Source organism: Triticum urartu, chromosome 1A (genome assembly GCF_056163025.1).
Source record: "Triticum urartu cultivar PI428250 chromosome 1A, HENAU_Tu73, whole genome shotgun sequence".
Lineage (NCBI taxonomy): Eukaryota > Viridiplantae > Streptophyta > Magnoliopsida > Poales > Poaceae > Triticum > Triticum urartu.
The window spans coordinates 338,595,794-338,739,972 of NC_141873.1; positions in this window are offsets into that span (position 1 = coordinate 338,595,794).

Consider the following 144,179-nt stretch of genomic DNA (forward strand, 5'->3'; position numbering starts at 1 on the left):
TACCGTCAATCAAAGCAAGATAAGATGCATAAAAGATAAACATCACATGCAATCAATATAAGTGATATGATATGGCCACCATCATCTTGTGCTTGTGATCTCCATCTTCGAAGCACCGTCATGATCACCATCGTCACCGGCGCGACACCTTGATCTCCATCGTAGCATCGTTGTCGTCTCACCAATCTTATGCTTCCACGACTATCGCTACCGCTTAGTGATAAAGTAAAGCATTACAGCGCGATTGCATTGCATACAATAAAGCGACAACCATATGGCTTCTGCCAGTTGCCGATAACTCGGTTACAAAACATGATCATCTCATACAATAAAATTTAGCATCATGTCTTGACCATATCACATCACAACATGCCCTGCAAAAACAAGTTAGACGTCCTCTACTTTGTTGTTGTAAGTTTTACGTGGCTGCTAGGGCTTAAGCAAGAACCAATCTTACCTACGCATCAAAACCACAACGATAGTTTGTCAAGTTGGTGCTGTTTTAACCTTCGCAAGGACCGGGCGTAGCCACACTCGGTTCAACTAAAGTTGGAGAAACTGTCACCCGCAAGCCACCTATGTGCAAAGCACGTCGGGAGAACCGGTCTCACGTAAGCGTACGCGTAATGTCGGTCCGGGCCGCTTCGTCCAACAATACCGCCGAACCAAAGTATGACATGCTGGTAAGCAGTATGACTTATATCGCCCACAACTCACTTGTGTTCTACTCATGCATATAACATCAACATATAAAACCTAGGCTCGGATGCCACTGTTGGGTTTCGTAGTAATTTCAAAAAATTTCCTATGCACACGCAAGATCATGGTGATGCATAGCAACGAGAGGGGGAGTATGATCTACATACCTAGTAGATCGACAACGGAAGCGTTTGGTTGATGTAGTCGTACGTCTCCACGATCCGACCGATCAAGCACCGAAACTACGGCACCTCCGAGTTCTAGCACACGTTCAGCTTGATGACGATTCCCGGACTCCGATCCAGCAAAGTGTCGGGGAAGAGCTTTGTCAGCACGACGGCGTGGTGATGATCTTGACGTACTACTGCTGCAGGGCTTCGCCTAAGCACCGCTACAATATTATCGAGGACTATGGTGGCTGGGGGCGCCGCACACGGCTAAGGAATAGATCACGTGGATCAACTTGTGTGTCTCTGGGGTGCCCCTGCCTCCGTATATAAAGGACTAAAGGGGGGGAGGCGGACGGCCAAGGAGGGCGCGCCAGGAGAGTCCTACTCCCTCTGGGAGTAGGATCCCCCCCAATCCTAGTTGGAATAGGATTCGCGGAGGGGGGAAAAGAGAGAGAGGGGCCGGCCCCCTCTCCTTGTCCTATTCGGACCAAGGGAGGGGAGGGGCGCGCGGCCCCTGTAGGGCTGCCTCTTCTCTTTTCCACTAAGGCCCATCATGGCCCATTTAGCTCCCGGGGGGTTCCGGTAACCTCCCGGTACTCCGGTAAAATCCCGATTTCACCCGAAACACTTCCGGTATCCAAACATAGGCTTCCAATATATCAATCTTTATGTCTCGACCATTTCGAGACTCCTCGTCATGTCCGTGATCACATCCGGGACTCCGAACAAACTTCGGTACATCAAAATGTATAAACTCATAATATAACTATCATCGTAACATTAAGCGTGCGGACCCTACGGGTTCGAGAACAATGTAGACATGACCGAGACATGTCTCTGGTCAATAACCAATAGCGGAACCTGGATGCTCATATTGGCTCCTACATATTCTACGAAGATCTTTATCGGTCAGTCCGCATAACAACATACGTTGTTCCCTTTGTCATCGGTATGTTACTTGCCCGAGACTCGATCGTCTGTATTCCAAATACCTAGTTCAATCTCGTTACCGACAAGTCTCTTTACTCGTTCTGTGATACATCATCCCGCAACTAACTCATTGGTTGCAGTGCTTGCAAGGCTTAAGTGATGTGCATTACCGAGAGGGCCCAGAGATACCTCTCCGACAATCGGAGTGACAAATCCTAATCTCGAAATACGCCAACCCAACATGTACCTTTGGAGACACCTGTAGAGCTCCTTTATAATCACCCAGTTACGTTGTGACGTTTGGTAGCACACAAAGTGTTCCTCTGGTAAACGGGAGTTGCATAATCTCATAGTCATAGGAACATCTATAAGTCATGAAGAAAGCAATAGCAACATACTAAATGATCGGGTGCTAAGCTAATGGAATGGGTCATGTCAATCACATCATTCTCCTAATGATGTGATCCCGTTAATCAAATAACAACTCTTTTGTTTATGGTTAGGAAACATAACCATATTCGATTAACGAGCTAGTCAAGTAGAGGCAAACTAGTGACACTTTGTTTGTCTATGTATTCACACAAGTATTATGTTTACGGTTAATACAATTCTAGCATGAATAATAAACATTTATCATGATATAAGGAAATAAATAATAACTTTATTATTGCCTCTAGGGCATATTTCCTTCAGTGTGCCACTGGAAAGATGAGATGAAATCGCTTGAAAACGATATAAAGAACGCTGGAATCGGAGTTACGGTCTGGAAATGGCAAGCAATTCAAATATGACCATGTTCTGTGATTTACAGCAAGTAGCCAACTAGATGCAACAATATGAACATGCTACAGCACCCAAACATGGAATCAAAATACATGGCAGGGATCCATTCATGATGCTTAACAAAAGAGTAGCACTGAGCTACGGCCAATTCATCCATTAACAGGTTCAAAAAAGCATGGCAAAAATGCATTTGGTAAACAAATTTCAGACTTTGTGAAATTAACACTTGTCTGGAATTTCAGATCAGATAGCACACTTTGGAGCATGAAAACTATATGCTACAGGGCCTGAACATGGCAAAGTAAAGCATGGCATGGAGCTACTCAAAGAGCTTAACAAAAGTCCCTTAGTGGCCTTGAGCCAAAAGGGATCAGAAAATACATTTGCAAGCATGTGAACATGGCAAAAACATAATCAGTTCTCAGACTTAGTGAAAACTGGAGCATGCTGAAACAGATATCAAGTAGGCATGTTTACGAGCTCGATGCACTCACTACAGAGCAAGTCATGACAATCTAAGCATACACCCATCAAGAATACACTAAATACAAGCTAGGCATGGCAAGAACAATAACATAGCATGCACGGATCGACTACAACATCCTCGGCAAAATTGCTAACAAGTAGACAATCTTCCCAGATTCACGAAATGACAAAAGTAGAGCTCCATTGACTCAAGCTAGGGTGCTCCATAATTGCAAACAAAGACATGGATGGATAGAGCACTACAAGATTAACAAAACATCCTTACTGATCATCCTCAAAAGAGGCACGAATCACTAGGGAACAACATGAACATATGGCATATTGAGATAAACAGCTCAAGGACTTGGTGGAAATGCTAAGTCCCTGAAATCAGCATTAACGAATGCTCCACTTTGCAAGCTTGTTCTAGTAACCACACACATCACAAAAAATACATGGGTTGCACCTCTGGATAGATGGCAAAACATATAACAAAACACATGTAGAGCTCCAGGGCATATCATGCACACAATAATCATGGCAAAAATGGCAAATATCTATTTGGAGCAGCAGATCTGACAATTATCTCAAATAGCATTCTTCTAACAGCATTTCGGGCATCAAAATGAACTCAAATGAAAATGATGCAATGAGATGAAATGATGTGCTCTTTGAGGCGAACATTTTGATATGCTATATGCCCAAAACGGATCTACGGATGCGGAGTTATAGCATGAAGGAAAACGCAAAAAGTTAGGGTTTTGGGCGAGATTAGGTCAACCTCAGATCCAGATCTAGATCCAGTTCGTGCACGGGAACCGAGGTTGTCGGAACAGTAGGGGAGTTCGCCGGAGTAGCTGCGGACGGCGGCCGGAGGGGAGGTCCGGCCCGGGGACTCGCCGACGTGGAGGAGGCAGCGCCGACGCGGCACGGTCGCGGGAGCGCGGCGGCGTCGGACGGAGGAAGCGGCGCGGCGGGGTGGCGCCGGAACGAGGAGGCGGCGCCGGGCGGCGATGGCGACCACGGCGGCGCGGCGACCGGACGACGAGGCGGGGCCCGGGCGCGGGGCGGAGAGGGCCGGCCTTGGGCCCGGCGGGCTTCGGTGGCGGTGAGGGCAAGAGCCGCCACGTGGCGCTCGTCTATTGGTGTGGGGTGGTGTCCGGTGCGGAGGCGGACATGTCCGGCGGTGGCACGAGGAATTTTAGGGTTAGGGGGAGAAGAGACCCGGGATTTGGATGAGGGGGTCTATATATAGGCATAGGAGGAGCTAGGAGTGTCCAAATGAGGTGCGATTTTCAGCCACACGATCGTGATCGAACGCTCTAGATGATGGAGAAGGTTTTGGTGGGTTTTGGGCCAAAATGGAGGGGTGTTGGGCTGCAACACACACGAGGCCTTTTCGGTCCCTCGGTTAACCGTTGGAGCATCAAACAAAGTCCAAATGGTACGAAACTTGACAGGCAGTCTACCGGTAGTAAACCAAGGCCGCTTGGCAAGTCTCGGTCCAATCCGGAAATGTTTAATCCCCACACACGAAAGAAAGGTAGAAATGACCACCGGAGGAGAACGGAGCGCCGGAATGCAAAACGGACAACGGGGAAAATGCTCGAATGCATGAGATGAACACGTATGCAAATGCAATGCACATGATGATATGATATGAGATGCATGACAATGACAACACTAGACGGAGACAAAAACCCGAACCTGAGAAAATAAAATAACTTAAGGCCGGAAACAGCAAGAGTTGGAGTACATATTGGGAAAATCATATCCGGGGTGTTACAACACTCCACCACTACGAGAGGATCTCGTCCCGAGATCTAGGACTGAAAGAACGCCGGGTATTCAGAACGGAGGTGATCCTCGCGTTCCTAGGTAGCTTCACGGTCGGAATGGTGTGACCACTTGACTTTGAGGAATTTGATTGACTTGTTGTGAGTCTTGCGTTCAGTCTCTTCAAGAATAGCCACGGGGTGCTCACGATAAGAGAGATCTTCTTGGAGCTCAATGTCCTCGAAGTTGACGGTGCGGTGAGGAGTCTTGAAGCACTTTCGGAGTTGAGAGACATGGAACACGTCATGCACATTTGCAAAGTTTGAAGGAAGCTCGAGTTGATAGGCGAGATCACCTCTCTTGCTAGAGACGCGGAGGTAAACATGATCTCCGATCTCGAAGGCCAAATCACGGTGCTTACTATCATAGTAGCTCTTCTGGCGGGATTGGGCTGCTTTGAGGTTATCTCGGATGACTTTGCACATTTCCTCTGCCTCTGTGATTAAGTCATTACCCAAAAGCTGACGTTCACCGGTTTCGGACCAGTTGAGAGGGATACGGCACTTCCTGCCATACAGAATTTCAAATGGGGCCTTGCCCGAACTTGCTTGAAAACTGTTGTTGTAGGAGAATTCAGCATAAGGAAGACAATCCTCCCAGTTCATGCCGAAGGAGATCACACAAGCCCTGAGCATATCTTCAAGAATCTGGTTGACACGGTCGACTTGACCGCTAGTTTGAGGATGGAAAGCTGTGCTGAAGCAGATGTTGGTGCCCATGACCTTCTGAAAAGAATCCCAAAACTTGGAGGTAAAGATGCTGCCACGGTCTGAAGAGATCACTTGAGGAATACCGTGCAGAGAGACAATTCGAGAGGTATAGAGCTCCGCTAATTGAGCTGCAGTGATTGACTCTTTGATAGGCAGGAAATGAGCCACTTTAGTGAGTTTGCCGATGACAACGAATATAGCATCATTGCCACGCTTGGACTTTGGAAACCCAGTCACGAAGTCCATTTCAATGTGGTCAAACTTCCATTCTGGAATGGCAAGAGGTTGGAGGAGACCAGCTGGCCTTTGGTGTTCTGCCTTCACTCTTCTGCAGACATCACACTCATTCACGAATTGAGCAATCTCGCGCTTCATTCGAGTCCGGCAATAAGCCTGCTTGAGGTCCTGATACATCTTTGTGCTCCCAGGGTGGATGGAGAGGAGAGAATTGTGAGCCTCGTTCATGATCACTTTACAAAGGTCACCTTTGGGCACAACAATACGATCCTCGAAGAAGAGAGTATCCTTGTCATCAAGGCGGTAGCACTTGTACTTGGGTTGACTCTTGGCAATCCCAATCTTCACCTTTTTCACCATAGCATCAAGAAGCTGAGCTTGGCGAATCTAGTCTTCCAAGGTAGCAGAGACTTGAAGGTTGGCGAGGAAACCTTGAGGAACAACTTGCAGATTGAGTTTGCGGAAAGCTTCACAAAGCTCGGGTTGATAAGGCTTGAGAATCAGGCTGTTGCAGTAAGCCTTCCTGCTCAATGCGTCAGCAATCACATTGGCCTTGCCTGGAGTATACTCGATACTCGGATTATATTCCTGAATCATTTCGACCCATCGAGTTTGCCTGAGGTTGAGATTAGGCTGGGTGAAGATGTACTTGAGACTCTTGTGATCAGTGAAAATGTCCACTTTTCTTCCCAATAGAAGATGTCTCCAAGTCAAAAGAGCATGCACAACTGCCGCCAACTCGAGATCATGAGTGGGGTAGTTCTTCTCATTAGGCTTCAACTGGCGAGAGGTATAAGCAACAACTTTCTTCTCTTGCATCAACACTGCGCCAAGACCTTGGAGAGAGGCATCACAAAAGACCTCATACGGTTTGGATTCATCAGGCGGAGTCAGAACTGGAGCAGTGACCAATTTCTCTTTCAAAGTGTTGAAAGCAATGTCACACTCCGGAGACCAAACGTACTTGACGTGCTTCTGGAGAAGATTTGAGAGAGGCTTCGCGATCTTAGAAAAGTTTTCAACAAATCTTCGACAGTAGCTTGCGAGACCGAGGAAGCTACGGAGTTGCTTCACATTCTGAGGTGGTTCCCAATTCACAATTGCAGACACCTTCTCAGGATTCACCGCAATGCCCTTGGCAGAGATGATATGACCAAGATAAAGAACCTCATCGAGCCAAAATTCGCACTTGGAGAACTTGGCGTAGAACTTGTGTTCCCTGAGCTTATCGAGTACCAAACGCAAGTGCTTGGCATGATCTTCCTTGTTCTTCGAAAAGACCAGAATGTTGTCGAGATAGACCAAAACGAAGTCATTGGTGTAGGCGTTGAAGATGAAATTCATCATGCGAGATAAAGTCGGAGGAGCGTTGACGAGGCCAAAAGACATGACAGTGTATTCATATGAACCAAAACTTGTCCTGAAAGCCGTCTTGGGAATATCTTGCTCACGGATACGAACCTGATGATAACCCATACGGAGATCAAGCTTGGAGAATACTTGGGCACCTTTGAGTTGTTCCAACAGCTCGTTGATGTTGGGAAGTGGGTATTTGTTCTTGATGGTCTTCTTGTTCAATGGACGGTAATCAACGCAAAGTCTGTCCGTTCCATCCTTATTCTTCACAAAAAGAACACCACAACCCCACGGAGAAGAACTAGGTCGGATGAGACCCATTCTCTCTTGAATATCAAGTTGCTTCTTCAGCTCCTTCAACTCTTCAGGTCCGAGCTTGTAAGGACGCTTGCAAACCGGTTCCGTACCAGGCTCAAGATCGATGACGAATTCAACTGGCCGGTTCGGAGGCATTCCTGGAAGCTCTTCTGGAAAGACATCTTGATATTCGCAAATGACTGGAATCTGCGAGATAGCATTCAGTTCACCCTTCTCATTGAGAGAAAACAGACGGATGGTATTATCCCGAGCAGCAAAGACAATTACATCCTCAGATGAATGAGTCAATTGAATCTGCCTGGCTGCACAATCAAGCTGAGCCTTGTGCTTAGAAAGCCAATCCATCCCGAGAATAAGATCAATATCCGAGTTACCAAGGATCATTGGAGAAGCCAGAAACTTGAAATCACCCAACGAAATAGAAATATCCGGAACCTCGTAGTTAGCAAGCAAACATCTACCCGGAGAGACAACTGCTAATGGTTTATGCATAACTTGAGAAAATCACCCATGCTTAGATGCAAAAGGTCTCGAGATAAAACAATGCGATGCACCAGTGCCAAAAAGAACTTTTGCAGGAACATCGTTAACAGGAAGGTTACCCATGATGACATCTGACGAGTCCTCTGCCCGAGCTGCATTCATCAAGTTGACCTTGGCGGACTTAGTGTTATGCTTGACCATAGCTGTACTTGCGGATCTCACTGGAGGAGGAGGAGGGAGACGCCTCTGATTGAAGCATTTGTTGGCATAGTGACCCTTCTGTTGGGACTTGTTGCACATGACCTCTGAAAGCGGACGGTGATACGGAGCACTCGATCTTGGAGCTTGAGACAAAGTCTTGTTCTGAAAGCCAGGGTTGGGTGGGTGGGAAGATCCACTGCCACCTTTGCTCTTCTGATACGGTTGACGAAACGGAGGAGGAGGAAGCCAATACTTCTGCTGCTTCGCCACTTGAGTAGAGGAAGAAGGAGTAGTATCTCTGACTCGCTTCTTGGAAGCATCACACCTCAATTGAGCAGCCTCTTGCTTCAATGCCATGTTGTAGAACTCATCGTATCTCAAGGGCTCAAAGAGAACAAGAGCTAGCTGAATTTCTTCTCTGAGACCACCCCTGAACTAGTATATCATGCTCTTCTCGTCAGGGACGTCCTGCTTAGCAAAGCGGGCGAGCTTCTGAAACAACTTGTTGTAGTCATAGACAGACAAAGAGCCTTGCTTCAGGTTGCGGAATTTCTCAAGCTTGCTCTCAACCACGCTCTGAGGAATATGATGAGCTTTGAAGTCTTGACGGAATTCATCCCAGGTAATCACACGGCCTCCTCTGGAATCCTTGTACTGCTGGAACCATTCTGCAGCTTGGTCTTTGAGTTGGAAGGATGCGAACTTGACAAAGTCCTCAGGCCTGACGTTACTGCACTTGAAATGCTTGCACAGATCCACGAGCCAATCGTCAGCATCAGTTGCCTCAACACAATTGCTGAAAGTCTTTGGCCCGTTAGCAAGGAACTGGTTGAGTGTAGCAAAGTGATTCTGATTGTTGCCTTGGTTGCCTTGGTTTGCTTGATTGCGCTCTTGAAGAATTTGCATGATCAACTGTGTGTTTGCATTGGTTGCGGCCATCACAGCTTGCCATGCCTCCGTAGGAGGTGGAGGTGGTGTCGGATCTTGATTCTGATTTTGATTGGTGCTCTTAGCGGGAGCCATCCTGAAGAGGGTGACAACCGTTAGCACATTGATAGACAAAATGAAGCTGAACCAAACGGGTTGAAATTGCAACATAAAGTCTTCACATCCGAACATAAGAACGAATGCATTCCACTTGAAATGGTCACATATCCATAAATTGATAAGCCACTTAGAATTTAGGTAGAGGAATAAATCAACAAGGTACGGATCAAGAACGAATAGGAAATCCCAATCTCAAACCAAATATCCGTGGAAGAAGAACTAGAGCTACAAGAATTCCCACCTATGAAACTCCCGGACCTTTCCGGTTATGCAATAAGGTGTTGGGGATACAGGGGAAGCATAATATCTCACCCAAATCTAGCAAATCCTACATCCAGCTGTATCCATCCTTCAACACATAACCGAGAAAAACTTCGGAAACCATCTACCTCAACCTCCGAAAAGCATCCGTTATACAAGTTATGGCGATACTCCCGAACTCCCGCCCCAGTACTGGGTGGCGTCGAGGTTATCTCACCAACAAACTGCATAAAAGAGATTTTCGATGTCGGCGTGCTAAACTCAGGTATTCCAGAACTGCAACGATAAAATTGTGACAACAACACCTCGGAGCTCAACTCCCCGGGACGCTGCCACAACCCCTAAAGACAGGAGGCACCAAGAAGAATGTTCTCGTCACAAAACCATCGGAACGATTCCAAGATACCCGCGTGATCCTAAATTTTTTTAGTGAAATTTGAGAAGAGAAGAGTCAAACTCTATGTCAGGATGCCTTACCAGAGCGATGAGGAGACTGGGGAGTAAAAAGAATTCCTAAACTCTCCGATATATAATTCCTAAATGACTCAAAACATTTTTCTAGACACAACTCAGCCGCTAAAAATGATCAAGCAATGGGGGATCCTAAGGTCAGGGAAGGCTCTGATTACCAACTTGTAACACCCTCGATGCGGCTATAGCTCCCACGTGTTGAGGCACGACTTAGAGGCATAACCGCATTGAAAGCAATGTCGCAAGTTAGGCAATCTTCACAACATCCCATGTAATATAGATAATAAAAGGGGAGATACATAGTTGGCTTACACTTGCCACGTCAATCAAAGTACATAAATAGCATTACAACAATCAAACACTCATGGCCCGACTACGTCGCCAAAATGAAAGATAACCCAACAAGCAACACGGTCCCGATCACCCCAACTGGGCACCACTACTGATCATCAGGGAAAGACACGTAATAGCGGCGTGAGTCCTCGTCGAACTCCCACTTGAGCTCAAGAGCGTCATCTGGAACAGAGTCATCAGACCGAACACCCAATGCCCTTGAGCGACCAGCTGAAGCAACTGGTCGAGCTTCACAAGGCGGCCAAACAGGCCATGAGGGGACTTATAGTCCGGATGTGGCCCGGTGAGCCCCTGTTTGGCAGCTACTTTGGTCTGGTGAGGCAGCTTGTGGATGCCTGCCCACAGCTTGAAGTCATAAAGTGGTCCGTCTGCATCGAGGGTGCGCGTAGGGCTTTTGCTCGAGCGAAGGTGCACTGGGCGAAGCTGGACGCCGTGAAGCTGGTGAAGGAGGGGCCGCCGGAGGGCAAGGAGCATCGCTGCCCCGAGATGTATTATGAGAGTGTCCTGAAGGGTTCCCGCCTTGTGGCGGATGAATGTGCCAGAGATGTAATTTTTGAATGAACATGCTCATGTGATCCTGTAATGTGAAACAAGTTCATCTGCGCTATGCAACGCTTTTTTCAATTTAAAATATTACCTTCTGTGCGGCCGTTTATAAAATCTGAGAGTTGGCCAGTCGTCGGCTTCTGCCCCCATGTAACTAGTACTGGGGTGTCCGGGATAAACCTGAGCAGTCTTTACCCCAATTTTGGGTCCTTCAAGGGAGGTGTTCAGCGCAACGAACCAGGCAATCGGTCTATAAGGCTTTATCGCTCTCACTTAGCCATAGAAGTCTACAATTTTAAATTTTGGCGAAGCCCCTAGTATTCGGAAGGCCGAATTTGGGGCGCTATACATGCCTAAGCCGGGCAAGGCCGACTCCTCGCCTGAAGCAGAAAAAGTATTTAAGGACTTGAGGCCTCTCAAACAGCGACCAGTCTCTTGCCTTATCATGACAGTCATTTTTCGGCTTTCTCTACTGAGGTGCTCGTCCAGAAGAACCGGGACACAATCGCAGTAGTTCTCCCACCGCTACCTTAGCCGGTATAGCGGAACTTAAGGTACCAAATCATGGGAGCTGGTCAAACCCAACTATTGACCCAAGACATGATTTGGAGCTGATGCATATAATGCTATAAGTTCGAGGTGCCGCACTGTCGAAAGTGTTCAGACTTCTCGCGCCATATTACGGGGTAAACGAAAGCCCTTGGCGTACTGACCGTACCCGAATGTACGGGTGCGGATTGTCGTAAATGGACATATAAGAAAAAAGGGGATGAATAATGCAATAATAGACTAATGCTATGCATTGTTATTTAAATAATACGTCAAAGCGTACTCGTACAAGTGGTGCAATGAGCAGAAAGTAGGACTATTCGAAATGTCCTATCCAAGAGCAAGCTGTGTATGGATAGTAGAAAGCGGGTATATCAATTATTATTAGAGACCACCCGGGGGTTCCCGTGTACATCTTAGCTTCTTGCCGCCTTGGTTGTTCCTTCCCGTAATGTGTCCGGCAATCGTACTGCCGGAAAGGGCTTCCAGAGAGTTAGGTCCTGAAAGAGAAAAAATGATAAAGGTATACAGCCTCTAGGGCAGTTAAGCCGTATTGCGGGACGTGCCCTGATTGTGCCCCCGCCTATGTCCATGGTATTTTTAGTGCGTAATTATGTACGCGCGACATAGATTTTGTCGCTTGACTGGGACTAGGACGGGGGCCGAATTGCTAGGCGAGCTCTGAACGTGCCAGGCGGTCATGTTGCAGTTTACTTCGGACTCGCTTGAAGGTGTCCGGGGGCTGTATCGCTGAATTAGTGGTTTGCCTTAAAAGGCTGCTTTGTGCTTCTGCTGTGAGGGCTGCAGTGTGCTCCTCCGTGCGGAGCGAGCGTTCTGTGTTTCCGTTCACTGTTATGACCCCCTAGGTCCTGGCATCTTGAGCTTGAGGTATGCGTAATGCAGTAATGCATTGAATTTTGCAAATGCGGTTCGCCCGAGCAGTGCGTGATAGCCACTGCGAAACGGGACGATATTGAAGATTAACTCCTCGCTTCGGAAGTTGTCCGGTGATCCAAAGACCACTTCCAGTGTGATTGAGCCCGTGCAATGGGCCTCTACACCTGGGATGACGCCCTTAAAGGTGGTTTTGATCCTCGAGGGATTGATACCCATTTTTCGCACTGTATCCTGATAGAGCAGGTTCAGGCTGCTGCCGCCGTCCATAAGGACTCGAGTGAGGTGAAATCCGTCGATGATGGGGTCTAGGACCAGTGCGGCGGATCCGCCATGACGGATACTAGTGGGGTGGTCCCTGCGATCAAAGGTGATCGGACAAGCGGACCATGGGTTGAACTTTGGGGCGACGGGCTCCATCGCATAGACGTCCCTTAGTGCACGCTTCCGCTCCCTCTTGGGAATGTGGGTTGCGTATATCATGTTCACCGTCTTCACTTGTGGGGGGAACCCCTTCTGTCCTCCCATGTTCGGCGGCCGGGGATCCTCCTCGTCATCACTATGCAGCCCCTTGTCCTTGTTTTCGGCATTTAACTTGCCGGCCTGCTTGAACACCCATCATTCTCTGTTGGTGTGATTGGCTGGCTTGTCGGGGGTGCCGTGGATTTGACACGAGCAATCCAGTATGCGATCCAAACTAGACGGAGCCGGAGTACTTCTTTTAAATGGCTTTCCCCGCTGACTGGATCTAGAGCCTCTGAATCCGGCGTTGACTGCCGTATCATCGGTGTTATCGCCGTTGTTGCGGCGCTTTGGTCTGTTACGACGTGGTCTGCCATTGGCGTCCTTGGAATCCGAAGTGCCCGGATTCCTTGATGTGTTGTTGCTGTGAGCCAGCCAGCTATCCTCGCCCGCGCAAAAGCGGGTCATTAGTGTCGTGAGGGTTGCCATAGACTTCGGCTTCTCCTGGCCGAGATGGCGGGCAAGCCACTCGTCACGGATGTTATGCTTGAATGCCGCTAGGGCCTCTGCATCCGGACAGTCGACAATTTGGTTTTTCTTAGTCAGGAACCGTGTCTAGAATTGTCTGGCCGATTCCCCTAGCTGCTGAGTTATATGGCTCAAGTCATCAGCATCCGGTGGTCGCACATAAGTGCCATGGAAGTTGTCCAGGAATGCATCTTCCAAATCCTCCCAACTGCCAACGGAGTTTGCTGGCAAGCTATTCAGCCAATGCCGAGCCGGTCCTTTGAGTTTTAGTGGGAGGTACTTGATGGCATGTAGATCGTCACCGCTAGCCATGTGGATGTGAAGGAGGAAATCCTCAATCCATACAGCGGGATCTGTTGTACCATCATATGATTTGATATTTACGGGTTTAAAACCCCCCGGGAATTCGTGATCCATAACTTCATCAGTGAAGCATAGGGGGTGTGGGGCACCTCTGTGCCGGGCTATATCACGACGCAGTTCGTATGAGTCTTGTCTGCTGTATTCGGCCCGACCGGATTTACCTTTGGTGTATCCGGCACGACGATCATCATCCCGTGTTGGCGTGCGTGCCCGTGACCCATATATTGACCTTGCAAGTTTTGCCATGCTGTCCAATACGTCTCGCAGGTCCCATGTGTTTCCGCGGGCCTTGGTATTTTTGATTGAGTGGCGGTGGGGTGCAGGCTGAACTTCAGGCTGAAACGCCTCTCTGGCTCGGCCACGCGGTGGCCGGTCAGCCGCATCATACACTGGTGATGGAGGTTTCAATGCTTCCTCCTCTAGGTGAGGTAGCAACCTGCGTTTTGGGTAACTCTTGGAGGGGCGCTCGAGTTCGTATTCCTCGGCCGCAAGGATTTCGGTCCATCTATCTGCTAGCAAGTCTTGATCAGCTTGAAGCTGTTGTTGCTTTTTCTTCAGGCTATTTCTTGTGGCCATAAGCCGGCGCTTGAAGCGCTCCTGCTCGACGGGATCCTCAGGCATGATAAATTCTTCGTCTCCGAGGCTCACCTCGTCTTCAGAGAGGGGCATGTAATTGTCCTCTTCTGGTTCTCCATCTGCCGCCTGCTCTGGAGGGCTAGCTTGTTCATCATCCCGTTCTACATCGTGCTGGAAGGGATTGTGGTTGTATTTGGCACTATCTGGAGTGTTATTATCTCTTGTGCCGGTATCATTACTTTTGCTGTGGCGGGACTTAGAGCGGTGCCGCTGACGTTGGCGCTTGGGTTGCTTCTTGGAGGGGTCATCCTCCGCTGTCTCGTCGCCATTGCCTTCTTTAGGGATGTCCACCATGTATATGTCATATGATGAGGTGGCAGTCCAGTGCCCTGTGGGCGGTGGTTCCTGTTCGTCTCCTGCATCGTCGTCCATACCGTCGATGTCTTCGGAGTCGAAGTCAAGCATGTCGGTTAAATCGTCGACAATGGCTACTAAGTAGGTGGTGGGTGGGCAGCGAATTTCTTCGTTGTCCGCATCCCGTTCTAGCCGGACATAGTTCGGCCAAGGTTCTCCTGATAAGGAGAGAGACCTTAATGAATTTAGCACATCACCGGAAGGCGAGTGCTGAAAGATATCCGCGGAGGTGAACTTCATGATCGACGCCCAATCGAATTTGATGGGCGCGGATGCAGGTGGCTCGGAGTCCGTGGCCGGAGACGAATCCAGTGGTTCGGCGACATGGCTCTCGTAAGGGGTGAAGTAAGTATCCGGCTCCATTGCCACTAAGAGTGCGGCCTCCATAGCGGGGTCTATCCCTCCGTCCTTAGATGGCGCGATTTACTCCGGATTGAAAGCCGGAGTAGTTACAGATGCGATCTCCCGAACACTGTCCGACGGCAGAGTTACGTCGTGCTCGTCGTGACTGTACGGCGCACCTGACACGGGCTCGAATCCGTCGAAGATCAAGTCTCCGCGGATGTCGGCAGTGTAGTTTAAGTTTCTGAATCTGACCTGATGGCCAGGGGCATAGCTCTCGATCAACTCCAGATGGCCAAGCGAGTTGGCCCGCAGTGCGAAGCCTCCGAATACGAAGATCTGTCCGGGGAGGAAAACCTCACCCTGGTCCACATCATTACCGATGATCGAAGTGGCCATCGAGCCTTATGGTGACGGCATAGTGGAACTCTCAATGAAAGCACCAATGTCGGTGTCAAAACCGGCGGATCTCGGGTAGCGGGTCCCGAACTGTGCGTCTAAGGCAGATGGTAATAGGAGGCAGGGGACACGATGTTTACCCAGGTTCGGGCCCTCTTGATGGAGGTAATACCCTACGTCCTGCTTGATTGTTCTTGATGATATGAGTATTACAAGAGTTGATCTACCACGAGATCGTAGAGGCTAAACCCTAGAAGCTAGCCTATGGTATGATTGTCTGTTGTCCTATGGACTAAATCCTCCGGTTTATATAGACACCGGAGGGGGCTAGGGTTACATAGAGTCGGTTACAAGGGAGGAGATCTACATATCAGAATCACCTAGCTTGCCTTCCATGCCAAGGAGAGTCCCATCCGGACACGGGACGAAGTCTTCAATCTTGTATCTTCATAGTCCAACAGTCCGACCAAAGGATATAGTCCGGCTGTCCGGAGACCCCCTAATCCAGGACTCCCTCAAGATCATTGTATTGAGAATCAAAAGATAGAGAGAGAGAGGAAGCCATCTAGCTACTGCCTACGGACCCGTAGGTCTATGGTGGACTACTCACGCATCATCGGAGAGGCACCAATGAGGATGATGAACCCCTCTGTGATGGTGTTAGATTGGATCTCGTGGTTCTGGAACTTGAGGCGGTTGGAATTGTGTTTCGTCGACTCCCCTAGGGTTTCTGGAATATTTGGGAATTTATAGGGCGAAGAGGCGGTGCAGGGGGGATCCGCGGGGGGCACAACCCCGAGGCGCGCCCTGGTGGGTTGTGCTCCCCACAGGCCTCCCCTCTGGTACTTCTTTGGCCCACTGGGTGTCTTCTAGTCCAGAAAAATCTCCCAACTCCATGGATCCGAAATGCATTCTGTGAAAACTTAACACTAAGATTTGAGCTCAATTTTCATGAAAACTATCTGCCTTTTGTGATGACTCGTCTACTCTGCCCATACCTATCTATTCATAGGGTCTATTTGCAAGATGTTTAGTGCCAGTGACAGCCAGAACATGTCAGAGCAGCATGATGATCTCAGTGAGGGATCTAGTCCCGAGGGCAGCTACTATGAAGGAGTGAGGAGCTCACCTGAACTGCCCAAGGCTACCACAAGGACCAGAAAGAAGAGAACCTCAGACGACGAAGATGAGGACTTTGTGGCTAGTGAGGCCACGTCCAAGAAGAAGAAGGTGCTTGCTAAGGAATATGGCACAGCAGCCAACAGAAGACCTTCAGGCAGTACGAAGGGGAGATTGGCTCTGAGCAAAGTCCCAATCTCCAAGGCAAACAAAGCCACATCTCCCTAATAAACCATGACATTTACACTTGAGGAGCCAAATGACTCAGAGATAGCTGATGCGGGAAAGAGGAAGAAAAGGCCAAGGAAGACTACTACTCGTGTTATTGGCAAACCCTCCATGGTTGCAGATGATCATGATGACGATGATGAGGAGGAGGAACCAACTACTGACGCACCTCCAACCAAGACTCAAAAGCTTATGTCAGATGTTATGAAGCCTGTTGCTCCCTCCAAGCCCAAAGCTCTAGCACCAAAGAGGTCAACCAGGAACATCTCTACTAGTGAGAAGAACAAGGCCCTAGTGCCCGACGCTGAAATTGATGATGAGCCACTAGTGCTCAGGAAGCTGAAGCCGAAGATTCCAGACCATGACAACTCTCATCCAGTTGCAGAAAACATGATGCTTAGGAAGGACAAAGGTCTGCGTCAGTGGAGGATGTCTGATCCATACTCTATCAGGAGGAGGACTGCATGTGACTATCGTTTCCACACACGAGAGCAACATGATTTCTATGAGATGGTTCTGCTTGACAAGAAGCCCATAGTCAGTGACATGAAGTGGGTGGACTGGAATTACATTGATGCCAATGAGGATCACTTCCCCCGTGTTCATGAGAGCTTCAAGCTTGCGAGAGTTGATGCCTTTGTTAGGAAGAAGCTTACTAAATGGAATGATGAGATGATCATGCAATTCTATTTCACATCACATTTTTATCGAGATGGCAGAATTGTATGGATGACTGAGGGATCCAAATACCAGTCAACCATCTCGGAATGGGCTTGATGAGGATATCCCAGGTTCACCTCATTTATCATCTTCTCCTCATGATAAAACTCATCTCTCAAATAAAGCTGCTACAAAGAAGATCTATCTGGGTCCCATGACAAGGATCCGTGCCAAACAAATAGCACAAGAGGTGAACGCGCTCCTAGCTGATCATAATTCAAATAACCATGAGAACTTTATACTTCCTAAATCTTGTGTGCTGATTTTACTTAGGTACAATGTTGAGGACATCCAATAACATTCAGCATATGAAGTAATAAGTTCTGAAGCCCATACAACAAGTTTGAAGAGAACAAGTTTCAACTCTGATTAAAACCATGTTTTGGTGACAAGGACAACTAGTTACACCACAAGGAAGAATAGCAAGCCATCTCAACACTCTATTGTTGCATGTGCAGTTCCAGAATTCGTCCCAGAGCTTGCTAAATCATGCAACGCAAAATATATGAGCATACATCAAATGTGGGAGTACAAAATGGAGAGCATATGAAGTCTACTTTCAGGAAAATCAAACGATGCATCATTTGGAGTCCTGAGTCAAAGGATATGAGAGTTCCAATACAAGCTGTCTAGAGCATTAATTGATGCACGAGGTTCCATGAGTTTGCTCCCTTGACCATCTGGTTAGCACGAAATTGAGCCCCTCTTTTGGGTAGGTTTCACACCTAAACTAGAAGGGTTGTTCCTAGTATAAATACCCCTTCCACCACTTCAGCCACAACTCTTTGGCAATTTGATTTCAGCATAGGTTAGCAAAGTGCAACCAGAATCTTGTTTGAGAGTTCACTTCCTCCTTAGCTCTTGTAATCTTGCCTTGTGAGAGGATAAACTCAATTCGTGATTTTACAATAATGACCATTGAGGCGGCGACCGGTTCGTGCTTCCAACTTCGTGCGTGGTTGCGTGGATTGGAAACTAAGACTGTGGTTGGGCGAATACTTGTCGCTGGTTGTTGCATTTGCAATAGTTAGCTCCGGACTCGTCGGGTTGCACTAGTTATCCTTTACCCGACAGCGTTGTTGGTTGGGATCGAGGGTTTCCTTCGTACCCTTCAGGTGGCGTTGATTTGCATCATAGAGCAGATCCTCCGTGAAGATTGGGGAACCCCGTATCATCTTGGTACCAGAGCTTCGGTTGACACGATAGGATCTTGTATCCCTAGTTTAGTTCGTGTTCTTGTTCATCCTAAAACTCCAGAAAATAGCCCACAAAAAAATCCCTTTACCTAGCCCTTTGCAGCCTTTAATATGTTATTTGGTGAGTTTTATCAAGTTCTTGTCCACTATATATTTGTTTTTAGTTGCTGAGTTTTTCCCCATCCAATCTTGTGTGTTTATGTTCATTTTTGTGCACAGATTTCAGATCTGAATCCCCCACAAAATCGTGTGTATCTTTGCCATCCGGAGTCTGTTTCAAGTGTTTTTGTGCATTTTGGAAAGCCCACACCATGTGCTCTCCATTCATCCCTGTTAGATCTGATTCCCAACATGTTTTACACCCAGAAAAATCAGATCAGTTTGTGTGTGTTTGCTGCCAAAGTTTCAGCTACATATTCTTGTTGTTTGAGTCCATCTATTGTGATTTTTGTGATTCCCCCAAAGGTGTGTCCAGATCCAAGTCCCTTGTTGAAGGTTTGTCAAAAAAAGAACAAAAGAGGCAAAAAAATCTTCCCAAATAAAGAAAGTGTGTGCAAGAAGCAAAAGAGAGAAATTTGGGACTGTTCTTCACTTATATCTTGAGAAATCCTTGTTTGTGTTGTGAGCTTAAACGTGGCAAGTGTGCAAGGTCTTCAATCCTTGCTTGCAGCAAATCCGATTCCTTTGGTGTGAGTTGCATGTACCTCATATATATATATATATATATATCATTCAGCAACTAAATGCATTAGAATCTTGTGTGGATGATTACTTGGTTCAACAATATCTAGATTACAGATTAATGCATCTTTTGCTACATATATACCCATCGAAGCTCCACCAAACAGCCCCGCATGTGCAACCCAAGACTTGTATTTGCTTGATTATAACTCTTTGTATACCAACCACCGACACCACGGTTGAGCATGATTGTGCTCTCACTTGGAAGTTACATGAGCTTCGGTTGGTAAGTGAGGTGAGCTTGAGTTGTTATCCACATATATGCTTCTAGTACTATAGGGCTTCTGGAGAACTAACCATGGCAGGTGAAGAAAACGAGTATGATGTTGAAGGAAATGAGCATCTCAACCAGCCCGTCACACGGTTTCACTTCAATGCATTACGTGATCATCTACGCCGAGAGTTCAGAAACTGCCTTGACCCAATTGAAGAGAAGCAAGACAAGTTGTCAAGAGATTTGCAGCAACTTATGGGTAATGTTGATGAGCAACTCACCCAGAACATGGTAGCTATGAGGACTAGTATTGTTGTTGATATTGTGTGAGAGTTTCGTCAGAACCAAGAAGATGCAAGTGTCCATGGAGAAGAACGAAATGCAACATATGGGGAAGGTGCTGCCTCCAATGCACAAGCTAGAAGAAACCGTGCTCCTGCTCCCCATGCCATGAGACCTCCTGGTCCCGGACGTGGAAATGCTCATGGTAATGAATGTGGTCATCATGAAGCTATTGCTGGTCGTGGTCTTAGAGGAGGCCATCGGAGAGCAAATCAGCACCATGAAGGTAGTGGAGATGAGTTTGATGAAGATGAAGATGGCATACACCAGAATGACGGATTTCATCATCATAGAAACTATGGTCGTGGACGGCAAGAAGAGGAGATGTTTGGAAAGCTAAAATTTACCCCAAGTTTGATGGTGGATCTGATCCAAAAAGTTATCTCACATGGGAATTGAATGTTGACAAGATTTTCCGCATGCACAACTATGCTAAAGAGAAGAAATTAGCAATGGCATCACTTGAGTTTGAAGACTATGCTCTAGTTTGGTGGGAGCAAGTTCATATTCGGCGAGAAGAAGAAGGAGAGCCTGTCGTTGCTACATGGGAAGAAATGAAAAGAGAGATGAGGGCAAGATTTGTCCCAAGGCATTATAGGTGTGACATCTTTGATAAGCTCCAGAATTTGAGGCAAGGAAAGTTATCAGTTGAGGAGTATCATAAGGAGATGGATAAGGCAATGATAAGAGCCAACACACATGAAGATGAGGAGCAGTCCATGGAAAGGTTTCTCTATGGGCTGAATCCTAATGTCAAACGAGTGGTTGATTTGTAGTCATATCGTAATGTGGTTGAGCTTGTACATCTTGCTTCTAAGGCTAAACGTCAATTGCAAGAAGACTCGAAGCAAAACAAAACTACATCCTTCATCGCTCGATATACATCAAGTGGGAGTAAGTTTGTACCTCAATTCAATGTTGGACAAGGTATCATGACTATCTCTGGTGGTGGAAATCAGCCCCAAACACGTGCAACCATGAGCAGAAATGATGCATCAAATTTGAAGGAGAAGAGCAAATTTGCAGCCCCTAGTTCATCCTCCATTGGCTCCATGCGGAAAACTAGTGAGATAGAGTGCTTTACATGTAAGGGACGTGGCCACATGAAGAAGGATTGTCCCAACAAGTGTACCATGCTGATTACAGAGAACGGAGAATATGAGTCTTGTAGTGAACCCGAAGAAGAAACTGAAGATGGTGATGGTTTAGATGGTGATGAGCATGCCTATTGTGATATGAACAAGGTGCCTCTCTTGTTGTCACTAAAGTTTTGGGTGTGCAGATCAAAGAAGCTGAGAATGGACAACGACACAATCTATTTCAAACAAGAGCCAAAGTGCAATACAAGGTATGCAAAGTAATTGTTGATGGTGGGAGTTGTCACAATCTTGTAAGTAAAGAAATGTGTGATAAGCTTGGGCTGAAACTATCGTAGCACCCCCACCCACATCATCTCCAATGGTTGAGTGAATGTGGAGAGACTAAGATCACACACATGGTACAGGTGCAATTCAAGATTGGAGATTATAATGAAACCGTTGAGTGTGATGTGGTGCCCATGAAGGTGTGTCACTTGCTGTTGGGCAGACCGTGGCAATATGATCATTCAGCTCAACATTGTGGTAGAAACAATCAATATACCATCAAGTGGAGAGGAAAAGACTTAGTGCTTAGGCCATGACACCCCAACGAATCGTGGCTGAGCACTTGCAGAAAGTTTCTGAAGTAAAAGTAGTGAGTAAGAAAGAGCGAGAGAAAAGCAGAGAGAGAGAGATATGCACAAATCCGCAAGTGAGCGCCACAAGCGAAATCTGAGAGAAAAGAACAAAAGAGAGGGAGAGAACTTAGTAATGTTAGCCACCAAATCAGAATTGAGAGATGTGAGGCTCAACCCAAATCAAGTGGTCGTTGTACTTGTGTACAAAGATGCCTTGCTTTTAGCTAACGATTTAACTTGTCTCCCTAGTGCTATTTGTGATGTCTTGCAGGATTTTGAGGACATTTTTCCGGAGGAAGTACCTGCTGGTCTACCTCCCTTGCGCGGCATAGAACATCAAATTGACATCATTCCAGGAGCATCACTTCCAAATCGACCTCCCTATCGCACCAATCCCGAAGAAACAAAGGGGATACAAAGGCAGGTACAAGAAATTTTAGATAAAGGTTATGTGCATGAATTGTAGTCCTATCAATATTATAACTATTAGGTATCGTCATCCTATTCCTAGGTTAGATGCTATGCTTGATGAATTGAGTGGCTCTACTGTTTTCTCTAAAATTGATTTGAGGAGTGGATACCATCAGATTAGGATGAAAGAAGGGGATGAATGCAAAACTGCTTTCAAAACACAATTCAGGTTGTATGAGTGGTTAGTCATGCCTTTTGGGTTAACTAATGCACCAAGTACATTTATGAGATTGATGAACCATGTTTTGAGAGCTTACATTGGCACTTTTTTGTTGTGTACTTTGATGACATCCTAATCTACAGCAGAACCATTGAGGAACATATTGAACATCTAAAACAAGTGCTGAATGTGCTAAGGACAGAAAAACTATATGCTAATGTTGAGAAGTGCTCCTTTTGCACAAACAAGGTTGTCTTTCTAGGCTATGTTGTTTCAGGATAGGGAATTGAAGTGGATGAATCTAAGGTGGAAACAATCAAGAATTGGCCAACTCCAATGAATGTAAGCCAGGTGAGAAGTTTTCATGGCCTTGCTGGTTTCTACCGGAGGTTTGTGAAAGATTTTAGTACAATTATTGCACCTTTGAATGAATTGACAAAGAAAGGAATTGCTTTTAAATAGGGTGCACCACAAGAAGAAGCATTTCTTGAGCTTAAGAAACAACTAACTGAAGCACCTTTGCTAATTCTACCTGATTTCACTAAAACTTTTGAGATAGAATGTGATGCTTGTGGAATAGGTATTGGAGGTGTGCTAATGCTAGAACGAAAACCAATAGCATATTTCAGTGAAAAGCTGAGTGGTGCACAACTCAATTTGTGACGCCCGGATAATTAAGCTACAGTAAACCTCTGCTAATGGTGCCATGTCACCTCGGTTACTGTTGATAAACTCGAGCTAGTTCAAAGAAATGATTCAAATTAAAATTTAAAATATAGGCAAACATTAAAATTTTCAAATATCAAAACTAAAATGTTCGGGTTGTGTCAAATAGATCGCAAGTAATTATGGTGGAGAAACCAAACGTTGGTAAAATGTTTAAAGGCTCTAAAACAATTAAAACAGTAGTGAAAACAACTAAACAGATACCTATTGAATTTATAAAATGCTAAAACTATTTTATTATGTGTTAAGAATTAACCTCACAGTAGCTTGTTGATAAATACAAATTTAGGCACTAGTCGTAATTTTTATAAAACTAAAAATACAAGAAACTACAAATAAAAAGAAAGAGAAAACAAAAATAAACTAACAAAGAACAAAAAAAAGGAAATAGAAGACACCCCCTCCCCCTCGCTGGACCATGGCCTATGGGCCGCCAGGCCGGCCCAGCCGGCCTCCCCTTAGCCCCCTACCCCCACCTCCCAGTAACCCTAGTGACCATCCCCACTCACCCCCACTTCCCCCGTTTCCCACTTCCTCCCCACGTTCTGGATCGGGGGCGCTCACCCCTCGACCCCGACGCCCGCGTCGACCACCATCGCCGACCCCGCCGCCTCTCCCCAGCGACCGCGCCCCCCCACTCCTCGACGCTGGCGCGCGTCCTCGGCGCCGCCTCGCATCGCCGCCGTCGCCTCGCCCCGTCACCAACCCCGAAGCCGCCGGATCGATCTGCGCCCCACCGCCTGGACGCCGCCACCACCCGACGCCGGCGCCCTCGACACTGCTGCCCACCACCGCCACGGCCACCTCCTCGACACCTCGCCGGCCTGCCTCCTCTTCGTCACCGTCGTCTCCGATGTCCTCCTCGACCCCCACTGCCACTCCCCTACCGTCCCAGTGAGCCTCCGCCTCGCTCCTCCCCTTCCCTCTGCTCGCTCGTCATCGAACGCGCCCGCGCTCAGGGCCGCACTCGCCCCGCTCCGACCATGGCCGGCGGCGCCAAGCCACGCGCCTGCGCCCTTCGCCTCCTATCCGCGGTGCCCTGCCGTGGCCTCCGCCCCCCCCTCAAGCGCCGCCTGCCGCCGCGGCCGGCACCCGCCGGCGCGCCCGGCACCCGCCAGCGCGGCCGCGCCCTTCTGGGCGGGGCTCCCTGTCGCCCTGGCCGGTTGTCCGTTCCAGCGCCTGAACCCGCTAGGCCCCCCTGGGGCCAATGACAGGCAGGCCCCACCCCCTGGAACTTTAGAAAAAAAAAGAATAAAAATAATAGTAAAAATAATAATTAATTAGTTAAGATACTTAATTAACTTAGTTAATCCTGTTAGTTAATCTAATTAACACTGTTAATTAGCCTTAATTATTTGATTAGGTAAACAGTGAATGACAGTTGGGCCCCACTGCCTTGTTTGACCGGTCAACGATCAACGCTGACCGCTGATGTCATGATGACGCAATAAACGTTTTCGAATTAAATTAATTTCTGATAAATCTAAAAATGATTAAATCTTTTAAAATTAATATAAAATAAACCGTAGCTCAGATGGAAAAACTTTGTACATGAAAGTTGCTCAGAACGACGAGACGAATTCGGATACGCAGCCCGTTCGTCCGCCACGCGTCCCTAGCATAGTGAACCTGCAACATTTCACCTCCGGTTCATCTGTCCGAAAACGCGAAACATTGGGGATACTTCCCCGGATGTTTCCCTCTTTCGCCGGTACCACCTCATACCGCGTTAGGGCACACCTAGCATCACGCCTTGTCATGTCATGCATCACTATGCATATGCTTGCTTAAATATTTATTGTTTCCCCCCCCTCTTCTCTCGCTAGACACCGAGACCGACGCCGCTGCTACCCAGTACGACTACGGTGTTGACGACCCCTCTCTCTTGCCAGAGCAACCAGGCAAGCCCCCCCTTGATCACCAGATATCGCCTACTCTCCTCTATACTGCTTGCATTAGAGTAGTGTAGCATGTTACTGCTTTTCGTTATTCCTATCCTGATGCATAGCCTGTCCTTGCTACTACTGTTGTTACCATTACCTGCTATCCTACTGCTTAGTATAGGATGCTAGTGTTCCATCAGTGGCCCTACATTCTTGTCCGTCTGCCATGCTATACTACTGGGCCGTGATCACTTCGGGAGGTGATCACGGGCATATACAATATACTTTACACAGTTACCTTACCTGTGATACTGTTCGGAGATGGGGGCTGAAGGGGCAGGTGGCTCCATCCCGGTAGAGGTGGGCCTGGGATCCCAACGGCCCCCGACTGTTACTTTGAGGCGGAGCGACAGGGCAGGTTCAGACCACCTAGGAGAGAGGTGGGCCTGGCCCTGGTCGGCGTTCGCGGATACTTAACACGTTTAATGAGATCTGGGTATTTGATCTGAGTCTGGCCATTTGGTCTATACGCACTAACCATCTATGTGGGAGTAGTTATGGGTATCCCGGCATCGTGGTATCAGCCGAAGCCTTCGTGACGTCAGCAACGGAGCGGCGCGCGCCGGATTGGACTGGAACGCCACTAGGCTAGGTCTGCTTCCGGCCGCCCACGCAACGTGCAGGTGTGCTAAGGGCGATGGGCCCAGACCCCTGGGCGCTTAGGTTTAGACCGGCGTGCTGACCTCTCTGTTGGTCTAGGTGGGGCTGCGACGTGTTGATCTTCCGAGGCCGAGCATGACCCAGGAAAGTGTGTCCGGCCAAATGGGATCGAGCGTGTTGGGTTATGTGGTGCACCCCTGTAGGGAAGTTAATCTATTCGAATAGCCGTGATCTTCGGTAACAGGACGACTTGGAGTTGTACCTTGACCTTATGACAACTAGAACCAGATACTTAATAAAACACACCCTTCCAAGTGCCAGATACAACTGGTGGTCGCTCTCTCACAGGGCGACGAGGGGAGGATCATCGGTTAGGATTATGCTATACGATGCTACTTGGAGGACTTCAGTCTACTCTCTTCTACATGTTGCAAGACGGAGGCTGCCAGAAGCGTAGTCTTCGAAAGGATTAGTTATCCCCCTCTTATTCTGGCATTCTGCAGTTCAGTCCACATATGCTACCCTTATTCCATTTGATACCAATGCATACATATGTAGTATAGCTCCTTGCTTGCGAGTACTTTGGATGAGTACTCACGGTTGCTTTCTCCCTCTTTTTCCCCCTTCCCTTCTACCTGGTTGTCGCAACCAGATGTTGGAGCCCAGGAGCCAGACGCCACCTTCGACGATGACTCCTACTACACCGGAGGTGCCTACTACTACGTGATGCCCGCTGACGACGGCCAGGAGTAGTTAGGAGGATCCCAGGCAGGAGGCCTGCGCCTCTTTCGATCTGTATCCCAGTTTGTGCTAGACATCTTATGGCAACTTGTTTAACTTATGTCTGTACTCAGATATTGTTGCTTCCGCTGACTCGTCTATGATCGAGCTCTTGTATTCGAGCCCTCGAGGCCCCTGGCTTGTAATGTGATGCTTGAATGACTTATTTTATTTGTAGAGTTGTGTTGTGATATCTTCCCGTGAGTCCCTGATCTTGATCGTACATGTTTGCGTGTATGATTAGTGTACGGTCAAATCGGGGGCGTCACAAGTTGGTATCAGAGCCAACTGCCTGTAGGAATTCCCCTTCCACACTCCTTGGCCGAAGTTGAGTCTAGACATTACAAAAACTTTTACTAACATGGCTGTGTGCCTTACGGGCCCACGTCGCCATTGGGTGGTGTTAGGATCTTTTACTCCTCGATCCTTACTCTGGGACACTCTGGCATCTCTTCTATTCGGGTTAAACGATTTTTACTAAAATCTAACATTAGGGTCTCGTTATCACTTTCACCCGGAGAGCCCCTTATTACCGATGATCGTCTGCTGTACGTGAAGACCCTGAAGATACTCGCCGTTGTTAACCCGAGAATTTGTGCCATTGCTTTTGCAATTTCCTACCACTGAAAAATCCCTATGGATAAATACTTACACCTATTGTTCTTACTTTTATTCCCAGCTGGTCTTGTTATTACAAGATACCCCGAAATACTTGTCGTTGTTTCGATAATCCTTTGAGCTTACTGCCTTGCTGTTCCTTGTCACCTGAATACCCCTATGGATAATTCTCGCACTTATCGAGTATCCGCTCACCCCCAGTTGTTCATGTGTTTCACAATGGTCTTCGAAATACTATTCGATCTTCCGAGAATCCTCAGCAGCTTATTGCTCTTGAAATTCTTTGCTTGCTTGCATTATGGTTAATCCCATAAGTATAGTAATCTTATTGGCATTCTTTGCCATCGTCATTTTGATCCCTTTGATTCAACATGAGTGCGAATGCATGCAATCAACAGTTGATCCTTTTAAATTATCTTTCCGGCTCAGACGTCATTTTAAACATGAGCTAGTTCTCAACAAATCCAATTGTCGTCGATTGTACCCCTAAGGCTATTCAACTTATCCATCCCTAATCAGAACACTGCTTCTGATCCCTTGATTTGAAAATCATAATTTCTTTGCATTTGAGCTCTAGATTAGTCAGTTGTTTCCATAATCCAATGCCGTTGCATTGTTACTTCCTCTGGTTGTGTGCCGATGCTCACGTCAGCTCTGTTATGGACCGGCAGATCCTTTAATGGATTTTATCCGACAGCATACTTCATATTCAATAACCTTGTGAGCCTTCCCTCGGATACATAATGCCTTTGGTAAATTGTATCTTCTACTTTCTCAGCCTTGCTCTACTTTCGAGCTCGTGATATTTACTCTTGAAACTTGTGGTATATGTTTCTAAGAAGCCCCTATGGGTTGAACATATGCCTTCTCTAAACTATGTGAACTCGAAAGTTTTCATGAGTCATACACTTCTGGTAATCTTCCAGATAAAATTCCAACACTACACCCTCTCCGAAAATGAGAGGTGAATGAAAGGTTACGCATGGGAGAAGTGGGAGTCGACCTTGAACTTTGTGTTCATGCCCATGGACACGATGTAGATCTTATCATTAAAGCTTCTCTTAAATTAAATTATACCTTTGGAATAGGTTCATCTTATATCCGGGATCTGGCCTTTTGCAATCGTGGTTCCGACCATGTTCTTCTCTGATCCCATTTCTCGGGAAAGTTTAAGCACTTGTTTTCTGTAGATCAATACACCAGTCCAACCTTTACTTTGACCTGTCGTCGAGTATTACCCCCTGGTATCTCGAGATTATCATGGAACTGCATAACCTCTTATGAGTTCTTCATCAGGTATTACATTCTCACGGACTCCAATTTTTCACGGGCTTCGAGTTATGAAACACCCAAGGACACCGATAACGGAATCGAGTCTGCACTGCGATTCAACGAGGGTTAGAGATCTTCATCGCTTACAAGTTTAATACTCCATGTCTGTCCTAGCCTGAACGGATACATCATTATCGTGCTAATTTTAATCATCAGCATTCTAAGCTCTTCAAGGGTATCAACTGAATTCATGATGAGAAATACCATCCTTGCCCCTGATGATTGGTGTTATCATCGGCCACTTTATTGCCTTCCCTCCAACACAAACTTGTTCATGTTTTGTGTTATACCTTGAGTTCCTTACTATCCAGCATTTGTCCTTCTTTACCTTGGAACATTACCACCTTTTATGTCAAGAATGTCGTGGCAATTTTACCACCTCTTGAGAATTCTTGATATAGTAATATCTCTCGCCATTTGCGTTCATTTCTTGGTCTCCGTGTTGTTTCTAACCGGAATACCGACAAATGGTCTGTGATGTGTAAATTCTAAACTTCTAGCAACCCTATTGCTTTGAAGTTATTGGTCTACAGTTTCTTTAGAAATTCTATTGCTTATTGAATCATCATTCGAACATTGATCGTGCTACCTAGTCCAGATTCCTGGGTGCACCCTTCTATCATTGTTCAGTTGAGTATGTTCCCCTCGAGCATACATCATTATATCATTGATCCGACAAATGATATTTCCTTGTTCACATAATTGTGGAAATCCATCTTTTGGAAATCTCGATGAATTGTCGCTGAGTTCATCAGCCACCTCCTCATTCTATCCTTGATTTAATAATGAACTCATGATTCGGAACTTGCTTCCACAGTTCAATTCCCGAGAATCTTACAATGTCATCTTGACAATTTGTGTTGCACCTTTTCTTCTCAGGCATCCTGAGTCTAAGGTATCCTAACACCAATCAGATCTGAATCTCGGTCAGATATGATGGTTGGAACATTTTTCCAAGAGTTATAACACTGGTCTTTTATGACCCGATAAGGTGATGGCATGCCCAACACACCTGGCCGGAGGCCCTATTGTTATAAATTCCTTTTCAGCAAGGTTAGCCATTCTTCCACGAGGAAATTGTAAGAATTATTCTATAAGTTGTTCCTGATGGATCCTTTGCATATCCAAAGTCCGATCTTTGCTTGAAGACCATGTCGATGCTATCTCGAAGCATGCCTGTGGTACTTCGATTTTCAATAAAAACATTTGAAGCATAATGCTAAATGTTACCTGCTCAATTATCCAAACACCGTTGCATGGGTAATGTCATGAAATTTCTCTCCCCTTACCTAAATGATTTTCTACTTTATATCCTGTCATGGATATCTTGCTCTGCTTGTCGTTGGGAAGGAAGTACCCTTGGTTTATGTGTCAAACACATTTTCCTTACCATTAATCTGATTGATCTGATGATCACATTTTCCTTTCCATTGATTTTTTTAGCCTTCCTTGTGATCCATATGATCTAAGCAGTAATATTTTTCTGCTTATGTAAACACCTTGGTGTACAACCGTGTCGGTAAGACCCTGGTACATTTGTCGATAGCATTCTGGTAGCCACCGATGGACAGGAACCTTGCCTATTGGCCCGCCTCGTTCAACGAGCAGGAAAATGGTTCTCTTCGTCCCTCGCCCTTGGTACCGATGTTGTTGTCGACATAACCGACAGAATAACCTCTGACATGCCTTGCCTACATGACCATGCAAGATGTCAACGCCCTTCCTACTTTTAACCCACATGGTGGGCCCATAACCCACAGTTCCACAGGATCGAAACCTGACTCTCCTATACACCCTGTTGTCGAAGTTATTCCTCGCGCTTGGCTTCGTATTTAATTCACGGGCCACCTTCCTAGTGCTCTATTCTGGTATCAGACGCAATACTTACTCTTGCTGCTCTGAACCCCTTTCTCACTCTGGTTCGGACTTCGAGCAGCTATCTATCCGTTTGGAACCTCTTATTGTACCTTCGTACCTTACTCTCGATGTATTTTATACGGTCAACTCGAGAGGTAGTCTTATGCTCATTCATGGGTTAACCCCAGATTGTTTCCCTCATAAGCATTCTGTCGTAGCCAAGCTGCCCCTTACCTATTTCGTAAGTATGTTGGAGTTCCCGAAGAAAAGGACGACTTCACCATGATGACCTGAAACAGCGAAATGAAGACCTCAATGTAATGGATTGACCTCTTCGAGAAGAGCATCCAACACCGAGAAGACCCATTAAAATTTCGTAACCAATCCCTCCCCCCTTACTCCCCTCCTAAATCTCGGGACGAGATTTCTTGTAGTGGAGGAGAATTGTGACGCCCGGATAATTAAGCTACAGTAAACCTCTGCTAATGGTGCCATGTCACCTCGGTTACTGTTGATAAACTCGAGCTAGTTCAAAGAAATGATTCAAATTAAAATTTAAAATATAGGCAAACAGTAAATTTTTCAAATATCAAAACTAAAATGTTCGGGTTGTGTCAAATAGATCGCAAGTAATTATGGTGGAGAAACCAAACGTTGGTAAAATGTTTAAAGGCTCTAAAACAATTAAAACAGTAGTGAAAACAACTAAACAGATACCTATTGAATTTATAAAATGCTAAAACTATTTTATTATGTGTTAAGAATTAACCTCACAGTAGCTTGTTGATAAATACAAATTTAGGCACTAGTCGTAATTTTTATAAAACTAAAAATACAAGAAACTACAAATAAAAAGAAAGAGAAAACAAAAATAAATTAACAAAGAACAAAAAAAAGGAAATAGAAGACACCCCCTCCCCCTCGCTGGACCATGGCCTATGGGCCGCCAGGCCGGCCCAGCCGGCCTCCCCTTAGCCCCCTACCCCCACCTCCCAGTAACCCTAGCGACCATCCCCACTCACCCCCACTTCCCCCGTTTCCCACTCCCTCCCCACGCTCTGGATCGGGGGCGCTCACCCCTCGACCCCGACGCCCGCGTCGACCACCATCGCCGACCCCGCCGCCTCTCCCCAGCGACCGCGCCCCCCCCACTCCTCGACGCTGGCGCGCGTCCTCGGCGCCGCCTCGCATCGCCAACGTCGCCTCGCCCCGTCACCAACCCCGAAGCCGCCGGATCGATCTGCGCCCCGCCGCCTGGACGCCGCCACCACCCGACGCCGGCGCCCTCGACACTGCTGCCCACCACCGCCACGGCCACCTCCTCGACACCTCGCCGGCCTGCCTCCTCTTCGTCACCGTCGTCTCCGATGTCCTCCTCGACCCCCACTGCCACTCCCCTACCGTCCCAGTGAGCCTCCGCCTCGCTCCTCCCCTTCCCTCTGCTCGCTCGTCATCGAACGCGCCCGCGCTCAGGGCCGCACTCGCCCCGCTCCGGCCATGGCCGGCGGCGCCAAGCCACGCGCCTGCGCCCTTCGCCTCCTGTCCGCGGTGCCCTACCGTGGCCTCCGCCCCCCCTCACGCGCCGCCTGCCGCTGCGGCCGGCACCCGCCGGCGCGCCCGGCACCCGCCAGCGCGGCCGCGCCCTTCTGGGTGCGGCTCCCTGTCGCCCTGGCCGGTTGTTCGTTCCAGCGCCTGAACCCGCTAGGCCCCCCTGGGACCAATGACAGGCAGGCCCCACCCCCTGGAACTTTAGAAAAAAAAGAATAAAAATAATAGTAAAAATAATAATTAATTAGTTAAGATACTTAATTAACTTAGTTAATCCTGTTAGTTAATCTAATTAACACTGTTAATTAGCCTTAATTATTTGATTAGGTAAACAGTGAATGACAGTTGGGCCCCACTGCCTTGTTTGACCGGTCAACGATCAACGCTGACCGCTGATGTCATGATGACGCAATAAACGTTTTCGAATTAAATTAATTTCTGATAAATCTAAAAATGATTAAATCTTTTAAAATTAATATAAAATAAACCGTAGCTCAGATGGAAAAACTTTGTACATGAAAGTTGCTCAGAACGACGAGACGAATTCGGATACGCAGCCCGTTCGTCCGCCACGCGTCCCTAGCATAGTGAACCTGCAACATTTCACCTCCGGTTCATCTGTCCGAAAACGCGAAACATTGGGGATACTTCCCCGGATGTTTCCCTCTTTCGCCGGTACCACCTCATACCGCGTTAGGGCACACCTAGCATCACGCCTTGTCATGTCATGCATCACTATGCATATGCTTGCTTAAATATTTATTGTTTTCCCCCCCTCTTCTCTCGCTAGACACCGAGACCGACGCCGCTGCTACCCAGTACGACTACGGTGTTGATGACCCCTCTCTCTTGCCAGAGCAACCAGGCAAGCCCCCCCTTGATCACCAGATATCGCCTACTCTCCTCTATACTGCTTGCATTAGAGTAGTGTAGCATGTTACTGCTTTCCGTTATTCCTATCCTGATGCATAGCCTGTCCTTGCTACTACTGTTGTTACCATTACCTGCTATCCTACTGCTTAGTATAGGATGCTAGTGTTCCATCAGTGGCCCTACATTCTTGTCCGTCTGCCATGCTATACTACTGGGCCGTGATCACTTCGGGAGGTGATCACGGGCATATACAATATACTTTACACAGTTACCTTACCTGTGATACTGTTCGGAGATGGGGGCTGAAGGGGCAGGTGGCTCCATCCCGGTAGAGGTGGGCCTGGGATCCCGACGGCCCCCGACTGTTACTTTGAGGCGGAGCGACAGGGAAGGTTCAGACCACCTAGGAAAGAGGTGGGCCTGGCCCTGGTCGGCGTTCGCGGATACTTAACACGTTTAATGAGATCTGGGTATTTGATCTGAGTCTGGCCATTTGGTCTATACGCACTAACCATCTACGTGGGAGTAGTTATGGGTATCCCGGCATCGTGGTATCAGCCGAAGCCTTCGTGACGTCAGCAACGGAGCGGCGCGCGCCGGATTGGACTGGAACGCCACTAGGCTAGGTCTGCTTCCGGCCGCCCACGCAACGTGCAGGTGTGCTAAGGGCGATGGGCCCAGACCCCTGGGCGCTTAGGTTTAGACCGGCGTGCTGACCTCTCTGTTGGTCTAGGTGGGGCTGCGACGTGTTGATCTTCCGAGGCCGGGCATGACCCAGGAAAGTGTGTCTGGCCAAATGGGATCGAGCGTGTTGGGTTATGTGGTGCACCCCTGCAGGGAAGTTAATCTATTCGAATAGCCGTGATCTTCGGTAACAGGACGACTTGGAGTTGTACCTTGACCTTATGACAACTAGAACCGGATACTTAATAAAACACACCCTTCCAAGTGCCAGATACAACCGGTGGTCGCTCTCTCACAGGGCGACGAGGGGAGGATCATCGGTTAGGATTATGCTATACGATGCTACTTGGAGGACTTCAGTCTACTCTCTTCTACATGTTGCAAGACGGAGGCTGCCAGAAGCGTAGTCTTCGAAAGGATTAGTTATCCCCCTCTTATTCTGGCATTCTGCAGTTCAGTCCACATATGCTACCCTTATTCCATTTGATACCAATGCATACATATGTAGTATAGCTCCTTGCTTGCGAGTACTTTGGATGAGTACTCACGGTTGCTTTCTCCCTCTTTTTCCCCCTTCCCTTCTACCTGGTTGTCGCAACCAGATGTTGGAGCCCAGGAGCCAGACGCCACCTTCGATGACGACTCCTACTACACCGGAGGTGCCTACTACTACGTGATGCCCGCTGACGACGGCCAGGAGTAGTTAGGAGGATCCCAGGCAGGAGGCCTGCGCCTCTTTCGATCTGTATCCCAGTTTGTGCTAGCCATCTTATGGCAACTTGTTTAACTTATGTCTGTACTCAGATATTGTTGCTTCCGCTGACTCGTCTATGATCGAGCTCTTGTATTCGAGCCCTCGAGGCCCCTGGCTTGTAATGTGATGCTTGTATGACTTATTTTATTTGTAGAGTTGTGTTGTGATATCTTCCCGTGAGTCCCTGATCTTGATCGTACACGTTTGCGTGTATGATTAGTGTACGGTCAAATCGGGGGCGTCACACAATTATTCTGTTTATGATAAAGAGTTGTATGCTTTGGTTAGAGTGCTTGAAACTTGGCAACACTACTTATGGCCTAAAGAGTTTATTGTACATTCTGATCATGAGGCTTTGAAACATTTGAAAGGCCAAGCTAAACTAAATCGTAGACATGCTAAATGGGTAGAATTCATTGAAACTTTCCCATATGTTGTGAAGTATAAGAAAGGGAAGGAAAACATGGTTGCTGATGCTTTGTCCCGTAGGCATGTTCTTTTGACACAATTAGAAGTGAAGGTACGAGGACTTGAGAGCTCAAAAGAACTGTATTGCACTGATCAAATATTTTCAGAACCATATGCAAAATGTAAAGATGGGAAAGGTTGGGATAAATACCATGTGCAAGATGGGTTCCTTTTTAGGGCTAACAAGTTCTGTGTTTCGGATTCGTCGGTTAGGCCCTTGTTGTTGCAGGAATCACATGTAGGAGGATTAATGGGACACTTTGGTTGTGAGAAGACTTATGAGCTGTTGACTGATCACTTTTATTGGCCAAAGATGAGGAAGGACGTTGAGAGATTTGTGTAGTGATGCATCATATGCCACAAAGCTAAGTCTAAACTGAACCCCCATGGTTTATATACTCCCCTACTTGTTCCAAATGCTCCTTGGGAATATATTAGCATGGATTTTGTTTTAGGACTGCCTAGGACTAAGAGGGGGAGGGATTCCATTTTTGTTGTGGTTGATAGGTTCTAAAAATGGCACACTTCATTTCGTGCCACAAGAACGACGAGGCTTCACATGTTGCTGATTTGTTTTTCAGGGAAGTTGTTCGCTTGCATGGAGTGCCAAGGACTATTGTTTCAGATTGAGACGTGAAGTTCATGAGCTACTTTTGGAAAACTTTGTGAGCAAAGTTGGGAACCAAGCTGCTGCTTTCACCAACATGTCACCCACAAACCAATGGCCAAACGGAGGTGGTGAACCATACACTATCAGCCTTGCTATGTACAATGATCAAGAAGAATTTGAAGGAGTGGGAAGAGTGTTTGCCGCACAAGGAGTTTGCTTACAATCGAGTGATTTCTACTACACAACCTTCTTCTTGTAGACGTTGTTGGGCCTCCAAGTGTAGAGGTTTGTAGGACAGTAGCAAATTTCCCTCAAGTGGATGACCTAAGGTTTATCAATCCATGGGAGGCGTAGGATGAAGATGGTCTCTCTCAAGCAACCCTGCAACCACATAACAAAGAGTCTCTCGTGTCCCCAACACACCCAATACAATGGTAAATTGTATAGGTGCACTAGTTTGGCGAAGAGATGGTGATACAAGTGCAATATGGATGGTAGATAAAGGTTTTTGTAATCTGGAAATATAAAAACAGCAAGGTAACTAATGATAAAAGTGAGCACAAACGGTATTGCAATGCTTTGAAACAAGGCCTAGGGTTCATACTTTCACTAGTGAAAGTCCTCTCAACAATAATAACATAATTGGATCATATAACTACCCCTCAACATGCAACAAAGAGTCACTCCAAAGTCACTAATACCGGAGAGCAAATGAAGAGATTATGGTAGGGTACGAAACCACCTCAAAGTTATTCTTTCTGATCGATCTATTCAAGAGTTCATACTAGAATAACACTTTAAGACACAAATCAACCAAAACCCTAATGTCACCTAGATACTCCAATGTCACCTCAAGTATCCATGGGTATGATTATATGATATGCATCACACAATCTCAGATTCATCTATTCAACCAACACAAAGAATTTCAAAGAGTGTCCCAAAGTTTCTACCAGAGAGTCAAGACAAAAACGTGTGCCAACCCCTATGCATAAGTTCACGAGGTCACGGAACTCGCAAGTTGATCACCAAAACATACATCAAGTGGATCACGTGATATCCCATTATCACCACAGATAAGAAGATGCAAGACATACATCAAGTGTTCTCAAATCCCTAAAGACTCAATCCGATAAGATAACTTCAAAGGGAAAACTCAATTCATCACAAGAGGGTAGAGGGGGAGAAACATCATAAGATCCAACTATAATAGCAAAGCTCGTGATACATCAAGATCGTACCACCTCAAGAACATGAGAGAGAGAGAGAGATCAAACACATATCTACTGGTATATACCCTCAGCCCCGAGGGTGAACTACTCCCTCTTTGTCATGGAGAGCGCCGGGATAATGAAGATGGCCATCAGAGAGGGATTCCCCTCCGGCACGGTGTCGGAACGGGTCTATATTGGTTTTTGATGGATACAGATGCTTCTGGCAGCGGAACTCCCGATCTAGGTTATGTTCTAGGGGTTTCTGTATATATAAGAGGTTTTGGCATCGAGAACAAGTTAGGGGGGTCTCCAGGATATCCACGAGGTAGGAAGCGCGCCTAGGGGGGTGGGCATGCCCCCCACCCTCGTGGGCATCCCGTGACTCTTCTAGCCCAACTCTTTTACTCCATGGCCTTCTCCTGGTCCAAAAATAAGTTCTGTGAAGTTTCAGGTCAATTGGATTCTGTTTGTGATGGTGTCCTGGACTAGGGGGTACTCACCACGTCGTCTCCCGGTCAGTTATATTGGGCCGAGGACCCCCATGGACGTATACTCATGGGCCAGTTCGGACAGCTACCACATACAAGGAAGATTCCACAAGACTTGGTGGTCAAGACAAGAACTCCTCCCCCACCGACGTATTCGGCTAGGACTCTTGTTATCCTAGGCCTCCGGTGCATTATATAAACGAGGGCCAGGCTAGTCGATAGATATACATACAATCATACCATAGGCTAGCTTCTAGGGTTTAGCCTCTCTGATCTCGTGGTAGATCAACTCTTGTACTACTCATATTATGAAGAACAATCAAGCAGGACGTAGGGTATTACCTCCATCAAGAGGGCCTGAACCTGGGTAAAACATCATGTCCCTTGCCTCCTGTTACCATCTGCCTTAGACACACAGTTCGGGACCCCCTACCTGAGATCCGCTGGTTTTGACACCGACATTGGTGCTTTCATTGAGAGTTCCACTGTGCGATCAGCAAAAGGATCGATGGCTCGTCTGCAGGTTAACTGCGATGCCGACATCTTCGTCGCCGGCTCGACTGGTCACCTTGGCTCTACTGAGGACCGTGCTCCATCTCCGATCATCATGTTCGGACGAGGGCCTCCATCAACATCAACTCTGATCTCTATCAAGATCATGGAGGAATCATCCATGGAGCTCGGGGGCTCAACGTCAACATTGCCCTCGGGCGACCATGCTGTTTTTCCGAACAGCGAACTTGTATCCGCTGCCACCACCTCTTAGAGCATTGCTTTAACGATCCCTTTAGTGGAATTGTGCGGAATTGAGTCTACAATAACCATGCAAAATTTCGTCGAGTTCCAATGGAGGAATCTCCGGCAATCTATGATATACCGAAGCCCTGTCAAATCTGGATGGGAATCTGGACGAGTTTAGGACGTGGTCTCCAGAATCTAGCTCGGACGTCCTTTGGAAGATCCAACCGTTGATCGGCTGCGGAAATCCTATATCTAATACCCCTCAAAATTTCAGCTCGATCCGACCGTCCAAACTCCGGGAACCTTCCGATTAGTGGATCACTTTTCAGGTATGTTTTCTGCGCGAATACAGATCCGACCAGAATTCATGTTTCTTTATGAACGTGATATGTGACAACCTTCTTAAAGGAATTTTCTCCTAGGGTATTGTACGTTTTTTTTAAACACGTGCCCATAAAATTTTAAGCCTCCATCGAGGTAATCTTCGCTATCATACTTGTGTCAAACCAGTTCGGCAATACTGCTCCACGGCTACATACCTGCGCTAGACACGTCGTCGCCTTTTGAGCCGAGCTCAACTACTTCGGATCATCATCTTGGCGAACGAACAAGAGTTCGGAATCACCAAGGATAAATCATCACCAACATCGTTGCCCCACAGAATACACGGAGCGGGAACACAGGCATCGCCGCATTGTCACTTCATCAAGCCGACATTAACCGCGTTACAAGTTACGACCTGCGTCGGCATGGCCGCACTGTTGCTTCTTCAAGCCGATGTCCATCACGCCGAATTGCTTCAACACCTCGGCTGACACGGCAGCTGCAACGTCTCCTTACCGACCTGCTCCGTCTCCTCGGCTAGACCGAGGGCTTCACCATCTCTTCATCAACTTACTTCGGAGACTTCGGCGTCACCAGCCGACCAACTTCATCACATTAGCTGGACCACGGGATTTTCCTCGGTGAGCCAACCTTTGCTAGTATCGCCATGCCACCGCTTTATCACCCATCAGGCAATGGGTGTGCGGATCGAGCCCCAATTTTGGGAGTAATCTTTCTCCAGATTGCTACAACAGATAAACCAAGTGCTATTAATCCTAGTATTTTTTCTTGCTTGGGTTTATTTTTCCCAAGGAATTATTACTCCAGTTTGTTCATCATCTGTACACAGGTCTATCAAATGGTGGCCGCATTAACAACGGCCACGTGGTGGTTCGGTCAGTTTTCGTATACAGTTAGGCGAATGCCGCATCTGGAACTCAGACCGGACTGCGAATTCGGGCTTGGCCACGCCTTCACCGCGTCACGCCGACGCCCTGCATCGTCATGATTTCGACGCCAGGCCACATCTCTTTCAATAAATTATTTTTGCGAAAAACAATTATCCTTTTTGGACCGCACTATTTTATGTGTGTAGGTGATCGACTTCGACTACGTCACGTGGTCTCTTTGGCAAGCCGACGCCGTCGTCCAAATTAGCATAAATCGGCTCGCGTGATCACCTTGTTGGTCGTGTTGCCATACCGACGTGTTCGGTTGCCTCGGGGACTTCAGCATCGCCGAGAGAGCTCTACCCCATCGAGTGTTCGGCGCACAGGCCATATTTCTTTTATTACTCACTTTGCATAAATTATTGATTATGCAACAATTTTTTTATTCCTATTATCTCTGGCTTGCACTATTTTCTGTGCACATGTAGATAACCCGGGCAGCACTGTCACCGCGGCGTACCGATATACCACGTCACCTCGGCTGACCGGGGGCTTCCTCATCACTTCATTAACACACGCTGGGGCTTCGGCGTCTCACTGCCGGCCTGCTCCGTCGCCGCGGTCGAACTGGGGTTTTCACCTTGCCCATCGACTATGTTGTATCACCACTTCATCAAGCCCAGTTCTATACTCGGACATCTCGGGACCGGCTTGGGGGCTGGGATCTCGTCCCACCACAATCTCGGCCTGCGTCGTCAACATCGAGCACATTAACCAGCTAAGTTGCTTTCATGCTCAAAAACTTTCAGTTTTAAATTTTGTTCGGTTCGACCAAGCATTATTTTCGGCACAAAGTTGTTTGGGACAAAGTTCCTTGTCATAACTTTGTTTGTGACTCGCATATTCAAATACCCCGTTTATTTGGGGGCTCCCTTGATGGAGCTTTTCCTCTTGCATATGATTATACTTGTACGGCTTCGTTCCTTGTTCGTGTATTACGCCACAATATGCACCATATTAACCTAAGCGATTTGCAAGCTGGGTTGCCTCGCTCCTGTGTTTACCCCTACGTTCCCGATTGTTCGGCTAGGGAGTAAAGGGAGCACCTCTGCGATTGTCACGACCGGGTCATCCAAGCTCTGACCTCAGACTGGGTGAAGCCGAAAGCTAGCGCTCTTATTATTTTCAATCATGGTCGGCACACAACGAAACTCATGAGTACAAAAAATCTATTGCACAAGTCTCATAGTAATAATGAGCACCGAAGAAAGGTATCGGTGGGGGTACTATTTCCTTCGAAGATCCTTCTTACACTTCATTAGTAATATAGCATAAGTTCCCTGAGCGTGCTTTGTCTGTTACAGCCTTATTGCCTGGTCATCGAAAACACCATCGATACTCTCGACAGGTGGAGTACATGACACTTTTCGGCCCTTGGCCGAAGAGGGAGAAGCCGATGGTCGGTTAAGACGCGTTTAAAGTTCAGGTGAACACAACTATGATATAAGTACTTCGGTACATACAATCATTATATATAAAATTCGTTTACCCAAGTCACTTGGGGCTCTTAAAATTTATATATGAGCTATAAATGTGCTTTCTTCTTGGTCGTTGTCAAAACACGACAGAAGCACACCTTTTTTTCCTCCAATTTTCGGATTGGCACCGAACACTTGATCTTGTTCGGACGTCATGTTTTTACTGACGTTTTTCTAGTTTTCCAAGCTTTTGGCACTTTTAAACTATTTGTGTGTTTTCAGCACAAGTCTCGCAGTGCAACGCTGGACACCTTTAGAGATTCGGCAAAAACATTCTCGGATATTGCTATATATGCATTGGTTTCGAATTGTGTCTTTGGTCAATAGTTGGGTTGCCTGGCTCCTGCGCTTGCATCCTACATTCCGCTTTGTTCGGCTAGGTGTGTAAAGGGAGAACCACTGTGATTGTGCTTCCAGCTCGCATGGTTAAGCACCTCAGTGGAGAAAGCCAAAAAATGACTGTCACAAATAAGCGTAAACTGGTCAGCGATCCGATGACTATGTTAAATGATGGGCCATTCATAACATTGGCCGAAGTGTTTACGGCTTGACCTCGACTGTCGCCGAACACTACCGGGGGCTAGTAACTGGCCTCCCAAACTAAATCCTCAATATTTTGCTCTTACATTAGAGCTGAGGTTTCATGACCATGCTTAGCATGACAACCCAATGAAAGGAACCGATAGTGGGACTATTTTCTTTGGAAGACATTTCTTATGTTAAACAGTAATATAACATATCTCTCTGCGTAACTTTGTTTATAAAACCGTATGGCCAGATTGCCTTGTTTGTCGTAAATCTTTGCCCTCATAAAGGCTTTATAAAGTAGGACAAACACTCCTCGGCTACTGGTCGAGGAGGTGGAAGCCGATGGTCGGTCAACAAAGTTTTGTACAATGCGGATCCAAGCATTAATGACGTAAAGTACTTGGATACATAGAGTCATTACACATAATTTGTGATATTACTATGGATATCGATCCTTAATTCGACCACCCGTGCCCGCATTAAGGCTCGGGGGCTACTGGCTTCGGGCTTATTATTTACAAATATTAAAGGGGCACATCGATCCCCTGATCTGGTGTTGCCACCCGACCAGTGTCTCGGGGGCTACTGCATTGGCAGTCCATTGCAGAAAATTTAAGTGCAATATAGTTTTCAAGGAGATTATGATCCTCGGGTTGGTCGGCCGCACCCAACCTGAGTCTCGAGGACTCTGCACACTGCTTTTTGTCCCGAAGTATTCTGCCGAGCTAGGAGTTGGTCCTCCGACCGATTTTTCAAATGAACTTGAGTCTCAGCGGCTACTAGGATCAGCGGTTTTATGTCATCCTTCAAGTGCATCTCGGGTTTTAGACCGATACACACCTTGAGGGCTACTGGCTATATATCTCGGCAGAGAATAAATTGCACCAATAAAAAATATTGATAAAAAATTGGCCCATAGTCGGGGTGGTGCACCACCTCGGAAGCAGTCCAACATAAAGCTCGGGCGCTAGTGGTTGGCTCCATAGAGGGCATTTCCGGCATTAAGCTCGGCTAAACTCCTTCAACTTTTTTGAACCAAGGTGATATGACACCTCGGATATAGTCCGGCGTTGGAGCCCGAATACAGTCTGGCGTTGGAGTTTGGACATAGTCCAGCGTTGGACCTCGGATACATTCCAGCGTTGGAGCTCGGAAAGCGGTCCGGCGTTGGTGCTCGGCTGCAAAAGATACCTCGAACGTAGTCCGGTGTTGGTGTTCGGACGCAAGAGGACGCTGCCGCCCGGGGACAACTTCAAACCCGAGGTGTGGCATAAAAATAACAAGGCATTGATAAAGGCCGAAGACTTAAAGGGATCCTCGGATACCCGACGTGTGAGATCTTCAGATTTAGCTCGGCAATCCTCAAGATAGATGATGGGAAGATTTGTTGAACCAGTTTTCAAGACCGACGACCGAAGACAAAGAACAGTTCGGAAGAATCGAGGAGCGTCCCCAACTTGAAGACCGGTTCAGGGGGCTACTGACAGTGTCCTGGACTAGGGGGTACTCACCACGTCGTCTCCCAGTCAGTTAGATTGGGCCGAGGACCCCCATGGCCGTATACTCATGGGCCAGTTCGGACAGCTGCCGCATACAAGGAAGATTCCACAAGACTTGGTGGTCAAGACAAGGACTCCTCCCCCACCGGCGTATTCGGCTAGGACTCTTGTTATCCTAGGCCTCCGGTGCATTATATAAACGAGGGCCAGGCTAGTCGATAGATATACATACAATCATACCATAGGCTAGCTTCTAGGGTTTAGCCTCTCTAATCTCGTGGTAGATCAACTCTTGTACTACTCATATTATCAAGAACAATCAAGAAGGACGTAGGATATTACCTCCATCAAGAGGGCCCAAACCTGGGTAAAACATCGTGTCCCCTGCCTCGTATTACCATCCGCCTTAGACGCACAGTTCGGGACCCCCTACCCGAGATCCGCCGGTTTTGACACCGACAGTTTGGTTTTCCTTTTCTGCGATACTCAAAAACAAGGAAAAAAACAGAAACTTGCATTGGGCTCTAGGTTAATAGGTTAGTCCCAAAAATCATAAAAAGCATATAAAACATCCAAGATGGATAATATAATAGCATGGAACAATAAAAAAATTATAGATACGTTGGAGACGTATCAAGCATCCCCAAGCTAAATTCCTGCTCGTCCTCAAGTAGGTAAATGATAAAAACAAATTTTTTCATGTGTAATGCTACCTAACATACTCATCAATATAATCTTCTTTATTATGGCAAGAATATTCAGATCCATAAGATTCAAGACAAAAGTTTAATATTGACATAAAAATAATAATACTTCAAGCATACTAACCAAGCAATTATGTCTTATCAAAATAACATAGCCAAAGAAAGCTTATCCCTACAAAATCATATAGTTTGGCCATGCTTCATTTTCGTCACACAAAATGCTCCCATCATGCACAACCCCAATGACAAGCCGAGCAATTGGTTCATACTTTTTAACGCGCTTCAGCCTTTTCAACCCTCACACAATACATGAGCGCAAGCCATGGACATAGCACTATGGGTGGAATAGAGTATGATGACAGGGGATATGTGAGAAGACAAAAAAGAAGAAAGTCTCACATTGACGCGGCTAATCAACGAGCTATGGAGATGCCCATCAATTGATGTCAATGCGAGGAGTAGGGATTGCCATGCAACAGATGCACTAGAGCTACAAATATATGAAAGCTCATCAAAAGAAACTAAGTGGGTGTGCATCCAACTCGCTTGCTAATGAAGACCTAGGGCATTTTGAGGAAGCCCATCATTGGAATATACAAGCCAAGTTCTATAATGAAAAATTCCCACTAGTATATGAAAGTGACAAAATAAGAGACTCTCTATCATGAAGATCATGGTGCTACTTTTAAGCACAAGTGTGGAAAAAGGATAGTAACATTGTCCCTTCTCTCTTTTTCTCTCATTTTTTATTTTTTATTTTTTTATTTGGGCCTTCTCTCTCTTTTTTGGCCTCCTTTTCTTTTTCTTCTTTCGTCCGGAGTCTCATCCCGACTTGTGGGGGAAGCATAGTCTCCATCATACTTTCCTCACATGGGACAATGCTCTAATAATGATGATCATCACACTTTTATTTACTTACAACTCAAGAATTACAACTCGATACTTATAACAAAATATGACCCTATGTGAATGCCTCTGGCGGTGTACCGGGATATGCAATGAATCAAGAGTGACATGTATGAAAAATTAGCATGCTGGCTTTGCCACAAATACCATGTCAACTACATGATCATGCAAGGCAATATGACAATGATGATGCGTGTTATAATAAACGGAACGGTGGAAAGTTGCATGGCAATATATCTCGGAATGGCTATTGAAATGCCATAATAGGTAGGTATGGTGGCTGTTTTGAGGAAGATATAAGGAGGTTTATGTGTGATAGAGCGTATCATATCACTGGGTTTGGATGCACCGGCGAAATTTGCACCAACTCTCAAGGCGAGAGAGGGCAATGCACGGTACCGAAGAGGCTAGCAATGATGGAAGGGTGAGAGTGCGTAATATCCATGGACTCACATTAGTCATAAAGAAATCATATACTTATTGCAAAAGTTTATTAGCCCTCGAAGCAAAGTACTACTACACATGCCCCTAGGGGGATAGATTGGTAGGAAAAGACCATTGCTCATCCCCGACCGCCACTCATAAGGAAAGCAGTCAAAGAACACCCCATGCTTCAAATTTGTCAAACAACGTTTACCATACGTGCATGCTACGAGACTTGCCAACCTCAACACAAGTATTTCTCAATTTCACAATTACTCAACTAGCACGACTCTAATATTACCACCTTTATATCTACAAACAATTATCAAGTATCAAACTTCTCATAGTATTCAATGCACTCTATATGAAAGTTTTTATTATATCCCTCTTGGATGCCCATCATATTAGGACTAAATTCATAAACAAAGCAAATTACCATGCTGTTTAGGACTCTCAAAATAATATAAGTGAAGCATGAAATTTCAACAATTTCTTCAAAATAAAACTACCGCCATGCTCTAAGAAGATATAAGTGAAGCACTAAAGCAAACGGCAAACTACTCCAAAAGATATAAGTGAAGATCAATGAGTAGTCGAATAATTATGCAACTATGTGAAGACTCTCTAACATTTAAGAATTTCAGATCTAGGTATTTTATTCAAACATCAAGAAAAACAAAAGAAAATAAGTTGACGCTCCAAGCAAAACACATATAATGTGGTGAATAAAAATATAGCTCCAAGTAAAGTTACCGATGAACGAAGACGAAAGAGGGGATGCCTTCCGGGACATCCCCAGGCTTAGGCTCTTGGTTGTCCTTGAATATTACCTTGGGGTGCCTTGGGCATACCCAAGCTTGGGCTCTTGCCACTCCTTATTCCATAGTCCATCGAATCTTTACCCAAAACTTGAAAACTTCACAACACAAAACTTAACAGAAAACTTGTAAGCTCCGTTAGTATGAGAAAATAAATCACCACTTAGGTACTGTTGTGAACTCATTCTAAATTCATATTGGTGTAATATATACTATATTCCAACTTATCTATGGCTCATACCCTCCGATACTACTCATAGATTCATCAAAATAAGCAAACAGAATCTGTCAAAAATAGAAGAGTCTGTAGTAATCTTGATCAAACGTATACTTCTGGAATCCCAAAATTTCTAAAATAAATTTCTGGACGTGAGGAATTTATATATTAATCATCTGCAAAAAGAATAAACCTAATCGCACTCTCCAGTAAAAAGTGGCAGCAAAACTCGTGAGCGCTAAAGTTTCTGTTTTTTTACAGCAATATCGCAAAGACTTCACCCAAGTCTTCCCAAAGGTTCTACTTGGCACAAACACTAATTAAAACATAAAACCACATCTAAACAAAGGATAGATGAATTACTTATTACTAAACAGTAGCAAAAAAGCAAATAACAAAAATGAAGTTGGGTTACCTCCCAACAAGCGCTATCGTTTAACGCCCCCAGCTAGGCATGATGATTTCAATGATGCTCACATAAAAGATAATAATTGAAACATGAAGAGAGCATCATGAAGAATATAACTAGCACATTTAAGCCTAACCCACTTCCTATGCATAGGGATGTTATGAGCAAACAACTTGTGGAACAAGAATCAAGTTGCATGGAAGGTAAAACAAGCATAGCCTCAAAATTTTCAACACATAGAGAGGAAACTTGATATTATTGCAACTCCTACAAGCATATATTCCTCCATCATAATAATTTTCAGTAGCATCATGAATGAATTCAACAATATAACTACCACATAAAACATTCTTTTCATGAGCCACATGCATATAATTTTTACTACTCTCCACGTAAGCAAGATTCTTCTCAATCGGAATAGTGGGAGCAAACTCAACAAAAAAACTATCATGTGAGGCGTAATACAATTAAAAATTAAAATCATGATGACAAATTTCATGGTTATCATTGTTCTTTATAGCATACATGTCATCACAATAATCATCATAGATAGCAACTTTGTTCTCATAATCAATTGGAACCTCTTCCGAAATAGTGGATTCATCACTAAATAAAGTCATGACCTCTCCAAATCCACTTTTATAATTATCACAATAAGATTCAACATCCTCCAAAATAGTGGGATCATCACTTCCTAAAGTTGACACTCTTCCAAACCCACTTTCATCAATACAATCATCATAACTAGGAGGCATGCTATCATCATAATAAATTTTCTCATCAAAACTTGGGAGACAAAAAATATCATCTTCATCAAACATAGCTTCCCCAAGCTTGTGGCTTTGCATATCATTAGCATCATGGGTATTCAGAGAATTCATACTAACAAAATTGCAATCATGCTCATCATCCAAAGATTTAGTGCCAAACATTTTAATACATTCTTCTTCTAACACTTTGGCACAATTATCTGAATCCTTATTTTCATGAAAGACATTAAAAAGATGAAGCATATGAGGTACCCTCAATTCCATTTTTTTGTAATTTTCTTTTATAGACTAAACTAGTGATAAAACAAGAAACAAAAAGATTCGATTGCAAGATCTAAAGATATACCTTCAAGCGCTAATCTCCCCGGCAACGGCACCAGAAAAGAGCTTGATGTCTACTACACAACCTTATTCTTGTAGACGTTGTTGGGCCTCCAAGTGCAGAGGTTTGTAGGACAGTAGAAAATTTCCCTCAAGTGGATGACCTAAGGTTTATCAATCCGTGGGAGGCGTAGGATGAAGATGGTCTCTCTCAAGAAACCCTGCAACCAAATAGCCAAGATTCTCTTGTGTCCCCAACACACCCAATACAATGGTAAATTGTATAGGTGCACTAGCTCAGCGAAGAGATGGTGATACAAGTGCAATATGGATGGTAGATAAAGGTTTTTGTAATCTGAAAATATAAAAACAGCAAGGTAACTAATGATAAAAGTGAGCACAAATGGTATTGCAATGCTTTGAAACAAGGCCTAGGGTTCATACTTCCACTAGTGCAAGTCCTCTCAACAATAATAACATAATTGGATCATATAACTATCCCTCAACATGCAACAAAGAGTCACTCCAAAGTCATTAATACTGGAGAGCAAACGAAGAGATTATGGTAGGGTACGAAACCACCTCAAAGTTATTCTTTCTGATCGATATATTCAAGAGTTCATACTAGAGTGACAACTTAAGACACAAATCAACAAAAACCCTAATGTCACCTAGATACTCCAATGTCACCTCAAGTATCCGTGGGCATGATTATACGATATGCATCACACAATCTCAGATTCATCTATTCAACAAACACAAAGAACTTCAAAGAGTGCCCCAAAGTTTCTACCGGAGGGTCAAGACAAAAACATGTGCCAACCCCTATGCATAAGTTCACGAGGTCACGGAACTCGCAAGTTGATCACCAAAACATACATCAAGTGGATCACGTGATATCCCATTATCACCACAGATAAGCAGATGCAAGACATACATCAAGTGTTCTCAAATCCTTAAAGACTCAATCCGATAAGATAACTTCAAAGGGAAAACTCAATTCATCACAAGAGAGTAGAGGGGGAGAAATATCATAAGATCCAACTATAATAGCAAAGCTTGTGATACATCAGGATCGTACCACCTTAAGAACACGAGAGAGAGAGAGAGAGATCAAACACATAGCTATTGGTACATACCCTCAGCCCCGAGGGTGAACTACTCCCTCCTCGTCATGGAGAGCGCCGGGATGATGAAGATGGCCACATGAGAGGGATTCCCCCCTCTGGCAGGGTGCCGGAACGGGTCTAGATTGGTTTTCGGTGGCTATAGAGGCTTCTAGCGGCGGAACTCCCGATCTAAGTTATGTTTTGGGTTTTTTTGTATATATAAGAGGTTTTGGCATCGAGAACAAGTCAGGGGGTCTCCGGGCTGTCCACGAGGTAGGGAGGCGTGCCCAGGGGTGTGGGCTCCCCCACCCTCTTGGGCAGCCCAAGACTCTTCTGGCCCAACTCTTTTACTCCATGGCCTTCTTCTGGTCAAAAAATAAGTTCCGTGAAGTTTCAGGTCAATTGGACTCCGTTTGGTTTTCCTTTTCTGCGATACTCAAAAACAAGGAAAAAAAGAAACTGGCACGGGGCTCTAGGTTAATAGGTTAGTCCCAGAATCATAAAAATAGCATATAAATGCATATAAAACATCCTACATGGATAATATAATAGCATGAAACAATCAAAAATTATAGATACGTTGGAGACGTATGATCGAGTAGTTCACTCTACCACAAGCATGTGCCCATTTGAGGTGGTTTATGGATTTAAGCCACTTGCGCCAATTGACTTGCTGCCACTTCCTTTGCAAAAGAGATGTAACATGGAGGCTTCAAAATGTGCTACATATGTGAAGAAGATCAAAGAAGAGATAAAAAGGAAGTCCAAGTACTATGAAGCTAAGGCAAACAAAAACCGCAAGAAGGTGACTTTTGAGCCCGGAGATCTGGTTTGGATACATTTGCGCAAAGATCGGTTCCCAGAGAAGCGCAAATCCAAGATAATGCCTCATGGATATGGACCATTCAGAGTCTTGGCCAAAATCAATGACAATGCTTACAAGATCGAGCTTCCTGAAGACTATGTTGTGAGTCCAACATTCAACTTTGCTGATTTGTCGCCATGCTTCGATCAAGAGGGTAAAGAGTCAAGAACGGCTCCTTTTGAAGAGGGGGAGGATGATGAGGATATCCCAGGTTCACCTTGTTTATCATCTTCTCCTCATGATAAAACTCAGCTCTCAAATGAAGCTGCTACAAAGAAGATCTATTTGGGTCCCATGACAAGGAGCCGTGCCAAACATATAGCATAAGAGGTGAACGCGCTCCTAGCTGATCATAATTCAAATAACCATGAGAACTTTATACTGCCTAAATCTTGTGTGCTGATTTTACTCAGGTACAATGTTGAGGACAACCAACAACATTCAACACATGAAGAAACAAGTTTTGAAGCCCATACAACAAGTTTGAAGAGAACAAGTTTCATCTCTGATGAAAACCATGTTTTGGTGACATGGGCAACTAGTTACACCACAAGGAAGAATATAAAGCCATCTCAACACTCTATTGTTGCATGTGCAGTTCCAAAATTCGTCCCAGAACTTGTTGAATCATGCAACACAAATATATGAGCATCCAAGACGTGTGGGAGTACAAAATGAAGAGCATATGAAGTCTACTTTCAGGAAAATCAAATTGTGCATCATTTGGAGTCATGAGTCAAAGGATATGAGAGTTCCAATGCAAGGTGTCCAGAGCATTAATTGCTGCATGAGGTTCCATGAGTTTGCTCCCTTGACCAGCTAGTTCACACAAAATTGAGCCCGTCTTTTGGGCTGGTTTCACACCTAAACTAGGAGGGATGTTCCTAGTATAAATACTCCTTCCCCCACTTTAGCCACAACTCTTTGGCAATTTGATTTCAGCATAGGTTAGCTAAGTGCAACCAGAATCTTGTTTGAGAGTTCACTTCCTCCTTAGCTCTTGTAATCTTGCCTTGTGAGAGGGTAAACTCACTTCATGATTTTACAACAGTGGCCGTTGAGGCGGCGACCAGTTCGTGATTCCAACTTCGTGCATGGTTGTGTGGATTGGAAACTAAGAATGTGGTTGGGCGAATACTTGTCGTTGGTTGTTGCATTTGCAATAGTTAGCTTCTGACTCGTCAGGTTGCACTAGTTATCCTTTTCCCGACAGCATTGTTGGCTGGGATCGAGGGTTTCCTTCGTACCCTTCAGGTGGCGTTGATTCGCACCATAGAGCAGATCCTCCGTGCAGATTTGGCAACCCCCGATCAGGGCTGAACTTCTTGGTGCCCTAGAGGAAGAGGAAAATGACATTGATGTGTATGGCAAGCCCAGGATGGATCATAATTCAATGGCAAACATGTACATGCCCATCCCCAAGAAAGATCTTGACATGCATAAGCTTTGATCTGTAAAGCACTTGCTTGCTGGTTTGGCCACCACCAACACTATCTTGAAGCACTCTCTTTTGCCCAAGTATGGAGATGAAAAGATGATATGTGGACACTCCCTCAACTTGATACATTTGTTTGACACACCACAGAAATTCAAAGTCTTGAGCCTTATAGTTGAGACAATCAAGAGGACTGCATCTGACCAGAAGAGATCATGTGGATTTGCTTCGCACATTCAATTGCTCATCAACTCTAAGGTTGGAATGAGAACTTATCTACTTGATCAAGAGCATCTCCCATTGCATCCTGAGTTTGAGGACAATGTTGTAGTGATGGATCCTTCACATCATTCGTATGCTCGAGCTCAAGAGGGAATACAAGAAGCTGCAACAACAAAAGAAGCATAGAAGGCCTCTCCTCCCAATGCACCCATTGCCAACCTCAAGTGCAAGAATGATCAAATGACTTATCTGTTGGAAGCTACCCTGAGGATTGAGTGAAGTTTGACCAACCTCACCAAGAACCAGGAGAGCTTAGAGCGGGTAGTCGAGGCAAATATATATGATCTTGATGTCAAGATCACAAAGGTTCAAACCATAGTGATGAAGCTTAGGGATGATGTTGATGCGGCTAGAGTTGCTGCAGAGGACAATAGAGATGAGCGAGCTACAACCGAGAGATTCCAGACAGTACCCACGACACCCAGTTCTGCTGCCGTGCCCGTTGCAGACACGATGACTGCACACTCTGCATCTGCTGCCACTGCTACTGTGCCACCTCCAGTCTCTACTCCACCAGCTCAGCAGATGTCAGCTGAAGCCTTCGCGGATGCACTTCTCTCCATGCCATCTACGCACACCGGAGCCTCCAGCCAGAAGTCACCTTCAGGAGCTGCCGAGGACCGTGCCTAGAGCGACGTATAGCTCTATACCTGCTCGAACTTTTTGGTACTTGTTGCCAAAGGGGGAGAATTTGTATAGATCATTAGGCTTTGAGAGAGAGTGTCTTACTTTTCCTTGTTGGTTTTTTCTTGAGTTCTTGCTACTATTTCCGTTTGATTTATGTTACTTTGTTCATTATGTGTGTGAGATACTACGTTGGTTATGTGTGATTGATCATACTATGCTTCATGTGATGCTTAATGCTTATCTCTATCATTATTTATGTATGATCATTCATTTGTGTTTGTGGTGATGTGTTCTTACTATTTCATCCATATCATTTTGTGCACTCCATCAAGTTGTACGTGACATGGAAGAGTGACCCATGATCCTAATCGATTGTGCATTTGCATTCAAACACACATTTTTAATAATGCACAAATTTATAGGGAGCTCTTGCTTATCACATACTTCTCAAAGTGACTATGTATTTTGTTCATTTAATCATTTGTCAAAGGTTTGATCTATATGTTTTCATCAATTACCAAAAAAGGGGGAGATTGAAAGTGCAACTAGTCCCCGGGTGGTTTTGGTAATTCATAACACCATATACCACACTGAACTAATGTGTATTCAATATAAACATTTCAGGATGTTCAATGATTGGCATGGCAAGGACTAGAGCTGTGGATCCCTCAAAATGCTAAGGACAAGGATTGGCAAAAGCTCAAGACTCTACACATTTGTTTAAGTGATCCAAGATCACATTGTGTCCATAGGAAAGCCAATACTATTAAAAGGGGATGAGGTGTTGCTTAATGATCTATTTGCTCAAAGTGCTTAGTGATATTGCTCCAAAACCCTCGGCCACTTTCTCTATCCAAATATGTTCAAACCCTAAATTCAAACTCGGCCACACCGATATTTCCTATCCGGAGCCACCGAGTTCATCTGGACCTAGCCATTATCAAAACCCTAACAATTCAGATCCACTGATATGGATCTGGTCTCACTGAAATGGCCTTGTCGGCTCTTTGTTGCTTGTTGCAATTATTTTGGTCCCACTGAGAACTGCAATCGGTCTCACCGAGATGGCTTGATCGATTTTCTATTGCCTTGTTGCATCACTTCGGTCTCACCGAGATAATGCAATCAGCGCCACCGAGATGAGGTTTTCCCTAAGCCCTTGCACATTTGTCCCTCCGAGTTGTTCACGTCAGTCCCAACAAGATTCCTAACATTCATATTTTTACACAGGTCGATGCCACCGAATTTTCTGATCGGTGCCACCGAGATGGGTCAAAAGTGTGTAACGGTTGGATTTTGTGTGGAGGCCATGTATACCCTCCACCCCTTCTTCCTCATTGAGGAGAGCCATCAGAAAGTGCCTACACTTCCACCATTCATTTTTGAGAGAGAATCACCTACTCATGTGTTGAGATCAAGAGTTTCCACTCCTACCATTTAAACCTTGATTTCTAGCCTTCCCCAAGTTACTTTCCACTCAAATCCTTCTTCCACCATAGCCAAACCTGCGAGAGAGAGTTGAGTGTTGGGGAGACTATCATTAGAAGCACAAGAGCAAGGAGTTCATCATCAACACACCATCTATTACCTTTTGGAGAGTGGTGTCTCCTAGATTGGTTAGGTGTCGCTTGGGAGCCTCCGACGTGATGTGGAGTTGAACCAAGAAGTTTGTAAGGGCAAGGAGATCGCCTACTTCGTGAAGATCTACCCGAGTGAGGCAAGTCCGTCGCGGGCGATGGCCATGGTGGGATAGACAAGGTTGCTTCTTCATGGACCCTTCGTGGGTGGAGCCCTCCGTGGACTCGCGTAGCCGTTATTCTTCGTTGGTTAAGTCTCGATCAACATGGACGTACAATAGCACCGCTGATACGTCTCGAACGTATCTGTAATTTTTGATTATTCCATGCTATTATATTATCCATCTATAATTTTTGATTGTTCCACGCTATTATATTACCTGTTTTGGATATTTTATATGCATTAATATGCTATTTTATATGATTTTTGGGACTAACCTATTAACCTAGAGCCCAATGCCAGTTTTTATGTTTTCCTTGTTTTTGAGTTTTGCAGAAAAGGAATATCAAATAGAGTCCAAAGGAGCTGAAAATTTACGGTGATTGTTTATGGACCAGAACAAGCCCTCGAAGTACAAGAGTTGGGCCAGAAGAGTTCCGAGGCAACGACAAGGGTGGAGGGCACGCCCACCCCCCTAGGGCGTGATACGTCCATTTTCCATCATGCTTTTATATTGACATTTATTGCATTATGGGCTGTTATTACACATTATATCACAAACCTTATGCCTTTTCTCTCCTATTATAAGGTTCGCATGAAGAGGGACAATGCTGGCAGCTGGAATTCTGAACTAGAAAAGGACCAAATATTAGAGACCTATTCTGCACAACTCCAAAAGTCCTGAAAATTCACGGAGAATATTTTTGGAATATATAAAAAATATTGGGCAAAGAAAGCACCAGATGGGGGCCACCTGCCATCCACAAGGGTGGAGGGCGCGCCCCCTACCTTGTGGGTCACCTGGCAGGCCCCTGACGCCCATCTTCTGCTATATGGTGTGTTTTGACCTGGAAAAAAGAGGAAGGAAGCTTTCGGGATGAAGCGCCACCATCTCAAGGCGGAACTTGGGCAGAACCAATCTAGGGCTCCAGGGGAGCTGTTCTGCCGGGGAAACTTCCCTTCGGGAGGGGGAAATCGAAGTCATCGTCACCACCAACGATCCTCTCATCGAGAGGGGGTTAATCTCCATCAACATCTTCATCAGCATCATCTCCTCTCAAACCCTAGTTCATCTCTTGTATCAGATCTTTGTCTCAAAACCTCAGATTGGTACCTGTGGGTTGCTAGTAGTGTTGATTACTCCTTGTAGTTGATGCTAGTTGGTTTATTCGGTAGAAGATCATATGTTTAGATCCTTAATGATAATTAATACTCCTTTGATTATGAACATGAATATGCTTTTTGAGTAGTTACGTTTGTTCCTGAGGACATGGGAGAAGTCTTGTTATAAGTAATCATGTGAATTTGGTATTCGTTCGATATTTTAATGAGATGTAAGTTGTCTTTCCTCTAGTGGTGTTATGTGAAAATCAACTACATGACTGCAGGATCAAAAGTATGTCTAGATGGGGGGGGTGATTAGACTACTTGACCAAATAAAAATCTAGCCTTTTCCCAATTTTAAGTCTTGGCAGATTTTAACAACTTAGCACAAGTCAAGCAATCAACATACACATGCAAGTCTAAGAGTATAGCAGCGGAATGTAAAACATTGCACATGAAGGTAAAGGGAGGAGTTTGGAGGGAGCAAACGCAATCTAGAAACGGAGACTTTTGGCGTGGTTCCGATAGGTGGTGCTATCATACATCCACGTTGATGGAGACTTCAACCCACGAAGGGTAACGGTTGCGCGAGTCCACAGAGGGCTCCACCCACGAAGGGTCCACAAAGAAGAAACCTTGTCTATCCCACCATGGCCATCGCCCATGAAGGACTTGCCTCACTATGGTATATCTTCACGAAGTAGGAGATCTCCTTGGCCATACAAACTCCTTGGTTCAACTCCACAATCTTGACGGAGGCTCCCAAGTGACACCTAACCAATCTAGGAGATACCACTCTCCAAGGTAATAGACGGTGTCTTGATTATGAAATCCTTGCTCTTGTGCTTCAAATGATAGTCTCCCCAACACTCAAATCTCTCTCATAGATTTGGATTTGGTGGAAAGATGATTTGAGTGGAAAGCAACTTGGGGAAGGCTAGAGATCAAGATTCAAATGGTTGGAATGGAATATCTTGGTCTCAACACATGAGTAGGTGGTTCTCTCTCAGAAAATGAATGCTGAAGTGTATGTATGTTCTGGTGGATCTCCTTTCTAATGAAGGAAGGGTGGAGGGGTATATATAGCCTCCACACAAAATCTAACTATTACACATAGTTCACCAAACTCGGTGGGACCGGATCAGAAAACTCGGTCAGACCGATTCAGTTCAAAATGTGAACGTTAGGCTTTTTGGTGGGACCGACATGTCAACTCTGTGGGACTGATTTCATTAGAGTTAGGGCATAACGTAATCTCGGTGAGACCGATTACACAAACTCGGTGGGACCGATTTTGGTAATCAGCTAACCAGAGAGTTGGTCAGGCAAACTCGATGGGACCGAATCGCTCATTTCGGTGAGACCGAAACATTACGAAAGGGAAACAAAGAGTTTGCATTGCGAACTCAGTGGGCCCGATCGCTCATCTCGGTTGGACCGAAATGTTATGAAGGGAAACAGAGAGTTTGCAATCCCATCTCGGTAAGACCGAGATCCCTATCGGTGAGACCGAAGTGACTAGGTTTTGTGGCAGTGGCTATATCAAGTGAACTCGGTGGCGCCGGATAGAATATTTCGGTGGGGCCGAGTTTGATTTTTGGTTTGGGACATATGTGGATATGAGAAAGTGGTTGAGGGTTTTTGGAGCATATAACTAAGTGTTTTGAGCAAGCAAGCCATTAAACAACACCTCGTCCCCTTTTAATAGTATTGGCTTTTCCTATGGACTCAATGTGATCTTGGATCACCAAAAGTAAAATGTAGAGTCTTGAGCTTGAGCCAATATGTGTCCTTAGCATTTTGAGGGGTCCACATTCCTAATCCATGCCATGCCAATCATTGAACTTTCTGAAATGATCATCTTGAAATAGTATTAGTTCAATGAGCTATATGTTGTTAATAATTACCAAAACCACCCAGTGATAGTTGCACTTTCAATCTCCCCCTTTTTGGTAATTGATGACAACATATAGATCAAAGCTTCGACAAATGTTAATGAGATTGAAATACATCGTCGCTTTGAGAAGAATGTGATAAGCAAGAGCTCCCCCTAAATTTGTGCACTATTTAAGATTTGCTTTTGAATGCAAATGCACAATCGATTAGGATCATGGGTCACCCTTCCATGTCACATACATCTTGGTGGAGCGCTCAAAATGATATGAACTAAAACATGCACTCATCACCAAGCAAAGTGAATGATCATATAAGAATATAAAGGGTAATGTCATCCAAGCAAACATTAAAGTAGCATATGGTCAAACACATGATCATACAAGTATCTCACACAGACATAAAGTATCAACCAAGCACACAATAAAGTTCAACCAAAATGCAAGAGAGACAAAGAAGCAAAACACACTCTCTCGAAGCCTGTGATCTATACATTTCTCCCCCTTTGGCAACAAGTTACCAAAAAGTTCGAAAATGCATAGTGCTATGTGTCTCTCAGGCTTGGTCTTCGGGAGGTGGTGTAGAGAGAACTCCAAGGACGAAGGCATCAGTTGATGATGTTGGAGCTGGTGGAGCAGTTGTTGGGGGTGGTACTAAGGCTGTTGTGGGTGCAGATGAAGTAGCTCTTGTATCTAATACTGGCACTGCAGCTGACCTTTGACTCCTTAGTACACGCTGAAAAGCATCCGTAGTTGTCTTCCCTCTCTTCTCCGCAGCTTCCTCCTAGAGCTGCTCGACTGCAGTCTGTATCTCAGTCACCTTGAGGTCAAGATCATAGAATTTTGTCTCAACAATCCTTTCCGAGCTCTCTTGATTCTAAGTCAGGATGGCCAAGCCCTTCTCAATGCTCAATGTTGCTTGTATCAGATAACCCAATTGATCTTTTTTGCTCTTTAAGAACACCTGAGATGCTTCCTCCGCATTCGTCATCCTTGCAGCCTTTTCTGCCTTTGCCTTAGCTCTCTTGTCTTGTGCTTGTGCTGATGAAGGTTCATTCTCATTCATCACAACTTCATTATCTTCAAAATCTGGGTGCAAGGGTAAATGCTCCTTGTCCAACAAGTAAGTACCTGTGCCCATCTTTGAGTTGATGAGCACCTGAATGTGTGGAGCATACCCACAAGATCTTTTCTGGTCAGCAGCTGTCCTCTTGATTATCTCCACAATCAGACTCATGACCTTGAATTTTTGTGGTACATCAAAGATTTGCAGCAAGTTGATGGAATGTCCCCTTATCTGAAGGAAATATGCCCTAGAGGCAATAATAAAGTTATTATTTATTTCCTTATTTCATGATAAATGTTTATTATTCATGCTAGAATTGTATTAGCCGGAAACATAATACATGTGTGAATACATAGACAAACATAGTGTCACTAGTATGCCTCTACTTGACTAGCTCATTGATCAAAGATGGTTAAGTTTCCTAACCATAGACATGAGTTGTTATTTGATCAATGGGACCACATCATTAGGAGAATGATGTGATTGATTTGAGCCATTTTGTTAGCTTAGCACTTGATCGTTTGTTTACTACTATTGCTTTCTTCATGACTTATACATGTTCTTATGACTATGAGATTATGCAACTCCCGGATACTGGAGGAACACTTTGTGTGCTACCAAACGTCACAACACAACTGGGTGATCATAAAGGTGCTCTACAGGTGTTTCTGATGGTACTTGTTGAGTTGGCATAAATCAAGATTAGGATTTGTCACTCCGATTGTCGGAGAGGTATCTCTGGGCCCTCTCGGTAATACACATCACTATAAGCCTTGCAAGCATGATAACTAATGAGTTAGTTACATGACGATATATTATGGAACGAGTAAAGAGACTTGCCGGTAACGAGATTGAACTAGGTATTGGATACCGACGATCGAATCTCGGGCAAGTAACATACCGATGACAAAGAGAACAACGTATAGTGTTGTGCGGTTTGACCGATAAAGATCTTCGTAGAATATGTAGGAACCAATATGAGCATCTAGGTTCCGCTATTGGTTATTGACCGGAAATGTTTCTCGGTCATGTCTACATAGTTCTCGAACCCGTAGGGTCCGCACGCTTAAAGTTCTGTGACGATCGGTTTTATGAGTTTATATGTTTTGATGTACCGAAGGTAGTTCGGAGTCCCGGATGTGATCACAGACATGAAGAGGAGTATTGAAATGGTCGATACATAAATATTTATATATTGGAAGCCTATATTTGGATATCGGAAGTGTTCCGGGTGAAATTGGGATTTTACCGGAGTACCGGGGGTTACCGAAACCCCCCGGGGGTTTAATGGGCCATGATGGGCCTTAGTGGAAGAGAGGAGGGGCTGCCAGGGCAGGCCGCGCCCCCTCTCCCTCTAGTCCTAATTGGACAAGGTGGGGGGGGGGCGACGCCCCCCTTTCCTTCCTCTCTCCCTCCTCCTTCCCCCTTCTCGTATTCCAACTAGGAAAGGAGGGAGTCCTACTCCCGGTGGGAGTAGGACTCCTCCTGGCGCGCCTCCTCCTGGTCGGCTGCCTCTCCCCCCTTGCTCCTTTATATACGGGGGCAGGGGGCACCTCTAGACACACAAGTTGATCATTGAGATCTCTCCAGCCGTGTGCAGTGCCCCCTCCACCATAATCCACCTCGGTCATACTGTAGCGGTGTTTAGGTGAAGCCCTACTGCGGTAGCTTCATTAACATCGTCACCACACCGTCGTGCTGACGAAACTCTTCTCCGAGCTCTACTGGATCATGAGTTCGCGGGACGTCACCGAGCTGAACGTGTGTTGAACGCGGAGGTGCCATACGTTCGGTGCTGAGGATCGGTCGATCACGAAGACGTACGACTACATCAACCACATTGTTATAACGCTTCCGCTTAACGGTCTACGAGGGTACGTGGATGACACTCTCCCCTCTCGTTTCTATGCATCACCATGATCTTGCGTGTGCGTAGGAATTTTTTTGAAATTACTATGTTCCCCAACAGTGGCATCCGAGCCTGGTTTTATGCATTGATGTTATATGCACGAGTAGAACACAAGTGAGTTGTGGGTGATACAAGTCATACTGCTTACCAGCATGTCATACTTTGGTTTGGTGGTATTGTTGGATGAAGCGTCCCGGACCGACATTACGCGTACGCTTACGCGAGACTGGTTCTACCGACGTGCTTTGCACACAGGTGGCTGGCGGGTGTCAGTTTCTCCAACTTTAGTTGAACCGAGTGTGGCTACGCCCGGTCCTTGAGAAGGTTAAAACAACACCAACTTGACGGACTATCGTTGTGGTTTTGATGCGTAGGTAAGAACGGTTCTTGCTCAGCCCGTAGCAGCCACGTAAAACTTGCAACAACAAAGTAGAGGACGTCTAACTTGTTTTTGTAGGGCATGTTGTGATGTGATATGGTCAAGACATGATGCTATATTTTTGTATGAGATGATCATGTTTTGTAACGGAGTTATCGGCAACTGGCAGGAGCCTTATGGTTGTCTCTTTATTTGCATAAGATGCAAGTGCTATGTAATTGCTTTACTTTATCGCTATGCGATAGCAATAGTTGCAAAAGCAATAGCTGGTGAGACGACCATGTGACGACACGTTGATAAAGGATCAAGATGATGGAGATCATAGTGCCATGCCGGTAATAATGGAGATCATGACGGTACTTTGGAGATGGAGATCAAAAGCATAAGATGATGATGGCCATATCATGTCACATATTATGATTGCATGTGATGTTTATCTTTTATACATCTTATTTTGCTTAGTTCGGCGGTAGCTTTATAAGATGATCCCTTACTGAATTTCAAGGTAAAAGTGTTCTCCCTGAGTATGCACCGTTGCCAAAGTTTGTCGTGCCGAGACACCACATGATGATCGGGTGTGATAAGCTCAACGTTCATCTACAATGGGTGTAAGACAGTTTTACACATGCAGAATACTCGGGTTAACCTTGACGAGCCTAGCATATGCAGATATGGCCTCAGAACACTGAGACCGAAAGGTCGAGCGTGAATCATATAGTAGATATGATCAACATAGTGATGTTCACCATTGAAAACTACTTCATTTCACGTGATGATCGGTTATGGTTTAGTTGATTTGGATCACGTGATCACTTAGATGATTAGAGAGATGCCATCTAAGTGGGAGTTCTTAAGTAATATGATTAATTGAACTTTAATTTATCATCAACTTAGTCCTGGTAGTATTAGCATATCTATGTTCTAGATCAATAGCTCGCGTTTAGCTCCTCTGTTTTATTTTTGATATGTTCCTAGAGAAAACTAAGTTGAAAGATGTTAGTAGCAATGATACGGATTGGATCCGTGATCTGAGGATTATCCTCATTGCTGCACAGAAGAATTATGTCCTTGATGCACCGCTAGGTGAAAGACCTATTGCAGGAGCAGATGCAGACGTCATGAACGTTTGGCTAGATCAATATGATGACTACTTGATAGTTTAGTGCACCATGATTAACAACTTAGAATCAGGACTTCAAAGATATTTTGAACATCATGGATCATATGAGATGCTCCAGGAGTTGAAGTTAATATTTCAAGCAAATACCCGAGTTGAGAGATATGAAGTCTCCAACAAGTTCTATAGCTAAAAGATGGAGGAGAATAGCTCAAACAGTGAGCATGTGTTCAGATTGTCTGGGTACTACAATCGCTTGAATCAAGTGGGAGTTAATCTTCCAGATAAAATAGTGATTGACAGAATTCCCTAGTCACCATCACCAAGTTAGTAGAACTTCATGATGAACTATAGTATGCAAGGGATGACGAAAACGATTCCCGAGCTTTTCATGATGATGAAATCGATGAAGGTAGAAATCAAGAAAGAGCATCAAGTGTTGATGATTAACAAGACCACTAGTTTCAAGAAAAGGGCATAGGGAAAGAAAGGGAACTTCAAGAAGAATGGCAAGCAAGTTGCTGCTCAAGTGAAGAAGCCCAAGTCTGGACCTAAGCCTGAGACTAAGTGCTTCTACTGCAAAGGGACTGGTCACTGGAAGTGGAACTGCCCCAAGTATTTGGCAGATAAGAAGGATGGCAAAGTGAACAATGCTATATTTGATATACATGTTATTGATCTGTACTTTACTAGTGTTTATAGCAACCCCTCGGTATTTGATACCGGTTCAGTTGCTAAGAGTAGTAACTCGAAACGGGAGTTGCAGAATGAACAGAGACTAGTTATGGGTGAAGTGACGATGTGTGTTGGAAATGGTTCCTAGATTGATATGATCATCATCGCACACTCCCTATACTTTCGGATTAGTGTTAAACCTAAATAAATGTTATTTGGTGTTTGCGTTGAGCATGAATATGATTTGATCATGTTTATTGCAAAACGGTTATTCATTTAAGTTAGAGAATAATTGTTGTTCTGTTTACATGAATAAAACCTTCTATGGTCATACACCCAATGAAAATGGTTCATTGGATCTCGATCGTAGTGATACACATATTCATAATATTGAAGCCAAAAGATGCAAAGTTAATAATGATAGTGCAACTTATTTGTGGCACTGCCGTTTAGGTCATATTGGTGTAAAGCGCATGAAGAGACTCCATGCTGATGGGCTTTTGGAATTACTTGATTATGAATCATTTTGATGCTTGCGAACCATGCCTCATGGCCAAGATGACTAAGACTCCGTTCTCCGAAACAATGGAGCAAGCAACTGACTTATTGGAAATAATACATACTGATGTATGCAGTCCGATGAGTGTTGAGGCTCACGGCAGGTATCGTTATTTTTTGACCTTCATAGATGATTTGAGAAGATATGGGTATATCTACTTGATGAAACATAAGTCTAAAACATTTGAAAAGTTCAAAGAACTTCGGAGTGAAGTGGAAAATCATTGTGACAAGAAAATAAAGTTTCTATGAGCTGATCACGGAGACAAATATTTGAGTTACGAGTTTGGTCTTCAATTAAAACAATGTGGAATAGTTTCACAAAATCATGCCACCTGGAACTCCACAACATAATGGTGTGTCCGAATGTCATAATCGTATTATTATTGGATATAGTGCAATCTATGATGTTTCTTACCGATTAACCACTATAGTTTGGGGGTTATGCATTAGAGACAGTTGCATTCATGTTAAAAAGGGCACCATCTAAATCCGTTGAGACGACACCATATGAACTGTGGTTTAGCAAGAAACCTAAGCTGTCGTTTCTTAAAGTTTGGGGTTGCGATGCTTATGTGAAAATTTTTCATCTTGATAAGCTCAAACCCAAGTCGGAGAAGTGCGTCTTCATAGGATACCCAAAAGTAATTGTTGGGTACACCTTCTATCACAGATCCAAAGGCAAGATATTTGTTGCTGAGAATGGATCCTTTCTAGAGAAGGAGTTTCTCTCGAAAGAAGTGAGTGGGAGGAAAGTAGAACTTGATGAGGTAACTGTACCTGCTCCCTTATTGGAAAGTAGATCATCACATAAATTTGTTTCTGTGACTCCTACACCAATTAGTGAGGAAGCTAATGATGATGATCATGTAACTTCAGATCAAGTTACTACCGAACCTCGTAGGTCAACCAGAGTGAGATACGCACCAGAGTGGTACGGTAATCCTGTTCTGGAGGTCATGTTAATTGACCATGACGAACCTACGGACTATGAGGAAGCAATGATGAGCCCAGATTCCATGAAATGGCTTGAGGCCATGAAATCTGAGATTGGATCCATGTATGAGAACAAATTATGGACTTTGATTGACTTGCCCGATGATCAGTGAGTCATTAAGAATAAATGGATCTTCAAGAGGAAGACGGACGCTGATAGTAGTGTTACTATCTACAAAGCTAGACTTGTTGAAAAAGGTTTTTGACAAAGTTCAAGGTGTTGACTATGATGAGATTTTCTCACTCGTAGCGATGCTTAAGTCTGTCCGAATCATGTTAGCAAATTGCCGCATTCTATGAAATCTGGCAACTGGATGTCAAAACTGTATTCCTTCATGGATTTCTTAAAAAGAAGAGTTGTATATGATGCAACCAGAAGGTTTTGTCGACCCTAAAGGTGCTAACAAAGTGAGCAAGCTCCAGCGATCCATCTATGGACTGGTGCAAGCATCTCAGAGTTGGAATATATGCTTTGATAAAGTGATCAAAGTATATGGTTTTATACAGACTTGGGGTGAAGCCTGTATTTACAAGAAAGTGAGTGGGAGCACTACACCATTTCTGATAAGTATATGTGAATGACATATTGTTGATCGGAAAGAATGTAGAATTTTCTGGAAAGCATAAAGGAGTATTTGAAAGGAGTTTTTCAAAGAAAGACCTCGATTAAGCTGCTTACACATTGAGCATCAAGATCTATAGAGATAGATCAAGACGCTTGATAAGTTATTTCAATGAGTACATACCTTGACAAGATTTTGAAATAGTTCAAAATGAAACAGTCAAAGAAGGAGTTCTTGCTTGTGTTGCAAGGTGTGAAGTTGAGTAAAGACTCAAAACCCGACCACAGCAGAAAATAGAAAGAAAATGATAAGTCATTCCCTATGCCTCAGTCATAGGTTCTATAAAGTATGCTATGCTGTTTACCAGTCCTATTGTATACCTTAGCATCTTTCTGGCAAGGGAGTACAATAGTGATCTAGGAGTAGATCACTGGACAACGGTCAAAATTATCCTTAGAGGACTAAGGAAATATTTCTCGATTATGGAGGTGACAAAAGGTTCATCGTAAAGAGTTACATCGATGCAAATTTTGACACCGATCCAGATGACTCTAAGTCTCAATCTGGATACATTTTGAAAGTGGGAGTAATTAGCTAGAGTAGCTCCGTCCAGAGCATTGTTGACATAGAAATTTGCAAAAATACATACGGATATGAATGTTGCAGACCCGTAGACTAAACTGCTCTCACAAGCAAAACATGACCACTCTTTGGGTGTTAATCACATAGCAATGTGAACTAGATTATTGACTCTAGTAAACCCTTTGGGTGTTGGTCACATGAGGATGTGAACTATGGGTGTTAATCACATGGTGATGTGAACTATTGGTGTTAAATCACATGGCGATGTGAACTAGATTATTGAATCTAGTGCATGTGGGAGACTGAAGGAAATATGCCCTAGAGGCAACAATAAAGTTATTATTTATTTCCTTATTTCATGATAAATGTTCATTATTCATGCTAGAATTGTATTAACCGTAAACATAATACATGTGTGAATACATAGACAAACATAGTGTCACTAGTATGCCTCTACTTGACTAGCTCATTGATCAAAGATGGTTAAGTTTCCTAACCATAGACATGAGTTTTTATTTGACCAATGGGAGCACATCATTAGGAGAATGATGTGATTGGCTTGACCCATTTCGTTAGCTTAGCACTTGATCGTTTGTTTACTGCTATTGCTTTCTTCATGACTTATACATGATCTTATGACTATGAGATTATGCAACTCCCGAATACCGGAGGGACACTTTGTGTGCTACCAAACGTCACAACGTTACTGGGTGATCATAAAGGTGCTCTACAGGTGTTTCCGATGGTACTTGTTGAGTTGGCATAAATCAAGATTAGGATTTGTCACTCCGATTGTCGGAGAGGTATCTCTAGGCCCTCTCGGTAATACACATCACTATAAGCCTTGCAAGCATGATAACTAATGAGTTAGTTACAGGATGATATATTACAGAACGAGTAAAGAGACTTGCCGGTAACGAGATTGAACTAGGTATTGGATACCGACGATCGAATCTCGGGCAAGTAACATACCGATGACAAAGAGAACAACGTATAGTGTTGTGCGGTTTGACCGATAAAGATCTTCATAGAATATCTAGGAACCAATATGAGCATCCAGGTTCTGCTATTGGTTATTGACCAGAAACATGTCTTGGTCATGTCTACATAGTTCTTGAAAGGGGCTGATGCCTTCCCACCCACCCAGGTTCAAGGCATGGTACTTGCAATTTGGGGTTGTTGCACCAATTATACTGTAGGGGGTTCCCTTACCGTCTTTCTGTCAAAAAACATAGTTCTTGAACCCGTAGGGTCCGCACGCTTAAAGTTCTGTGACGATCGGTTTTATGATTTTATATGTTTTGATGTACCGAAGGTAGTTCGGAGTCGCGGATGTGATCACGGACATGACGAGGAGTCTCGAAATGGTCGAGACATAAATATTTATATATTGGAAGCCTATATTTGGATATCAGAAGTGTTCCGAGTGAAATTGGGATTTTACTGGAGTACCGGGGGTTACCGGAACCCCCCGGGGGTTTAATGGGCCCTGATGGGCCTTAGTGGAAGAGAGGAGGGGCTGCCAGGGCAGGCCGCGCGCCCCCTCTCCCTCTAGTCCGAATTGGACAAGGAGGGGGGGCGCTCCCCTTTCCTTCCTCTCTCCTTCCTTCCCCCTTCTCCTATTCCAACTAGGAAAGGAGGGAGTCCTACTCCCGGTGGGAGTAGGACTGCTCCTGGCCGGACGCCTCTCCCCCTTGCTCCTTTATATACGGGGCAGGGGGCACCTCTAGACACACAAGTTGATCATTGAGATCTCTCCAGCTGTGTGTGGTGCCCCCTCCATCATAATCCACCTCGGTCATACTGTAGCGGTGTTTAGGCGAAGCCCTGCCGCGGTAGCTTCATCAACATCGTCACCACACCGTCGAGCTGACAAAACTCTTCTCCGAGCTCTACTGGATCGTGAGTTCGCGGGACGTCACCGAGCTGAACGTGTGCTGAACGCGGAGGTGCCGTACGTTCGGTGCTGAGGATCGGTCGATCGTGAAGACGTACGACTACATCAACCGCGTTGTTATAATGCTTCCGCTTAACGGTCTACGAGGGTACATGGACAACACTATGTCCTCTCGTTGCTATGCATCACCATGATCTTGCGTGTGCGTAGGATTTTTTTTGAAATTACTACGTTCCCCAACATTATCATCTTGTTATCTCCAACTTTGGGTAGCAGAGTATGCCTTAAGATGGTGTTCATAGTAGGCAGACTAGACAACAAATAGTGCATAGATCCAAGCTTGTGTGTCTCCAAAGCTTTATCGGGGATCTCCTCGTACATATTTGCCATTGAGTTGTGGTCTTTCTTCTTTTTAGCATCCACATCCAAATCCTATTCATGTTCCTCTGGGGCATTGATCAACTTGGCCCATTCATCAAGAGTTGATTGGTACCTCGTACCTTTAGACATCCACACAATTCTGCCATCTTGATAGAAATGAGCAGTGGAGTAGAACTTCATAACTAGCTCATCATTCCATTTGGTCAACTTTTGACCCACAAAATTATCAACTCCACAAGCTTTGAAGCTTTCATGCACTCCTGGGAAATAGTCTTCATTCTCATCAATGAATTCCCAATCGACCCATTTCATGTCACAAACAATTGGCTTCTTGTCAAGCAGAATGGTCTCATAGAAATCTTGTTGTTCTTTGGTGTGGAACCTACAGTCCACTCTAGTTCTTCTTCTTACATCATATGGATCAGACTGCCTCCAGAGTCTCAATCCTGCATCCTTTCTGATGTTCATGTCCTCAGCCACTGGATGAGCGTCATTGTGTTCTGGAATCTTTGCTTTCAGTTTTCTCAGCACTTGGGCTTCTGCATCTTCTTCTTCAGCTTCAGGCACCGGGGCCTTGTTCTTTTCTTCAGCATGAATGTTTCTGGTGCTTCTCTTGGGTTTAGAAGGCTTCTGAGCTTGAGCTGTTGCTTTGGGAGCAGTTTTGGGCTTTGATGTTGTAGCCCCTGACTTGATTGCATCTCCCATGAGCTTCTGAGACTTGGGTGCTGGAGCAGCATCCTCTTTATCTTCATCTTCTTCTGGCTCTCTCATTATGGAGGATCTACCAAGCACTCTGGAAGTGGTCTTCTTGACCCTCTCCTTCCTCTCGTTTCCCTCTCCAGCAGCCTCTCCACACTACAAAAAAAGACACATCCGTGACATTTTGGGCTGAACGAATTATTTTTCTGTCATACATATGACACTTCTACGATGATAATTGTGACAAAACCCGGTATCATCATAGATGTGGTGGGCTCCTACTTCTATGACAAAAAATCATGACAGAAAATGGGCTTTTCATCCTGGGCGGGCCGGAGACGCAGCTGCATGACATTCTTTGGGCCATCCATGACAGAAAAAACCATGGTAGAAGCGAGGGGGAGGAAAACTTCGGGGAGTTCCCGGTTACAGTGGGAGGTCGGGGGCCGAGCGATGCGCGTTTCTCTCATACACGTACGCGCGTGTGTGCGAGGCGTTGGCTCTAACTGATCCCGAGCGAGGCGTTGGGCTCTAACTGAACCCGAGTGATTGCACGACGGGCTACACATTACTGAACCCGAGCGATCGATCGATGGCTGTTAACTGAACCCGATCGAGCGATTCCTTCGCTACTGCTGCTAACTGAAGCCGATCGATTGGATGAATAGTGAGCATTGTGGGGGGGGGGTGGATGAACAGTGAGCGGTGGCGTTGCCTCCGGATGAACAGGACCCCGTGGTGTGGAGGGCTGGATGAACAGTAGATGGTGGAGGGGTGCCCGTGGAGGGGTGGTTGAACAGGACCCCGTGGTGTGGAGGGCTGGATGAACAGTAGACGGTGGAGGGGTGCCCATGGAGGGGTGGTTGAACAGTAGTCGGTGCAGTAGCATGCGGTGGAGGCTGGATGAACAGGAGCCCGTGGAGGCTGGAGGAGGTCGACGGTGGAGATGAACAGTATCCCGTGGAGTCCCGTTTTGCGGTACGCCACACCCCTCCGGATCAACAGGACCCCCGTTCCTCCGTTTTGCGGTACGCCACACCCCTCCCGATCAACAAGACCCCGTTTTGACCATAGGAGGTCCGTTTCGTCCGTTTTGCAGTACGCCACACCCCTCCCGATCAATAGGACACCCGTTTCGACCGTAGGAGGTCCGTTTCCTCCGTTTTGCGGTACACCACACCCCTCCCGATCAATAGGACCCCGTTTCGAACGTAGGAGGTCCATTTTCTCCGTTTTACGATACGTCGGGCCTCGTTTCCATCGCCTGTTCCATCCAAGCCCTCCTGATGAACACGACCACACATTCCGTTCCGACCCAGCCGGTTGGCTCCCACGCGTTCCGTTGCCTCCCGATGAACACGACGTATTCCGTTGCCTCCCCATGAACACGACGCATTCCGTTGCCTCCCCATGAACACGACACATTTCGTTGCCTCCCCATGAACACGACGCCAACCTTGTACACGAGCCCTGGCCGTACGTATGCGCGAGTAGGCGTTCGAGACCCTGCCCGTATGTACGCACGTGGCCGTATTTTCTTTCTTGCACCCTGGCCACTGTACGTACGTGTACATGCTACGTGCGCGCCTCTACTACGACATGTACGCGCCTCTACTACGACACGTGCGCGCCTCTACATCGACCAGTATATATGTACGTACACGTTGGCGACCAGAATGACAACGCTACGTACGCTTCGACCAGGTGGGTCCCGACTGTCAGGCACTTCCTTGCCTGTGAAGATGTAGCTGGTGGGTCCCAGCAGTCAGGGGGGCGAATCGTTTTGTTTTTGTTTTTTTCCCAGACGCACTTCCTTGCGTGCGAAGGTGTAGCTGCTGGGTCCCAGCAGTCAGGGGGAATCGTTTTTTTACCCAGACGCACTTCCTTGCGTGCGAAGATGTAGCTGGTGGGTCCCATCAGTCAGGGGGGCGAATCGTTTTTTTCGGACGCACTTCCTTGCGTGCGAAGATGTAGCTGGTGGGTCCCAGCAGTCAGGGGGGCGAATTGTTTTTTTCGGACGCACTTCCTTGCGTGCGAAGATGTAGCTGGTGGGTCCCATTAGTCAGGGGAAACATTTTTTTCGCGAAATACGGTGGCCCATCCGGTGGGTCCCCGCTGTCAGGTGGAGGAATAATTATTTTGCGCGTACTAAGGAGGCGCTTCCTTGCTGCGGCCATGGACCCAACTGTCAGCCTCTCCACGTACAGTCCACGTCCAATAGAAGCCATTCCTTGACCACGTTGACCACGCCACGCCGAGAGCACCAGGGTGGTGGACAACGGCGAGGCCTAGGAAGGGGACGACGCGGAGCCGGGGAAGACGCGGCAGTGGATGCCCACGCGTAGAGGAGTGTGAGGGTTCACTCATTCGGCTGTGGTGTGAGGCCGCCGTCGCCATAGAATAACAGGGGGTGTGGGTGCGTAGAGGGATGGCCTGGCCAGCGGTGGGAGTAGTAGGGGGTGGTGAGGCCTCCGCGGCATCACAGCCGGCCACGGGTGGCAGGAGCAGGCGGCACAACCGGCGCTGCTTTGGGTGGCTAGAGCAAGAAGACAAGAGGTTGAAGAAGCACTACGGCCATTGGATGGACATCGTACGGTCACTGCAGCTAGAATCGTTCATATATTGACTAAAGTTGACAAAGGCCTCCGTCCCGGTCAACTTAGTAGGCCCACAAGTCAGCCTCCCACCAAGGTGGGTCCCAGCTAGCAGGGGTGAGGGAGTCCTGGATTAGGGGGTATCCGGACAGCCGGACTATAACCATTGGCCGGACTCTTGGACTATGAAGATACAAGATTGAAGACTTCGTCTCGTGTCCGGATGGGACTCTACTTGGCATGGAAGGCAAGCTAGGCAGTACGGTTATGTATATCTCCTCCTTTGTAACAGACCTTGTGTAACCCTAGCCCCCTCCGGTGTCTATATAAACCAGAGGGTTTTAGTCCGTAGGACAACAACAATCATACCATAGGCTAGCTTCTAGGGTTTAGCCTCTCCGATCTCGTGGTAGATCAACTCTTGTAATACTCATATCATCAAGAATAAATCAAGCAGGACGTAGGGTTTTACCTCCATCAAGAGAGCCCGAACCTGGGTAAAACATCATGTTCCCTGCCTCCTGTTACCATCCGCGTTAGACGCACAGTTCGGGACCCCCTACCCGAGAACCGCTGGTTTTGACACTGACATTAAAAATACCATGGGCACAGGCGGGGAAGGGGGCACGACTACGGCACGTCCCAAGACGCGGCTTAAACCGCACTAGGGGCTTCCCGCTTTGTTATTTTTCTCTCTTTCAGGACATTAATCTCTGGAAACCCTGTCCGGTAGCATGATTGCCGAACACATGATGCAGCAACCAAGGAGGCAGAAAGCTACATCACACCACGGAACTCCTAGGTGGATTACGATAACGAGTGAAATACTTGCTTTAATATTATTCCTCAGCTTGCCCTTGGAGGGGACACAACCCTATTTTTTGCTTATCGCACTACCTGTATCATTCTGCTCTAACGCACGTTTTTTAATAAACAATGCATTGCATTAAGGCTTTTATTGCATTCTTCTTTATATATATATATGTGTGTGTGTGTGTGTGTGTGTGTGTGTTTGTGTGTGTGTGTTCATTCGTGACATCCAGCACCCGTACACTCTGGTACGGCCAATACGCTAGGGGCTTAAGCATACCCCACAATACGGCGTGAGAAGTCCGAACACTTTCGACAATGCGGCACCCCGAACTTATAGCATTATATGCATCAGCTCCGAATCATGTCTTGGGTCAATAGTTGGGTTTTCCCGGCTCCCATGTTTTGGTACCTTACGTTCCGCTATATCGGCTAAGGTAGCAATGGGAGAACTACTGCAATTGTGCCCTGGTTCTACTGGGCTAAGCACTTCAGTAGAGAAAGCTAAAACTGACTGTCATGATAAGGCGAGAGACTGGTCGCTGTTCGAGAGGTTTTCGAGTCCTTAAAGACTTATGCTGCTTAGAGTGAGGAGTCGGCCCTGTCCGACTTAAGGCGTGTATCGCGCCCCAGATTCGGCCTTCCGAATACTAGGGGCTTCGCCAAAATTTAAAATTATAGAATTCTATGGCTAAGTGAGAGTGATAACACATTATAGTCCGATTGCCTTATTCATTGTGCTGAGCACCTCCCTTGAAGGACCCAAAAATGGGAACAAGAGTGCTCATGTTTATCCCGAACACCCCAGCACTCATGGCATGGGGGTAGAAACCGACGACTAGCCATCTCTCAGATTTGATAAACAGCCGAACAGAAGTTAATATTTTAAATTCAAACAAGCGTTGCATAGCGCATATGAACAAGTTTTCATGAATACAGGATTACACGAGCGAGTTCACTCAAATATTATATCTTTCGTACACTCGTCCGCTACGAGACGGGCACCCTTCAGGACACCCTCATAGTACATCTCGGGGTGGTGATGCTCCTTGCCCTCCGGCGGCCCTTCCTTGATCAGCTTCAGGGCGTCCAGCTTGGCCCATTGTACCTTCACACGGGCGAAAGCCCGGCGTGCACCTTCGATGCAAACGGACCGCTTGATAACTTCCAGCCATGGGCAGGCATCCACAAGCCGCCTCACCAAGCCGAAGTAGCTATTGGGAAGGGCGTCGCCAGGCCACATCCGGACTATCAAGCCTTTCATGGCCTGTTCGGCCACCTTGTGTAGCTCGACCAACTGCTTTAGCTGGTCGCTCATAGGTACTGGGTGTTCGGTCCCAGTATACTGGGCCCAGAACAACTTCTCCGTAGAGCTTCCCTCCTCTGCCCAGTAAAATTTTGCGGCATCCAACACGCTGCGGGGCAAATCTGTGAATGCTCCTGGAGAGCTCCGGATTCGGGTAAGTAACAAGTAGTTTACTTTCACATGCTTACTTTGCATATAGAATGCCTTACCCGCCGCTATCTTCTTCATTGCATCAATCTCCTGGAGGGCCTTTTGGGCTTTGGCCTTGGCACTCTTTGCACTCTCAAGGGCCGTGGCAAGCTCGGACTGGCGCGTCTTCAAGTCAAGCTCCAGCGCCTCGTGCTTCGTCACAAGAGCGTGGAGCTCTTGCTGCACCTCGCCCACCCGTGCCTCATGCCTCTCCCGCTCGGTGCGCTCCTTGGCCGCTTTGTTTTCGGCCTCAAATAGCGCTTGCTTCAGGGTCGCCACCTCGGTCGTGGCCCCTGGCAAATTTACGATAATCCTGTCATTTTGCAATCGCTTTCCTTTTATATAGATCCATAGACTAGGTACTACTTACCTTTGTTCTCCTTGAGCTGCCTCTTGGCAAGGCTGAGCTCTTCCTTGGACCCTTTAAGGTCCTGCTTCAGTGCGGTGACCTCCGCAGTCAGTGCGGCAGAGGCCAGCAGCGAAGCCTGCATACGCATATAGACATAATTATATTAGACTCCTGCGATATTGTTTGATCCTCTGCTCGGCTTTTCTTTGTGAACACCGAACAGAGCATCATGGGCTACTGTCTATGCGGTAATATTTCTCCTATATTTCAAAAACTTAACTCAAAGCCTGTTAGAAGGCTAGCACAGGCTTTAGTCAGTCCACTCTTGGCGGACTGAACCTTCTAGACCACCGCACTCATAATAGTGCGGTGCTCTTCGTCAATGGAAGCGCTGCGAAGCGCTCCCAGCAGATTGTCCGGTGCCTCTGGATGGGCAGAGGACACCGGCACAGGCGTCTCGCCCCTCTTGGAAGGAGGCCGCCTGCCCGAGTCCGGAACCACTGGAGGTTCCAGCGTGATGTTCGGCTGAGGGCCGAACTCGGAGCCCTCGGGGGCTTTGCTCCCCCTGCTCCCAGAGTCCAGATGGTCGCTTTGAGGCGCCTCTGGGACTGTCTCCCCTCGACCCAGTGCCTCTTGAGACAACACCTCGGCGTTGTCCGTAGGGCAACGGGAGGTGGCGGTCGGAAGTGGATTGCTATCCATATCCGACGAGCCCAGGGAGCCGTCCGACGAGGATACATCGATACGGGTTTGGGGCGGTCTGCACAATCATAATTCGGCGTTAAGAGAATCAGTGCGACAAAGGAATGCTATGAGTTACTCTGGTATCCGAATACTTACGACTTCGCCAGGGGCTTGGCCCTGAGCAGCCACTCGTCTTCGCCTTCGGCGGCGGTGTGGAGTAATCCGGAAGGAGAGTCCTTCCCTTCTTGGACCCTTCAGCCCCCCAGTAGGGGCGGCCTTCCTTTTCTTGTCTCCCCCGACTGGAGGGGGAACATCTTCATCTTCCTCCTCGTCTTCGGGGGAGGAGTGCATCGTGGAGTTATCGGACAATGGGTCCGATAACACCTGGCGCTAGGAGCTCTTTCGGGTTCCCTTGGCCTTCTTGGTCTTCTCCGGCACCTTGTAAGGAGCCGGAGTCAGCATCTCCGTCAGGAGAGCGTCCGCAGTGTCTTCGGGCAAAGGGGACGGACAGTTAATCTGCCCCGACGTCTCCACCCAGTCCTGTCAAAGGCATGGAGCTCAGACCCCGCACATGGTTAAGCTAGGGGAAATAGATATCCTACCAGATGTATGGAACTCACCGAATGCGCTCGGCGCTTCGCACTTAACCTGCGGTCCTCGGTGAGAGAGGGAGGGACCTCTGCGCCCTTGAACAGCACCTTCCAGACGTCCTTGTGCGTCGTGTTGAAGAGCTCGCTCAGAGTCTGGTGCTGGGCCGGGTCGAACTCCCACAAGTTGAAGTCCCGTTGTTGGCACGGGAGGATCCGGCGGACGAGCATGACCTAGACTATGTTGACAAGCTTGAGCTTCTTGCTTTCCATCTTCAGGATACATTTCTGGAGTCCGTCCAGCTCCACCGATGAACCCGACAACAAGCCCTTCTCTTTCCAGGAAGTGAGCCGTGTGGGGAATCCAGATCGAACCATGGGGGCAGCCACCCATTTGGTGTCGCACGGCTCGGTGATGTAGAACCACGTCGATTGCCACCCCTTTATGGTCTCCACGAAGGAGCCTTCAAGCCATATAACGTTGGACATCTTGCCCACCATGGCTCCGCCGCATTCTGCTTGTTGGCCGCCCACCACCTTCGGCTTGATATTGAAGGTATTTAACCACAGGCCGAAGTGGGTCTGGATGCGGAGGAAAGCCTCACACACGACGATGAACGCCGAAATGTTGAGGACGAAGTTCGGGGCCAGATCATGAAAGTCCAGCCCGTAGTAGAACATGAGACCACAGACGAATGGATGGAGGGGAAACCCCAGTCCACGGAGGAAGTGGTGGAGGAAAACTACCCTCTCATGAGGTTCAGGGGTAGGAACGATATGCCCCGCAGCAGGCAGACGATGCGCTATATTTGCGGCCAAGTATCCGGCTCCGCGCAGCTTCTTGATGTGTCCCTTTGTAACGGAGGAAGCCATCCATTTGCCTCCCGCTCGGGACATGATTGGAGAAGGTTGAGGGGAAGGATGTGGGCTTGGGCGTTGGAGCTCGAGTGCGCAAGAGTGGATGAGCAAGGAGGAAGAAGGCGTGGGTAGAAAAAAGGTTAAACCTTGTCCCTTTATAAGGGCGGCCGAAACTATGCGCCCCCACTAGCCTGGTAAAACTCGCTTATCCCCCAAGCGCCGTAATCGATGGCGCAGTTGGGTTACCCACGCCCGTATTGATGAGAATCCCGTAATAAGGGGAACACGATCTCTGATTTGACAAGAAGTGTCAAGAAACTGCCTCGCGTTGTGTGCGGGGCTACTTAAAGGAAACAGTTCGAATAATTACCGGGCCATGGCATAATGTCATGTTGTGAAAACGTGTCAGCAGATTAGATTTGTGGAAATATTATTCTCTCTATGGTGGTATGTGGAACTTATTTTGCAGGGTCGGACACTATCCTTGTATACAAATTCTTCCGTGATGTATTCGGAGGAGGAACCAGCCTTGCAATGCCGAAGACAATCTGCGCGCCAGACTCGTTGTCATTGAAGCCTGGTTCAGGGGCTACTGAGGGAGTCCTGGATTAGGGGGTATCCGGACAGCCGGACTATAACCATTGGCCGGACTCTTGGACTATGAAGACACAAGATTGACGACTTCGTCTCGTGTCTGGATGGGACTCTACTTGGCGTGGAAGGCAAGCTAGGCAGTACGCATATGGATATCTCCTCCTTTGTAACTGACCTTGTGTAACCCTAGCCCTCTCCGGTGTCTATATAAACCGGAGGGTTTTAGTCCGTAGGACAACAACAATCATACCATAGGCTAGCTTCTAGGGTTTAGCCTCTCCGATCTCGTGGTAGATCAACTCTTGTAATACTCATATCATCAAGAATAAATCAAGCAGGACGTAGGGTTTTACCTCCATCAAGAGGGCCCGAACCTGGGTAAAACATCTTGTTCCCTGCCTCCTGTTACCATCCGCCTTAGACGCACAGTTCGGGACCCCCTACCCGAGATCCGCCGGTTTTGACACAGACAAGGGGGTATTCATTTTTTTGTGGGTAATAAGGAGGCACTTCCGATGGGTCCGAGCTGACAGCAGGGGGACCGTTTTTTTCGCGAAATACGGTGGCCCGTCCTATGGGTCCCAGCAGTCAGGGGGAAACGTTTTTTTCACGAAATACTGGTGGCCCGTCCGGTGGGTCCCTGCTGTCAGGTGGAGGAATAATTATTTCCGTGTAATAAGGAGGCACTTCCTTGCGGCTGTCGTGGACCCAGCTGTCAGCCTCTCCACGTACAGTACTCTTCCGATGGAAGTCGGTCATTGACCACATTGACCACGCTGCGCCGAGAGCACCACGGCGGTGGACGATAGCGAGGCCTAGGAAGGGGATGACGCGGAGCCGGGGAAGACGGGCAGTGGAAGCCCGTGCGGAGAGGAGTACGAGGGTTCACCGGTTCGGCTGCGGTGTGAGGCTGCCGTCGCCGCAGAATAACAGGGGGTGTGGGTGAGTAGAGGGATGCCCTGGCCAGCGGTGGGAGTACTAGGGGGCGCCGAGGCCTGCGCGGCAGCACAGCCGACCACGGGAGGCGGGAGTAGGCGGTCCCGCCGGCGCTGCTTTGGCGGCTGGAGCAAGAAGATCAGAGATTGAAGAAACACGACGGCCGTTGGATTGACATCCAACGGTTACGTCTGCTAGAATTGTTTGTTGACGTATATAATAACTAAAAAATCTTGCATACGCGTCAACTAAACAGGCCCACAAGTCAGACCACTCCCTCTTTTTTTAATAATTTATATATATAGCTCATGGAAACTTCTTATGCAATTTATTGCAGTCGTTTCTTTGGTTGGCCAAGGCCAATTTTGCATATTTCTGTGGGTTCCAAACTATTTTTAATACCGAAATGTCGAGCCAGATTTAAAGTACTTTAAAGATATATTTAAATTAGGTTAATGCCTGGTGAAATAGGAATCTGAAAATGTGAAAAAATTCAAAAATTATAAAGTAATTGCCAATTTGTCATCTGTTTCTATATTTACAACCCATTTCATATTACTTTCAAGATTTGCAGGCGTCTTGAAAGAGTTGTAGCCCATCAGGGCATAGAAAAATAAGTAGGCCTGGATTGGGTATTCTTCAGAAAAAATAAACTGGGCTCATTTTCACAAAGAAAAAATAGCTGGGCTGGTCACATGGTGAACATAAAATATAAGCCTGGGCTAGATGGGCCACAACCCAGTTCAAACCCTGCTCCGTCTCAACAATACCAAACAAAAAAATACTGCTCGAGTAGCTACGTCCCAGGTGTCAACCGATCTTGTGCTGTTCTCTTGTCTATTGACTATATACGCTCATAATGTCGTGGGTCCCAGATGTCAGGAAAACACTAGGAGGAAGCATTTTATTTTTCCATACGCTGACATGGTGGGCCCCTACTGTCATCCTGTCCACATACTTCTGCTGATTCCTGTTGTTTGTTGACCATGTTGACAACGCGAGAGGGCGGTGCCGCGGCGAGCGCACCAAAGCGCGCAGAGGACGTCGGCGTTAACGATTTAGGAGACGGTGGGGCGGCGATGCATGCGCTGAGGCGCGGCCAGCCGTGGGAGGCGGAAGCAGGCGGCCCCCCAGTGCTGGTTTGGTTTTGGCGGCTGGAGGAAGACAGGACTGAAGAAACACGACAAACTGTAAAAGCAGCAGGAGTACTTAACAACCTTAACTGAAACCAGCAGGGGCACTTAACAAGCAAAGCTGAAAGCAGTATGAGTACTTATACAGGTTCAACCGTACAAAGCATGCCTCGAACAGTGCTACTTTGCCTACAGTTAACCAAGGGTGAGGCCGCCAAGCCCCAGGACAAGGCCCAGGCACCACCCCGCGCATCCACCACCTTCTGAAAGCGGCTTGATCTCGCAACGTGGTCAATAAACAGGATATTCGCTTTAGAGCCATGGAAAAGCATGAACATAATCTTCTGTCCTATTTTCCAAGATGGACGGGCCTTCATTATTTGAGACCACCCATGAATAAGTATCTTTTCACCTCCAAGGGGAATTGAGTAGGTCGACATAAACATCATGTTGTGACCAAGCGCAAGTCTGACCCGACCATGGTCAGGCATCTATATAGGAACAATAGAACTCGGCAGTTCCTGTTTCAAGAAGATCACAACTGTAAAACTTTGTATAAGCAATAGTTTATGAACAACATATATAACAGAAAACAGCTCATACCATAAGTTTCTCGACATAGTTGGACCTGTTCAACGAGTGCAGCAGTGGCACACATATCCCACGTGGCCTTCCACCATTGAAACGCCCCACAAGGACCTCAAGACCATCAATAAAGTGTAGGAACTTGTGGATGTCGATCCAGTCAACTTCAGTGCCATTAGTAACAGCCGAGTTATTATAGAGTAACAAACGAGCAGACTGCTTAACTTTGAAAAAACGTACATGTGCCACCAATTATAAGAAAATATTAGTTAGAAGTAGCATCTTCGTGAGAGATTCGTTGCTACTTCTAAAGTTAAATTGTGATTAGTTAGACAGAATAGGTGGATTAAGAAGTAATCGAGGCAACAAGCAAGAACCAGATACAAAACTAACATGGATGAACAATTGGAACGACGTCGGGGTGGAAGATCGCAGTGAAGATGAGACCAGGTTCTGCTACTTCCATCAACATTCGTGCGCCAACTTTCAGTCTGTAACACTTGAGAAAGTTTATCCAAGTTCGGCCATAAAAGAAGCAGCGATCTTCTTGGTTCATGAACCCAACTCGGAACTTATATCCATGGCTTGTCTTCACTGTGACCATTAAACTAGTGTATTCAGTTATGGCAAGGCCGAGCATCTTGAGTACACGTGTTCTGGCAGAGCAAATAATATACTGCAGGAAAAATAATATGAGAACACAGCATGTTCAAAAAAAACCCACCCTCCCGGATAGAAAAGAGGATTCTAGGAACATACTGTGCGCGTTTCAAAATGCTGTGTTAGGATGAGAAGGAACAAGTGTGGCGTCTCGCCGAGGGCACAGAAACCTGTAGGGTACTCGCACTTTGGGCACTGCAATTGAAACACACTAGATTCAGTAGGAAGAAAAATGCATCAACGGCGGCGGCTGCCATCCTAGCATTGCCTGCGACCAAGGGACTTGGATTTATCGGGGATGGATGAACAATTCGTACCTGGTTCTCCATGAGAAAACCCTATGCAATCGTCGAGAGGGGTTTTTCTCTGAACAAGCAGACGAGGGAGAAGGGGATTCAGGCCCAGTGAAATATTGCCGCTTCGTCCGTCCAGCTTACTGCTAAAGCTGGAAAGGGGGGGTGGTGATTTGACGGCTCATTGGGCATTACTGCGGCGCTACGATCGGGGTGTGTCTACCGTGAAGTTGTGCACTCTAATTTGTGCATATGGCACGTGGACACCGTTGCCGGTTGCCCCACATATCAGCGAAAGGAAGTAGAAAGAAAGGAGTAACTAGTTACACATAAATATATATTTTGACAGAGAGATACTCCCTCTATAAAGAAATATACAAATCTTTTATATCACAGGCTCACCTTGCCAAGAAATATACTCCATCTGCAACGCACGGGCATTATGGGGGTTCAGCTGAGAATATAATACTCAGATGGGTCACGGTTCTGGACTTTGGGCCGCAGGCCGACCCTGCATGTTTGGGGGCCCATGTGTTCTACCTCTGCGCTATTCATATTGCAAGCGATTGGTACGGCGCTGGTTTTAGATGCTGTCACAAGGCGAATACACAAAATTGAATAAAGCACGGCAGCTGTTGGAATGAAATCGAACGACAGTTCCTAACCAACAATCAGAGTTGCAATTCTATCAACGATATACCATGTGATAAATAATACTGTCGTACTACTTATACACACAGGACACTAGTTTCACCATGCCAGATTATTACATCAAAATCTCTCGAAGGATAGATCAGTTCGACAGTTGCGTGCTGCTCCTGAAGAATTTCAAAGTTGATTTGGACCAGCTCTCCTTGCCGAGAAAGTTCAATTTTGACACCATCCCCTACCACAAGGTATGATTTAGATTTGAACCTTGACCATCCTTTAGCATCAATCATCATGCAACCATCCTTTGTACTTACGGTATATTGAGCAGGTTCATTCACACCAAGGCTGCTCATGGTAAGAGAAACTTGGCCGCGGTCGCCCGGATTGTTGAACGACTCCCTCATTGCTCTAGGAATTCTCTGTTTGCAAACAAGAAGACATACCCAAACAGTTAGATCAACACAGTGAATCATGTGAAACAACATGGAAAGAAAAAAGAACGAAGCACTTGGGCGGCCAATGCTTACCAAGAAGGTGGACATGTCGGTTTTTGTAAGGACTTTGGTATATGAAGTGCGAACTGCAGCCCAGTCTGTTGCTGGCGCAACTGCACGGGCCAGAGCAAATGCAAGTGCAAGTGTTGGTGCAAGTGCCAAAGCCGCCGCTGCTGCCGGAGATGGTGCTCCTTGTAGAGCTGGTGCCGGTGTCGGAGCAGGTGCTAGTGTCGATGCCTGATCCTCCGGTAGATCAGACTGATCCACTGACGCGGTCGGTGCCCAATCCTCAGCTGGATCGGACTGAGCTGCTGCCGCTGTCAGTGCTAGAGCAACTGCCGGTGCTCGATCTGTACGAGACAGCAGCGATCATGTCTGGTCTGCTATGATCAGCTTTCTAACTTGACTAGGACCCGTGATCGTGATCTAGTTTTTTTCTTCATTTCTTTTAAACGCGAGAAGGTCTAATTGTGGCGTTTTTGTTAAACCAAACTGCAGTTCATCATAGGGATTCAGCTTGTACTCAGACAACAGACTGATCCAATTTTTTCCAGTAATATAAGTGATGGACAGTGCCTTCGTTACTGACACGACATAAGAAGTAAAACCTGCAAAAATAGCCATCGTAGAGCAAACCAAACGGTTTATTCTGTGATGAATGTCACATGGCAAAACCTGCATCGTAAAATTGCAGGAAAAGAAAGAAAACATGACATTAAATCAATAAGATTTACTTGATGTGACACGAGTGAATCCTTACCCGGAAATCACTATGTTGATGTACCAAACAGAAGATTGATCGTCCAACTACGCGTGGCATGCAGGGCCCCGCCTACTCCCACAAGCAGGACATTCCAAAGGTCGTGAAAAATCCTATGGACCGAACATCCATGGGACTGGAAATCCTGGTGGGTGCGATAAACCCTGCAATGCATACAGATATTGGAGTGTAACCATAATTGATAAACCGTCCTCACAAAAAATATGATCTGGATACTTCAAAATATACAGACTGAATTGAGTGGACAGACATTAACATAGACCACTCTCAGGACTGACCACACACCAAAAGAGGCAGTACTAATAAACAATATAGGGTTCACAAACACAAATCAAGTACTGAACAATAGTACTTACTACAGACAAGCAAAGTTGCACTAACTAAACTCTGCAGGCTATTTCTTGCCACCGACCTACAGGATGAACCCCGCATAACTGACTAGGCCATGGACTTCGTGTGAGATGTCTACATGCACCATCACCATCTTGTCAACCTTGGAGAACCTAACAGAGTGGTCTTTCCACTCATAAACATGATGATGAAGACAGGTCGCATCAGATTTGTTGGGTAGCTTTACAAGAACCACACCCTTCGTAATCGAAGGCACAGCCAGGAAATTGTTGTGGCCAAGTACAGCCTCGAGAACACGCCTGCCAACAATGCTACAGGAAAACACTAGTTCAGGACACATGGCAACAAGGACAGAACAGCTGGATAGTTCAGTAGTAGAACTCATCATCAGGTCTTCCAGTTCACACGACATGACTTTGAGAACTTCATCTCCACCGTGGACCTGGTTCTAATTCAAACAGAAACCATATTTTATTACTACCTCCGTTCAGAAATATAAGATGATTTTCGATATTATACTCCATATATGACTACATATACGCACAGAAATGAGTGAACAAAGACACTAGAACATGTCTTCAAAGGCATGAGAGTAGAGGGATTACATGCAATATCCATAACACAAGTTACTGAGGCAAATATACCCTCTTAAAAGGTAGCATTGATGTTCGTAAAGTACTCCCTCCGTGCCACAATTCTTGTCTTAGATTTGTCTAGATACGGATGTATCAAGTCACATTTTAGTATTAGATACATCCGTATCTAGACAAATCTAAGACAAGAAATTTGGGACAGAGGGAGTACTTGAAAGTAATCTATAAGAAATCAGTGTCAACCTCTCGCATGTTTTGGTCAAAAGAGGAATTTAGAACCGTCATTTGGCACACTAAAATCACATGCAAGATCACCCAAAAAGTTGTACTACCAGTACTAGTACTGCATGTTAGATGAAAAAACACGATCAAGATCGAGAAAAAAGATCATCAACAAGAGACATTACCTGGACTTACTTAATGAGGGATCCCAGAGAGGGGGGCTTGGATAGGGCGATGGCTTTGAGCTTGTCTGCAGTAGTCTCGGTGGGGTGCTTGCGCTTCTTCATACCATGAGCCTCGACGGTTTTGGCCAGAGCCATAGACATCACGCCGGCCAGTGCTCCAGCATCCATCGAAGAGAGGAAGCTGAGAGAGAAGAGTGAAAGGAGGAATGAGATGAGGGAGAAGCGAAGCGAGTTGGGGTTTTCTTCAAGAGAGGAAGCTGAGAGAGAAGAGTGAAATGATGGTTGCTTCGTCCATCCAACTTACTGCTGGAAAGGAGGGAGTTTTGTGATTTGATGGCTCATTGGGCATTACTGCGGTGGTTCGATCTAGGTAGTCTACCGTCACTTATTTAGTGCATGGCTGGTGGACCCAGGTGCTGGCTGTCCCACACGTCGGCGAAAGTGAGTAATTTAGTGCATGGCTGGAGGAGGATCCGCACGGTAGAGCGTGTCCACTGTTTTTCTGAAGAAAAAATGATTATAGCAAGCATTTCCACTCTTACGATGGAGGAGTACGAAACACGGCAGCCACTTGAACATACACAGTGCTCCTACTACTAGGTATGTGCAGTGGTTCATACGTCAGTACTACACAATCTTGTTGCTAGTGTAGTAAGATATGACGATAACAAATGATGTTGTGCACATGTCAACTACTCCTATATGTAACATAGTACCGCTTTTTCGACTGTCCGGTCGATAATAAACGGTGAGATCAATGTTAACAGAACTAGGTCCACAGCGCACGGAGAGTACGGTGGTACAGTACTCCACGAAAAATGAACCATATGAAGCACGAATAGTGTTAGGCAGGGTGTATGAAGGGTGCACGGGATGGGAGCAAAAGTTCCCTTCTCGACCCACTTTTGGGTGTTTGGCAGAGTGCATGAAGGGTGCATGAGTCCACACTAGTAGGTTGACAAAAATACACGAAGAGGAAACAACTATATTGATATGAGAATGCAACCAAACACACCCACACGCTTTGTGCTACAGTGACTGATCTGCACCGTCTGAGTTTGATCCAACGGTCATGTTGCACCTAGACATGGACATGCCCATGCAGAGGGCGCCCAAACACCACCGAAGTCCCTCTGCTTCTCGAGGCGCACGACGTTGGTGATGGAGGGTGCAACCGCCTGCAGAGCCCGCTCCCGGTCGACGGGAGCCAGTGTCAGGCGCCTCACCTCGGACTCCGTGATCTGCTGCGCCGCCATGGCACCAGGTAGAAGCAATGGCGAGAGGAAGCAAAGGGGGCGAAACGGCTAAAAGGCAATGCCATCTACGGGAAGGCGGAGGGAGTGGGGAATCTTTTGGTTTTCACCACGGTAAAACATCAGTCGACGACTTCTCACATCAGGGAGCAGTGGGTTTTTACAGGCGGAGTCATCGTGACTAATTTCTGCCGCGCCTGCTCCCGTCAATCAAAAAAATTAAAAATCCTGCCGCGCCTGCTCCCGTCAATCAAAAAATTAAAAATCCTGCCGCGCCCAAACACTAGAGCAACGCCGCGGTGGATATTTAAATTTACCTGCCATCAAGTAGATAAAAAAAGGGGTGAAAAAACAAATGTGGCAGCGGCCTAGCTAATCGGTCGAACTAGCCCAACTAGCTAGCCACCGTGCTTCACTGATGTACTCGGCGGGAAAGGTGTTCTTTCGTGATTTGACGACTCATTTACTTGCTTCGGCGCTACGACTGAGGAGGACCCAGAAAACACGCGGTAGGGTGTCCCACGTCAGGAAGAATATATGCGTGCACCACCCGGGAGGACCCCGAAACCGCACGGTAGGGTGTGCCACGTCTCAGCACAGAGGAAAAATGTGCGTGTAAAAATATACTGTATCAGGCGTAGTACCTATGGTTCGACCTCGGGACCCAGCCAGTCGGTCGAAAACACCCCACTAGCCACACAGTTTCATCATGCAAACGTGGCACGGAGGATAGATGTGGTTAGCTCCGTCTCGACCAGCCACAACGTCTCTTGTTCTAGGCGATTCTTCTATTTTCCAAGATTTTTTTTAGTTGTAATAACACCACGGCAAGCTAGCGCCGCTCTTCGTGTGTGCCTGTGCAAGGGTTAGACGATGGAGAGAAGAGAGATTGAGATCGTAGACCTGGGACCCACCGGTAAGTGAGACAACGGTCATGCACATGTTGACGAGGCACTCCCTCTACTCTACTCAACGCAACTACTGTATAAAATCTAGTTTATGGGACAAAGCCAACAACCGTTCATTTTTTCAAGCTATTGACTTACGCTTTGTAGTCCAGGTTGCCAGTTCGAATCTCGTCTTTCAGATTTGTTAGTTTTAGGTCCAAATTTGATTAATGACAAGTGGGACCCCCGTGTGTTGTTCCGATATTTCAGTGTAGGATGGTTTTTTTAAATGAACACTTTGCACGGTAAGACAAGTAACGGCACGAGTTACACGTTTTTTGCAAGCTTACGAACAAAGATGACAGCGACATAGAATATCACATCCACCCCGCAGCTTAGATACTATGGTGATACGAGTTTTTACACCATTGGAAGTGAGATCCAATGGATTGGGAGTAGTCTTTGTAATTATGCGCAATTTCCAAACTCTCCAAAGGTTTTTTTGCAAATAAAACATCCAGGCCTCGTGTGTGCCGCTGCATCTTCGATCCAATGGCTCCCCGGTGCTCATATTAGGTGCTCCTTGTAGCTTAATTACCCGCTACGGTGATATGAGCATCTAGGTCGTATGATCAGTGATCAGATGGCACATGCGTAGTACTTGTACTTTCTGCGCATTTCCCAAACTCTATCAGCCGTATATTGCAAAAACATTCAAACCTCCTACTATGGGCCGTTAGATCTCAGTGAACTCGTATCACCATAGAATCTACGGTGCGGGAGAACCTCATACTCTCCCACGCGAGAAAACATAAGGTGCTATCGCAGCTTGGATGCTACGGTGATACGAGCTTGGAGGTCGTTTGATCGGCAGGTGTCATCCGAGCAAGCGTGTGAGTCGACGAGAGGCGTGCGAGCAGACCGCTGTGCCGGCTGTCAGGGAGGCGTGCAAGCAGACCGCTGTGCAGGCTCACCGGGAGGCGAGCCCTTTGACCAGGCTCCACCGCCCATCGTCGTCCCAACTGCTCCCACTTTTAATGTTGCCAGCGTCGCAGTTTAAAATCAACCCCGCACTACCTGGTATCGCTACAATCCTCTCTCTTCCTCTCCGATTATCCTGTCGTCTACCTCCAACTAGCCTGGCCTAAACGTATGCCATGCCGCATCACGATGGTCTGCCCTTAGTGTTCCAGTTTCCTGAGGAAGGCACCCAGCCGGAGTCTCAAGAACATAAGGCGCTTTGGGACGAGCTTGAACTGGCCTTGCGGGAAGACGCCACGCCTGTCCCCGCTCCCGTTCCGGCTCCCATCGCCACGACTACGCCAGCGCCCATCCCCGTGGCATTGATGGGCTGGGAGCCGCACATTGTCGCCGAGCTTGATCCCATGGGGTTCCACGAGGTCCCCGCCGACTTTCACGCACGCCCGTGCACCTGCGCGTGCACTGACGCGCGCGCCCGTGCCGGTGCCCGTGCACCTGCTAGTGCATGCGTCTACGCGTGCACTGACGTGCACGCCCGTGCCGGTGCCCGTGCACACGAATGTCCCCGCCGCGCCGTTGACAGCACCTGTCCCCACGCGGGTGCCAGTGCCCCCCTCAGCGGCATGGATGGCCGCCGCCGACCGCTTCCTTGCACCAACGCCAGTCGCCTCCTCCCGCCAGTTGACTCGCTCCGAAGTCCAGAACATTTTGGCCTTCCTTGAAGCTAGGCTAACGTCCAGGAGTACGCCAACAACGGCGCAAGACGCCGCCGTCGCCATCGGTCAGTGGCCCGACGACACACAGAGGAGGGCAGAGGAGCCGCTTCCCACCGCGAGACGCCCCCGCCGCCGCCATGTAATCTAAATTTGCCATGAAAAACGTTCAGATTGCCATGCTTAAAATCCGAACGTTTATCATTTCCGTTTATTTTATATCGATCGTCGTATAATTTAAAGTCGGAGTCAGACTGAACGAAATGTATGGTTTGATCGATTGAATGTTCTGTTAGAGCCGTATCAAATTGAATATAAAACGTCATCAAGCCACATGTATTCCTTGTCATCCAACGACCTAGACTGCTTCAATGTTGAGCACTCAACACGTTTAGTGTGCAGTTAATTTCATGCCAAAAATAGTGCTAATCACATGACAACACCCAAATAATATCCTAGTAGTTAATATCCGCATGCACTTAATATACTTCCAAGTTAACGTGCATTGCACGTACACACTGACTAGTGCTGCTAGTACGTGAAACTGGTGCCGTGACTTGTGAACGCGTCTAGATATGGTCAACGGCAACATCGCCCGCGAGTTCTTCCTGTTTGCCCGTGCGTCTAAACGCAGAAGGGGAGGAGAGAGAGAGAGAGAGAGAGAGCACACATGGAACCCACCAGTAAATGAAGGTGAATAGTACTAAAAATAATATTACATGTTATCCATTAATTAGGCTGTGGTAATATAAAAACATTATGTGAACAAAGAGGGTACAACAAACATTGCTATTCTACGTATGTTGCCTATTGACGTGCGGCTTGAAGGCCCAATCGCATGTTCGATCCTCGTCCTTTATTTTTTAATTTGTATATGGGTCCAAATTTGTTTCATGACATGTGGGCCCCTCGGTGTGTAGTTTGTAGCACTTTAATTTGTGGGTCGAAATTTGTTCCATTCCAAGTGGACTATTGGTGTGTAGTTTTGTAGCTTATTTATAATAGTTAAAGAGAACAACATTGTTTTTCTCAATAATACCATGGTGCGACATTGAAGGCGAGAAAGGACGTGCGAGAGAGCGATGACCGAGCCAGAGGGAAATCAACTAGGGGAGTTGCGTGGGTTGCAACAGTGTTTGGAGTAGTTGTGGGCTGATTGCTACGAAAATATAATCTAAACCGACCGGAATAAATGCCTACACAAATTAATCCAAGGTTGGAGTGCCCCTCGCAATGTAAATAGCTCGGGCTTTGCGAGGGATGGAGAGGTAGTAGCTTCAATGCGTGGAAGATACGATGTGAGAAAGCGAGGTCAATCGAGAGACATATAGTTAGAGAGACAAAGTGAGTGTGATCCGACATTCATTGAACAAATATATATGCTCTGGAGAGATATTGTCCGATTGAGCTTTTTGGCAAGGGTGAGGGCTGTAAGATAGAGCTTGAGAGATGATCCAGTCACAGATGTGTAGATATATTTTGTGCGTGGGAGGAAGCAAGGTCAACCGATCACATAGGGTCACCGTGCGATCGAAAGAGTGAGATGGGTTGGAGAGAGTGACCTAGATAGACGATGTGCGTGAGAGAGTATACAATGTGAATAGGTCGAATTGGGCTCAAACATGGTGATATATCATTTTTGTCCGAGAATGAGCGAGGTCAATCGAGACATACGGAGAGAGAGAGAGAGAGAGAAATTAAGTGAGCGTGGCCCACCATGAGGTCGAAAGAGTGGCGGCGGCTTGGATGGACAGACCTAGATAGACAATCTGTGTGAGAGAGAGTATAGAGTGTGTCGATCGAGGCCCAAACAGGGAGACATATCATTTGTGTGTGAAAGAAAACGAGGTTAAACGAGACTCAGATAAAGAGAGCAAGATTGAGCGAGTGTGGCCCACCGTGCGGAAGAAAGAGTGAGACAGTCTCGAGGGAGTGACCTAGATATACAACGTGCGTGTGTGCGCACGAGAGGTTGAGGGGGGGGCTAGATAGGCAATGCATGTATTTAGCGCGAGAGGGTGAGAGGGAGAGGGGGGGAGAGAGAGAGAGCTCGGCATGGGGTGCAATGGTGGGTGTGTGAGGTAAATACATTTGGTAATAGAGTGGAAAAGGGGGTTGTGTAGTTGAGAGACTTAGAGATCGAAACATGGAGAGAAAGAATGAACGTGTGTTGGAAACCGATAGCTTCCTAAGGTGGTTAGGAGAGGAAGATTGACCGATGCAGGAAGTATGTAGCGTTTGTGCGGGGGGAGGGGGGGCTAAAACAACATTTGAATATACATAGTACGAGACTTAATATCGATGTTTCAATTCGATGTACATTGTAAGATTTGAACCGAGGACCAGACATGCTGGTAATTATTTCGAATTCGTGCCATACTAAGTTTCGAAAAGTTGACATTGACTCAGTTTGTTGTGCTATTTTGTAGGTCATATGTTTGAATCCATCCAAAAGTTTTCTCACTACCATGGTTTTCATCATATACATATGAATTTGTATTAAAAAAGTAGCATGGATACAGTGAAATGCGAAATCCACGTTAGAATTGGAGATTGCTACGTGACACACACTCTAATTCAAATAACTGACTACGTGACACACACTCTAATTCAAATAACTAATTATGTGACACACACTCTAATCCATGTTAGCGTGGGTACCGTTTTGATTTTTTTCAAATAACTCCTCATTAATTAAATTATAGTACTCCCTCTGTTCACTTTTATAAGACCTTGAAGACATTTCAGACAATGTGTAAAACAGTTCATTTTAAGTTGTCTGAAATGACTTACAAAAGTGAACGGATGGAGTATCTCGTCTCAAATGACTAATTATTGCAAGGAAAACACGGGCATGGTAATACATACAGATTCATTTGCAAATGAAAGAAGATTCGTTTGCATTCTCAAATGTAGGCGCACCAGGCAAACCAGGGTCGTGTCGGGGTGGACGTTGCTTGGGTGCCTTAAAGGCAACTGCCTTTGGGTCACTGACATGTGGGCCAGCCACCTGTTGGGCCCACATGTCATGGACACAAAGGTAGGTGCCTTAAGGCACCGAAGCATAGTCCTGTCGGGGTGGTCACATGGACGGACGCGTAGCACCCAGCCACCCAGCCCCCCCCCCCCAAAAGGACGACGACAATATAAGTTTGCACTTCCACGTTTCGGATTGAAATATCTGGCGGCCCCAATTCCAGCCCTGCAAAATCTCTCTTCTCCACCATCCCCTACCGCCGCCAACCCTCAAATCGCCCCTCGTCTCGTCTCTTTCCCCACCGTTCCCCACCTCTGTGCCGGACGACGACGACGAAGATGACGGTCGCACTTCACCACCGCACCGGAGCTACCTCATCTACGCCCTCGTCCACCACACCGGGTGGTCCATCGACAACGTCGGCCGCCGCAACTAACGTGCCTCACAGACACCGAGTTCCACCGCATCAGGTGCGCTTCACCGACGCCGTCTCCCAGCTCACCGGGTCTACTTCACCAAGCACATCGTCGCACCTCCGCCCCCCGAGGCCGTTGGGGCTTCACCAACGGTCTCGTCCACCGCATCGTAGCGCTCCGCTTCCACTCAAGATCTGCATCCGTGCGCGGCCAGCCAACGCCAGCGCATCACCCTCAACGGCTCTGAAGTGACCCACACTCTAGCTAGGCGAGCATGCCCAAACGCCGGCCCGAACTAGGTATCCACACATCACTCCCTTGTGCACTGTTCCGACGATGTTTGGATATCCTTACACTGCTCTCTTAGCTTACACGCCTATGCAACTCTGACGTTAACTCTTATTTCTTCTGGAGATATCATCTGAAACAAGCAAATTCATTTTTTTAGCGAAGCATGATGGCGCTACGGGATCTGGTACACATCCCGCACACCCGTATAACCTTGTAAGTATCTGTCCTCCGGTACAACATCAAGGTCGATTCCTCTTATTTGATCAACTATTCGCCATGTCAAAAATGCAGAGGGGGATGCAAGGAGCACAAGGCCTGCACATCCAAGCAAGTGGTAACATGGACTTGTACATGGAACATCCCAAGCGCAAGCCGAGCTGCGGTGGGCCTGTACAACGAGCTAGCGTAAGTCCCTACATTTAATTTAATTCGTACTGGCATTCGTGTATGATTTGTGTGCAGTGGCTGATCCACGAATTCAAGTTACCAGGGGTGAACATTTAACTTAAAAAATACGAAGGCACTTGCACTCCAGAAATTAACATAACTTGAGAAATGTGAAGCTACATGCACTTTGAAAACCAGCTAATGATCCAAAGTAGTTCAGATTATAAACACTAAATGATGCAAGCACCAAAAAACACAAAATGCAACATGGTATACAAGGACTACAAACATGGTCTGTACCTGCTTGAATTGTTCGTTCTCTGGCTGAAAATATCGAAGTGTAATTGCACGTATAACCAGTGCGCAAACTGCATATCAATATATCTATCCTACACAAGTATGCCAATAGTTTCAAACAATAGATTAGAAAAGTATTTATGCTATGTTGTCATGATATGGGGACTTTCTGGTAGATGGCCTGGACGTTTCCTCAAGCTATGAAAACGCACTATAATTTGCTTGTCATCAATGCCTGCAAATCTCTGTCTCTCTCAACATAGTAGATCATCATTAGACACTAAATCCTTCATTGAGCTTGCAAAATGCTTGCATTAGATCCCTCATTAGACACTATATGTTCATCACCAGGAGCATGTAAAATGTTTGCATCAAATCCTTCATTAGCAGTCTGTTCATTAGACACTTCAGGCTCAAGAACAACATGAGCTTGTATGTTTGCACCGGAAACTTGATTAGATACATCAGATCAATCAGTTTAGTATTGATTGGGGGAGTTATAAAATAAGTAGAAATAGGTTTCATTTTCTCATAGATTCCCTACATACAAGCAGTTTTACAACACCGTCAGGTTTAACTATTGGCCAGAAATTGAAGAGTTGAATTAGATATAATCAGGGATGTGATGTACCTGCTCGTTGCACATGCTACTCTTGCAAGCTGCGACTGTCCGTTTGTGCAAGCTCGATGCCATGCCTGTGCTGCTGCCGCTACCTCCCACGCAGGCTACACCCAGGGTTGGATCTTCATCTTCTTGTCCTTCCGTTCGCTTGAAGCCCGGCGACCGCCCTCCAACAAGGGCGCGAGGAAGTGTTGTGTCTGTCTGTCCAGCGGCGGCTAGGTTAGGAGCGAACCAGACTAGAGGCTGGAGCGAATGAATTGGGATTTTTCCTGCTGTCGATCAATATGGGAGGCGCTCGTTTGGGCCGCGAGCCTGCTATAGGGCCTGCCTTGCACTTATGTTATTGGCCCATCCAAATTGAAACATTTTTCTTCATTTTTTACATTGTCTGCTCATGCGTTGGGACGAACAAAACTAGCATGGGCCAACCTGGACGACTCAAACTAGGTGCACACTTTCCAGCCACCTGAGGCGGCCGCCCATACCAGCCCCTATGGTGGCGTCGCCCCCTTTTTACGTGTATGATTGGATAGTGAAAAATATTCCAGTGGCGCTTTTGATTTACCCACAGAATGGTTGAATTCCTTGTTTCTATGAGCTAAGTTCGGCAATAATGTGAAGGATGCCAGTCTTTTCATCGTGTTGTAGATTGCTTAGACCTCAATACGCCAAAAGTAATCACATGAAATATACAGTAAAAGCCAGTGTGATGTGTTTGGCTACAACTAGTCTGACTACACGTCCTCATATAACATATCAAGGACGCACCATCTTACCAGATTAACCATTCGACTTACCCATGCAGTTTGGGAAGAAAGAAGTATTGGGATTGCGTATCCAAGCAATTGATGCCATGGACTCCTTCGTACAACCTTGTAAGCGAAAAGAAGTTGCAGTGTGCCTGTACAAAGAACTAGCGTAAGTTCAGTTACCTGCTTCTCAGAATTTTAATTAGCCACTTATTGCAAAATTGTTCAATTACGTTGCTTGGCTTAATTTAGTTTGCTACTGATTAAATAATGGCACAGCCTGTTAATCATATTGTTGACTGTGCCTATCTATGTGTTTGATACTTACTGTTAAGAATTACCTGTTTCCTTAACTTAAATATCTACTTGTTTGTTTAACTGCTTTGCTGCTGCAACATCAGGTTACAATGATGTTAATAACTACTTTTCAGCATCCAATTGAAACTCTTTAATTCCTTGTTTGTTTAACTGGTTTGCTGTTATAACTCCCAGTTGAGATGTTTTGCTAACTTCAACTTTTCTGAATCCAATCAGAACTTTAATGGCAAAACAGGTTAGCCCAAGATCAAAGAGTGAGGTCCCCATGGACGTTGCATCATCCCACAGCAGTGGCACCGGCCCAATCATGCATTATGAATTGCCAACTGCTGATGCTCTAGAGGCTAAACAAGTGGTAGAAAGAGATTCTGCTTCTGCACTTAGAGATAAAGTTGACATGTTGAGGAAGCAAACAACACAATCACAAGCAGTACTCAAGACAACCATTAAATATTTGGTGGATTTCAAAACAAAGCAAGCTGAGACTGACCAGATTGTTAAGGTCCTGAAGGAAAAAAGGAAATTAAATTCCTACTTGGTAAATCATAGGTGAAATGTTCTTTCCATAGTTGAATAACCTTTGTGTTGTATGTTCATGTAATCAATCAAACCATTTGTTTTAGAGATCATGTAATAATTGTTTTTTTGTTTTTTGGTTTGTAATTTTATTTGAGCACAAGTCCGTATTAATTGATAAGACTCGGAGACATTTCATTTGGATTGTTGTGCCAGACCTACAAATATGCCAATCGGGCTGAATGTGCATTCAGCAATAGTAGTAGTATAGATGGACCATAAGTGGCACGCATCGGAAAGGGCCAAGATGTTGGCTAAAAAAGGATGCTGTTGTAGCCAAAAAAAGTACAACGACATGGCTTATGTATGTTAGTTGATATTATTGATCCATATATTCTATAAGTGTTTATATGTTTGTTAGTTCTGTACATTCTTGGTTAATTGACTCGGTATTTGAATCTTGATACATCGCTTGTGTACATATCTAAATAGGAGTACACATTATGCTACGTGTGACATTTGAGTTGGACATGAAGTGTTCCAAATATTCGAATTCACCTTAAACTGGATTCTAGTTTCTGAATTTGAGTATCGGCATTTGTAAACCATATTCATATATGACAGTGGAATACATCTTTGTCGTCTTTTTGAAGATATATAAAAACACATAGAATGATTTATAAAGATTCATATAGGAATACAAAATGGATTCGAATTTAGTTGCCAGGCTAAACGTGGATGCTTATTGTCCCAAAATTCGAAAGAAGCAGCAAAATGTCCACTCCCACGTCGGCTGCCCGAAGCCAAGTGTTTGGGAGATGGAAATTACTGGCTACCCATTACACGGACAATCCATCGGCCCGATTTCCACTGCTCTAAATAGGGGTAGGTTAGTAGCTTCAATTAGACGTGACACGACCACCTCTGAGCCCATTCCGACACGGTGGGCGTCAAACATGGGCAGCAAAACTCATTTGATTCAAGCTCGTCCGAAAGACCTCTGTTTCTCCCTCCATTCCCCATTCATACACGGTGGGCGGCAAAACAAACTCGACTCGGCCGAAATCGATGTAGGAAAATATTTTCAATAGGGGCAAGTTTGTAACTTCACTCATACATGACACAACCGCCCTACCTGTCAGCCCCGTTCATACACCGTGGGCGCCAACCATGGGCGCCAATGACCCTCTCCTAGCCCGAAATAGCTGTGGGCAAATATTGGCGAGATGCGAGATTACCGTCCTATCCCCAACCGAAGAGACGTCCAAATTTTAAATGGGGGCTAAGTTCGTAACTTTCCCATATTTCAGACAGGCCCGTCCCAAAAACATGGTTCCCCGTACCTCTCCCTCCATTTTCCCATTCATACACCGTCCGCGCTAGAACACCCCATCCCCACACCAGCCTCCGTCCGCCACGCCATCCATCGCCGCCGTCCTCCACCATACCGGAGCGCCTACCAAGACCACGTTGTCCACTGCTAGAGATGGACGTTTCTCATCCACGGCGACGGACCAATAGCCTTGCATCGCGCCCTCTCGCTTCATCGGCGCCGTCGTCCTCTTTGCCGGGGCCGCTCAAACGACCTTATCTTGCACCACAACGGGACTTATCCCCCGATGCACCCGTCTACCGTCGCATATCTGCTTCAACGCCATCGACAGCCATCGCACCCCCGATGCCTACACGACGCCGCAAGAGAGGTGGTACTTCATATCTCCTCAACTTTTCGATCTCAACCAGAAAATAGATCTTAACTTGGTTACTCTACTTTCTTTTCAGCTCTTAGAATTTAGTTCTTAGTTCGAAGCAAATAATGGATGCTAAATATCATTTCTCTGGTTTGCAGCTTCAAATCTGCCATGGCACAACCATAATACGATTTAATTGATCATGCTTAGGGTTTAATTGATCATGTTGGTTCCGTGGTGGTTTCTTTAATAGAAATCGGAGGGGAAACCCTCTTTTGCTAAAAAAAATATGCTTAGAGTTTCCCCCTTTTATGATCACAATACGATCAGAATACATGCTTTGTGTCCTAATAACACTGCTCCACCCATCAAGCTAAACAAGCTTAGTTGTTCAAATATGAATCTGATATTATTAAAACAGAGTTGTTTAATTGGTCAGCTAAATGTTCCTAAATTAGTTTCGAAAATGCATGTTCGCCGCTCGGGTGTGTATCTCTACAGAGTGCCCACGGTGGGCCGGCCCGCCCTGGGATTTTGGGTCGTCCCAGGCCCCGATTCCCCTATGTTCTGCTGCGCGCTTCCGATCTCTACTCGCCCCCAGCCGCCTGCCTCGCCGGCGACTTGCCGTCCCCGGACGGCATGACTCTAGGAGGAGATGCCGGACTAACAGGAGGCCAGGAGCCGCTCGCCCAACAGCGTCACCGCTGCCCGGGTGCGCCGCCGTGCCTACCTTCCCAGCCCGTTCAGGGCTCAGGCGTGCAACACCCACCAAGCCAACCCGATTTATCCTCAGATACGTCCTCAACACTCAGCAACCACTCCTCATCACCCATTTTCTAATTGATTCATTACTCATTAGGCAGGACTGTCATTAGGGTTTGTCGTGTGCTCAGTGCTACCTACACTTAATGGTTCAGATGTATTTCGGTAATCTTTAGTACCTCTAAAGTTCACAGGGTTTTCAAAATTCCGGCCCTCGGAACAGAAACTAGTCATTTTGGATTGTTGGTCGTAGTGACATTGACCTAGATTACTACCGCAAGCCAGGTTTGTTGACAATTTTACTTGTCTTTCTTACTCATTCGATATAATATCCAACTATTCACGTCGATTAGTTGCAAACAATAAGTGCTAGACAAACTTCTTCATTCAGATTTTGGACGGTCTCTTACTGCAGTTACAATTCTGCATACTTGTCCTAGTAAGCTCACAAGTAAATGATTGATTCACTACATCTATGCTTGCCTTGTCATATTTGTTGTCAATATTCTTTTAGGGTGGACCACCCTGTTTCTAAATACTGGAACCGTAGACATGAGTGAATAGTATTTCTCTATGTGATCTCTTCCATCATGTCTGGGTAACGAACACTGCATTGTATAGAAAGAAAGTGTCATTTCCAGCTTTTACATAGGTTTCGATCTTTTACATGGAATACAATCTGCCTACTTGCTTTGTGTCGCACTACCAACACTCCTCCCTTGAAGCTAAACATTACGCCACTCATAATTGCTTAGTTTATTTGTTCAAATATGAATTTCATATGATTCTAATGTTCCTACTTCAGTTTTGAAATGTGTGCCTGCCTGTTATAGAGACATAAGGGGTTTGTATTTCTGTGTGTGGTCTGGTCAGCACGGTTGGGGAGGTGAACTTTGCATATGCAGGGGTTTATAGGGAGATACTATCCGAGTTGAATCCGCAATGCATTCCATAGATAATCTGACTACTTTTTATGTTTTCATGAATCTCAGGTTCTGAACATCATCATAATGATTATGAGCTTGCGCGCATGAAAAGAATAAAGCAGAACAATGCCATGGCTGTCAAACTTGGCATGGAGGGATTGAAATCAAGTCTGGATGCAATGCAATGCAAACGCTCTCCACGTACAGATTCATGCTCAGAATATGATCCTAACAGTGATTCTGAGCTAGAGGGAGACCTAAGTCAATGTAGCTCCCTAGTGGAGGAGTTAGAGGAAGATGCCCTATCTTATTCACCCATCAAGGTACTTGCTCTAACTTTCCAAGGTTACATTGCTCGCACATATCCTGCAACTGATGCTTTGCATTGCTTCTACTTTGTTGAACTGCCATTAGCTTAGTTTACACATCGTGTATGTGAATACGCCCTGCCTATCCATTTTTAGTACATATTCCATCTGTCATCATACCATATTTATCCATTCAAATGTTGTTCTTGTGTATCAGACGTTCAAAAGTAAGAGGGCGATTGTTGATCACGGAGGAGCACAAGCAAAGTATTTGGAAAAGGTAGTGGCACCTGATAAATCAAATAGCCCATTAGGTGTAGTTGCAATATCACCTGACCCACAAAATACCCCAACTCTAGGAGACTCTAGCCCTACTACACTGGTAATTTCTGATGCCCCAACTCAGCAGACCCCAACTGCAGCAAACAGTATGATTATGCCAGTTGACATAGCACCAGCTGTACGATGCAAAACTCCCATTCCAGCAAAGAGTACACCAAATCCAGTTGCCAAATCCCTTTTCGAACCAGAGAGAGCCCCAATTGCAGCAAATAGGACCCCTGTTCCATTTCTTCCCAGTTTAGAAGACGAATCTTATGTTGTTGTCAGGAACTTTGTGCGCATCTTTCCTTCATGGAAAGATTATACCGCAGACACAGAACAATTTCCAGTCTTCCTCCGCAACTTACGCGTAAGTAATGTACTAATGTTATTCATGGTCATTACTGCATATGTTTCTGCTGACAGAAGACACAAGATTTCATTCTTTTAAATAGGCGAGGAGCAAACTGGATTGTGATGACGAGCAAGGGTTGGTTGCGCTTTTCAAGCACTCGTTGATGAAGTATCGTTCCTACCTGAGGCAAGTGCACTTCGATGCAAGCCTTTGAACGAAATTTCTGTAAAGTCTCCGGTGCTACATTTATCCGATGGTGACTGGAATAATCTTGTTACACATTGGTCTCGGCTGCAGCGTAAGGTACTGTCTATGATATCTCATCACAATTTGAACTACATTTTTGCATTTGCCTTAATGTCTCACTTGTACGAAAACTGTTAGCAGAAGAACATTCGTTCTCAAGGGACCACAAAATCTCGCAACTATACTGCGCACTGCATTGCGCTTGTGAGTACCTCTTGCCCTGTATGACCATACTTACTTTCATAGTTGTTTGATTATGTACCATCACTACACATGTTATGTGACGCCCTGAGACCGATGTGCCAGGTGTCTTCCAGTTATTTGCTGTGGTTCCCTTGTCATTTCTTACGTGTCATGCATCTCATATCATGTCATCATGTGCATTTCATTTGCATACATGTTTGTCTCATGCATCCGAGCATTTTCCCCGTTGTCCGTTTTGCAATCCGGCGCTCCTATGTCATCCGGTGTCCCTTTTTACCTCTTTTCGTGTGTGGGTGTTAAACATTTTCGGATTGGACCGAGACTTGTCTTGCGGCCTTGGTTTACTACCGGTAGACCGCCTGTCAAGTTTCATGTCATTTGGACTTCGTTTGATACTCCAACGGTTAACCGAGGGATCGATAAGTCCTTGTGTGTGTTGCAACCCAACACCCCTCCAAAGTGGCCCAAAACCCACCTAAACCTCCTCCATCATCTCGGTCGTTCGATCACGATCGCGTGGCTGAAAACCGCACCTCATTTGGACTCTCCTAGCTCCCTCTACCTATAAATATGTGTCTCCCTCCGGATTTTTCGCGCAGACGAAACCCTAGATCCAACTCCCTCCGCCGCCGGACATGTCCGTCCGCGCCGGACGTGTCCACCCCCGCCGCCACATCACTCCGGCCAATGAGAGGCCGACACCTCAGCGACGCCGCCTCTCTCCTCCACTCCCAGGCCGCCACCTGTCCACCGCCGCCGTCCCCGCGCCGTCGGGCTCGCGGAGCCCATCTCCGGCCCGCCCCGGGCCGCGCCAGGCCCGAGGAGACCCGTGCCTCGCCGCCTCGCCGGATCTTCGCCGGCGCTTTGCCGGAGTTCGCCTCCGCTGCCAGTGTCTCTCCGCCGCCCTCGTCTTCCCGCCGGCATCCCGCAGCATCGCCGCCCTTCCGGTGAGCCCACGCCGCCCCGGCCTTCTCCTCCCTCTCCCTTCGTTCTGCTCTTTCCCTCACGATCTCTCTCTCCCTTGGTACCAGACCGCAGGAGACACCGCCCTCGCCGGATTCGTCGCCTCCAACCCCTCGTCGCCGCCACGGATCCATTCCCGGCCATCTCGAGCGTCGCCGGAGCCCCACGACGCCATTGCCATGGGTCTTCTTCCACCTCCCGACCTGGACAACCCCGTCCAATCCCGTCCTGGATCCGGCAAGCCAAACAGGTCTGCTGAACCGTCCGATCCCGTTTTCCCGCGAGGTGGTTATTTTTCTCTAAGTCCCAGGAATTCTTATGTCATATGCCTCTGTTCAACATGCCATAACTTCTTGCTCGGTGCTCCGTTTCACGTGCACGATATATCAAAATGTTCACCTTGACGAGTACATCATTTCTTCTCATTGCATCATTTCGATTTGAGCTCATCTTGATGCCCGAAATGCTGTTGGAAGAGGGCTATGTGATGATTATGTCCGATCTGTTTCAGCAAATGCACTTTTGTCATTTTTGCCATGATTAATGTGTGCATGCTATGATCCTGAGCTCTACATGTGTTTTGTAGAATGTCATGCCATCTTTACAGGGGTGTATGCCATGTATTTTTGTGATCTATGTGGTGACTAGCACAAGCATGCAAAGTAGCTTACTCAATGATTCTGATTTCAGGGACTTAGAATTTCACTAAGTCCTTGTCCTGTTATTGTTTTTATGCCTTGTTCATGTTGTTTCCTAGTGATCCGTGCCTCTTTTGAGGATGATCAGTAAGGATGTTTTGTTAATATTGTGGTCCTATATCCATCCATGTCTTTGTTTGCATTTAAGGAGCACCCTAGCTTGAGTCAATCGAGCTCTACTTTTGCTATAAAATGTTCCTGGCAGATTGTGAACATGTTTTGCAATTTTGTCAAGCTTGTTGTAGTTGATCCGTGCATGCTATATTGTTGTTCTTGCCATGTATAGCTTCTATGCCATGTCTATTTTCTGGGTGTATGCTTAGTGTGTCATGCAATGCCTCTTAGTGAGTGCATCGAGCTCGTAAACATGCCTAGTCGTTAACTGTTTTGCCATGCTCCAGTTTTTCACTAAGTCTGAATCTGTTTGTGTTTTTGCTATGTTCACATTCTTGCAATTGTATTATCTGATCTCTTTTGGCTCATGGTCACTAAGGGACTTTTGTTATATGCTTAAAGTAGCTTCATGCTGTGCCTTGCTTTGCCATGATATGTTCCTGTAGCATGTAGTTATCGTGCTCTAAACATTGCTTCCTGATGATAAATTCCTGACATGCTGATAATTTCACATAGTCCGAAACCAGTAATCATTTGCACTTTTTCCATGCTTGTTTAAGCTTGCTAATGAGTGAATTAGCCGTAGCTCAGTGTTCATCTTTTGTCAAGCATCATGAGTGGATCCCTTCCATGTATTTTGTTTCCATGTTTGAGTGATGTAGCATATTTATCTTGATGCATTTAGAAGGCTACTTGCTGTTAATCGCAGACCGGTGCCATATTTGTTTTGCTTGCCATTTCCAAACCATGCATCCGATTCCGGTGTTCTTTATATCGATTTCGACCGAAATCACCTCACCTTTCCAGTGGCACTCTTGGTTTTCCAAGTTGAGGCCAGGTTCAATCGTTCCTTTCGAAATCATGCATATGCATCACATACCGCATCTCACATATCATATCATGTTCGTGTGTTGGTTGTTTACTATGTTGTGTGCTTCTTTCCGGTGTTGCTTCTTCGGGTTAGTTCCGATAACGTCGCGTTTGTGAGGATCCATTTGAATACGTCCGTTTGTCTTCTTCATGGACTCGTTCTTCTTCCTTGCGGGATCTCAGGCAAGATGACCATACCCTCGAAATCACTTCTATCTTTGCTTGCTAGATGCTCGCTCTTTTGCTATGCCTATGTTGCGATACCTACCACTTGCTATATCATGCCTCCCATATTGTTAAGCCAAGCCTCTAACCCACCTTGTCCTAGCAAATAGTTGTTTGGCTATGTTACCGCTTTCGCTCAGCCCCTCTTATAGCGTTGTTAGTTGCAGGTGAAGATTGGAGTTCGTTCCTTGTTGGAACATGGATATTTTGTTAGGATATCACAATATCTCTTATTTAATTAATGCATCTATATACTTGGTAAAGGGTGGAAGGCTCGGTGTTATGTTCCCAGATTTTGCGTTCCTTACACGGTTGGGTTATAATGGGAACCCCTTGAATGTTCACCTTGAATAAAACTCCTCCAGCAAGGCCCAACATTGGTTTTACCATTTGCCACCTAGCCTTTTCTTTCCCTTGGGTGGGCCAGCTCAAGGGTCATCTTTATTTAACCCCCCCGGGCCAGTGCTTCTCTAAGTGTTGGTCCAACTGAGCGATGTCTGGAGCTACCAGGGGCAACTCTGGGCTGGCCCACCCGACGTCTTGCTCATCCGGTGTGCCCTGAGAACGAGATATGTACAGCTCCTATTGGGATTTGTCAGCACATCTGGGTGGCTTTGCTGGACTTGTTTTACCATTGTCGAGGATGTCTTGTAACCGAGATGCCGAGTCCGACCGGATTGTCTTGGGAGAAGGAATATCCTTCATTGACCGTGAGAGCTTGTGATGGGCTAAGTTGGGACACCCCTGCAGGGATTTGAACTTTCGAAAGCCGTGCCCACGGTTATGGGAAGATGGGAATTTGTTAATGTCCAGTTGTAGAAAACATGAAGTTTATCTTAATTAAAATACATCAACCGCGTGTGTAACCGTGATGGTCTCTTCTCGGCGGAGTCCGGGAAGTGAACACGGTGTTGGAGTTATGCTTGACGTAGGTTGTTCTAGGATCACTTCTTGATCATAGTTGTTCGACCGTGCTTTTGCCTTCTCTTCTCGCTATCATTTTGCGTATGTTAGCCACCATATATGCTAGTCACTTGCTGCAGCTCCACATCATACCTTTTTCCCCACCTATAAGCTTAAATAGTCTTGATCGCGAGGGTGTGAGATTGCTGAGTCCCCGTGACTCACAGATACTTCCAAAACCAGCTTGTGGGTGTTGATGATATCGTGCAGGTGATGCAACCAAGCTCAGGAGGAGCTCGATGAAGATCGTGTTTGTTATGTTTTTTCCGTTTCCAGTTGATCAATAGTGGAGCCCAGTTGGGACGATCGGGGATCTATGTAGCATTTGGGGTAGTCTTCTTTCATTTTGGTCCCGTAGTCGGACCTTGATTGTATCTGGATGATGTAATGCTTTATTCATGTATTGTGTGAAGTGGCTATTGTAAGCCAACTATATATCTCTTTCCCTTATGTATTACATGGGTTGTGTGAAGATTACCTCACTTGCGACATTGCTTTCAATGCGGTTATACCTCTAAGTCATGCTTCGACACGTGGGAGATATAGCCGCATCGAGGGCGTTATAAGTTGGTAATCAGAGCCTTCCCCGACTTAGGATCCCCCTTGCTTGATCAAATCGCTGGCGTTGTTGAGTCTAGAAAAATGTTTTGAGTCATTTAGGAATTATATATCGGAGAGTAGGACTTCTTTTTACTCCTCAGTCCCTTCGTCGCTCTAGATGCTCGCTCTTTTGCTATGCCTATGCTGCGATACCTACCACTTGCTATATCATGCCTCCCATATTGTTAAGCCAAGCCTCTAACCCACCTTGTCCTAGCAAACCGTTGTTTGGCTATGTTACCGCTTTCGCCTAGCCCCTCTTATAGCGTTGTTAGTTGCAGGTGAAGATTGGAGTTCGTTCCTTGTTGGAACATGTATATTTTGTTGGGATATCACAATATCTCTTATTTAATTAGTGCATCTATATACTTTGTAAATGGTGGAAGGCTCGGCCTTATGCCTGGTGTTTTGTTCCACTCTTGCCGCCCTAGTTTCCATCATATCGGTGTTATGTTCCCGGATTTTGCGTTCCTTACACGGTCGGGTTATAATGGGAACCCCTTGACAGTTTGCCTTGAGTAAAACTCCTCCAGCAAGGCCCAACATTGGTTTTACCATTTGCCACCTAGCCTTTTCTTTCCCTTGGGTCGGCCGGCTCAAGGGTCATCTTTATTTAACCCCCCCGGGCCAGTGCTTCTCTAAGTGTTGGTCCAACTTTGTGATGTCCGGAGCTACCAGGGGAAACTCCGGGCTGGCCCACCCGACGTCTTGCTCATCCGGTGTGCCCTGAGAACGAGATATGTGCAGCTCCTATCGGGATTTATCAGCACATCTGGGTGGCTTTGTTGAACTTGTTTTACCATTGTCGAGGATGTCTTGTAACCGGGATGCCGAGTCTGATCGGATTGTCTTGGGAGAAGGAATATCCTTCGTTGACCGTGAGAGCTTATGATGGGCTAAGTTGGGACACCCCTGCAGGGATTTGAACTTCTGAAAGCCGTGCCCGCGGTTATGGGCAGATGGGAATTTGTTAATGTCCGGTTGTAGAAAACCTGAAGTTTATCTTAATTAAAATACATCAACCGCGTGTGTAACCGTGATGGTCTCTTCTCGGCGGAGTCCGGGAAGTGAACATGGTGTTGGAGTTATGCTTGACATAGGTTGTTCTAGGATCACTTCTTGATCATAGTTGTTCGACCGTGCTTTTGCCTTCTCTTCTCGCTCTCATTTTTCATATGTTAGCCACCATATATGCTAGTCACTTGCTGCAGCTCCACATCATACCTTTTAACCCACCTATAACCTTAAATAGTCTTGATCGCGAGGGTGTGAGATTGTTGAGTCCCTGTGACTCACAGATACTTCCAAAACCAGCTTGCAGGTGTCGATGATATCGTGCAGGTGACGCAACCAAGCTCAGGAGGAGCTCGATGAAGATCGTGTTCGTTATGTTGTTTCCGTTTCTAGTTGATCAATAGTGGAGCCCAGTTGGGACGACCGGGGATCTGTGTAGCATTTAGGGTAGTCTTCTTTCATTTTGGTTCCGTAGTCGGACCTTGATTGTATCTAGATGATGTAATGTATTCATGTATTGTGTCAAGTGGCGATTGTAAGCCAACTATGTATCTCTTTCCCTTATGTATTACATGGGTTGTGTGAAGATTACCTCACTTGCGACATTGCTTTCAATGCGGTTATGCCTCTAAGTCGTGCTTCGACACGTGGGAGATATAGCCGCATCGAGCGCGTTATATGTTAGCCTCGTAATCGTCCATTTGGTGGACATTATAATATCTGTATGGACTCTTACATAAATTTAGAATCAACCCAATTCTTTTGAAGAGGTTTAGCTCTGCAGTCCTCTTGTAAGGACTGAACATGGTCTATCACTGTACTTACATTAACAGCTACTCCCTCCGTCCCATAATATAAGACCGTTTTGTACAGTACACCAGTGTTCAAAACACTCTTGTATTATGGAAAGAGGGATTGGTTCATTTTGTATCATTCTGCATCTTATCTCCCTCGCCCACCATTTACTAAAAAAGATCAGATCTATATTTAATCTTACCAACAAGTAGAATACATAGACAATGTCAGTGCAGAAGTGTAGCCCATTGCTCTTGTCAGTACATTTTGTCCTATAACGCTTGTACTTCCAGGGATTGGTAGTTGATTATGTAGCATCAATCTGCATCTTATCTTCATTATCCCCTATCCCTTCCAGTATTGTCATATCTATAATTACTCTCTACAAAATGTAGAGTACAGGCAATGCTTATGAAGAAGATTCTATGCTGAAATTCTTGAGTTATCCTTCCCTTGACATGGAGAAGGGCATTATAAAGCCGGTGTAACTGTTAATGTAAGTCAGTCCTTCTAAAGCCTTTATCCTCAACTGCTGTTTAATTTGCTCATACTCCCTATCATTTACTGCTGTTTAGTTTGCCGTTTCTACCAAAATGCATGTTCGTAAGAACCGTAAGTTCTAAGTTTTACTTGTAAAACCAAATTCCTTATTCATACCATGCACATTACTTAATACTCCCTATATGTATGCTTGTTTTTGTGGATCTATAATCTAGTGTGTGGTGAAGCAGCCCACGTTTGCACCTTGTCATCTCCTGTTTTATCTTACTGATGTGGATCATGATATGAACAACATGCCATGCACATTATCCAAAATAGATACAATGATTTTCTTTGCCCTTCATCTATGCTTGTTATGTTGACATGGTAATCCAGTAGTGTGGTGAAGCTCCCCACATTATGAACAATGCCAAATTATGCTATTGATATTTTGAACTTACTCTTTATTTTCTAATTTGAAATTGGATAGAATTGACAGAACAGTTATCATCTTTGTTTATACACGTGCAAAACATGTCATCTCTCTGCTTTGTTTCAGGGTGATATGCCTGATGGCATGCACAAGTTTGTTGAAGGCTGTGAGACAAACCCAACCTATATTGCAGCAAAGAAGGCAAAACATCTTGAAGATAGCGAGACAACCCCAAAGTCTTGTCTTGATGCAGTGTTCAAGTTACTTGAGACTAACAGTCAGATAAGCTCACATAATTCGTTGTCTAAATCAGTTCGACTTCTTCAGTCCCAAGTTCTAGCAGAAAGGCATTCTGCAACTCAACTTTGACTTGAAGTCCTATCTCTAAGAAAGATTGCGGAGAACATCAATGAGAACCTCATTGCTAAATAGCTACACCTGGAAGCTATGATCGACATGCTAGGCCGGTCTCACAGCCTTCCTCAGCAGCTTGCGCAGTAGTTCCCCGGCAAGGCTAACCTTTCTTGAACTGTCTTGGAACTGGTCTCGGTTCAGAATTATTTTGTTACGCTGCAATGGTGCCCAGTTTTTGTAATCTGCATCTTCGTTGCGCTTTATGATCACTGGTGGCGAACTTCGATGCCCAGTGGATGTAATATGCCTTAAATCCTTTATTGTATAGTATAGGTTTATTCTTAGTTACTATGTCGTAATTTCTTTATTGTATAGAGTAGGTTTGTTCTTAATTCCTGTAAGTGCATCTACTGCCACCCCTAGTTGGTTTTGGAGTATTGACGACAAACCTAGTTGAGGGACTAATGTGTTTGTGAGAATTGCAGGATAACACAGGTAGAAGTCCCTCATTGATTCGGTTTTCCTACCAGAGATGACCCCTAAAAATGTATGAAGACATTGATGTCAAAGGTGGTATATGAAGATATTCACATTGAAGACTATGACAAGAGAAGACATCGCATGAAGCCTATGGAGCTCGAAGACTTAGATCTTTCGTAGTTCTTTTTCTTCTTTGTTGAGTCATAGGAACCACCGTACTGTTAAGTGGGGTCCAAGAGAACCAGTCAGAATGACTGAAGTGATGCCTAACCAAAACCTATGTCTTCGAGTGAAGACTATGAGAGCGAATCTTGTCCAGAGTCGGACAAGTCAGCTTTGCTTGTAGCCCAAGTAAAGTTGCCATGTGAGTTTGAAATCTGACCGTTGGAACACGTGTCAGTTCCTTAGTGACCCAGGGTCATTTTGGACAAATCAGGTTGGGTTGCCTAGTGGCTATAAATAGCCCACCCCCTACAACCATAAATGGTGGGCTGCTCAGAGTTAGTATACGGCTTTTGTCGTTTGAGAGCAACCCACCTCGAAGCCTTTGAGAGAGAATTCCTTGCGAGGATAAAGCCCTAACCACCCAGAGCCAAAGAGAATTAGGCATCACTTAAGTCTTCTTGTCTATGTGATTTGAAGACTTATTACACTTGAGGACTGTGAATCCTCCAGCCGGTTAGGCGTCACGTTCTGAGCATCCAAGAGACATTGTGGATTGCCGGTGAACAAAGTCTGTGAAGGTTTGGGAGTCTACCTTGAAGACTTACCAGAGTGATTGGGCGAGGTCTGTGTGACCTTAGCTCAAGGGGAATACAGTGAGGACTGGGTGTCCTGAGTTGCGTGTTCAGGACTGGGTGTCCGGGACTGTGTGTCCTCAGGTTTAAATACCTAGCCGCCCTAACCAGACGTACAGTTGTCACAGCAACTGGTACTGGTCCAACAAATCATTGTCTTCAACGTGTCACTGGTTTCATCCTTTCCTTCCCTTTACTTACTGTTGGTCCTTGTGAAGTCATTGTATGATTGCACTATCTTTTATCTTCACTGAGTGACTGCGTGTTCTGTCTGGCTTCATAATATCTTCCTACCTGATCCTTACTACATTGCTGCTATTAGTCATTGTGCTTTCACTCCATTGAATACTTGACTATGGTTTGCCTAGTGTAGTCTACCTTCCGCTGCATGGTAATAGGTTTATTTCTATCGTTTGTCTTCATAACTTCCATGTTTTGAAGACTTTCATAAAAATCGCCTATTCACCCCCCCTCTAGTCGATGTAACGCACTTTCAATTGGTATCAGAGCAAGGTACTCCCTTGTTCTGTGTGATTCGATTTAACCACCTGGAGTTTTAGCTATGTCGACTGCAGGGATAATCAAAGTCTCCGTTGCATGCCCTGTCTTCGATGGAACTGAATATCCCTACTGGAAGAATAAGATGCGCATGCATCTTGAAGCCATTGACGTCGACCTATGGTATGTCGTCAAGAACGGCGTTCCCAAAGCTGGAGAAGGTGTCACTGCTGCTGACGTCAAGAAGTTCGTTCAACTGGACTCTACTGCCAAGAATATCATCTGTGGTCATGTGACCAAAGGACAGTATGGTCGCGTGAGTGCTTTGGAAACATCTAAGCTAGTCTGGGACTGGCTCTGCAAGGTCAACAAAGGCGTCTCAACCCAGAGAGATCAGAGAATCAGTGTCCTTTGCAACCTCTTCAACCGCTTCAAGAGAATTGACAATGAGAATGTCCAGCTCACGTTTGATCGACTCACTGACATCACGAATGAGCTTCAAGCCCTTGGCGCTACTGAGATCACCAAGCATGAAGTCGTCAAGACACTACTGAGATCACTTGACAGTTTGTTTGACACCCTAGCCAAGAGAGGAGGGGCTGCCAGGGCAGGCCGCGCCCCCCTCTCCCTCTAGTCCTAATTGGACAAGGTGGGGGGGGGGGCGACGCCCCCCTTTCCTTCCTCTCTCCCTCCTCCTTCCCCCTTCTCGTATTCCAACTAGGAAAGGAGGGAGTCCTACTCCCGGTGGGAGTAGGACTCCTCCTGGCGCGCCTCCTCCTGGTCGGCTGCCTCTCCCCCCTTGCTCCTTTATATACGGGGGCAGGGGGCACCTCTAGACACACAAGTTGATCATTGAGATCTCTCCAGCCGTGTGCAGTGCCCCCTCCACCATAATCCACCTCGGTCATACTGTAGCGGTGTTTAGGTGAAGCCCTACTGCGGTAGCTTCATTAACATCGTCACCACACCGTCGTGCTGACGAAACTCTTCTCCGAGCTCTACTGGATCATGAGTTCGCGGGACGTCACCGAGCTGAACGTGTGCTGAACGCGGAGGTGCCATACGTTCGGTGCTGAGGATCGGTCGATCACGAAGACGTACGACTACATCAACCACATTGTTATAACGCTTCCGCTTAACGGTCTACGAGGGTACGTGGATGACACTCTCCCCTCTCGTTTCTATGCATCACCATGATCTTGCGTGTGCGTAGGAATTTTTTTGAAATTACTATGTTCCCCAACAGTGGCATCCGAGCCTGGTTTTATGCATTGATGTTATATGCACGAGTAGAACACAAGTGAGTTGTGGGTGATACAAGTCATACTGCTTACCAGCATGTCATACTTTGGTTTGGTGGTATTGTTGGATGAAGCGTCCCGGACCGACATTACGCGTACGCTTACGCGAGACTGGTTCTACCGACGTGCTTTGCACACAGGTGGCTGGCGGGTGTCAGTTTCTCCAACTTTAGTTGAACCGAGTGTGGCTACGCCCGGTCCTTGAGAAGGTTAAAACAACACCAACTTGACGGACTATCGTTGTGGTTTTGATGCGTAGGTAAGAACGGTTCTTGCTCAGCCCGTAGCAGCCACGTAAAACTTGCAACAACAAAGTAGAGGACGTCTAACTTGTTTTTGTAGGGCATGTTGTGATGTGATATGGTCAAGACATGATGCTATATTTTTGTATGAGATGATCATGTTTTGTAACGGAGTTATCGGCAACTGGTAGGAGCCTTATGGTTGTCTCTTTATTTGCATAAGATGCAAGTGCTATGTAATTGCTTTACTTTATCGCTATGCGATAGCAATAGTTGCAAAAGCAATAGCTGGTGAGACGACCATGTGACGACACGTTGATAAAGGATCAAGATGATGGAGATCATAGTGCCATGCCGGTAATAATGGAGATCATGACGGTACTTTGGAGATGGAGATCAAAAGCATAAGATGATGATGGCCATATCATGTCACATATTATGATTGCATGTGATGTTTATCTTTTATACATCTTATTTTGCTTAGTTCGGCGGTAGCTTTATAAGATGATCCCTTACTGAATTTCAAGGTAAAAGTGTTCTCCCTGAGTATGCACCGTTGCCAAAGTTTGTCGTGCCGAGACACCACATGATGATCGGGTGTGATAAGCTCAACGTTCATCTACAACGGGTGTAAGACAGTTTTACACATGCAGAATACTCGGGTTAACCTTGACGAGCCTAGCATATGCAGATATGGCCTCAGAACACTGAGACCGAAAGGTCGAGCGTGAATCATATAGTAGATATGATCAACATAGTGATGTTCACCATTGAAAACTACTTCATTTCACGTGATGATCGGTTATGGTTTAGTTGATTTGGATCACGTGATCACTTAGATGATTAGAGAGATGCCATCTAAGTGGGAGTTCTTAAGTAATATGATTAATTGAACTTTAATTTATCATCAACTTAGTCCTGGTAGTATTAGCATATCTATGTTCTAGATCAATAGCTCGCGTTTAGCTCCTCTGTTTTATTTTTGATATGTTCCTAGAGAAAACTAAGTTGAAAGATGTTAGTAGCAATGATACGGATTGGATCCGTGATCTGAGGATTATCCTCATTGCTGCACAGAAGAATTATGTCCTTGATGCACCGCTAGGTGAAAGACCTATTGCAGGAGCAGATGCAGACGTCATGAACGTTTGGCTAGATCAATATGATGACTACTTGATAGTTTAGTGCACCATGATTAACAACTTAGAATCAGGACTTCAAAGATATTTTGAACATCATGGATCATATGAGATGCTCCAGGAGTTGAAGTTAATATTTCAAGCAAATACCCGAGTTGAGAGATATGAAGTCTCCAACAAGTTCTATAGCTAAAAGATGGAGGAGAATAGCTCAAACAGTGAGCATGTGTTCAGATTGTCTGGGTACTACAATCGCTTGAATCAAGTGGGAGTTAATCTTCCAGATAAAATAGTGATTGACAGAATTCCCTAGTCACCATCACCAAGTTAGTAGAACTTCATGATGAACTATAGTATGCAAGGGATGACGAAAACGATTCCCGAGCTTTTCATGATGATGAAATCGATGAAGGTAGAAATCAAGAAAGAGCATCAAGTGTTGATGATTAACAAGACCACTAGTTTCAAGAAAAGGGCATAGGGAAAGAAAGGGAACTTCAAGAAGAATGGCAAGCAAGTTGCTACTCAAGTGAAGAAGCCCAAGTCTGGACCTAAGCCTGAGACTAAGTGCTTCTACTGCAAAGGGACTGGTCACTGGAAGTGGAACTGCCCCAAGTATTTGGCAGATAAGAAGGATGGCAAAGTGAACAATGCTATATTTGATATACATGTTATTGATCTGTACTTTACTAGTGTTTATAGCAACCCCTCGGTATTTGATACCGGTTCAGTTGCTAAGAGTAGTAACTCGAAACGGGAGTTGCAGAATGAACAGAGACTAGTTATGGGTGAAGTGACGATGTGTGTTGGAAATGGTTCCTAGATTGATATGATCATCATCGCACACTCCCTATACTTTCGGATTAGTGTTAAACCTAAATAAATGTTATTTGGTGTTTGCGTTGAGCATGAATATGATTTGATCATGTTTATTGCAAAACGGTTATTCATTTAAGTTAGAGAATAATTGTTGTTCTGTTTACATGAATAAAACCTTCTATGGTCATACACCCAATGAAAATGGTTCATTGGATCTCGATCGTAGTGATACACATATTCATAATATTGAAGCCAAAAGATGCAAAGTTAATAATGATAGTGCAACTTATTTGTGGCACTGCCGTTTAGGTCATATTGGTGTAAAGCGCATGAAGAGACTCCATGCTGATGGGCTTTTGGAATTACTTGATTATGAATCATTTTGATGCTTGCGAACCATGCCTCATGGCCAAGATGACTAAGACTCCGTTCTCCGAAACAATGGAGCAAGCAACTGACTTATTGGAAATAATACATACTGATGTATGCAGTCCGATGAGTGTTGAGGCTCACGGCAGGTATCGTTATTTTTTGACCTTCATAGATGATTTGAGAAGATATGGGTATATCTACTTGATGAAACATAAGTCTAAAACATTTGAAAAGTTCAAAGAACTTCGGAGTGAAGTGGAAAATCATTGTGACAAGAAAATAAAGTTTCTATGAGCTGATCACGGAGACAAATATTTGAGTTACGAGTTTGGTCTTCAATTAAAACAATGTGGAATAGTTTCACAAAATCATGCCACCTGGAACTCCACAACATAATGGTGTGTCCGAATGTCATAATCGTATTATTATTGGATATAGTGCAATCTATGATGTTTCTTACCGATTAACCACTATAGTTTGGGGGTTATGCATTAGAGACAGTTGCATTCATGTTAAAAAGGGCACCATCTAAATCCGTTGAGACGACACCATATGAACTGTGGTTTAGCAAGAAACCTAAGCTGTCGTTTCTTAAAGTTTGGGGTTGCGATGCTTATGTGAAAATTTTTCATCTTGATAAGCTCAAACCCAAGTCGGAGAAGTGCGTCTTCATAGGATACCCAAAAGTAATTGTTGGGTACACCTTCTATCACAGATCCAAAGGCAAGATATTTGTTGCTGAGAATGGATCCTTTCTAGAGAAGGAGTTTCTCTCGAAAGAAGTGAGTGGGAGGAAAGTAGAACTTGATGAGGTAACTGTACCTGCTCCCTTATTGGAAAGTAGATCATCACATAAATTTGTTTCTGTGACTCCTACACCAATTAGTGAGGAAGCTAATGATGATGATCATGTAACTTCAGATCAAGTTACTACCGAACCTCGTAGGTCAACCAGAGTGAGATACGCACCAGAGTGGTACGGTAATCCTGTTCTGGAGGTCATGTTAATTGACCATGACGAACCTACGGACTATGAGGAAGCAATGATGAGCCCAGATTCCATGAAATGGCTTGAGGCCATGAAATCTGAGATTGGATCCATGTATGAGAACAAATTATGGACTTTGATTGACTTGCCCGATGATCAGTGAGTCATTAAGAATAAATGGATCTTCAAGAGGAAGACGGACGCTGATAGTAGTGTTACTATCTACAAAGCTAGACTTGTTGAAAAAGGTTTTTGACAAAGTTCAAGGTGTTGACTATGATGAGATTTTCTCACTCGTAGCGATGCTTAAGTCTGTCCGAATCATGTTAGCAAATTGCCGCATTTTATGAAATCTGGCAACTGGATGTCAAAACTGTATTCCTTCATGGATTTCTTAAAAAGAAGAGTTGTATATGATGCAACCAGAAGGTTTTGTCGACCCTAAAGGTGCTAACAAAGTGAGCAAGCTCCAGCGATCCATCTATGGACTGGTGCAAGCATCTCAGAGTTGGAATATATGCTTTGATAAAGTGATCAAAGTATATGGTTTTATACAGACTTGGGGTGAAGCCTGTATTTACAAGAAAGTGAGTGGGAGCACTACACCATTTCTGATAAGTATATGTGAATGACATATTGTTGATCGGAAAGAATGTAGAATTTTCTGGAAAGCATAAAGGAGTATTTGAAAGGAGTTTTTCAAAGAAAGACCTCGATTAAGCTGCTTACACATTGAGCATCAAGATCTATAGAGATAGATCAAGACGCTTGATAAGTTATTTCAATGAGTACATACCTTGACAAGATTTTGAAATAGTTCAAAATGAAACAGTCAAAGAAGGAGTTCTTGCTTGTGTTGCAAGGTGTGAAGTTGAGTAAAGACTCAAAACCCGACCACAGCAGAAAATAGAAAGAAAATGATAAGTCATTCCCTATGCCTCAGTCATAGGTTCTATAAAGTATGCTATGCTGTTTACCAGTCCTATTGTATACCTTAGCATCTTTCTGGCAAGGGAGTACAATAGTGATCTAGGAGTAGATCACTGGACAACGGTCAAAATTATCCTTAGAGGACTAAGGAAATATTTCTCGATTATGGAGGTGACAAAAGGTTCATCGTAAAGAGTTACATCGATGCAAATTTTGACACCGATCCAGATGACTCTAAGTCTCAATCTGGATACATTTTGAAAGTGGGAGTAATTAGCTAGAGTAGCTCCGTCCAGAGCATTGTTGACATAGAAATTTGCAAAAATACATACGGATATGAATGTTGCAGACCCGTAGACTAAACTGCTCTCACAAGCAAAACATGACCACTCTTTGGGTGTTAATCACATAGCAATGTGAACTAGATTATTGACTCTAGTAAACCCTTTGGGTGTTGGTCACATGAGGATGTGAACTATGGGTGTTAATCACATGGTGATGTGAACTATTGGTGTTAAATCACATGGCGATGTGAACTAGATTATTGAATCTAGTGCATGTGGGAGACTGAAGGAAATATGCCCTAGAGGCAACAATAAAGTTATTATTTATTTCCTTATTTCATGATAAATGTTCATTATTCATGCTAGAATTGTATTAACCGTAAACATAATACATGTGTGAATACATAGACAAACATAGTGTCACTAGTATGCCTCTACTTGACTAGCTCATTGATCAAAGATGGTTAAGTTTCCTAACCATAGACATGAGTTTTTATTTGACCAATGGGAGCACATCATTAGGAGAATGATGTGATTGGCTTGACCCATTTCGTTAGCTTAGCACTTGATCGTTTGTTTACTGCTATTGCTTTCTTCATGACTTATACATGATCTTATGACTATGAGATTATGCAACTCCCGAATACCGGAGGGACACTTTGTGTGCTACCAAACGTCACAACGTTACTGGGTGATCATAAAGGTGCTCTACAGGTGTTTCCGATGGTACTTGTTGAGTTGGCATAAATCAAGATTAGGATTTGTCACTCCGATTGTCGGAGAGGTATCTCTAGGCCCTCTCGGTAATACACATCACTATAAGCCTTGCAAGCATGATAACTAATGAGTTAGTTACAGGATGATATATTACAGAACGAGTAAAGAGACTTGCCGGTAACGAGATTGAACTAGGTATTGGATACCGACGATCGAATCTCGGGCAAGTAACATACCGATGACAAAGAGAACAACGTATAGTGTTGTGCGGTTTGACCGATAAAGATCTTCATAGAATATCTAGGAACCAATATGAGCATCCAGGTTCTGCTATTGGTTATTGACCAGAAACATGTCTTGGTCATGTCTACATAGTTCTTGAAAGGGGCTGATGCCTTCCCACCCACCCAGGTTCAAGGCATGGTACTTGCAATTTGGGGTTGTTGCACCAATTATACTGTAGGGGGTTCCCTTACCGTCTTTCTGTCAAAAAACATAGTTCTTGAACCCGTAGGGTCCGCACGCTTAAAGTTCTGTGACGATCGGTTTTATGATTTTATATGTTTTGATGTACCGAAGGTAGTTCGGAGTCACGGATGTGATCACGGACATGACGAGGAGTCTCGAAATGGTCGAGACATAAATATTTATATATTGGAAGCCTATATTTGGATATCAGAAGTGTTCCGAGTGAAATTGGGATTTTACTGGAGTACCGGGGGTTACCGGAACCCCCCGGGGGTTTAATGGGCCCTGATGGGCCTTAGTGGAAGAGAGGAGGGGCTGCCAGGGCAGGCCGCGCGCCCCCTCTCCCTCTAGTCCGAATTGGACAAGGAGGGGGGGCGCTCCCCTTTCCTTCCTCTCTCCTTCCTTCCCCCTTCTCCTATTCCAACTAGGAAAGGAGGGAGTCCTACTCCCGGTGGGAGTAGGACTGCTCCTGGCCGGACGCCTCTCCCCCTTGCTCCTTTATATACGGGGCAGGGGGCACCTCTAGACACACAAGTTGATCATTGAGATCTCTCCAGCTGTGTGTGGTGCCCCCTCCATCATAATCCACCTCGGTCATACTGTAGCGGTGTTTAGGCGAAGCCCTGCCGCGGTAGCTTCATCAACATCGTCACCACACCGTCGAGCTGACAAAACTCTTCTCCGAGCTCTACTGGATCGTGAGTTCGCGGGACGTCACCGAGCTGAACGTGTGCTGAACGCGGAGGTGCCGTACGTTCGGTGCTGAGGATCGGTCGATCGTGAAGACGTACGACTACATCAACCGCGTTGTTATAATGCTTCCGCTTAACGGTCTACGAGGGTACATGGACGACACTATGTCCTCTCGTTGCTATGCATCACCATGATCTTGCGTGTGCGTAGGATTTTTTTTGAAATTACTACGTTCCCCAACATTATCATCTTGTTATCTCCAACTTTGGGTAGCAGAGTATGCCTTAAGATGGTGTTCATAGTAGGCAGACTAGACAACAAATAGTGCATAGATCCAAGCTTGTGTGTCTCCAAAGCTTTATCGGGGATCTCCTCGTACATATTTGCCATTGAGTTGTGGTCTTTCTTCTTTTTAGCATCCACATCCAAATCCTATTCATGTTCCTCTGGGCATTGATCAACTTGGCCCATTCATCAAGAGTTGATTGGTACCTCGTACCTTTAGACATCCACACAATTCTGCCATCTTGATAGAAATGAGCAGTGGAGTAGAACTTCATAACTAGCTCATCATTCCATTTGGTCAACTTTTGACCCACAAAATTATCAACTCCACAAGCTTTGAAGCTTTCATGCACTCCTGGGAAATAGTCTTCATTCTCATCAATGAATTCCCAATCGACCCATTTCATGTCACAAACAATTGGCTTCTTGTCAAGCAGAATGGTCTCATAGAAATCTTGTTGTTCTTTGGTGTGGAACCTACAGTCCACTCTAGTTCTTCTTCTTACATCATATGGATCAGACTGCCTCCAGAGTCTCAATCCTGCATCCTTTCTGATGTTCATGTCCTCAGCCACTGGATGAGCGTCATTGTGTTCTGGAATCTTTGCTTTCAGTTTTCTCAGCACTTGGGCTTCTGCATCTTCTTCTTCAGCTTCAGGCACCGGGGCCTTGTTCTTTTCTTCAGCATGAATGTTTCTGGTGCTTCTCTTGGGTTTAGAAGGCTTCTGAGCTTGATCTGTTGCTTTGGGAGCAGTTTTGGGCTTTGATGTTGTAGCCCCTGACTTGATTGCATCTCCCATGAGCTTCTGAGACTTGGGTGCTGGAGCAGCATCCTCTTTATCTTCATCTTCTTCTGGCTCTCTCATTATGAAGGATCTACCAAGCACTCTGGAAGTGGTCTTCTTGACCCTCTCCTTCCTCTCGTTTCCCTCTCCAGCAGCCCCTCCACACTACAAAAAAAGACACATCCGTGACATTTTGGGCTGAACGAATTATTTTTCTGTCATACATATGACACTTCTACGATGATAATTGTGACAAAACCCGGTATCATCATAGATGTGGTGGGCTCCTACTTCTATGACAAAAAATCATGACAGAAAATGGGCTTTTCATCCTGGGCGGGCCGGAGACGCAGCTGCATGACATTCTTTGGGCCATCCATGACAGAAAAAACCATGGTAGAAGCGAGGGGGAGGAAAACTTCGGGGAGTTCCCGGTTACAGTGGGAGGTCGGGGGCCGAGCGATGCGCGTTTCTCTCATACACGTACGCGCGTGTGTGCGAGGCGTTGGCTCTAACTGATCCCGAGCGAGGCGTTGGGCTCTAACTGAACCCGAGTGATTGCACGACAGGCTACACATTACTGAACCCGAGCGATCGATCGATGGCTGTTAACTGAACCCGATCGAGCGATTCCTTCGCTACTGCTGCTAACTGAAGCCGATCGATTGGATGAATAGTGAGCATTGTGGGGGGGGGGGGGTGGATGAACAGTGAGCGGTGGCGTTGCCTCCGGATGAACAGGACCCCGTGGTGTGGAGGGCTGGATGAACAGTAGATGGTGGAGGGGTGCCCGTGGAGGGGTGGTTGAACAGGACCCCGTGGTGTGGAGGGCTGGATGAACAGTAGACGGTGGAGGGGTGCCCATGGAGGGGTGGTTGAACAGTAGTCGGTGCAGTAGCATGCGGTGGAGGCTGGATGAACAGGAGCCCGTGGAGGCTGGAGGAGGTCGACGGTGGAGATGAACAGTATCCCGTGGAGTCCCGTTTTGCGGTACGCCACACCCCTCCGGATCAACAGGACCCCCGTTCCTCCGTTTTGCGGTACGCCACACCCCTCCCGATCAACAAGACCCCCGTTTTGACCATAGGAGGTCCGTTTCGTCCGTTTTGCAGTACGCCACACCCCTCCCGATCAATAGGACACCCGTTTCGACCGTAGGAGGTCCGTTTCCTCCGTTTTGCGGTACACCACACCCCTCCCGATCAATAGGACCCCGTTTCGAACGTAGGAGGTCCATTTTCTCCGTTTTACGATACGTCGGGCCTCGTTTCCATCGCCTGTTCCATCCAAGCCCTCCTGATGAACACGACCACACATTCCGTTCCGACCCAGCCGGTTGGCTCCCACGCGTTCCGTTGCCTCCCGATGAACACGACGTATTCCGTTGCCTCCCCATGAACACGACGCATTCCGTTGCCTCCCCATGAACACGACACATTTCGTTGCCTCCCCATGAACACGACGCCAACCTTGTACACGAGCCCTGGCCGTACGTATGCGCGAGTAGGCGTTCGAGACCCTGCCCGTATGTACGCACGTGGCCGTATTTTCTTTCTTGCACCCTGGCCACTGTACGTACGTGTACATGCTACGTGCGCGCCTCTACTACGACATGTACGCGCCTCTACTACGACACGTGCGCGCCTCTACATCGACCAGTATATATGTACGTACACGTTGGCGACCAGAATGACAACGCTACGTACGCTTCGACCAGGTGGGTCCCGACTGTCAGGCACTTCCTTGCCTGTGAAGATGTAGCTGGTGGGTCCCAGCAGTCAGGGGGGCGAATCGTTTTGTTTTTGTTTTTTCCCAGACGCACTTCCTTGCGTGCGAAGGTGTAGCTGCTGGGTCCCAGCAGTCAGGGGGAATCGTTTTTTTACCCAGACGCACTTCCTTGCGTGCGAAGATGTAGCTGGTGGGTCCCATCAGTCAGGGGGGCGAATCGTTTTTTTCGGACGCACTTCCTTGCGTGCGAAGATGTAGCTGGTGGGTCCCAGCAGTCAGGGGGGCGAATTGTTTTTTTCGGACGCACTTCCTTGCGTGCGAAGATGTAGCTGGTGGGTCCCATTAGTCAGGGGGAAACATTTTTTTCGCGAAATACGGTGGCCCATCCGGTGGGTCCCCGCTGTCAGGTGGAGGAATAATTATTTTGCGCGTACTAAGGAGGCGCTTCCTTGCTGCGGCCATGGACCCAACTGTCAGCCTCTCCACGTACAGTCCACGTCCAATAGAAGCCATTCCTTGACCACGTTGACCACGCCACGCCGAGAGCACCAGGGTGGTGGACAACGGCGAGGCCTAGGAAGGGGACGACGCGGAGCCGGGGAAGACGCGGCAGTGGATGCCCACGCGTAGAGGAGTGTGAGGGTTCACTCATTCGGCTGTGGTGTGAGGCCGCCGTCGCCATAGAATAACAGGGGGTGTGGGTGCGTAGAGGGATGGCCTGGCCAGCGGTGGGAGTAGTAGGGGGTGGTGAGGCCTCCGCGGCATCACAGCCGGCCACGGGTGGCAGGAGCAGGCGGCACAACCGGCGCTGCTTTGGGTGGCTAGAGCAAGAAGACAAGAGGTTGAAGAAGCACTACGGCCATTGGATGGACATCGTACGGTCACTGCAGCTAGAATCGTTCATATATTGACTAAAGTTGACAAAGGCCTCCGTCCCGGTCAACTTAGTAGGCCCACAAGTCAGCCTCCCACCAAGGTGGGTCCCAGCTAGCAGGGGTGAGGGAGTCCTGGATTAGGGGGTATCCGGACAGCCGGACTATAACCATTGGCCGGACTCTTGGACTATGAAGATACAAGATTGAAGACTTCGTCTCGTGTCCGGATGGGACTCTACTTGGCATGGAAGGCAAGCTAGGCAGTACGGTTATGTATATCTCCTCCTTTGTAACAGACCTTGTGTAACCCTAGCCCCCTCCGGTGTCTATATAAACCAGAGGGTTTTAGTCCGTAGGACAACAACAATCATACCATAGGCTAGCTTCTAGGGTTTAGCCTCTCCGATCTCGTGGTAGATCAACTCTTGTAATACTCATATCATCAAGAATAAATCAAGCAGGACGTAGGGTTTTACCTCCATCAAGAGAGCCCGAACCTGGGTAAAACATCATGTTCCCTGCCTCCTGTTACCATCCGGGTTAGACGCACAGTTCGGGACCCCCTACCCGAGAACCGCTGGTTTTGACACTGACATTAAAAATACCATGGGCACAGGCGGGGAAGGGGGCACGACTACGGCACGTCCCAAGACGCGGCTTAAACCGCACTAGGGGCTTCCCGCTTTGTTATTTTTCTCTCTTTCAGGACATTAATCTCTGGAAACCCTGTCCGGTAGCATGATTGCCGAACACATGATGCAGCAACCAAGGAGGCAGAAAGCTACATCACACCACGGAACTCCTAGGTGGATTACGATAACGAGTGAAATACTTGCTTTAATATTATTCCTCAGCTTGCCCTTGGAGGGGACACAACCCTATTTTTTGCTTATCGCACTACCTGTATCATTCTGCTCTAACGCACGTTTTTTAATAAACAATGCATTGCATTAAGGCTTTTATTGCATTCTTCTTTATATATATATATGTGTGTGTGTGTGTGTGTGTGTGTGTGTTTGTGTGTGTGTGTTCATTCGTGACATCCAGCACCCGTACACTCTGGTACGGCCAATACGCTAGGGGCTTAAGCATACCCCACAATACGGCGTGAGAAGTCCGAACACTTTCGACAATGCGGCACCCCGAACTTATAGCATTATATGCATCAGCTCCGAATCATGTCTTGGGTCAATAGTTGGGTTTTCCCGGCTCCCATGTTTTGGTACCTTACGTTCCGCTATATCGGCTAAGGTAGCAATGGGAGAACTACTGCAATTGTGCCCTGGTTCTACTGGGCTAAGCACTTCAGTAGAGAAAGCTAAAACTGACTGTCATGATAAGGCGAGAGACTGGTCGCTGTTCGAGAGGTTTTCGAGTCCTTAAAGACTTATGCTGCTTAGAGTGAGGAGTCGGCCCTGTCCGACTTAAGGCGTGTATCGCGCCCCAGATTCGGCCTTCCGAATACTAGGGGCTTCGCCAAAATTTAAAATTATAGAATTCTATGGCTAAGTGAGAGTGATAACACATTATAGTCCGATTGCCTTATTCATTGTGCTGAGCACCTCCCTTGAAGGACCCAAAAATGGGAACAAGAGTGCTCATGTTTATCCCGAACACCCCAGCACTCATGGCATGGGGGTAGAAACCGACGACTAGCCATCTCTCAGATTTGATAAACAGCCGAACAGAAGTTAATATTTTAAATTCAAACAAGCGTTGCATAGCGCATATGAACAAGTTTTCATGAATACAGGATTACACGAGCGAGTTCACTCAAATATTATATCTTTCGTACACTCGTCCGCTACGAGACGGGCACCCTTCAGGACACCCTCATAGTACATCTCGGGGTGGTGATGCTCCTTGCCCTCCGGCGGCCCTTCCTTGATCAGCTTCAGGGCGTCCAGCTTGGCCCATTGTACCTTCACACGGGCGAAAGCCCGGCGTGCACCTTCGATGCAAACGGACCGCTTGATAACTTCCAGCCATGGGCAGGCATCCACAAGCCGCCTCACCAAGCCGAAGTAGCTATTGGGAAGGGCGTCGCCAGGCCACATCCGGACTATCAAGCCTTTCATGGCCTGTTCGGCCACCTTGTGTAGCTCGACCAACTGCTTTAGCTGGTCGCTCATAGGTACTGGGTGTTCGGTCCCAGTATACTGGGCCCAGAACAACTTCTCCGTAGAGCTTCCCTCCTCTGCCCAGTAAAATTTTGCGGCATCCAACACGCTGCGGGGCAAATCTGTGAATGCTCCTGGAGAGCTCCGGATTCGGGTAAGTAACAAGTAGTTTACTTTCACATGCTTACTTTGCATATAGAATGCCTTACCCGCCGCTATCTTCTTCATTGCATCAATCTCCTGGAGGGCCTTTTGGGCTTTGGCCTTGGCACTCTTTGCACTCTCAAGGGCCGTGGCAAGCTCGGACTGGCGCGTCTTCAAGTCAAGCTCCAGCGCCTCGTGCTTCGTCACAAGAGCGTGGAGCTCTTGCTGCACCTCGCCCACCCGTGCCTCATGCCTCTCCCGCTCGGTGCGCTCCTTGGCCGCTTTGTTTTCGGCCTCAAATAGCGCTTGCTTCAGGGTCGCCACCTCGGTCGTGGCCCCTGGCAAATTTACGATAATCCTGTCATTTTGCAATCGCTTTCCTTTTATATAGATCCATAGACTAGGTACTACTTACCTTTGTTCTCCTTGAGCTGCCTCTTGGCAAGGCTGAGCTCTTCCTTGGACCCTTTAAGGTCCTGCTTCAGTGCGGTGACCTCCGCAGTCAGTGCGGCAGAGGCCAGCAGCGAAGCCTGCATACGCATATAGACATAATTATATTAGACTCCTGCGATATTGTTTGATCCTCTGCTCGGCTTTTCTTTGTGAACACCGAACAGAGCATCATGGGCTACTGTCTATGCGGTAATATTTCTCCTATATTTCAAAAACTTAACTCAAAGCCTGTTAGAAGGCTAGCACAGGCTTTAGTCAGTCCACTCTTGGCGGACTGAACCTTCTAGACCACCGCACTCATAATAGTGCGGTGCTCTTCGTCAATGGAAGCGCTGCGAAGCGCTCCCAGCAGATTGTCCGGTGCCTCTGGATGGGCAGAGGACACCGGCACAGGCGTCTCGCCCCTCTTGGAAGGAGGCCGCCTGCCCGAGTCCGGAACCACTGGAGGTTCCAGCGTGATGTTCGGCTGAGGGCCGAACTCGGAGCCCTCGGGGGCTTTGCTCCCCCTGCTCCCAGAGTCCAGATGGTCGCTTTGAGGCGCCTCTGGGACTGTCTCCCCTCGACCCAGTGCCTCTTGAGACAACACCTCGGCGTTGTCCGTAGGGCAACGGGAGGTGGCGGTCGGAAGTGGATTGCTATCCATATCCGACGAGCCCAGGGAGCCGTCCGACGAGGATACATCGATACGGGTTTGGGGCGGTCTGCACAATCATAATTCGGCGTTAAGAGAATCAGTGCGACAAAGGAATGCTATGAGTTACTCTGGTATCCGAATACTTACGACTTCGCCAGGGGCTTGGCCCTGAGCAGCCACTCGTCTTCGCCTTCGGCGGCGGTGTGGAGTAATCCGGAAGGAGAGTCCTTCCCTTCTTGGACCCTTCAGCCCCCCAGTAGGGGCGGCCTTCCTTTTCTTGTCTCCCCCGACTGGAGGGGGAACATCTTCATCTTCCTCCTCGTCTTCGGGGGAGGAGTGCATCGTGGAGTTATCGGACAATGGGTCCGATAACACCTGGCGCTAGGAGCTCTTTCGGGTTCCCTTGGCCTTCTTGCTCTTCTCCGGCACCTTGTAAGGAGCCGGAGTCAGCATCTCCGTCAGGAGAGCGTCCGCAGTGTCTTCGGGCAAAGGGGACGGACAGTTAATCTGCCCCGACGTCTCCACCCAGTCCTGTCAAAGGCATGGAGCTCAGACCCCGCACATGGTTAAGCTAGGGGAAATAGATATCCTACCAGATGTATGGAACTCACCGAATGCGCTCGGCGCTTCGCACTTAACCTGCGGTCCTCGGTGAGAGAGGGAGGGACCTCTGCGCCCTTGAACAGCACCTTCCAGACGTCCTTGTGCGTCGTGTTGAAGAGCTCGCTCAGAGTCTGGTGCTGGGCCGGGTCGAACTCCCACAAGTTGAAGTCCCGTTGTTGGCACGGGAGGATCCGGCGGACGAGCATGACCTAGACTATGTTGACAAGCTTGAGCTTCTTGCTTGCCATCTTCAGGATACATTTCTGGAGTCCGTCCAGCTCCACCGATGAACCCGACAACAAGCCCTTCTCTTTCCAGGAAGTGAGCCGTGTGGGGAATCCAGATCGAACCATGGGGGCAGCCACCCATTTGGTGTCGCACGGCTCGGTGATGTAGAACCACGTCGATTGCCACCCCTTTATGGTCTCCACGAAGGAGCCTTCAAGCCATATAACGTTGGACATCTTGCCCACCATGGCTCCGCCGCATTCTGCTTGTTGGCCGCCCACCACCTTCGGCTTGATATTGAAGGTATTTAACCACAGGCCGAAGTGGGTCTGGATGCGGAGGAAAGCCTCACACACGACGATGAACGCCGAAATGTTGAGGACGAAGTTCGGGGCCAGATCATGAAAGTCCAGCCCGTAGTAGAACATGAGACCACAGACGAATGGATGGAGGGGAAACCCCAGTCCACGGAGGAAGTGGTGGAGGAAAACTACCCTCTCATGAGGTTCAGGGGTAGGAACGATATGCCCCGCAGCAGGCAGACGATGCGCTATATTTGCGGCCAAGTATCCGGCTCCGCGCAGCTTCTTGATGTGTCCCTTTGTAACGGAGGAAGCCATCCATTTGCCTCCCGCTCGGGACATGATTGGAGAAGGTTGAGGGGAAGGATGTGGGCTTGGGCGTTGGAGCTCGAGTGCGCAAGAGTGGATGAGCAAGGAGGAAGAAGGCGTGGGTAGAAAAAAGGTTAAACCTTGTCCCTTTATAAGGGCGGCCGAAACTATGCGCCCCCACTAGCCTGGTAAAACTCGCTTATCCCCCAAGCGCCGTAATCGATGGCGCAGTTGGGTTACCCACGCCCGTATTGATGAGAATCCCGTAATAAGGGGAACACGATCTCTGATTTGACAAGAAGTGTCAAGAAACTGCCTCGCGTTGTGTGCGGGGCTACTTAAAGGAAACAGTTCGAATAATTACCGGGCCATGGCATAATGTCATGTTGTGAAAACGTGTCAGCAGATTAGATTTGTGGAAATATTATTCTCTCTATGGTGGTATGTGGAACTTATTTTGCAGGGTCGGACACTATCCTTGTATACAAATTCTTCCGTGATGTATTCGGAGGAGGAACCAGCCTTGCAATGCCGAAGACAATCTGCGCGCCAGACTCGTTGTCATTGAAGCCTGGTTCAGGGGCTACTGAGGGAGTCCTGGATTAGGGGGTATCCGGACAGCCGGACTATAACCATTGGCCGGACTCTTGGACTATGAAGACACAAGATTGACGACTTCGTCTCGTGTCTGGATGGGACTCTACTTGGCGTGGAAGGCAAGCTAGGCAGTACGCATATGGATATCTCCTCCTTTGTAACTGACCTTGTGTAACCCTAGCCCTCTCCGGTGTCTATATAAACCGGAGGGTTTTAGTCCGTAGGACAACAACAATCATACCATAGGCTAGCTTCTAGGGTTTAGCCTCTCCGATCTCGTGGTAGATCAACTCTTGTAATACTCATATCATCAAGAATAAATCAAGCAGGACGTAGGGTTTTACCTCCATCAAGAGGGCCCGAACCTGGGTAAAACATCTTGTTCCCTGCCTCCTGTTACCATCCGCCTTAGACGCACAGTTCGGGACCCCCTACCCGAGATCCGCCGGTTTTGACACAGACAAGGGGGTATTCATTTTTTTGTGGGTAATAAGGAGGCACTTCCGATGGGTCCGAGCTGACAGCAGGGGGACCGTTTTTTTCGCGAAATACGGTGGCCCGTCCTATGGGTCCCAGCAGTCAGGGGGAAACGTTTTTTTCACGAAATACTGGTGGCCCGTCCGGTGGGTCCCTGCTGTCAGGTGGAGGAATAATTATTTCTGTGTAATAAGGAGGCACTTCCTTGCGGCTGTCGTGGACCCAGCTGTCAGCCTCTCCACGTACAGTACTCTTCCGATGGAAGTCGGTCATTGACCACATTGACCACGCTGCGCCGAGAGCACCACGGCGGTGGACGATAGCGAGGCCTAGGAAGGGGATGACGCGGAGCCGGGGAAGACGGGCAGTGGAAGCCCGTGCGGAGAGGAGTACGAGGGTTCACCGGTTCGGCTGCGGTGTGAGGCTGCCGTCGCCGCAGAATAACAGGGGGTGTGGGTGAGTAGAGGGATGCCCTGGCCAGCGGTGGGAGTACTAGGGGGCGCCGAGGCCTGCGCGGCAGCACAGCCGACCACGGGAGGCGGGAGTAGGCGGTCCCGCCGGCGCTGCTTTGGCGGCTGGAGCAAGAAGATCAGAGATTGAAGAAACACGACGGCCGTTGGATTGACATCCAACGGTTACGTCTGCTAGAATTGTTTGTTGACGTATATAATAACTAAAAAATCTTGCATACGCGTCAACTAAACAGGCCCACAAGTCAGACCACTCCCTCTTTTTTTAATAATTTATATATATAGCTCATGGAAACTTCTTATGCAATTTATTGCAGTCGTTTCTTTGGTTGGCCAAGGCCAATTTTGCATATTTCTGTGGGTTCCAAACTATTTTTAATACCGAAATGTCGAGCCAGATTTAAAGTACTTTAAAGATATATTTAAATTAGGTTAATGCCTGGTGAAATAGGAATCTGAAAATGTGAAAAAATTCAAAAATTATAAAGTAATTGCCAATTTGTCATCTGTTTCTATATTTACAACCCATTTCATATTACTTTCAAGATTTGCAGGCGTCTTGAAAGAGTTGTAGCCCATCAGGGCATAGAAAAATAAGTAGGCCTGGATTGGGTATTCTTCAGAAAAAATAAACTGGGCTCATTTTCACAAAGAAAAAATAGCTGGGCTGGTCACATGGTGAACATAAAATATAAGCCTGGGCTAGATGGGCCACAACCCAGTTCAAACCCTGCTCCGTCTCAACAATACCAAACAAAAAAATACTGCTCGAGTAGCTACGTCCCAGGTGTCAACCGATCTTGTGCTGTTCTCTTGTCTATTGACTATATACGCTCATAATGTCGTGGGTCCCAGATGTCAGGAAAACACTAGGAGGAAGCATTTTATTTTTCCATACGCTGACATGGTGGGCCCCTACTGTCATCCTGTCCACATACTTCTGCTGATTCCTGTTGTTTGTTGACCATGTTGACAACGCGAGAGGGCGGTGCCGCGGCGAGCGCACCAAAGCGCGCAGAGGACGTCGGCGTTAACGATTTAGGAGACGGTGGGGCGGCGATGCATGCGCTGAGGCGCGGCCAGCCGTGGGAGGCGGAAGCAGGCGGCCCCCCAGTGCTGGTTTGGTTTTGGCAGCTGGAGGAAGACAGGACTGAAGAAACACGACAAACTGTAAAAGCAGCAGGAGTACTTAACAACCTTAACTGAAACCAGCAGGGGCACTTAACAAGCAAAGCTGAAAGCAGTATGAGTACTTATACAGGTTCAACCGTACAAAGCATGCCTCGAACAGTGCTACTTTGCCTACAGTTAACCAAGGGTGAGGCCGCCAAGCCCCAGGACAAGGCCCAGGCACCACCCCGCGCATCCACCACCTTCTGAAAGCGGCTTGATCTCGCAACGTGGTCAATAAACAGGATATTCGCTTTAGAGCCATGGAAAAGCATGAACATAATCTTCTGTCCTATTTTCCAAGATGGACGGGCCTTCATTATTTGAGACCACCCATGAATAAGTATCTTTTCACCTCCAAGGGGAATTGAGTAGGTCGACATAAACATCATGTTGTGACCAAGCGCAAGTCTGACCCGACCATGGTCAGGCATCTATATAGGAACAATAGAACTCGGCAGTTCCTGTTTCAAGAAGATCACAACTGTAAAACTTTGTATAAGCAATAGTTTATGAACAACATATATAACAGAAAACATCTCATACCATAAGTTTCTCGACATAGTTGGACCTGTTCAACGAGTGCAGCAGTGGCACACATATCCCACGTGGCCTTCCACCATTGAAACGCCCCACAAGGACCTCAAGACCATCAATAAAGTGTAGGAACTTGTGGATGTCGATCCAGTCAACTTCAGTGCCATTAGTAACAGCCGAGTTATTATAGAGTAACAAACGAGCAGACTGCTTAACTTTGAAAAAACGTACATGTGCCACCAATTATAAGAAAATATTAGTTAGAAGTAGCATCTTCGTGAGAGATTCGTTGCTACTTCTAAAGTTAAATTGTGATTAGTTAGACAGAATAGGTGGATTAAGAAGTAATCGAGGCAACAAGCAAGAACCAGATACAAAACTAACATGGATGAACAATTGGAACGACGTCGGGGTGGAAGATCGCAGTGAAGATGAGACTAGGTTCTGCTACTTCCATCAACATTCGTGCGCCAACTTTCAGTCTGTAACACTTGAGAAAGTTTATCCAAGTTCGGCCATAAAAGAAGCAGCGATCTTCTTGGTTCATGAACCCAACTCGGAACTTATATCCATGGCTTGTCTTCACTGTGACCATTAAACTAGTGTATTCAGTTATGGCAAGGCCGAGCATCTTGAGTACACGTGTTCTGGCAGAGCAAATAATATACTGCAGGAAAAATAATATGAGAACACAGCATGTTCAAAAAAAACCCACCCTCCCGGATAGAAAAGAGGATTCTAGGAACATACTGTGCGCGTTTCAAAATGCTGTGTTAGGATGAGAAGGAACAAGTGTGGCGTCTCGCCGAGGGCACAGAAACCTGTAGGGTACTCGCACTTTGGGCACTGCAATTGAAACACACTAGATTCAGTAGGAAGAAAAATGCATCAACGGCGGCGGCTGCCATCCTAGCATTGCCTGCGACCAAGGGACTTGGATTTATCGGGGATGGATGAAGAATTCGTACCTGGTTCTCCATGAGAAAACCCTATGCAATCGTCGAGAGGGGTTTTTCTCTGAACAAGCAGACGAGGGAGAAGGGGATTCAGGCCCAGTGAAATATTGCCGCTTCGTCCGTCCAGCTTACTGCTAAAGCTGGAAAGGGGGGGTGGTGATTTGACGGCTCATTGGGCATTACTGCGGCGCTACGATCGGGGTGTGTCTACCGTGAAGTTGTGCACTCTAATTTGTGCATATGGCACGTGGACACCGTTGCCGGTTGCCCCACATATCAGCGAAAGGAAGTAGAAAGAAAGGAGTAACTAGTTACACATAAATATATATTTTGACAGAGAGATACTCCCTCTATAAAGAAATATACAAATCTTTTATATCACAGGCTCACCTTGCCAAGAAATATACTCCATCTGCAACGCACGGGCATTATGGGGGTTCAGCTGAGAATATAATACTCAGATGGGTCACGGTTCTGGACTTTGGGCCGCAGGCCGACCCTGCATGTTTGGGGGCCCATGTGTTCTACCTCTGCGCTATTCATATTGCAAGCGATTGGTACGGCGCTGGTTTTAGATGCTGTCACAAGGCGAATACACAAAATTGAATAAAGCACGGCAGCTGTTGGAATGAAATCGAACGACAGTTCCTAACCAACAATCAGAGTTGCAATTCTATCAACGATATACCATGTGATAAATAATACTGTCGTACTACTTATACACACAGGACACTAGTTTCACCATGCCAGATTATTACATCAAAATCTCTCGAAGGATAGATCAGTTCGACAGTTGCGTGCTGCTCCTGAAGAATTTCAAAGTTGATTTGGACCAGCTCTCCTTGCCGAGAAAGTTCAATTTTGACACCATCCCCTACCACAAGGTATGATTTAGATTTGAACCTTGACCATCCTTTAGCATCAATCATCATGCAACCATCCTTTGTACTTACGGTATATTGAGCAGGTTCATTCACACCAAGGCTGCTCATGGTAAGAGAAACTTGGCCGCGGTCGCCCGGATTGTTGAACGACTCCCTCATTGCTCTAGGAATTCTCTGTTTGCAAACAAGAAGACATACCCAAACAGTTAGATCAACACAGTGAATCATGTGAAACAACATGGAAAGAAAAAAGAACGAAGCACTTGGGCGGCCAATGCTTACCAAGAAGGTGGACATGTCGGTTTTTGTAAGGACTTTGGTATATGAAGTGCGAACTGCAGCCCAGTCTGTTGCTGGCGCAACTGCACGGGCCAGAGCAAATGCAAGTGCAAGTGTTGGTGCAAGTGCCAAAGCCGCCGCTGCTGCCGGAGATGGTGCTCCTTGTAGAGCTGGTGCCGGTGTCGGAGCAGGTGCTAGTGTCGATGCCTGATCCTCCGGTAGATCAGACTGATCCACTGACGCGGTCGGTGCCCAATCCTCAGCTGGATCGGACTGAGCTGCTGCCACTGTCAGTGCTAGAGCAACTGCCGGTGCTCGATCTGTACGAGACAGCAGCGATCATGTCTGGTCTGCTATGATCAGCTTTCTAACTTGACTAGGACCCGTGATCGTGATCTAGTTTTTTTCTTCATTTCTTTTAAACGCGAGAAGGTCTAATTGTGGCGTTTTTGTTAAACCAAACTGCAGTTCATCATAGGGATTCAGCTTGTACTCAGACAACAGACTGATCCAACTTTTTCCAGTAATATAAGTGATGGACAGTGCCTTCGTTACTGACACGACATAAGAAGTAAAACCTGCAAAAATAGCCATCGTAGAGCAAACCAAACGGTTTATTCTGTGATGAATGTCACATGGCAAAACCTGCATCGTAAAATTGCAGGAAAAGAAAGAAAACATGACATTAAATCAATAAGATTTACTTGATGTGACACGAGTGAATCCTTACCCGGAAATCACTATGTTGATGTACCAAACAGAAGATTGATCGTCCAACTACGCGTGGCATGCAGGGCCCCGCCTACTCCCACAAGCAGGACATTCCAAAGGTCGTGAAAAATCATATGGACCGAACATCCATGGGACTGGAAATCCTGGTGGGTGCGATAAACCCTGCAATGCATACAGATATTGGAGTGTAACCATAATTGATAAACCGTCCTCACAAAAAATATGATCTGGATACTTCAAAATATACAGACTGAATTGAGTGGACAGACATTAACATAGACCACTCTCAGGACTGACCACACACCAAAAGAGGCAGTACTAATAAACAATATAGGGTTCACAAACACAAATCAAGTACTGAACAATAGTACTTACTACAGACAAGCAAAGTTGCACTAACTAAACTCTGCAGGCTATTTCTTGCCACCGACCTACAGGATGAACCCCGCATAACTGACTAGGCCATGGACTTCGTGTGAGATGTCTACATGCACCATCACCATCTTGTCAACCTTGGAGAACCTAACAGAGTGGTCTTTCCACTCATAAACATGATGATGAAGACAGGTCGCATCAGATTTGTTGGGTAGCTTTACAAGAACCACACCCTTCGTAATCGAAGGCACAGCCAGGAAATTGTTGTGGCCAAGTACAGCCTCGAGAACACGCCTGCCAACAATGCTACAGGAAAACACTAGTTCAGGACACATGACAACAAGGACAGAACAGCTGGATAGTTCAGTAGTAGAACTCATCATCAGGTCTTCCAGTTCACACGACATGACTTTGAGAACTTCATCTCCACCGTGGACCTGGTTCTAATTCAAACAGAAACCATATTTTATTACTACCTCCGTTCAGAAATATAAGATGATTTTCGATATTATACTCCATATATGACTACATATACGCACAGAAATGAGTGAACAAAGACACTAGAACATGTCTTCAAAGGCATGAGAGTAGAGGGATTACATGCAATATCCATAACACAAGTTACTGAGGCAAATATACCCTCTTAAAAGGTAGCATTGATGTTCGTAAAGTACTCCCTCTGTGCCACAATTCTTGTCTTAGATTTGTCTAGATACGGATGTATCAAGTCACATTTTAGTATTAGATACATCCGTATCTAGACAAATCTAAGACAAGAAATTTGGGACAGAGGGAGTACTTGAAAGTAATCTATAAGAAATTAGTGTCAACCTCTCGCATGTTTTGGTCAAAAGAGGAATTTAGAACCGTCATTTGGCACACTAAAATCACATGCAAGATCACCCAAAAAGTTGTACTACCAGTACTAGTACTGCATGTTAGATGAAAAAACACGATCAAGATCGAGAAAAAAGATCATCAACAAGAGACATTACCTGGACTTACTTAATGAGGGATCCCAGAGAGGGGGGCTTGGATAGGGCGATGGCTTTGAGCTTGTCTGCAGTAGTCTCGGTGGGGTGCTTGCGCTTCTTCATACCATGAGCCTCGACGGTTTTGGCCAGAGCCATAGACATCACGCCGGCCAGTGCTCCAGCATCCATCGAAGAGAGGAAGCTGAGAGAGAAGAGTGAAAGGAGGAATGAGATGAGGGAGAAGCGAAGCGAGTTGGGGTTTTCTTCAAGAGAGGAAGCTGAGAGAGAAGAGTGAAATGATGGTTGCTTCGTCCATCCAACTTACTGCTGGAAAGGAGGGAGTTTTGTGATTTGATGGCTCATTGGGCATTACTGCGGTGGTTCGATCTAGGTAGTCTACCGTCACTTATTTAGTGCATGGCTGGTGGACCCAGGTGCTGGCTGTCCCACACGTCGGCGAAAGTGAGTAATTTAGTGCATGGCTGGAGGAGGATCCGCACGGTAGAGCGTGTCCACTGTTTTTCTGAAGAAAAAATGATTATAGCAAGCATTTCCACTCTTACGATGGAGGAGTACGAAACACGGCAGCCACTTGAACATACACAGTGCTCCTACTACTAGGTATGTGCAGTGGTTCATACGTCAGTACTACACAATCTTGTTGCTAGTGTAGTAAGATATGACGATAACAAATGATGTTGTGCACATGTCAACTACTCCTATATGTAACATAGTACCGCTTTTTCGACTGTCCGGTCGATAATAAACGGTGAGATCAATGTTAACAGAACTAGGTCCACAGCGCACGGAGAGTACGGTGGTACAGTACTCCACGAAAAATGAACCATATGAAGCACGAATAGTGTTAGGCAGGGTGTATGAAGGGTGCACGGGATGGGAGCAAAAGTTCCCTTCTCGACCCACTTTTGGGTGTTTGGCAGAGTGCATGAAGGGTGCATGAGTCCACACTAGTAGGTTGACAAAAATACACGAAGAGGAAACAACTATATTGATATGAGAATGCAACCAAACACACCCACACGCTTTGTGCTACAGTGACTGATCTGCACCGTCTGAGTTTGATCCAACGGTCATGTTGCACCTAGACATGGACATGCCCATGCAGAGGGCGCCCAAACACCACCGAAGTCCCTCTGCTTCTCGAGGCGCACGACGTTGGTGATGGAGGGTGCAACCGCCTGCAGAGCCCGCTCCCGGTCGACGGGAGCCAGTGTCAGGCGCCTCACCTCGGACTCCGTGATCTGCTGCGCCGCCATGGCACCAGGTAGAAGCAATGGCGAGAGGAAGCAAAGGGGGCGAAACGGCTAAAAGGCAATGCCATCTACGGGAAGGCGGAGGGAGTGGGGAATCTTTTGGTTTTCACCACGGTAAAACATCAGTCGACGACTTCTCACATCAGGGAGCAGTGGGTTTTTACAGGCGGAGTCATCGTGACTAATTTCTGCCGCGCCTGCTCCCGTCAATCAAAAAAATTAAAAATCCTGCCGCGCCTGCTCCCATCAATCAAAAAATTAAAAATCCTGCCGCGCCCAAACACTAGAGCAACGCCGCGGTGGATATTTAAATTTACCTGCCATCAAGTAGATAAAAAAAGGGGTGAAAAAACAAATGTGGCAGCGGCCTAGCTAATCGGTCGAACTAGCCCAACTAGCTAGCCACCGTGCTTCACTGATGTACTCGGCGGGAAAGGTGTTCTTTCGTGATTTGACGACTCATTTACTTGCTTCGGCGCTACGACTGAGGAGGACCCAGAAAACACGCGGTAGGGTGTCCCACGTCAGGAAGAATATATGCGTGCACCACCCGGGAGGACCCCGAAACCGCACGGTAGGGTGTGCCACGTCTCAGCACAGAGGAAAAATGTGCGTGTAAAAATATACTGTATCAGGCGTAGTACCTATGGTTCGACCTCGGGACCCAGCCAGTCGGTCGAAAACACCCCACTAGCCACACAGTTTCATCATGCAAACGTGGCACGGAGGATAGATGTGGTTAGCTCCGTCTCGACCAGCCACAACGTCTCTTGTTCTAGGCGATTCTTCTATTTTCCAAGATTTTTTTTAGTTGTAATAACACCACGGCAAGCTAGCGCCGCTCTTCGTGTGTGCCTGTGCAAGGGTTAGACGATGGAGAGAAGAGAGATTGAGATCGTAGACCTGGGACCCACCGGTAAGTGAGACAACGGTCATGCACATGTTGACGAGGCACTCCCTCTACTCTACTCAACGCAACTACTGTATAAAATCTAGTTTATGGGACAAAGCCAACAACCGTTCATTTTTTCAAGCTATTGACTTACGCTTTGTAGTCCAGGTTGCCAGTTCGAATCTCGTCTTTCAGATTTGTTAGTTTTAGGTCCAAATTTGATTAATGACAAGTGGGACCCCCGTGTGTTGTTCCGATATTTCAGTGTAGGATGGTTTTTTTAAATGAACACTTTGCACGGTAAGACAAGTAACGGCACGAGTTACACGTTTTTTGCAAGCTTACGAACAAAGATGACAGCGACATAGAATATCACATCCACCCCGCAGCTTAGATACTATGGTGATACGAGTTTTTACACCATTGGAAGTGAGATCCAATGGATTGGGAGTAGTCTTTGTAATTATGCGCAATTTCCAAACTCTCCAAAGGTTTTTTTGCAAATAAAACATCCAGGCCTCGTGTGTGCCGCTGCATCTTCGATCCAATGGCTCCCCGGTGCTCATATTAGGTGCTCCTTGTAGCTTAATTACCCGCTACGGTGATATGAGCATCTAGGTCGTATGATCAGTGATCAGATGGCACATGCGTAGTACTTGTACTTTCTGCGCATTTCCCAAACTCTATCAGCCGTATATTGCAAAAACATTCAAACCTCCTACTATGGGCCGTTAGATCTCAGTGAACTCGTATCACCATAGAATCTACGGTGCGGGAGAACCTCATACTCTCCCACGCGAGAAAACATAAGGTGCTATCGCAGCTTGGATGCTACGGTGATACGAGCTTGGAGGTCGTTTGATCGGCAGGTGTCATCCGAGCAAGCGTGTGAGTCGACGAGAGGCGTGCGAGCAGACCGCTGTGCCGGCTGTCAGGGAGGCGTGCAAGCAGACCGCTGTGCAGGCTCACCGGGAGGCGAGCCCTTTGACCAGGCTCCACCGCCCATCGTCGTCCCAACTGCTCCCACTTTTAATGTTGCCAGCGTCGCAGTTTAAAATCAACCCCGCACTACCTGGTATCGCTACAATCCTCTCTCTTCCTCTCCGATTATCCTGTCGTCTACCTCCAACTAGCCTGGCCTAAACGTATGCCATGCCGCATCACGATGGTCTGCCCTTAGTGTTCCAGTTTCCTGAGGAAGGCACCCAGCCGGAGTCTCAAGAACATAAGGCGCTTTGGGACGAGCTTGAACTGGCCTTGCGGGAAGACGCCACGCCTGTCCCCGCTCCCGTTCCGGCTCCCATCGCCACGACTACGCCAGCGCCCATCCCCGTGGCATTGATGGGCTGGGAGCCGCACATTGTCGCCGAGCTTGATCCCATGGGGTTCCACGAGGTCCCCGCCGACTTTCACGCACGCCCGTGCACCTGCGCGTGCACTGACGCGCGCGCCCGTGCCGGTGCCCGTGCACCTGCTAGTGCATGCGTCTACGCGTGCACTGACGTGCACGCCCGTGCCGGTGCCCGTGCACACGAATGTCCCCGCCGCGCCGTTGACAGCACCTGTCCCCACGCGGGTGCCAGTGCCCCCCTCAGCGGCATGGATGGCCGCCGCCGACCGCTTCCTTGCACCAACGCCAGTCGCCTCCTCCCGCCAGTTGACTCGCTCCGAAGTCCAGAACATTTTGGCCTTCCTTGAAGCTAGGCTAACGTCCAGGAGTACGCCAACAACGGCGCAAGACGCCGCCGTCGCCATCGGTCAGTGGCCCGACGACACACAGAGGAGGGCAGAGGAGCCGCTTCCCACCGCGAGACGCCCCCGCCGCCGCCATGTAATCTAAATTTGCCATGAAAAACGTTCAGATTGCCATGCTTAAAATCCGAACGTTTATCATTTCCGTTTATTTTATATCGATCGTCGTATAATTTAAAGTCGGAGTCAGACTGAACGAAATGTATGGTTTGATCGATTGAATGTTCTGTTAGAGCCGTATCAAATTGAATATAAAACGTCATCAAGCCACATGTATTCCTTGTCATCCAACGACCTAGACTGCTTCAATGTTGAGCACTCAACACGTTTAGTGTGCAGTTAATTTCATGCCAAAAATAGTGCTAATCACATGACAACACCCAAATAATATCCTAGTAGTTAATATCCGCATGCACTTAATATACTTCCAAGTTAACGTGCATTGCACGTACACACTGACTAGTGCTGCTAGTACGTGAAACTGGTGCCGTGACTTGTGAACGCGTCTAGATATGGTCAACGGCAACATCGCCCGCGAGTTCTTCCTGTTTGCCCGTGCGTCTAAACGCAGAAGGGGAGGAGAGAGAGAGAGAGAGAGAGAGAGAGAGCACACATGGAACCCACCAGTAAATGAAGGTGAATAGTACTAAAAATAATATTACATGTTATCCATTAATTAGGCTGTGGTAATATAAAAACATTATGTGAACAAAGAGGGTACAACAAACATTGCTATTCTACGTATGTTGCCTATTGACGTGCGGCTTGAAGGCCCAATCGCATGTTCGATCCTCGTCCTTTATTTTTTAATTTGTATATGGGTCCAAATTTGTTTCATGACATGTGGGCCCCTCGGTGTGTAGTTTGTAGCACTTTAATTTGTGGGTCGAAATTTGTTCCATTCCAAGTGGACTATTGGTGTGTAGTTTTGTAGCTTATTTATAATAGTTAAAGAGAACAACATTGTTTTTCTCAATAATACCATGGTGCGACATTGAAGGCGAGAAAGGACGTGCGAGAGAGCGATGACCGAGCCAGAGGGAAATCAACTAGGGGAGTTGCGTGGGTTGCAACAGTGTTTGGAGTAGTTGTGGGCTGATTGCTACGAAAATATAATCTAAACCGACCGGAATAAATGCCTACACAAATTAATCCAAGGTTGGAGTGCCCCTCGCAATGTAAATAGCTCGGGCTTTGCGAGGGATGGAGAGGTAGTAGCTTCAATGCGTGGAAGATACGATGTGAGAAAGCGAGGTCAATCGAGAGACATATAGTTAGAGAGACAAAGTGAGTGTGATCCGACATTCATTGAACAAATATATATGCTCTGGAGAGATATTGTCCGATTGAGCTTTTTGGCAAGGGTGAGGGCTGTAAGATAGAGCTTGAGAGATGATCCAGTCACAGATGTGTAGATATATTTTGTGCGTGGGAGGAAGCAAGGTCAACCGATCACATAGGGTCACCGTGTGATCGAAAGAGTGAGATGGGTTGGAGAGAGTGACCTAGATAGACGATGTGCGTGAGAGAGTATACAATGTGAATAGGTCGAATTGGGCTCAAACATGGTGATATATCATTTTTGTCCGAGAATGAGCGAGGTCAATCGAGACATACGGAGAGAGAGAGAGAGAGAGAAATTAAGTGAGCGTGGCCCACCATGAGGTCGAAAGAGTGGCGGCGGCTTGGATGGACAGACCTAGATAGACAATCTGTGTGAGAGAGAGTATAGAGTGTGTCGATCGAGGCCCAAACAGGGAGACATATCATTTGTGTGTGAAAGAAAACGAGGTTAAACGAGACTCAGATAAAGAGAGCAAGATTGAGCGAGTGTGGCCCACCGTGCGGAAGAAAGAGTGAGACAGTCTCGAGGGAGTGACCTAGATATACAACGTGCGTGTGTGCGCACGAGAGGTTGAGGGGGGGGCTAGATAGGCAATGCATGTATTTAGCGCGAGAGGGTGAGAGGGAGAGGGGGGGAGAGAGAGAGAGCTCGGCATGGGGTGCAATGGTGGGTGTGTGAGGTAAATACATTTGGTAATAGAGTGGAAAAGGGGGTTGTGTAGTTGAGAGACTTAGAGATCGAAACATGGAGAGAAAGAATGAACGTGTGTTGGAAACCGATAGCTTCCTAAGGTGGTTAGGAGAGGAAGATTGACCGATGCAGGAAGTATGTAGCGTTTGTGCGGGGGGAGGGGGGGCTAAAACAACATTTGAATGTACATAGTACGAGACTTAATATCGATGTTTCAATTCGATGTACATTGTAAGATTTGAACCGAGGACCAGACATGCTGGTAATTATTTCGAATTCGTGCCATACTAAGTTTCGAAAAGTTGACATTGACTCAGTTTGTTGTGCTATTTTGTAGGTCATATGTTTGAATCCATCCAAAAGTTTTCTCACTACCATGGTTTTCATCATATACATATGAATTTGTATTAAAAAAGTAGCATGGATACAGTGAAATGCGAAATCCACGTTAGAATTGGAGATTGCTACGTGACACACACTCTAATTCAAATAACTGACTACGTGACACACACTCTAATTCAAATAACTAATTATGTGACACACACTCTAATCCATGTTAGCGTGGGTACCGTTTTGATTTTTTTCAAATAACTCCTCATTAATTAAATTATAGTACTCCCTCTGTTCACTTTTATAAGACCTTGAAGACATTTCAGACAATGTGTAAAACAGTTCATTTTAAGTTGTCTGAAATGACTTACAAAAGTGAACGGATGGAGTATCTCGTCTCAAATGACTAATTATTGCAAGGAAAACACGGGCATGGTAATACATACAGATTCATTTGCAAATGAAAGAAGATTCGTTTGCATTCTCAAATGTAGGCGCACCAGGCAAACCAGGGTCGTGTCGGGGTGGACGTTGCTTGGGTGCCTTAAAGGCAACTGCCTTTGGGTCACTGACATGTGGGCCAGCCACCTGTTGGGCCCACATGTCATGGACACAAAGGTAGGTGCCTTAAGGCACCGAAGCATAGTCCTGTCGGGGTGGTCACATGGACGGACGCGTAGCACCCAGCCACCCAGCCCCCCCCCCCCAAAAGGACGACGACAATATAAGTTTGCACTTCCACGTTTTGGATTGAAATATCTGGCGGCCCCAATTCCAGCCCTGCAAAATCTCTCTTCTCCACCATCCCCTACCGCCGCCAACCCTCAAATCGCCCCTCGTCTCGTCTCTTTCCCCACCGTTCCCCACCTCTGTGCCGGACGACGACGACGAAGATGACGGTCGCACTTCACCACCGCACCGGAGCTACCTCATCTACGCCCTCGTCCACCACACCGGGTGGTCCATCGACAACGTCGGCCGCCGCAACTAACGTGCCTCACAGACACCGAGTTCCACCGCATCAGGTGCGCTTCACCGACGCCGTCTCCCAGCTCACCGGGTCTACTTCACCAAGCACATCGTCGCACCTCCGCCCCCCGAGGCCGTTGGGGCTTCACCAACGGTCTCGTCCACCGCATCGTAGCGCTCCGCTTCCACTCAAGATCTGCATCCGTGCGCGGCCAGCCAACGCCAGCGCATCACCCTCAACGGCTCTGAAGTGACCCACACTCTAGCTAGGCGAGCATGCCCAAACGCCGGCCCGAACTAGGTATCCACACATCACTCCCTTGTGCACTGTTCCGACGATGTTTGGATATCCTTACACTCTCTCTTAGCTTACACGCCTATGCAACTCTGACGTTAACTCTTATTTCTTCTGGAGATATCATCTGAAACAAGCAAATTCATTTTTTTAGCGAAGCATGATGGCGCTACGGGATCTGGTACACATCCCGCACACCCGTATAACCTTGTAAGTATCTGTCCTCCGGTACAACATCAAGGTCGATTCCTCTTATTTGATCAACCATTCGCCATGTCAAAAATGCAGAGGGGGATGCAAGGAGCACAAGGCCTGCACATCCAAGCAAGTGGTAACATGGACTTGTACATGGAACATCCCAAGCGCAAGCCGAGCTGCGGTGGGCCTGTACAACGAGCTAGCGTAAGTCCCTACATTTAATTTAATTCGTATTGGCATTCGTGTATGATTTGTGTGCAGTGGCTGATCCACGAATTCAAGTTACCAGGGGTGAACATTTAACTTAAAAAATACGAAGGCACTTGCACTCCAGAAATTAACATAACTTGAGAAATGTGAAGCTACATGCACTTTGAAAACCAGCTAATGATCCAAAGTAGTTCAGATTATAAACACTAAATGATGCAAGCACCAAAAAACACAAAATGCAACATGGTATACAAGGACTACAAACATGGTCTGTACCTGCTTGAATTGTTCGTTCTCTGGCTGAAAATATCGAAGTGTAATTGCACGTATAACCAGTGCGCAAACTGCATATCAATATATCTATCCTGCACAAGTATGCCAATAGTTTCAAACAATAGATTAGAAAAGTATTTATGCTATGTTGTCATGATATGGGGACTTTCTGGTAGATGGCCTGGACGTTTCCTCAAGCTATGAAAACGCACTATAATTTGCTTGTCATCAATGCCTGCAAATCTCTGTCTCTCTCAACATAGTAGATCATCATTAGACACTAAATCCTTCATTGAGCTTGCAAAATGCTTGCATTAGATCCCTCATTAGACACTATATGTTCATCACCAGGAGCATGTAAAATGTTTGCATCAAATCCTTCATTAGCAGTCTGTTCATTAGACACTTCAGGCTCAAGAACAACATGAGCTTGTATGTTTGCACCGGAAACTTGATTAGATACATCAGATCAATCAGTTTAGTATTGATTGGGGGAGTTATAAAATAAGTAGAAATAGGTTTCATTTTCTCATAGATTCCCTACATACAAGCAGTTTTACAACACCGTCAGGTTTAACTATTGGCCAGAAATTCAAGAGTTGAATTAGATATAATCAGGGATGTGATGTACCTGCTCGTTGCACATGCTACTCTTGCAAGCTGCGACTGTCCGTTTGTGCAAGCTCGATGCCATGCCTGTGCTGCTGCCGCTACCTCCCACGCAGGCTACACCCAGGGTTGGATCTTCATCTTCTTGTCCTTCCGTTCGCTTGAAGCCCGGCGACCGCCCTCCAACAAGGGCGCGAGGAAGTGTTGTGTCTGTCTGTCCAGCGGCGGCTAGGTTAGGAGCGAACCAGACTAGAGGCTGGAGCGAATGAATTGGGATTTTTCCTGCTGTCGATCAATATGGGAGGCGCTCGTTTGGGCCGCGAGCCTGCTATAGGGCCTGCCTTGCACTTATGTTATTGGCCCATCCAAATTGAAACATTTTTCTTCATTTTTTACATTGTCTGCTCATGCGTTGGGACGAACAAAACTAGCATGGGCCAACCTGGACGACTCAAACTAGGTGCACACTTTCCAGCCACCTGAGGCGGCCGCCCATACCAGCCCCTATGGTGGCGTCGCCCCCTTTTTACGTGTATGATTGGATAGTGAAAAATATTCCAGTGGCGCTTTTGATTTACCCACAGAATGGTTGAATTCCTTGTTTCTATGAGCTAAGTTCGGCAATAATGTGAAGGATGCCAGTCTTTTCATCGTGTTGTAGATTGCTTAGATCTCAATACGCCAAAAGTAATCACATGAAATATACAGTAAAAGCCAGTGTGATGTGTTTGGCTACAACTAGTCTGACTACACGTCCTCATATAACATATCAAGGACGCACCATCTTACCAGATTAACCATTTGACTTACCCATGCAGTTTGGGAAGAAAGAAGTATTGGGATTGCGTATCCAAGCAATTGATGCCATGGACTCCTTCGTACAACCTTGTAAGCGAAAAGAAGTTGCAGTGTGCCTGTACAAAGAACTAGCGTAAGTTCAGTTACCTGCTTCTCAGAATTTTAATTAGCCACTTATTGCAAAATTGTTCAATTACGTTGCTTGGCTTAATTTAGTTTGCTACTGATTAAATAATGGCACAGCCTGTTAATCATATTGTTGACTGTGCCTATCTATGTGTTTGATACTTACTGTTAAGAATTACCTGTTTCCTTAACTTAAATATCTACTTGTTTGTTTAACTGCTTTGCTGCTGCAACATCAGGTTACAATGATGTTAATAACTACTTTTCAGCATCCAATTGAAACTCTTTAATTCCTTGTTTGTTTAACTGGTTTGCTGTTATAACTCCCAGTTGAGATGTTTTGCTAACTTCAACTTTTCTGAATCCAATCAGAACTTTAATGGCAAAACAGGTTAGCCCAAGATCAAAGAGTGAGGTCCCCATGGACGTTGCATCATCCCACAGCAGTGGCACCGGCCCAATCATGCATTATGAATTGCCAACTGCTGATGCTCTAGAGGCTAAACAAGTGGTAGAAAGAGATTCTGCTTCTGCACTTAGAGATAAAGTTGACATGTTGAGGAAGCAAACAACACAATCACAAGCAGTACTCAAGACAACCATTAAATATTTGGTGGATTTCAAAACAAAGCAAGCTGAGACTGACCAGATTGTTAAGGTCCTGAAGGAAAAAAGGAAATTAAATTCCTACTTGGTAAATCATAGGTGAAATGTTCTTTCCATAGTTGAATAACCTTTGTGTTGTATGTTCATGTAATCAATCAAACCATTTGTTTTAGAGATCATGTAATAATTGTTTTTTTGTTTTTTGGTTTGTAATTTTATTTGAGCACAAGTCTGTATTAATTGATAAGACTCGGAGACATTTCATTTGGATTGTTGTGCCAGACCTACAAATATGCCAATCGGGCTGAATGTGCATTCAGCAATAGTAGTAGTATAGATGGACCATAAGTGGCACGCATCGGAAAGGGCCAAGATGTTGGCTAAAAAAGGATGCTGTTGTAGCCAAAAAAAGTACAACGACATGGCTTATGTATGTTAGTTGATATTATTGATCCATATATTCTATAAGTGTTTATATGTTTGTTAGTTCTGTACATTCTTGGTTAATTGACTCGGTATTTGAATCTTGATACATCGCTTGTGTACATATCTAAATAGGAGTACACATTATGCTACGTGTGACATTTGAGTTGGACATGAAGTGTTCCAAATATTCGAATTCACCTTAAACTGGATTCTAGTTTCTGAATTTGAGTATCGGCATTTGTAAACCATATTCATATATGACAGTGGAATACATCTTTGTCGTCTTTTTGAAGATATATAAAAACACATAGAATGATTTATAAAGATTCATATAGGAATACAAAATGGATTCGAATTTAGTTGCCAGGCTAAATGTGGATGCTTATTGTCCCAAAATTCGAAAGAAGCAGCAAAATGTCCACTCCCACGTCGGCTTCCCGAAGCCAAGTGTTTGGGAGATGGAAATTACTGGCTACCCATTACACGGACAATCCATCGGCCCGATTTCCACTGCTCTAAATAGGGGTAGGTTAGTAGCTTCAATTAGACGTGACACGACCACCTCTGAGCCCATTCCGACACGGTGGGCGTCAAACATGGGCAGCAAAACTCATTTGATTCAAGCTCGTCCGAAAGACCTCTGTTTCTCCCTCCATTCCCCATTCATACACGGTGGGCGGCAAAACAAACTCGACTCGGCCGAAATCGATGTAGGAAAATATTTTCAATAGGGGCAAGTTTGTAACTTCACTCATACATGACACAACCGCCCTACCTGTCAGCCCCGTTCATACACCGTGGGCGCCAACCATGGGCGCCAATGACCCTCTCCTAGCCCGAAATAGCTGTGGGCAAATATTGGCGAGATGCGAGATTACCGTCCTATCCCCAACCGAAGAGACGTCCAAATTTTAAATGGGGGCTAAGTTCGTAACTTTCCCATATTTCAGACAGGCCCGTCCCAAAAACATGGTTCCCCGTACCTCTCCCTCCATTTTCCCATTCATACACCGTCCGCGCTAGAACACCCCATCCCCACACCAGCCTCCGTCCGCCACGCCATCCATCGCCGCCGTCCTCCACCATACCGGAGCGCCTACCAAGACCACGTTGTCCACTGCTAGAGATGGACGTTTCTCATCCACGGCGACGGACCAATAGCCTTGCATCGCGCCCTCTCGCTTCATCGGCGCCGTCGTCCTCTTTGCCGGGGCCGCTCAAACGACCTTATCTTGCACCACAACGGGACTTATCCCCCGATGCACCCGTCTACCGTCGCATATCTGCTTCAACGCCATCGACAGCCATCGCACCCCCGATGCCTACACGACGCCGCAAGAGAGGTGGTACTTCATATCTCCTCAACTTTTTGATCTCAACCAGAAAATAGATCTTAACTTGGTTACTCTACTTTCTTTTCAGCTCTTAGAATTTAGTTCTTAGTTCGAAGCAAATAATGGATGCTAAATATCATTTCTCTGGTTTGCAGCTTCAAATCTGCCATGGCACAACCATAATACGGTTTAATTGATCATGCTTAGGGTTTAATTGATCATGTTGGTTCCGTGGTGGTTTCTTTAATAGAAATCGGAGGGGAAACCCTCTTTTGCTAAAAAAAATATGCTTAGAGTTTCCCCCTTTTATGATCACAATACGATCAGAATACATGCTTTGTGTCCTAATAACACTGCTCCACCCATCAAGCTAAACAAGCTTAGTTGTTCAAATATGAATCTGATATTATTAAAACAGAGTTGTTTAATTGGTCAGCTAAATGTTCCTAAATTAGTTTCGAAAATGCATGTTCGCCGCTCGGGTGTGTATCTCTACAGAGTGCCCACGGTGGGCCGGCCCGCCCTGGGATTTTGGGTCGTCCCAGGCCCCGATTCCCCTATGTTCTGCTGCGCGCTTCCGATCTCTACTCGCCCCCAGCCGCCTGCCTCGCCGGCGACTTGCCGTCCCCGGACGGCATGACTCTAGGAGGAGATGCCGGACTAACAGGAGGCCAGGAGCCGCTCGCCCAACAGCGTCACCGCTGCCCGGGTGCGCCGCCGTGCCTACCTTCCCAGCCCGTTCAGGGCTCAGGCGTGCAACACCCACCAAGCCAACCCGATTTATCCTCAGATACGTCCTCAACACTCAGCAACCACTCCTCATCACCCATTTTCTAATTGATTCATTACTCATTAGGCAGGACTGTCATTAGGGTTTGTCGTGTGCTCAGTGCTACCTACACTTAATGGTTCAGATGTATTTCGGTAATCTTTAGTACCTCTAAAGTTCACAGGGTTTTCAAAATTCCGGCCCTCGGAACAGAAACTAGTCATTTTGGATTGTTGGTCGTAGTGACATTGACCTAGATTACTACCGCAAGCCAGGTTTGTTGACAATTTTACTTGTCTTTCTTACTCATTCGATATAATATCCAACTATTCACGTCGATTAGTTGCAAACAATAAGTGCTAGACAAACTTCTTCATTCAGATTTTGGACGGTCTCTTACTGCAGTTACAATTCTGCATACTTGTCCTAGTAAGCTCACAAGTAAATGATTGATTCACTACATCTATGCTTGCCTTGTCATATTTGTTGTCAATATTCTTTTAGGGTGGACCACCCTGTTTCTAAATACTGGAACCGTAGACATGAGTGAATAGTATTTCTCTATGTGATCTCTTCCATCATGTCTGGGTAACGAACACTGCATTGTATAGAAAGAAAGTGTCATTTCCAGCTTTTACATAGGTTTCGATCTTTTACATGGAATACAATCTGCCTACTTGCTTTGTGTCGCACTACCAACACTCCTCCCTTGAAGCTAAACATTACGCCACTCATAATTGCTTAGTTTATTTGTTCAAATACGAATTTCATATGATTCTAATGTTCCTACTTCAGTTTTGAAATGTGTGCCTGCCTGTTATAGAGACATAAGGGGTTTGTATTTCTGTGTGTGGTCTGGTCAGCACGGTTGGGGAGGTGAACTTTGCATATGCAGGGGTTTATAGGGAGATACTATCCGAGTTGAATCCGCAATGCATTCCATAGATAATCTGACTACTTTTTATGTTTTCATGAATCTCAGGTTCTGAACATCATCATAATGATTATGAGCTTGCGCGCATGAAAAGAATAAAGCAGAACAATGCCATGGCTGTCAAACTTGGCATGGAGGGATTGAAATCAAGTCTGGATGCAATGCAATGCAAACGCTCTCCACGTACAGATTCATGCTCAGAATATGATCCTAACAGTGATTCTGAGCTAGAGGGAGACCTAAGTCAATGTAGCTCCCTAGTGGAGGAGTTAGAGGAAGATGCCCTATCTTATTCACCCATCAAGGTACTTGCTCTAACTTTCCAAGGTTACATTGCTCGCACATATCCTGCAACTGATGCT